This window comes from Contarinia nasturtii, unplaced genomic scaffold, assembly GCF_009176525.2.
Source record: "Contarinia nasturtii isolate CC-2019 unplaced genomic scaffold, AAFC_CNas_1.1 Cnas_scaffold_1240, whole genome shotgun sequence".
NCBI classification, from domain to species: domain Eukaryota; kingdom Metazoa; phylum Arthropoda; class Insecta; order Diptera; family Cecidomyiidae; genus Contarinia; species Contarinia nasturtii.
Window position 1 is genome coordinate 1,238,073 of NW_022198581.1, and position 144,179 is coordinate 1,382,251.

General features: G+C 33.0%; 8 protein-coding genes across 23 annotated transcripts in view; 5 read left to right on the forward strand and 3 right to left on the reverse strand.

Moving 5' to 3' along the window:
• Positions 1-55, forward strand: part of LOC116345151 (AAC-rich mRNA clone AAC11 protein-like) — a 1,488-nt gene extending 1,433 nt beyond the window's left edge. Inside the window, exon 3 of the mRNA XM_031774270.1 lies at positions 1-55. This exon is cut by the window's left edge and continues 324 nt beyond it. The gene's annotated coding sequence lies outside the window, so the exon portion shown is untranslated.
• Positions 56-8,491: 8,436 nt separating this feature from the next.
• LOC116345285 (guanine nucleotide exchange factor DBS) lies at positions 8,492-97,890 on the reverse strand. 9 transcript variants are annotated; one of them, XM_031774520.1, is made up of 20 exons: positions 97,188-97,890; positions 79,037-79,318; positions 78,580-78,895; positions 78,415-78,505; positions 77,866-78,096; positions 76,028-76,177; positions 75,842-75,951; positions 72,496-72,679; positions 72,280-72,430; positions 72,049-72,206; positions 71,649-71,861; positions 65,111-65,293; positions 21,050-21,178; positions 20,852-20,947; positions 12,208-12,393; positions 11,917-12,119; positions 11,289-11,807; positions 10,951-11,224; positions 9,177-9,303; positions 8,502-9,010 (listed from the first exon to the last, which is right to left on the reverse strand). In XM_031774520.1, exons 1-20 carry the CDS (start codon positions 97,429-97,431, stop codon positions 8,916-8,918), a joined length of 3,942 nt encoding a protein of 1,313 aa, XP_031630380.1. In that variant the 5' UTR covers positions 97,432-97,890; the 3' UTR covers positions 8,502-8,915. The 9 variants fall into 9 exon arrangements, 8 of the variants coding, with proteins under 8 accessions (XP_031630382.1, XP_031630379.1, XP_031630380.1 ...); XM_031774526.1 differs by lacking the exon at positions 97,188-97,890 and adding an exon at positions 85,492-85,657; XM_031774521.1 differs by having other exon boundaries at positions 8,503-9,010; positions 72,496-72,616; positions 97,188-97,888.
• LOC116345288 lies at positions 87,985-89,896 on the reverse strand. Its single transcript, XM_031774528.1, has 4 exons — positions 89,714-89,896; positions 89,286-89,477; positions 88,856-89,223; positions 87,985-88,775 (listed from the first exon to the last, which is right to left on the reverse strand). Exons 1-4 carry the CDS (start codon positions 89,717-89,719, stop codon positions 88,043-88,045), a joined length of 1,299 nt encoding a protein of 432 aa, XP_031630388.1. The 5' UTR covers positions 89,720-89,896; the 3' UTR covers positions 87,985-88,042.
• Positions 97,891-100,605: 2,715 nt separating the features above from the next.
• LOC116345417 (glycogenin-1-like) lies at positions 100,606-117,369 on the forward strand. 7 transcript variants are annotated; one of them, XR_004201499.1, is made up of 9 exons: positions 100,606-101,093; positions 101,331-101,508; positions 107,046-107,356; positions 107,489-107,778; positions 107,893-108,073; positions 108,647-109,237; positions 110,339-110,603; positions 112,551-113,093; positions 113,543-113,657. XR_004201499.1 is itself a non-coding variant. In XM_031774749.1 (8 exons), exons 2-8 carry the CDS (start codon positions 101,502-101,504, stop codon positions 117,347-117,349), a joined length of 2,082 nt encoding a protein of 693 aa, XP_031630609.1. In that variant the 5' UTR covers positions 100,622-101,093; positions 101,331-101,501; the 3' UTR covers positions 117,350-117,369. The 7 variants fall into 7 exon arrangements, 6 of the variants coding, with proteins under 6 accessions (XP_031630609.1, XP_031630604.1, XP_031630606.1 ...); XM_031774749.1 differs by lacking the exons at positions 112,551-113,093; positions 113,543-113,657 and adding an exon at positions 116,913-117,369 and having other exon boundaries at positions 100,622-101,093; XM_031774744.1 differs by lacking the exon at positions 112,551-113,093 and having other exon boundaries at positions 100,828-101,093; positions 113,471-115,855.
• A 535-nt stretch (positions 117,370-117,904) lies between these two features.
• On the forward strand, positions 117,905-118,789 carry LOC116345149 (ADP-ribose glycohydrolase OARD1-like). Its single transcript, XM_031774263.1, has 3 exons — positions 117,905-118,208; positions 118,310-118,484; positions 118,549-118,789. Exons 1-3 carry the CDS (start codon positions 118,084-118,086, stop codon positions 118,684-118,686), a joined length of 438 nt encoding a protein of 145 aa, XP_031630123.1. The 5' UTR covers positions 117,905-118,083; the 3' UTR covers positions 118,687-118,789.
• A 148-nt stretch (positions 118,790-118,937) lies between these two features.
• LOC116345148 (U2 snRNP-associated SURP motif-containing protein) lies at positions 118,938-124,761 on the reverse strand. Its single transcript, XM_031774261.1, has 14 exons — positions 124,296-124,761; positions 124,002-124,118; positions 123,820-123,913; positions 123,529-123,745; positions 122,959-123,469; positions 122,602-122,667; positions 122,255-122,298; positions 121,468-121,572; positions 120,882-121,109; positions 120,577-120,819; positions 120,304-120,490; positions 119,997-120,231; positions 119,218-119,917; positions 118,938-119,127 (listed from the first exon to the last, which is right to left on the reverse strand). The coding sequence occupies exons 1-14, from the start codon at positions 124,299-124,301 to the stop codon at positions 119,019-119,021; spliced, it is 2,862 nt and encodes a 953-aa protein (XP_031630121.1). The 5' UTR covers positions 124,302-124,761; the 3' UTR covers positions 118,938-119,018.
• A 2,753-nt stretch (positions 124,762-127,514) lies between these two features.
• Positions 127,515-142,556, forward strand: LOC116345323 (putative fatty acyl-CoA reductase CG5065). Of its 2 annotated transcripts, none has more exons than XM_031774582.1 (9): positions 127,515-127,885; positions 137,052-137,154; positions 137,240-137,356; positions 138,505-139,009; positions 141,351-141,549; positions 141,627-141,866; positions 141,927-142,058; positions 142,138-142,263; positions 142,331-142,556. In XM_031774582.1, exons 2-9 carry the CDS (start codon positions 137,065-137,067, stop codon positions 142,467-142,469), a joined length of 1,548 nt encoding a protein of 515 aa, XP_031630442.1. In that variant the 5' UTR covers positions 127,515-127,885; positions 137,052-137,064; the 3' UTR covers positions 142,470-142,556. The 2 variants fall into 2 exon arrangements, with proteins under 2 accessions (XP_031630442.1, XP_031630443.1); XM_031774583.1 differs by lacking the exon at positions 127,515-127,885 and adding an exon at positions 136,454-136,472.
• A 558-nt stretch (positions 142,557-143,114) lies between these two features.
• Positions 143,115-144,136, forward strand: LOC116345247 (ubiquitin-like protein 4A). The gene is made up of 2 exons (XM_031774470.1): positions 143,115-143,373; positions 143,446-144,136. The coding sequence occupies exons 1-2, from the start codon at positions 143,323-143,325 to the stop codon at positions 143,803-143,805; spliced, it is 411 nt and encodes a 136-aa protein (XP_031630330.1). The 5' UTR covers positions 143,115-143,322; the 3' UTR covers positions 143,806-144,136.
• The last annotated feature ends 43 nt before the right edge of the window (positions 144,137-144,179 follow it).

Here is a 144,179-nt window from a genome sequence, read left to right on the forward strand (position 1 = left end):
TTTTCTTGTTATTTCGTTGCTTTTGTTAATTACCATCGGTTTCTTGCTTTCAACATTCCACTCCAAATCACTGCTATTTGGCAGCTGATACCAAAATCATTTAAGTGTATTATATAATATATATAATTTCATTTTTTCGTTGTTTCAATTTGTTTTTATATTTTGTTAAGAGAATTTGGCACATATTTTTCTATTGGATATAGAGTTCACATCATAAATCATGGATGGACACAGTTCTCCAGCATTTTGGAAGTGTAAAAGCTTTGATTGTCTTTCTGTTGCTAACTGAAAAAAAAAAAAGAACTTTCTTACTAAATCCAATACTTAAAAGTATGCGCCAAATAAATCTATTATTGCTCATAGTGACGATAAGACAGAAGAAACATTATTTTTTAAAGTATTAGACAAGTAATTGCGCTTGCACGTAACTTATGATTTCACCATGTATTTAACGAAGAAAAAGAATGAAAAAAAGAGAAACAAGAAATTTTATAATTTCAACACATAACATCAAATATAAAACCAAAAAGAAAAATGACAATGGAAACGAAATGAGACACAACCCTAACCAAAAAAAAACTTGTGAAAACAAGCACGGAAAGTGTATTGTATTTTTTGAAACGTTACTGAGCCAAGGCACACGTAATGATGATAGTCTGTAAGTGGCTCGCTCGGACAAATTGAATGATTCTCGGGGAGAAATAGAGCAACAAAGAAGGGAAAAAAAACAATTGATGGAGAAACACAAAAGAAAACAAACGAAGAGGAAAACAAGAAGACAAATTTAGTTGTAAATAAATTCGAAGAAAGCGAATTTTACTTTCGTCTGTAATTGACTTCTTTGGGAAATTCGTTGTGTGGATTCACAGTAAAAGTGTTGAAAGGGAAACCGTTTATGAGAGAAACCAACCTAAAAATGAAATGTTTGGGTGACGTGAATCGTTTGGTATTTAAACATTTAAAGTGAAAACCAAAATCACCAGTTTTTTTTAATTCTTAATTTTGAATTTAAAGTGAAAAGAAATCACTTTAAATCACTTCATAATTTTTATAAATATTCTACGAATTTTAAGCAAATGTGTAGCAGATTTTGATAGTTGATCAAATCAATGCGCATATTTCTATTTTCGAAACACACAAAACGATTTTGGAATGGCGGCGGACAACAATTTCGATGTTTTTCTTTATTTAATTAGTCCAACGAAAACTAAATCAAATTTATAAACAAAAAAGTGCAACGAAAAACGGCTTTGGTATATATATAAAAAAAATTCAAGCCAAAATTAACCCTTTAGTTCCTTTGGGAATAGCGAAAACAATGTTTTCAGTTATTTTATGTTGTTTTCTTGTTTGGAATATTAAAAAAAAAAATAATCGTTTAGAAGAAAAAAAAGAAAAACATCTATTTAATTATGAAAAGGGACATTTTTTTAAAAACAATGGAAACCAAAATGCGTAAATATTTATAAAAATTATAGCTAAGAAATTTTTTCATAAAGAAGAATGAATTTAAAACGTATTTTCGGATCAAAAAAGAAATCACAAAAAAGAGAGAAAGAATATTTTTAGCAAAATTAATATGTTCGAAATTTGTAATACAAAAAAGTGCCTTTGGACAAAAACAAAAAAAAAAAACAAAAGAAGAGACAAAACCCAAACTTTCTACCTCTATTTCGATGTTTTGGAAAAAGTATTTGAAAAATACACCGACAAATTTGCGTACGCGCACACTTAATGAAAGGGCAAGTTCAAAAAAAGATGACACAAACTATGTGCTATGTTAAAAAGAAAAATTACCGATTTGCATAAACTGGTTTCACTGCATAAAAACAAGAGAATAGAAAAAATGAATCACAGAGCAACAGCAAACAAATGGCCACTATCTCGGGGAACGCTAACACGAGCCAAACTGCAAACATTCACAAAAAAAGCCAACCACAACAACAACAACCAACAACAACAAGAACAAGAGCAACAACAAGATCAACAACAACAACCATTTCCAGCAGCAACAAACACTTTCACACGTAAGTTTTAAAACGTTTTTAAAATATACACTACAAACAAAAGGAAACTGAATGAAAATGAAATGAAACACGATAAACGAAATGTCGTCAAAATATGAACAAAATTTTTACAAAATTAAGATCAATTAAAAGAAATTTATTTATTGAATAATTAAGTAAATTTACGAAATCTACTATATATGTATACATTTTTTAGGCATTTCAGATGAAAAAAAAACTAAAAAAAAAACTTTGGATAAATGTTTAGGAAAATATTTTAAACGTGCAAAATTTTATGAATGAAATGATTTAGGAGACAAAAAAAAAGTAAATTAAATAAACATCCCCTAAAAAAACATATAAACTTAGGTCATCTTTAGGCGGAAAGAAACTATACAAATTTATCGCTTATGTTTAGGTGGATTTAGATGGTTTATTCATTTTTGGCAGAAAAAAGAAGATAAATGGTTTATTTGTGTTTTACGTTGTCAATTTTCGTTTTTCGTTTAGAATAGGGTTGTGTCCAAATGTGACAGCACATTTAGGAGTCTACTTATCGAAGAAGACATATACGAGTACGCGCGCAATTTAAGGCGTACAGAATCGGAGAAAATGTGAATTAAAGTTGAAAAAAGATAAAAAAAATATAAAGAATACTTTTAAATAGCCATTTTTTTGAGAAAAATTCGAACTTAAATTGAAAATTACAGATCAGAATTCCCTGCAATAACTCTTCTCCAAATTATACATTGTTTGACTATTCAAAATGTGCATACAGTTATAAAACAAAACTCTTCATCTTCAGTGTAAATTAAATGTCGTTTCCATATTTAACCTTTGAAAATAACAAAAACCGAAATATTAAACCGATCTGATCAAGATTACGGGAAACATTTTGTGATGAGCGAAAAACTTCTTTTATTCAAAACAAATCCTCTTCAAGTTCTCATACCACTCTTTTGTATGTGTTTAAAAAAAAAACAGCTAGAAATCTGGAGAAATGGAATTTTTCATTTAGACGCCAAAAAGAACGGACTCAGAAATGGATAAAATTTGATTTACCTGTTACAGTAATGTGCGAGCAAAATTTTCCAGGGGGGGCGATTTCAAAATTTTCTTCAAACCCTAGGAAATCGAGAAATTTTTTGTTTCGGACGAAAATCCCTAGCAAATCGGAAGAGTTTTGAAGTCACAGGGGGAGTAAACCACTCCTCTCCCCCCCCCTTCACACATTACTGACCTAATATTGGACATGTAAGCCTATGGTGCATCATCTATCTAGCTATCTTGCTCACATCTTGTATATAATCGCTTCGTTATTCTTTGACGTTATTGATAGTTTCTTGATCGATGTTAATTAAGAAACTTCATTCAGATAATTGGTAATTATCAATGCATTATCATATGATAACAGATAATTAATCAAAAAAAAAGTTACCATCATTAATAAGGTCTTAAATAATTATCACAATTATGTTTTTGAATAACGAAAGTGGTCAGGTTTTGTTTGTCCAGTTCTAGTTCAGTGCCAGTCACTTAGTTACTTTTTCTCCACATGGATATTTACTGGATAGAACCATAATCCATTTTGTAGCATATGGCAGCCACTTTTGAAACTAATTCAAGTTTCGTTATATGTATCATTGGGTTAGTTTTGTCAAACAAACCCCAACTGGGACCCAATATACAGAGAGTTGAAAACGCTGCCGTTAATACTATATTAACAGTGCCTATAATGTAACTCTTTGTATGTAGATTTTAAATACAAAGAGTGGCATTGTTCACATTAGAGTTCGCAAAAAATTGTTGTGGTCACACAATCAAAATGTGTATAAATAGTAACTATTTGTAGGCACTGTTAACATAGTATTACTAAAGCGGTAGTGTTTTGAGAATAAAATAGGATATAACTCCTACGATGTTTCCCATTCTGGGTCTCCAATTGGATTGAAAGATCGCTTTAATTGAATTCTCATTCATTTCCGTGTGGCATCCTTAAAATACTTTCGAATATATCATTTTGTTTTCAACTCAACACAAACTTTAATCTCACTCACACTTTTGTACATAAAAAAAGAACGATATTGTTGATACACATACCTTTTGTATAAACTGCATACAAAACGAGACACGGTTATTTCCTTTCAAGTTCGAAATGTTATCGCCAAAGATAATTTATGTTTTTCGACTGATTCCCGTTTAAAATAATTATATATGTGACAAAACAGGAAAAAAACCAAATCAAAATTATTTGAGAAGAGAGCGCAATATTTTCCACCCATTGACGTCATCCGTCTTAATGCTTCCAAATAAAGTTCAATAAAATTCATAATCTTCATTTTGTATTTCAAAAGCTACATATGAGTTGAAAAATTAGAACAGATCAAAGAGTATAAACAGGAAATAACTAAAGCAATCAAAAAAAGATGCAATGATCAGAAAAACATGAGCGCAGAAAAAAAAACAACAACAACAACAGAAAGAAAACCAATTCAGTAAAACAACAACAATAACAGAAAGAGCATACGACATCACTATCACTAACAGATTAAACAATAAAAACGATGAATATGATGAAAATAAATATAACCAGCTGCATAAATATAGATAAACAATGCAATAAATATACAAATTACAAACAAAAACACAAGTCAGCCAATGAAATCAACATACAAAAATAAAAAAAATATCTAGTGAACGAACACACCTTCAAGCAATTGCATAGAAATGATATACAATACACAAACCGAACAGAATAGAACAACAGAAAAAAATTCATAATATCGCCGAAGAAAACGAATTAATCATAACCAAACATCAAAAGAAACAAAGAACAACAACAACACACGTGAAATAGGAATAACTTACAAATCACCTACAATAACAAGGAAGAAACAGAAGAGCTAATACGCAAAAACTGACCGAAAAACTTACCATATCGATTTGCACATCAACATCTAAACTACAAAGGAATATATTTACCGTTTGCAAAAGGGGATTTTCAACATTTCTATACAAAATTGATAGATGCAATGTTGATTGGTACCTATACGTCCCAATGAGGATACGTTCGAAGATTTTCCGTGGATTCAATAACGTAAAATCGGAGTTTTGGAAAATAAAACCTCCGAAATGTATTGAACGGCCTTAAATTTTGATATTCAAAGTTTTCGGTGTTCTTAATTTGCCAAAAAAAAAAACCTATGAAATTCTGAACCGCCGAACATTTGAGATTGACCAAAATATCAATTTTTAAGGCTCCGGAAATGGCTGTAATGCCATAGCAAAGGTAGCAATTGTAATTGTTTTCACTCAATTACCGAAAATTAATCCAAATGTGAGTATCATTTTCTGAAAATAAGTCCCCTTTACTGATTACAGCAATGCAAGTGGTAACGAAAATCGGGCAATAAATACAGAAATACACACACACACACAATATACTAATGCCGACTGCCAAGAAAAATATAGAAAAAAATAGATATCGATGAAATAGAACAATAGTTGAATGAAATGAATAAGAAATTAAAATGAATTTAAAAGTAAATAAATGCCCAGAACCGGACACAGGAACAGCATATGAATAAGAAATTGCTATCCTTTTTTCGTGGCATCTAACAATAGAAAATATGTATGGCATTTATAATCATTTACAGACCACATTCCATAATTTATTTGTAAACATCAACAAACACAGAAGCAAAAGATAAACGAAAATATACAACTACAACAAAAATCAGCTATCCAAACAACATAAACCGAACAGAAAAAAAAGGCTATAAAATATAAAATACAAACACCAAAATAATGAATAAAATATAATCGAACACATTACATTAATAATTACTCTTTACGTACTATAATAAACCTAAAGAAAATGAGCCGTCTGGTCGACCATGTCACCGGCGAGAGAGTGGGAGAAAGAGTTTATTCGATTTAGTCGCATTTATTCACAAAAAAAGAAGAAGAAAATGTCACTGCGCGCCAGCTCTTTCTCTCAATCTCCCCTTACCGTTTCTGTAAGCAGACGCCTCATATATTCATATATTGATTCATGTAATTTATAATTTATTGAAAATTATTCGTCAAACTTACGCATGATTACAGTTACTAATAAAAATGCATAACGTTTAAGGTAAAACAAAAAAAAAATAGTTTTATTCCGATCGCAAGTCTACCAATAGAACAAAACCACGTGTTTTTTTTTTTCAAATATTGTCATCGATTTGAGGCACAAAATGTGTACGGAATATAATTCCTATATACAAATAGCACAAATGCATGACAATATAATTAAACCACCATTGTCAATAGACAAATCAATCAGTTTACTGAGCATACTGTTAAGAATGAATTAAAAAAAGAAAGAAACTCAACCTATCATCATGGGCCATGAGCTCATACGGTGCTCATAATCTTAATCAATCATTTCAACTGAAATAAAACAATAATCGCTCGACAAATGAAATAATTCATTCGTTTGTCAAACGAATTGGCTCACATGTTTAATTAGAAATGAAAACTGAACTCAATCAAATATCACAATGTTTAAACATTTTTTCATTATATAAAATTGTTCAAATATCTCAAGCAACATCCGTTTTTTTTACATTACCATTATAAATAGAAAAATATCACAACTAAACACATTACACACTCTTTTTTTTTAAAGAAGAAGAATATTAAGACCCCGGTCGAAAAAGTGATGGAAGTAAACAAGTAGGAGAATATGAAAATAAAACTTTTCCGGAATTTATGAAATAGAAACTATGAAACGTACGCTCAATCAATAAACTAACCGAATTCAATTGTAGCAAAACAATACTCGATGTAATTTCATTTTAATAAAGAAAAAAATGCAAGCAAATCAATAGGCGACAAACGAATGCCATGGATAACGATTATAAAAAAAACATTATAGAAAGTATATACGCAAAACCAGTAATTTTATGTGGGAATTCAATTTTTATCCATCTCAAGTTATTCTTTGTGGTTCATCTTTGTTTATCTTTCGGTTAACACAAATAATTTTTCATTAAATATTTGTTTTCTCATACACATAACTTTTTTTTTTATAGAAATGAGAATTTTCCGCTATATTTGGTAATACATGACTATGAATTATACTTGAAGTATAAAAATAATCATGAAATTGCTAATTATTTGTGCTTTTATCTCATGTGAAAATTAAAAAAAAAAAAAAAATGTACTTGATATTTTTCTGTTGATCATGTCAATTGTGGTTCTAACGATTTTGCAAATATAAAAAGTAACCGATGAACACTGAGCAACTTGAGCAACTCGCAGCGAATTCATAAGCCTGTCAAAAGCTTCGAAAGCCCAATGACATCATCAACAGAGATATATCAAATATTCATTTGTAACCACTTTTTGTTAGAAACTTTTTTTTAAAATTGGTTTTGTGTTTTTATTCGTGAATTCCATTCCGGTAGACGTGTCAAAGAAAGATTTAATTTTAAATATGTACGTAATACAAAGTGAAAAAAAAATAAATAAAAAAAATAGCAGAGTAAAAAAAACATACACAGAAAAGAATACTTATACTTTTAATTAATGACAAATACTTACAATTCAAAATACAAACTCATTATCGATGTCACATTACACCAAACCATATGAATTCAGATTATGATAAAATAAACAAAATCTCAGAAAATACTTCAATCGAAAACGGTGCTTTTCCTTTTGATTTTCAGCTTTTCTTTCCACAGAGTGTGAATGTGCGCCCAAATACATACAAAACGAAAACCTAATAACAGTTCAACATTTAAAGGATTTTAACATTGGGTTGAAAGGTTTGTATTTCTTACCAACTTACCTATTTTGTTTTCTAAAAAATTATGGATGTGCAAATACCATTGAACAAATTTAAACGATATTTTTTTTTTCTCAATAAATTTGTGTTTATTGTTGTAAATGTGAATTCATTCGAACTTAAGATATAAGCTAGTCAACATTATTATTTCATCTCGGCATTTAATTCAATTATAAATGGATATGCAAAAAAAAGAAGAGAGGCAAACAAAATGTTCCATTTGCAGCAACTCAAATTTGATATACTTTATGTAGATGCATTTGTTTCGCTTTATAAGCTTACTTATGTGTTTATTTTATATGAATTTATAATAAATATTTTAACAAGCTCAATTCGGCTAATTGGAACCTACAAATTATTATCGACTTTGCCAACAAAACTTTGAACAACTAAAAACTCTTATTTCACTTTCTTCGTTTCACCAATAAAATCAGCGAAGAAAGTTTGATTTTTTTTAATTCAATTTATTATAGAGATGATCGATTTTTGTTTTTTATCGTATTTAATTCTAAATTATGCATTTTAATTCATTTTTTTTAATATTTTAATTTAAAAACTAAATAATTAAACTTAAGACTTAACAAATTGTAATATGCGCCAGTATATGAATATATTTGATGACTCGATGAATTTTTTTTATTATCATGAACAGTTTTTTTTTTCAAGCATATTGAAAACATTATTGGCGATTTTTTTTTTTTAAAAGCACACTACTTTAATTATATAAATTGCTTGTCATTTACAAATATAAGAGAACAAAATAATATTAATACTAAGCCACATAAAAAGTTTGGGTCTTTTTTTCAGGTTCCAAAATTAATAACAATTTATATTGTACACATTATGATATTTTATGGGAATTATTTGTTGTTTAATAACTTATACGCAGATGTGTATATTCATGTCTTTAGCTGATTTGCAATGCATCATTATTTCTATTTGGATTGGTCGTTGCTTAAGAAATTTTTTGGAAAGATGTTCTTGGAAAAATGTTGGAAATTTTATTGTTTAGTCGGATAATGCGCGTGTATAGTATTGGTTGATGCTGTAGTAAAATGTTGGTGTGTTTGAATTTATTCGGCGGTATGTTTGCTGCCACTGCGATGTGTTCGTCGGTGAATTGGATCTAAAAATGCTGCCGGCGCCCATCCTTCAGCACCATTATTGCCTGTAATTGCAATCATGAAAATGTTATTCAATTTGTTTATCTTGTTTTTTTTTTGTTTTTTTTTGTAAGAAATAATGTAAATTATGGAAAAATCTCCAATTTATAAAAAATGGGTGAGTCATTCAAAGAAAAAAAAATCAATTTTGAAGGCTGTTGCATTACTTACTTAAGTCTCGAATAAACCACCATCCGGCACATCCAATTTTCAGTAATTCAACAACATCGCCCTCTTTCATTGAGACTTCCGAATGCCCCATTGCACAGTAGTCAGCTAATGATACAAAACGATTACCCTGGAATTTAAAGATACCAATCGAAATGTTAATCGTCGTTAAAATTTATGTTCATCGACGAAAATTGCAAACATCAAAAAGCAAAAAAAAAAAAATACAATGCATATGTTAATAACAACACAAAATCCACAGAAGGTGAATGAAAAAACACAACGACAAAATTCACCGAACACGCATCATTTTCTACCAAATTCGTCTAAATTTAATCCCAAATGAACCGATTTTTTTTGCAACTGTCATTAGTTGTTTTTAGTATACAAATTTGTGGGTTAATTTTTATGCTGCGTTTCAGTGATGATTTTTTTTTAGTATTCTTTTTTTCTATTTAAATAAAACAAGCCAATCGCTTTCAAACAAACTAGAAAAAAAACAGACGCAAACGAAAGAAAACTCAAAATAAAACATTACCGTACAAATGAAATGGTAAAATGTAAAAACTGTTCATTTCAAAGATATAACAACATATAAATGTGATATGATTTTGTTTCAAAAATATTTTGTGTTTATGAATGATCGGTTTGGCGCCATATGTTTTTGTTTGTTTGTTTGTTGGTTGAGCGAGTAATTATTAGTAATAATGTAGCATGTTCTTAAAGACAGTAAACTTACATAAAATAAATCTCTATAATAAATCCAAAATCCCCCAACATTTCGAACATACACACATACACACACTTAAACATTGAACTACTGATTGATTTTTGTTTAAATTTGCTATTCGGGTCGCTGCCATCGTCCAAGCGTTTTAGATACAACCATATTTTTATTCGCAATTCCACATTATTTGTGTGCACCATTGTCATAGTTCTCTTCTTTCATCGCTACCATATGCACTTGAATAATTACTGTTAATTTGAGCATCGTTAGTTTTATTCAACATTTTATTTCATTTTTCAATTTTAATCAATCTTTGGTGATTTGCCTTAAAGATTCTTGTTTGTATACTCCATTGTTTTGTTTGAACGTGAAAAAAAAACGCGCACACAAAATTGGCCAGCTTAATATTGTATTGGAGAGAGATTGAGCAGGAGAAAGGATAAAAAAAGCTGAATTTGTTAATTTGATAATTTGTGGTTAATCTTCGACCGACACGTAAAATGTGGAATTCGATTTGTGTTGGCTATCCTCGATTATCGATGACGACAGTGATGGTAGTGCTGGAAGTGATGAACGTGATTCACTCGATTTGTTTTGTTTTTGCTGAAATGGTGCCGTAAATACGCTCCATACATCCTTTTTTTATTTCAAGATTAGATGTTATGGATGTTAGCCAAGCAAAGGTGGTTTTTTTAATTTGATTGGGTTAGGCGTACGATGATTTAGTTAGTTTGATTCGATGTTAATAGCCAAAGCCAAAGGTTTTGTTGTGATGTGTTTTTTTTTTTTGGAAATTTCAAATATATGTGAGAATGCCGAATGATGATATAAAATTTTGTATGTGTGTTTTTGTGTATATTTTATGTGTTATATGTGATGCAAATAGATGTTCGCATTAATTCGATTATAAGGAAAATGAAGAGAAAAAAAAATAAATTAAAAATGATTACTAAGAGAACAATACTAACTTAAAAAAAATAATTCCCAAAATGTAATTTCTTTTAATCATTTCTTAATCCGTTTCATTGATATGACTAGAGTATCTCTTACCGGTGCTGTGTCTTCGGCATTTGGATATTCATCTTCGCTGTTTGAATAGTCGGAACTCCATGCGCCAGCTTCATGATTATCTTGTTCGGATGATGATGAGCTAATCGGTGCAGCCGGTGTTGGTCCACTTTCATCGCTGATATTTGAGCAACGATTTGTTTCGTTGCTGTTTGTGCTATTTGTATCAACGCTCATTGCCCGTTGTGGAGCATTTGCCATACCATTTGGTGTATCCCATGAAACTGTTTGCCGTAACGGTCGGAATATATTTGCACTAAAACGATAAATGTCATTTTGATTTTCAATTTTAAGATGAAAATTTAACTTTTCAAAATTACCTGTGGCTCAAGCCATATTGCTTAATTTTTTCATCTTTCAGTTCTTCAAGTTGATTGAGTAGTACTTTCTTAATTTCGGCAACCCATTTATTTTTGATTTCAACCGTCATCGCTTGAATGGTATGCACTTCGGATCGTCCTTGTAGCCACACTTCAAACTTGCGAGCATCACCGCGCACCGATTCCGTCAATCCAATGTGTGACATTTTCACATAGTGCTTAAATTGATAAGTACTTTTGGTATGGCCAGTTTTCGTTGCTTGTTTACAGAATAGCATTGCCTTTTGATATAGAAAAATGTGACGTTGTTGCGTTTTCTGGCGTAATCGAATGTCTTTCTTTGACTCTGTCACCACTTGGAACGAATCTTGCAACAACAATTCACCTTGTTGCGTTAAATCGGCAGGAAAACCAGTTATTGCAATTTGATGCATTGAATCGTTAACACATTTCAATACGATCAGCATACAGTCAAGAGCCTTTTGCAATTCCTTAGCACATGTACCATTATCACTAAATCTAAAATTATTCGAGAATAGACAAAGAAAATTTGCAATCATTTTTGATGAATCTTCACCATTCGATGGCATGTAAATGCAATTCACGATTATTTTTTTTTCACACATACCTTAGTAAATCTTTGAGCAAAAGTTGATATTTGGTAATGCGCTGTACCGGCTTCAAGAGATAAGCGGCCAATGGCAACTTATGACCGAGCCGTTTTTGGCATTCTTGCAGAAATAGATGCGTATCGACGAGAGTTTCACGTAATCGCTCCGATCGTGGTATATTTTGGCAATAGAACGAATACAGTCGATAAAATGTATCACGCTAAAAAAAAAAATGAATTGCTTAATTAGATATAACATCTTATTAAATGTAGCGAAAACAAAACAAACAAATTGAATATAAAACATACCCGTTGAACAAAGCACAGTGCAACCAGTTCCGTGGTCGATATACAATTTTCCAAGTCTTTTAGAAACACTTCACTGTGAAATGTATACAATTCGTTCAAATTGCCAAAGAGAATATCTTCTTTTCCATGCAATCCAGGCGGAACTAGTGATGCCATTTCTTCGGAGTGAATTTGATCACGATAACCCTATAATAGAAGTCGATAAAGATCCAAAACAGGAGAGAGAGAGAGAGAGAGAGAGAAAGAGAAAAATGAACATAATAAATGAATTAATATTATAAAATAGAAATATTAAATCAGTTCTAAGTGAAATTATTATTATATTCGCTATTGATATGTGCCGTTAAATTACAACGATTTGCAATTCAAAATTCTTCAGTCATGTACAGTGTACAGAGTACAGATATGTTTGCGACCAGTGCCAATGCCAATGCAAAGAGCGTTACGTCTTATTCTGATTGCATTGAGTGCATTTCATGGTCGGTCATAATCATGGAAGAAAAGATAAAATAATAGAAAATAGAAGAATGATATTACATAAACTGACATAAAACTGGATTAAATGCGAAATGCTGTAATTGATAATCTGTGCGCCAGCAAATAAACATGCGGCTTCGTGGAATAAATTAATCAATTCACTGCATTTATTCAGTTGGCGATAGTTTATTCTCCTTCTTTTTTTTGCCTTCTTTCCATGTGCGTTTTGCTGAATGAAAATTTGCGAGTAAAAGAACGAATGATGGTGACGAACAAAAGAAAAATGGCAAAGTAAATGCTTTTCAAAAAAAAAAAAAAAAGAAGAAGAGAGAAGTTAAAATAGAAATTTACGGAAATTTACATAATTCGAACATAAAGTCGTTGATGGATGCAAGTGATTATACTCGTTATGGCGATTATAGATGCGACTTGGTGCTCGATACAGCGATTGTTGTTGCTGTTGCGGTTGACACCGTCTTCGGCTATTTGTCGGTCGCAATGTATGATTATCGTCATATGATGAGTGCAATTGATTCCGGTGATAACTAAAATCGTAATTTGAATGCTCGCTTCGGCATGGAATCTGTTGAAATGAACTATGCATACAACTGCTGCAATATATATCACAATTGGAATTATCCAGATATCGACGACCGAATAGGTCATCTCGATTGGATTGTGAACGGAATAACGATGGTAATGATCCAGTTGATGATGACATTGCGAAATCTTTACGTTTGCGACGACCAGTAGTCATGCAACCGGTACAACGATCGAATGCGGATCGACAATCAAAACTGCAACTCTTCGATAACTTAGCGTTTGTCGATTGACTGTAATGATGATGGTGATGATGATGGTGATGGTGATGATGTCGTTGATAATGGTCACGTTGTGTTTGCGATAATGACGATGGTGGTAGCGGAGCTGGAACCGACACCGACACCGGCATTGTCTGTCCAATCGATTCGTTTCGCATTCGTTCGGCGGCCAAAAAATGTTGCTTTGTCACATGGTATCGTCGTTGTACATTATCAATATACGTCTTTGGTAAGTCTAATTTTTCACATTTCATTGCAGCACTCTTTGGTATCGAACGATCAAGAATCGTACCAAATTTTGCTTGCACATATTCATCAGCCGATGTATAGCCTTTTGATTTGATGAATTTATTTATTAATTTCTTGTACTGACGCTCCGTATACTTCTTTGCCAATGTTGACGTATCAAATTTACTCCATTTACTATTGAATGTATAGTGTTCGTCTAAAAATAGTTCACAAAATCTCTTTACATCCTCGTAATGATTGTTTTGCTTTGATATTGATGGCGTGAACACACTATCACTAATCGAACGCTTGAATTCACTATTTCGTTGCATTGAATTTAATGTATTGTAACTGGAGAATTTGTCCGGTCCAAGCGTTGTGTTTGTCTTGAAATATCGCCATTCTTGTTCACGATCTTTTTCACGTTGTTTTTGCATAATTTTCGAATTGGTGCGACGATTTAAGCTGGTCGTGCTACCAATATAGGTTGGCGGTTTTCTTTGTCGACGATATGTACTCGTTTCAAGTCGATCAACCGTTTTAAAACCATCGAAACATCGATTGCCATTCAATGCATTATTTATTGAATGATGGTGGTAATGATGCGACGATGGAGGATGTTGAACACGGTTGTTATTGTTGTTATTATTATTATTATTATTATTATAACTAGTGAGACTTTCGTACAAATTGCCAGTTGACTTCCAACGATACAATTTTGTAGTGTCGGTGGCATTTTCATAGAGGCCAGCTGGCGTATTATCTTCAATCAATGATGATCGAGCTTTTAAGCGCATCGTATGTTCGGTAAAATTGGATCCGCCGTCTTCGTTTAAATAGTCCAAAATATCGTTGTAGTTTTTCTTATTCAAATAGTCTTTGAATGCTGTATCCTTGACAATGTCCTCCTAATAAATTTATAAAATCAATTCAGAATCATCCTCAGCTCTGATCATTTTTAATGATGATGGGGATTCAGTAGTTATTTTTTTCCAATGATATAAAAATATTTTTTTCTTTTCATGATTCCAAGGGGTCGAATTTGACTCTCCACTCTGAGAAAACTCAGATGTTAAAATTCAAAGTAATCAGAGCAAAATGCCATTTTAACATGGAGGTATTTTTTCACATGGTAAAATGTCATTTTACCCGCAACACATTTCTTTGCGGGTTTTAGTGCATTTTAACATGTGACAAAATATCTCCATGTTAAAATGGCATTTGCTCTGATTACTTTGAATTTTAACATCTGAGTTTTCTCAGAGCAGTTCCGGAAATTTCAAGAATATAGACCTTTTTTGTACTTTTACATTTTTTTTTTTTTGATAACTTTGAAAATATCCATGGTTGGAATCACAATAGACTCTTTTGAATAGAGTAATCTCATTGATTGGAATTGCGAACTAGGAATGAATAATAAAAATAAATACTGAATCCATGGCGTACATTTTCGATGTATTTTTGTTTTACTTACATATGAATTGGTTTCAAAATAATCTTTAAGCACTTTGAATTCGGTGTCTTCGTCCAAATATGATACCGTATCTAGAATATCTTTGAGTGAATTTGTATATCGTCGATTTAACGTACTTTTATTCACCGTATTTAAATCGATCTCTTTTTCCACATACGATCCAATTCCACTGGTATGTTCTGTGATTGCATCACAATGTTTCGATTTGGTGTTAAATTTTCGTTCAATGGTCAAAGTTTTTGTATTTGCACTTGTGTTTCGATTGACGGTCGATGTGTTACTCGGGTAATTTTTTTTTGTATTTATCGTTGCGGTGCCAGTCCCATTCGATGTTTGTTCATCACCCGTTGCCGATGTACGTAATGTACAATAAAAATTTTCACTGAGGTAATTATTTTTTCCCGAAATTGATTTCTGATTATCACTTAATTTCCGTATTGTATTACCAAACACATAAAAATTATCGCCGCGATAGTGTGATTTGGGAAAATCTTTTGGTGAAAATTTTTCATAAACCGGACGCGGAAACAAACCAACGCCGTCACGCTCAAACAAGGACGCACGAAACGATAATGGTGATTCGCTGCGTGATTTTAATCGTCGAAATGTTTCGATTTTACTTTGAAAACGATCGACAAAACTATTGGTGGTCGATTTTATTTTGCTGAAACGGAATAGATCAAATTTACGTGAGCGTTCTTTTGGTGCTGTTGTTATGTTATAATTATTCTTCGTCATTGGGTTATAATTTCCGAATTTCATTATTAAATCGAGCAGCCGTTCGTGTGGCTGCGAAACGATTTTTCGTTCGGAATTCGGTTTCTTCCTCGTTGCCCGCGATTTTTTATCGTTCGTTGTTGTTTTTGTAGCTGTTTTCTACCGTTGATTTTGTGTTCACGAATTTAAAATAGCTTTTGCAAATTTACAGAAAAATTATTACTTATAATTTATGTGTGTAGCAAAGAATCCATGTTAAACTACAAAAAAAAAACAACTTATTCCAACAAAAATTTTCGGTCAGATTATGATCATTTGCACGTTACAAGATTCGAGTCGATATTTTCCCCTTATTTTTAGTAAATGCATCGAACATTAAATTGACACAAATAGCACAAAAGAAGCAAAATCAGCGCGTCGAAAGCATAACGTAACAATTTTTTTTCTCATTCATTCTTTCGTTTTGTTGTTTATATGTTTTTAATTTTAGATTTTTTTTTCTTGCTGTTTCACAAATATTCACAAAAAAAAATCAATTGTTGGTTATTCTGTTATCGTTCTGTTTCTTTTGGCTTGTTGATCTCTTTTGCTGCTACATTTAATAGTTTTCTTCTTCTTCTTCTTTCATTTCTTTCTTTCTCGATTTAAGTCAATGCAATTGGCACAATGCGAAGCGGTATAATTATCATTGCCGACTTTATGCGGCAGAGGCGGAGACGCGCACGATTCGTAACAATTGTCACAATTAATTATTAATTTATTGCCAACGATTATTATAATCTTTCACCCAATTGTTAAGTGATCTTCTTCTTCCCTTTTTCTTTTTCTGCTTCTTTCTTATCTCTTTTGTCGTATTTCTTGTTTTTTTGGTTTTTAAATTTTGTTTCAATTTCTCTCTGCTATGTGGTTACCGCGGTGTCCAATGACTTGGTCGATGTCACACCATCGATCGCATGGTCTCATCAATGTACAGCCATTGTGTAATTTTTTGTAATCTTTTTTGAATCGTGGTAAAATATCTATATATTTTTTTTGTTTGGATCTTTTTCGCTTAAGTCACTGTGATAATTTTCACTCTATTAAAAGATTCACAAGTTGATAGTAAACATATAAAATCGTTGCCACTCGATGTAATGTAATAAGGTTGATGGTAAATTGATCAAAGTAAATGGTCAGCACGTTGCATGCAGATATGAACTTAATTAAACAAAAAATGCATCAGCTTGTGTTGTCACAAAGCGTCGATCAAAAATGTTGTTTTCACATCATCTTCATTTTGTACATGATGCAAATTGTTTGTTTTGTTTCATTTTCAATATGGCTTATGCAACTTTGAACCAATTAACCAGTCAACATGCTTATTTTGTCACCGGTTTTTGTTTTGGTAATTTTTTCGATATTATTTAACGCACAAATACACATTTCATGTCAATATTTTGGGTTGTGTTAAAAAATTGCTTGATTTTAATCGCACTGGAATTTGGTCCATCGAATTATACAATATATGGTCCAACAACAACAATAACACTTTCCGATGCACAGTCAAAACTTTCATTTCATTGAACATTGAAATATATGACACAAAATCAGATAATGATGATCTGAAAATGACTCATCGGGATTGAATCAAAGGATTTGTAAGAAATTTTCAATTGAAACATCAGCACACTGAATTAAAACTGAAATGTTAGAAATGGTTTGCCAATTATCGACGTGATCTAGCCGAGATCAATGTGGAAACTAACGTTAAAATCCCACTGAATCGGAATTGAAACAACATACTTGCCGTTAACAGAATGAGCATGCTATACGGCTATATGAACACGTCTGCATTTGTGATATGCTCGTTTTTGTTTTAGCTATTGTTGTTGCAAATGGGAGCCCCATGTGTGTGTGTGTGTGTGTGTGTTTGCAGTTGTGTGTATTTATGTGTGTGCGCGCAATCTTAATCGTCAAGTGTTTATGAAAAGTTTTTTTGCGAATCGATCGTGTTTATTATATTTCTAAAGCACATAACAAATAATTAAGCCTTCAAAATATAATATTGCTTGTTGTAGCCGAAGCAAAGCAAATGTTGTTTGGTTGCTGTGTTGAATTACTGTTGCATGGAACATAAATCGGTGTAGCGTGTGTAAAAACAAAATGCAACGGTGCAACATAAAATCATATACAAAAATATGGTATAAATATTTACGAATGTAAAATGAAATGTTTGCATTGGTGAATAAAGAAAAAGATGTAACATACACACATCTCAAACGGCATTTGTTCAACAATAGAAAGAGGTAGGAGTGTATTCGGTGATAAAACCGAAAAAAACAACAACAATTGTGTGTTTGCAATAAAAATGTAACAAATCAACAGTTGCTACCGTGTCCATTTAGCCGTGTATGAGCGATTCGACGTTTCGCATTCAATCAAATATCAATTTTTCCAATGTTTTTGGTGTGTACGAGCAGTGCTAATTTATTTTTTTCTCGTTTTTCTTTTTTTTCATTCGATTCGATACATTTATATATATTTAAAATAAAACAATATTTCTCTCCCCATTTTATTGTTCTTTTGCATTTGGTTTGTTTGCTGGCTTTCAATCGACGTGAGAGTATGTTTGCACTCAGCCTCTTCTTCTTCTTCTTAATGTTTGTAATAAATTTTGAAATTTGCCTTTTCCTGCGCAATGCTCATTGTGGATTGAGCAAATTTGAATAGAAATAAAATCAAACACTGCTTCAAATGACTTTGCAATTTTTTTTATTCCAAAAATATTGTCGATTTTTTACTGGCGATATGAAAAGCTAATCGAGGAAATACACAGGAAATATGTTTTTAGAAATCCGCATAAATAAGTAGAACGCCTGTTTCCCGCCTCAAGAGGAGGAAGCAAATCCTTCACTTTTTATATTGATATTATTCTTTGTTTGTGTCCATATCTCACATATCAAACATATCACAATCTTGAAATATGATCGGAAAAGAAACTGTTGGAATATGTTGTATTACGTGTTCAAAACTAATTATAATTCATCATATTTCGAGTTCTCGTCTTTGTTTATGTAACAAAATTGGATACCATGCGAACGGTTCCAATCAAAATCAAATTATGTGAGATTGCACTTTGCAATAAATGTTTGTTTTCATTTTACCACCTCTTGTACCGTTTGTTTATAAACGATTCGTACAAATTGTATCTAGAGATTCGAAAATCAATGAATATCATTTGAAGTTGAGTTGTTGGTTTTTTTTTCACTCGATTCTATTTTACTTTCATCAATTTTATTATTTTTTTCACTTTCTTGTGGTTACTTGAATTGAATTCATTTTAATTGAGAATACAAAAAAAAACGATTATGGTTCTGGCACTTGGCCTCGGCTACAAATAGCTTTTCTAGAAAATGTTTATCGATTTTTACATTCTCAATGTTCCTATGAGCCTTCAGAAGTTTTTCATTTTCAATTCTTGCACCAAAAATTGCAACCAAATCATAAATCAACGGGACATCATTCGTGCAGGCCAACACACACTCATTAGAAAATAATTTATAAATTCTTTCGAATTTTCTGAAACAAAGGCCAACAGTGCCGGTGAAAATCAAATCGCTTCTTTTTCTAAATGAAACAACAGCCGTTAGTTTTACGCTTGAAAAAAACACCACCTTCAATTATCATAATGTTGTAATCTTGTTGGCATGTGCGGTACGCATTCGAGTGAATGTTACTGAACGCGTGCCCATGTCCATTCAAACACATTTATGCCCAGCCATGCCAAACACACATCGTCAATTCAGTTTGGCTGATTTTCAGCTATTCGAATGTATTGCTTCATTCAAAGCCATCGGCTAGAAATCATCTTTTTTTTCTTTCTTCTTCATCTTATAAATCTATTATTTCTTGCAGTGATTCGTTTTGTTTTCATCGGGTCCAGCATTATATTCATAAGAGCATAAACTAAACAAAAATTACCCGATAAATCTAATAAAGATCTTATGCGTGGTTTTATGTGTATGGTTCAAGTATTTAACCAACCATTGGATAAGTTTGAAAAGCATACTCTTGAAATCGAACGGTAAATCAATATGAATTCATTGTCAGTCAAATGGAAAAAAAAAAGTTGGAAGAATACGATCGACGAAGAATCACATTAGCATTTCTTCATTTGTTTCTGTTGATTTTTTTTTCTTAAAGAAATATGAAAATCGCCAGCAGCAATTATTGAACGCACACTTGTAATTTACGATCGATTCTCATTTCACAAATGATATACAGAAAATAAAACAATAAAAAAAACATGGTTTCCATTTTATTTACTTTGAAATCGAAATCACGCAAATATAACAGGACCATCCTTTTCGTGAAGATTTTGATGTTAATTTTTAGTAGAAGAAAATTATTTAAATTTTTGAGCATGAATCATTTCTCAATCGCCTCCCATCGTTTTCTCTATCGACAAGATCTATCGAATGTATGCGGTAAAATGGCCGTTAAAAACACATTGTATGCTGCTGATGGTGCTATGCTATTGCATCAAGTGAAATCGAAAAGCTAGCATACTATCGCCAATTGAATACACACATAACAAAGGCAAAATCCGAATTAAAAAAAAATTGAAAAATCATAATTTATTTCTTAATCCAATTTGATTGGCGTCATTCAAATCATGAAAAATACAAAAATATTTCACTTTCTTTTAATCGTCTATCGATTAAAAGCAATTGCCGCTTGTTATTTATGTTTTGACTGAATGATGCCAGGTAAGTGAAAAGAAGATAGAAAAAAACGAAAGTTATAGATAGGTGGAGTTAAAAATCCCGATTCAATGAAACAAAAATTTGCATGCCATGTAACATGGTTTAAAAAAAAAACGAATTGCAAATCGTTTCAATGTAGAACAATAGATATCACATAAATTACTAACGGAAAATGTACTTACCCTTAGGATGGAGCCCATTTCAGCAACATATATTCGTTCGGTTTCAAGCAATTCAGCTAGAACATGGCCTCGTTTTGACTTTCTCGTTTCAATATCCTGTGTGTGGGAGAGAAAGCACCGAAAATGAAAACATTGTGTGACTTTTTTTTGTTGAAAACAATATTATTATTTTGAAACAAATGATCAATTGTTACGTACGCTTTGATTTTGGATGTGATGTTGTGATGAGTTATCACTGTCTGGACTAGATATTGTGTCTCCATTCAATGAGATACCAGAATCCATTGGACCTTCCATTGACTGTGGACGAGAGCTCGATCCATCGACCTGTGTGCATAATGAAAAAAAAAACATGAAATTTTTTATTTGATTGTATATTCGTATGCCAATCAAACTAATTGATAAATTGGTGGTGGTAATCGGTTGGTCTCTTTGTGGCACACAGATTTCTTAAAATTACAATTTTTGATTTTGATTCGAGCGTTCACCTTGCGAACTTGACATTTGTCACTTATGTCTTCTTTTCGCTTCATCACATTTATTTAATTGATAGTGTTTTCTTTTGTTTGTTTTCATTTAAAATTTACATACCAGAATTTTGCGCATTTACTATACAAAGCAGTCATAGTTGATTCGTTAATTGCACTTTTAAAGGTTTATGCTAAGCAAATAATTGTTTTCCATCCAACTAACAATTCGTTGATCATTCAATCATAATTATTTGTGTTTGCTTTCAACGCACACATAATTTGGTGTCATTGTGAAAAGAAACCATTTCCGCGTTATTTTTTCAGTTGTTGCGCATCAACAGCAAAAAAAAAACGTTCAGCCAGAGAAACTGTAATTTCATCGCTTTCGAATGAGAAATTTCCATCAAAATCGATAAAATGAATACTCGAAAAAAAATGATTTGACCATTCAATCAATGACTGAATTTCAGCCATTTGGAATATTTTCTCTCAATTGTTTGACGTTATGTTTTTTTTTTGGTAAAATTTTATTTCGGCACTGTTTAAATATTTGATGTGTTTGTTTCATTTCAAAGTGGATAGCAGTAAAGAGATCGACATGTGTGTGTGTGTGTGAAAAGATCGAAGATGAGAAAAATATTTCTCGATCAATGAAACAGTGTGTGAAAAGGTCAAAAACACGGTTACGCATAAAGAAGATGTGTTCTCAGTTAAAATAAAGCGCATCGATACGGATAAATTCTTGGAACAAAACAAGAACGATGCCTTTGAGCATGATGTTCGATTTTAATGAATATTGCTCGAAGCGACTTCGACAGGAAGTATTTTTTCTTATATATTGCATACGAACGTGATGATGGGAAACTAATCAAACAACAATAACGGTAGTATAATTCTTTGACTTTGACGGTATAAAGCGAAGACAAAGCAAAAAAAAAAAAACGAAAAACATACACGCACATCAGTTTTGGTATGTGTTTGTTTTTGGAAAAGCCCGATTTTGCACCGAAAACCATCGCAGTCATCAAATGTGTCGAATGTGTCGGATCGACCGTGGAAAATCATACAATGAAAAATAATATTTATATTAACATGTCGAACAAAATATGAACATTATTTTAATGCTAGAGTCTTGTAATTTGTTGTGAATGTGACAATGGTGCAATGTATGAGAGAAATGTCTAATTGAGTGTGTGCAACGATGCACACCCACATCCACATATTTTATTTTATTTTGAATTCATCTCGTGTATTTGCTTGACTTGCGGTTGCTTCGTTTTAACTATTGTAAAGTGACTGCGTGTACGGTAAATTAATAAACAATAACAAATAAAACGAAAGAGAGTAATATCAAAATCAAAATAGTGAGAGCGAAACAAAAAACAGAACAACATTCGACAAAAACAATGAATGGCACACCGAGTGTGTTATTGAAACCTCAAAACATACATACAACACATTCACTCGCCCCATTCGATTGTTGTTGTCTTAATAACATTTTTTCCCTTTCTTTCATTAGCGAACATTCGATGTGTGTGTGTGTCCCTTATTCCATTCATTTCAAATACATTTACACGCGATTTCTATCGAATGCCCGAGATTTTAAATGAAGACAGAACCGAACGCAAATTGAAAACAATATAGAAAAGAAGAAGTAAGTGAACGAAAAACAAAAATGCTCAAGAATGTTTAGGCACGAAAGAAGATACGCCCTTCTTGATTCAAATTTTACATGTAGAAAAGGTGTTATCGAATAATAATATTTGCAAATTCATAATACATCTATATTAATGACAATTTTACAACGAGTTTTTTTTAAGAAATGCGTCTTTACGATGGCACACTTTTGCAGTTTGTTTGCTCCTCAAAATTTCCAGCCAGACGATCAACAAGTTATTAATAGTTGCAAAATCAGTCGTATTGTTATATGTGCACGGGGAATAAGTGTGTTGTCAATTCGTTTGTGGAGAGAAAGAGGGCCATATGTGTGACAAGGACACCGATCAATTGTTTGCAACCCAGGCGCTTCATTTTTTTCTGTATTCTAAATAGCCGTGCTGCTAACATTGTTTTCTTGTACTCAAATCGAACGTATCGTATTTACATTCGACATTTTTATATTATTTCTGAAACCTGTTTTCATTTTATTACAAAAATTATTTGTTCTACATCCATTTTATTATTCCTGCTCTGCTTAACCAAACAGCAATGAATTTTAAAAAAATGGTCTCACTGTTCAAATTTTCTTTACACTGTTCCTCTTTCATTCGCTCTTTATCTATGTAACCTGAATGATTAAATGCGGAATTTGAACAAATTGACATTCAAATGTGTTGACGACTGTATTCTTTTGTATAACATATTCTATTTACCAAAAAATAATATTGATTTATCAAATTGGATTCACTTCCAGCTATCTGTTTACGAATTCAACGTTGGATCATCTCACCAGTTTTTGTTTTCATCTACTTTTGTCTTTGAAATGAATGACGAAATTTGTACACAATTAAATCGTAGAAAATATTAGTTAAATTCGTTTAAAATGTGGCATTCTCACATCAAGTCTGCGTACAGGTTCAATATAGTATTGATTGCGTTAAGGTCGTTCTTGAATATAAAAATAAAAAATAATATGGAACATTTGTTGCGATAAAAACAAAAGAAAGACAAATTATTGGATTTACGCAATTGCGAATGGCCTTTGCACTGTCAATGTGAAAACTTAAGTTTCGTGCTGTGCCTGACTCTTTAATGTCAGGCCAAGTTGTTGTTGCTGTTGTTTCTTCTTAAGTCGTTCACATACAAAAAAAAAAGTACTCTTGAGATTGTGTGAAAGTAAACTTGCATCCAAGCATGTATGCCAATTGAATAGTTTGTTATGCTGTGCCTTATTAACAAAACACAAATTATGTATACGTAATCGAAGACAAAAAGGTTGTACGACGACGCCAATTGTGGCGAGTTCATGTGAACCACTTGCACGTTAATATCAACAACTAAAATATACGCACTGTAGCCGCCTGGAATGAGATTCAATTTGATGGCGACAACAATGGCATTTTCGGTGCACTTTTTCTTTTTTTCATATTGAATTTTTCAGTTTATCAGGTTTCATTTAATTAAATTCACAGAGTGCACCGTAAAAATGACAATTGAAATGGCATCGTGTGTGTGTGGGTGTCACTGAGTGTAAGCATTTCTTTCTTTTTTTTTTCATCGGTTTTCCACATTTGCCACAATTATAACTATTCAAATGAACAAATAAATAAAAATGTGCAACGCATAATTCGCGCGCACGAGTTGGTGAACAACGAACTGGCTGAAGACAAAGAGAAAAAACAATGGATTAACTTAATTGCATTGTTTTCGTGCATTCAGCGAAAGCACACATAAATTTCCCGAAAGCGACTTTTATGTGAGAACGAAGAATTTTAATTTGAACCACTAGCTTATACCTTTTGCGGACAACTTTGCTCACGATCAACTCCATACCAAATTACAATGCACGCGAAAATCTACTGTCAACGAATTTATATAAAAGAAATACCTGAATATAGTCGTGTATTGAATGGTGAATTCATGTAAAAAAAAAACCATTGCTATTTTTGGAATTTATACTAAGACTAATTCTTGACAGTAATTAATGTGGTTCATTGATATCAATAAAAAAAACATCATTCACGGCAAGTCTTGTGATCCCGATTAAGAACTGCCATGGGTACCGTGGGCACTTTTCTTGTAAATACTGCTCTTGTACTACCGGCACTTGAAAAATCATATGGAGTGTCCGCACTTCACCCGTTCTGTCCAGGTTTGTACGCGAAATAAATTAAATACGAACCATTACTGAAGGGAAAATCAGAACCAGACATCAATGACGTACAGACGCGTCAATCATATGATTTCGATCGAATTGAAAATATCCCCACGCAGATCACATGATTCTGTGATTTCGCTTCTGATTGTCAAAAGTATTCAGTTTGAGATGATAAAGGTTAACCAGACTGTAATGTCTGCCACATTTGAAATGTTGTCAATGTCTTTTATTCCAATATTTTTGAGTTGATACTGAAAATAAATACATTATTTTGCACCTCATATTCAATGCGGCACAAGAAAAACGTGTTCTTCGCCAATCGTGAGCTTGATGGAAGTGGCAAGCTTTTTGAGGCTTGATCAACGCTTTAACTGCTGATCGATCAATTTGCGTTAATTCTCATTGCGATCTTTCTCCTCTTTTATGTTCATTCTCTTTTTTATTACCTTCCACATCGCAATTCACACTCTCTTAAAATTGCTTCTTTCTATCTAATATACACACGTAGAATTTCAATTACGTTGGTCATGTATTCAATGTAATTTCGTTTTGTATCGAAAACATATCTATTTCACGTGCAATACAAAACACTTTACGTATATGTTCACATCTCGATGTGTTCATTTTAATTTCCAAAAATTACTTTGCATGTTTCTAAAAGTTGAAATTGTTACGTTTACTATTTAGCGCTGGCTATTCGACCGCACGCATACACACGAAAAATCAATTTCAATCGGTCTTTGTATGCTGACTTAAAACGCTGCACTGTAGATCTCATTTGTGTGCTTTCTGTTTAGAGAAAGCCATAATTTCTACTCTTTTTTTTATTTCTTCATTAAACAGCTTTAATTTTTTTTTACTACCCAATGAATAATAATGAAATTTGTAAACAATTCAGATAGATCGGATATGGAACATTAGAAATATGAATAAGAAATATACACTAACCATATTGGCTGATACTGAAACGATCGGAGATAAATGGACTAAATATACGTTTGCATTACAGAAATTAGCGTTTACATTTCGTTTAGTTTCGTTTTCTATTCGATATATGCAATACAAGTTGTAGAAATTGTTTTCTTTTTTTCTTCTCTGCATTCAGTCAAAACAATAACTCTTATTAAAATATCAAAAGCACAATAACATTTCTTGATGTGGCCCATTTTAACGGAATTAAAATCATCGATTCCAATGTGTGAACGATCCTTTTTTTCAAAGGGCCAAGACAAAAAATTGCACTTTTTGGAATCGTGTGATTTCCATTCGTCGAATGGCATTCGATGTTTAATTTTACTCAATTCAAAAAAATCGCAACAAATAATGAATACAGGATCCATTCCATTGATGAGTGTCAAATGACAGAATTCTAACGGCATTTCAATTATTCGAAGGTAAAAAAAACAAGAACAAGAAAACAAATTGGGTTGCCTTGAGCAGAGCTGTTTATGTACATACATCGTTAAAACAGCTATTGCTCATGGCTTTTACGAAGAATGGTTCAATTTATTGAATTATGTTTGTTTTATTTGTCGAAACAAAAAGCCAATTCGTTAAAAATTCTAATTGATGTGATTGCTGGTCAAATTTCCAGTTTATGCTCGTTGCTAATATCTTCAGGGGATGTCTATGACCAAAGCATTAGCAAACACAGTAAGCCAATTTATTTCATGGATAATTCGCACATACTCATCATTACAAGACAATAGACCCAAACATACACGTATTGATCATAAATTACCAACACAATTCGCCTGTTGAGAGAGCATTTTTTCTTCTCGAATGTTTATTGTTTTCCACGCATGTTCTCTTGTTGGAAAAAGAAAGTTATTCATTCTTGATCATTACTCAATGGATTACATCCAAATGGATTTATACCAAACAGAAGAATGCCGCACTTTTTGCATTCCTACATTTTCACAAACAATCGATCAACCCGGTGGATATATTTAATCGAATCGTTGGATATCTTCGTTTTACGAGAGAGTGTGTGAGAGAATAATGTTAAACTTTTAAAAAAATGCCGCCATTCTAACAATATGGCCATATAATTAAATTTTGAGAAAGGAAAAAAAAACAAACCAACAAACATTCAACAATTATCATAATCCAATTACCGAACCACTTTGATCATTTTTGTCATCCAACATTGACTGACGAAAACTGTGACCAAATGACTGAAAAAAGTCTCGGCTTTCAATGGTTCGAAGTGTTAACAACATTTGAGTACATAAAAGTAGAAGATTAGCATTTAACTTGATTAAATTGATCACTCTGCGATTAATAATCGCAACAATTTGATGTCTCGAAGACAAGAACAAAAATTGTTTTGTAAATTGTTACCTCAAGGTCGTCATCATCTTCAGCATCGTTGCTGCTATTTGTACTACTCCGATTTTGTGAACACGTACACGAGTCACTGTTCGATGATCGGTTCTCATTGGAATTGGACGCTTTATCCAAATCCGATTTGCAATTGCAACACGCATGTTCATCATAATAAAAGCAATCATTCCAAAATATGGCACCGTCACAACCAAGACGACTTGGAAATAGATTCTTTAAATTTTTACCGGATGCCGTTGTCAAATCGGCTTGAGACTGTTTAAGTGATGTGGGTGTCAGCAGATTTGTGGTTGGTGTTATGCCAAAATCGACAATATTGCACTTTTCATCTGGTTCAGGTACGTCGGTTGTTGATTTTTTATCGCAAATACTTTCATTTGGCACCGAATCATAATAATCCGACACCGAATCGACCAACGATGGTGTTTCATAAATGGGTAAATTCGATGCGGTTGATCGTATAAAGATTTTCACCCGATTATCATCTTCGTTTTTACTAAATGACGACACTTTTTCCGTTGTCGATAAAACATTGTTGCATTTTTTATTTTCAATCGTACTCGTCGAATTAAAATCCAATTTTTCGACACTTTTACATTTCATCGAATTATTTAAATTTTGTTGATTTGGAATGAATTTAATTGGAATTGTTGTACCGCCATTATTAATATTTGTGCATGCGCTTGTTTCGTTGACATTTAAATGTGTTGTATTTTTTAGGTTCTTTAAATTATTTAACGTTACACCGCCATCACCATTATTCGATTCAAAATCCTTGAGAAATGCATCATGATCATCATTGAAATCTTTTCGCTTCAAATACAATTTCGATTTATTGCTGATCGTGTCAATTTTCGTAATGCTAATATTATGGCCATTTTTCAATTTGTTCAATTCATGATTCTTTTCCTTATCACTGTTGTTCGACATTGATTTTGCGTTGCACAATTTATTCGCAACATTTTCGTGACTTGAATTTGATAATGCGGCTGTTATCGATGACATTGGACAATTGATAAATGTACAATTTTTATAGCCACACGTACTTGACGAACCATTGCACGTCGCATTAAATTGGCCAAATAACGGAATACCATGTTCAATGGTCATGGATTTTGATCGAACTTTATCTAAATAGAAACTTTTATCAATTTTGTTCACCATTTCTGCATCATATTCAGCGCTATTACATTTTTGCATTCGATTTGTTTTTTTCGGTGGCAACATCGGTGGTGATCGATCTTGTTTCGTATTGCACGTTGAATCGATGGGAAATTCCAATTTTCGTCGATTTCGCATACAATTCTCATTCAAACGATTCAAATCGGAGAATTTCCCATTGGCATCGGAAAATAAATGTGATGGTGCGGATGTTTTACGTTCACTTATACCACGCAATTGTTTCGGTTTATAATCGCATAAGCATTTATTTTCAAAATCAGTGCTTAACTTTTTGATTTTTCTCGATGTGGCAGCCGTTTTATTTTCATTATTTTCATTGCATTCACTGTTCGTTCTCTGTTTGCCTTCATTACGATTTGGTAGCACAATTCGTCCACCGTCGAGCAAATCATCAGCCGATGCACGACGCGTTTCACGAAACAATTGACCGATACGTGTTAAATCGACTAACGATGAATCTCGCGTAATTTTTTTTGCAGATGTTACATTCTTCATATACTTTTGACCGCTTGCATTTCGACTTACATTTGTACCATTCAACAGTGATTTGGTTGCCTTAACGAAATTCCAACTATTTGATTTATTTTCGTAGTTGGATGGTGGTGCGGCTGGTGCCAATCGTTTAACTGACGCTTTGGCATTCATCATTGGTGTCTTTTCCGAACTATTTGCATTCGGCATAAGTACACCGTAAATTTTATTGTCGACATGCCGTTCATAGCTTTTGCTATCGAAATAGAATTGAATGTTATCGATGGAATTGCGCTTGCGGCTGTCAAACATTGAATACTTCTTTTTCGCTTTGAATATGGCATCGTCATTAGTATATTGCAGTTTTTCCGATTTAAGTGCGACCGTTGTGTCGCATGAATTGTGCTTTTTGTATACCGTATACTTGAGGGGATTTTGATGATGGCTTGATGGCATTGGCAATGGCTGTGTGGCTTTGGCTGATGATGAACTTTTCGAATTTAATGTTTTTGCTGCGGTTGCTGATGTCACCGTTGTTGCTGTTGCTGATGGTGTTGTTGTTATTTTTCCATTAAGCTCCTTGCTGTTTTCGGTGCAACCGGACAATTTAGCTAATTCACTGACTTTTAACAAACCGTCACTGTGCGATCGTTGATATTTTGGTGGTTGCCTTTGATGAATTCGCTTTTTCGCTCTCAATTGTACCACATCGCTGTCATCATTGTTTGTTGCGATCGCTGCTAAATTATTTCGACTACGTGATACATAGCTAATTTTCAGCAGTTCCATTTTTGGAATATTTTTATCCACATAATCAGCATCGACAATGTCGGACGCATTGTCCGAACACGATGTTTTTCGCGATGAATTTGACATCAATGTTGATGACATTACATTTGTTGGTGTCGGCATTTGCTTACTTCCCAATTTTAATTGATAAAGATTCGCTGACGGTGGTTGCATCATTTTTTCCGTTTATTTTTTTGCTGCTTAACTCTTTTTTCGTTTACTATGAATAACCTTAATTTGTTGGTTTTTTTATTTTTTTATGAGGAAGATCATTTCATTTCGTCGCTGGTCTCTTTGCTCTAACAATGCGAATGAATCAAATGCATACATTTATCAGCTTAGATCATTTTTAGTTGACAGTTTTTGTTTTTGACGTTCCTTTTGGTTTTCACTTTCTTCTCGACAATCTTGTTGAACTCGATCGAAATATTTCTCTTTTTAATTTGAAGAGAGAGAAAGAAATGCACATAAATTTCAGTTGATCATCAGATTTATTGAAATACGCAACCGGTTCTCGTATATATATTTTTTTTATGTCGACAATTAATGCGATATCTATCTAGAAAATTACGCCAGCAATAACAATTAAATTACAGTGTGGATGCGTGCAATACGTTTCAGTTGAAATTCACACAAGAGATAAACCCCACAAATTATTTTAGGTTTCCTATTAAAAAATGAATTTGTTAGGTTTCCTTATAAAATCGCAATATTTTAACAGGAATCCTGATAAATTGGCGCGCTTAAACGTCAAAGCCAACTTCACTGTGTTGAAACAAAACATGTTTTATTATTTAAAGGTTTCCTAATAAAATGTTGCCATATTATAAGGAAACCTTACAAATTAATATTTTAATAGGAATCCTAAAATGATTTGTCAGGTTTATTTTTTGTGTGTTCAATTAAATGCGTTTTGTTCCGATGAAATCGACGTTCAAAATCGAAAAGAATACCAAGTGTGTGCAATAAATAATTTCGATAGCATCAACGTGACCGAGAAAGTAACACAATGTTGGTTTACTTGATCGCATCAAATTGATTTTCTTTTCTTTTTTCCACAGAATCAGCGTCAATCTCAATAATGTGAAACAACATGAATTATAGAAACGTCTTTTCTTCTCAATTAATTTCAGTGCTTGTTGAAGCTTCTGGTTCTGTTCGATGTGTCTGTGTATGTGATTTGCTTTCTATCTTTTCAGCATACAAAGAATACACTCATTGATTGAACCGGACAGATAGTTTTGTAGCGCCACACTGTTTCGTTTTCTATTTCGCTATATTAGTGTATAATTATATTGTAAAACTTTGTTATCTGCTGCTTTTTTCCCAGTTTAAGCTTGCGTTTATTTGCCTGTAATTTATTTCCGGATTCAGTATAATTCAAATTCGGTGTATTACTTTCCTTTTTTGCTATGTTAACACAATTTCAGTCTTTTTTAAAACTCTGTACAACAGTTGTAATTATTCAAAATAGAAACATGATCATTCAAGACATGTGAGTCGTATGCAAGAAATGACCATTAAAAGCAAAGAGGAATTTTTTTTTGTCAAATGTCAAATATTTTTCAAATCAATTTCCATTGAAAAATTGTGTTTGATGCCTTGTGATTTGGTTGTATGTTTTTTTTTTCTCCGATGTGAATAATGATGTTTATGATGCGTATCGAATGTTGTTCAAATTGTTTAATGATAAATTGATGATTTGTACTTGGAGCTGAATCGGTGAAGTGAATAATTTGTTGGCTCTAATTTGAATGTTCATTAAACGGGGCGGTCATTTCATTCACTACGATGAAAAAAACAAATACGGCATGGATGGTTTACTGGATTGTATAATATTTTTTTTGAATCTTCAACAATCAATGCCACAGAACTTGAATAAGTTTTTACATAAATTCACTTATTGATGACGAAATGTTCGTCGTTAGCGCAATATGAAATTATTCCAAAATTGTCTATAAAATTTTCGATAGATCAATACACAATAACATATGAATTTTGCATTATTTTTCTCTCATCAGTCTCTAACACGAATTCACTAATTTATCTGTCTTTTCATGTGAAACATTTTTTTAATTATGTTCCATCGTTCGTTTATAAACTGAAAACACAATTTGCACCTGAATTCCGTAAAACGAACGTGTGTTTCTTTTCAAAATGCGACTCAATCACACAAAAATGTCAGTAAACTCAAACTTGTTTTCGTTGTATGAAATTTATAACGCACAAAAATGAAATAAAACGTTGACTTTTTTGTTGTTTCACATTCATTAAAAGAGTTGCACTTGGATAATGTGTTCTTATTATCACGATCAAATTGAACATGTGCTTGTTTATATTTTCTTTATTATTTTCTTTTTTCTCTGTTTTGTGTCCACTTTGCGTCGATTGCAAAATCTGCGATTTTGCATTGTCCAAGATTCGATTTTAGCAGTATGATGTAAATGTCATTACACACATGTTGCGCGATCAAAAAAAAAAGTTCAATCGAGTACGTTCTATGAATATCGTTCTTTGTTCGTTAAATTCGATTGTTTAGTTTTTGTCACATCATTTCATCCTTTGATCACATTTTCCATTAGCACTTCCAATAAACACAGTGAAAATTGTTATGCATTGTTTATTTAACACAGTTCATTGATCACATTCAGAATCTCTTGTTCGCTCAGCCAAATAATTGGAAGTTGCACGGCAGGTGACAGTGAAAAAAAAATTATATAGCCACAGCACACTGGTGCGAGGAAGAGAATCAATTAACATTCGATTCGTCGCTCTTTGGACCAAAAACAGACTTTGATTCATGAATATATTAACAACGGCATCAAGCATAAAACTTCATCGATAACGGCCGCGTACACAAATCAAATTTCTTTTAAACTAAATTTTTTTTGTTCAAAAAGAAAATGTTCAAATTCTTCACGACATCACGATACACGCGCGCACATTTTTCTGCATTCAATTATAACAATTGTGCGACAAAATGTTCAGTTACTTCAAACCTTTGTTTATCGTTTTCTTTCATTTTGGCAAAAGTTGAGCGTGTGTATGTTTTTCTTTATGTCACAAACAAGAGAAAAAAAAACAAAATTGTATTTTCAATACACGAATGGTCGGTCATCCGACTGACTTTTTAAAAAACTTTGACCGTTGTTACTGTTTTTCTTTTTTTTTTCTCGTTTCTCGTCAAAATACCGAATAAACGTTACGTTCTCACTACAAAACACTTTTCAAACTTTTTTTTTTGTTTTTCGGTTCAGATCGGTTCAAGTTCTGACTCGGAAGGAAATGAAACAAATGAGAAATTACTGTCTTAATCGTTCAATGTACGTTAAGTATTTGAGGAAAAATAACATCGAGTATACGATCGTGGCTAATGTACAGATAGACAGAGAGTGTCATACAAAACGCGTCTTGTTCGTATGAGCACAGTTTATTCACTAAATTGTTGTATTGCTGCGCAAACGACACCAGTATCTACCTGTTGCTTGTTCAAACTCTTTTCCTTTCTCTTTACGTTTCATCGTGTCTTTCTCATTGCATTACGAATCGCCGAACTTAATGTCTGCTTCACTGGTGTACGTGATTATTTATATATATATGTGTGTGTAGAAGTGTATGTATGTATTGTAAAAGTGTTTTATTTAGCTTTTGCCAAACAACAACACTATGTGTATTGCGCTGTTACTCAATGTGAGAGTATCTTGCAATTTGCTATCGCACGCTTTTTGCCGTTGATGTTTTCTGTTGCACAAACATGCATAATAACACAGCAGCAGCAACAACAACAACAACAACAATAACAACAACAAAAAATACCAGAAGAAGAAATAATGATGAGCAACGGCAACCGGCAGCGGCACCAACATCATCATAAGACAATTCTGTGCTAAAGAGTTCGAGCGTTAGGCACCGTATTTAACACACTTTGAGTGCGTTTTTTCTCTCTTCGTTTTTTCTTCTTTGGACGTTGCGCGCGCGCATTTGCCATATTAAAAACGTTCAGAACGTTTTTCTTAATTGATTTAAATAGATTATGACTATTCTGGGTGAGTTTCAGTGATGATGAAACGTGTTTTTTGAGGTGACAAAACGGTCTCATTGGTTAAAGGTGTCAAAGTCACTACCGGCCAACGAAATCCATTGGCCAATATTTGCGGGCAGTCTTCAAATTGAGTTAAAATTGCAGAAATTTCATAATCGATATCCAAAACAAACATCATTACAACGTGTTTTAATTGACTAATTGATTAGCAGCTGTCTTATTACAAATTCAATGGAAAATAAAAATATCACGCGCACGTTCATGAGATTACAAACCGGTGAATGCAAAAATTCCAAACAAAATCATAATAAAAAAAAAATAAAAATAACTTATTCTTACAATCGTTTGTTGTGCGCTTCTGCTCTAATTATCACCGAAAACAAACTGCTTTTTATTGTAAAATATTTGGCCTCGTTGTCTGTTGTTGACTGTTGAATTCTGATTCGCTCAGCTATTCATTGAATTTTTCAAGCATGCTTTATGTATTCCAAGCCCCCCGAAAAAATGCATGCAAAAAAGATTTCGTCGCAAATTTAATCAAAGAGAAACGCACCAAAATCACATCAAATTTAGAATCAATAAATGTTATCAACAACAGCGCTCTATTTCATTTTCACCATCATCCGCTACAATTTCTAATTTGAATATTTATTACAATCAATTCTGTTTTAACAGTGTTCACTTTTACTGTTATATCTATTTTAATTGGTATTTCGGTTGACGACTTTGATTTTTTTCTGTCAGCAAATCGATTCGAATGAACTAGATTGATAACGAATGGACGATTTCTCAGGAAAAGAAAAATGTTCTTAACTTTAAAGAATTTCATTGTTCTTGGACCATTTGCTCTGTCAAAATACAAATAAAAAAACATCATCAATCTCCATTGCTGTATTTGATTTCCATCGAAAGTCGTCGTTCGAAACAAAGAGTAAAGATCGTTCAAGTAGAGGATAATATTTATTTTAAGATGTTGTTTTGCTTGGAGACTTGGATATTCTAGTGTGCGCGATGCAATTGCGTAAATTGTGATTTATTGACCGTTTCAAACTATTTATTTTTGAGATCGAACATCACATTACCTTCGATGACTTTCTCGTTCTTCTTCTTTGCCATCGTTGTTTTGTTTTACGTAAAACATTTGACTTGCTCAGGTTGGATGCATTTAGAGGTCTTACACGCATTTGTGATTTGTTTTTACAAAAACAACAACTGGCTTGAGTTCATTGAAACCAAAAAGAATGCAAACAATTAGTATGTATCGTTACATTTGATTTTCCGTAAATATGACCAAACTTGACGCTTGAATCGCATTCAACACGGAAAATGTTTCGAATGCAATGGTTTAGAGTTGTTACTTTCAGTTTGGAATGTTTGTTTTTATGATTTACCAACGATTTTGGCAAAGAGTTCTTTGAACGCAACACAAATTTACATGCCAACAATTTGTTGTTCGTACAAATTTTGTCCGAAAATTGTTTGATTCCATCAAGTTGTATTAAAAACACTTCATTTATATCAAAGTTCTATACGTAAATCCATAAATCACCGACTAAGAGAATCTCTTTCCATCTCAATACCATTTTGTGCATTGTGTTCGGTCAATTTCATAGTTAAACCTCGTATTTTATATATTTCCATTGAACTGTCCGTATTATAACCAGTATTTAATATTGAATGTATTCCACATGCAATACACAATTATTGAACATGAGAACATTTTAATAGTGTACATATCTTGGAAGTGCAACAGAACCGAAAGTTTTTTTTCGTTCATAGTCTTGAAAATGAGATGAGTGTGCCATTATGTGAAAAAAAATTCAACAGAAATATCGATTACTGCTGGTTCAATCAGCTTATTTTAAAATAGAGTGATTTTTCTTATTCAATTGTGTTCATATTCTGCCTCCAACTTATCAAAAGAAGTGAATAGAACGAAGACGGAGCAACGGTGTGATATGTGCCTTTTTTGTTTGAATATTGTGTTTTTTCTTCTCTTTTATATTTCTTAAGAAACGATTTAAGAAACATTATTGTCTATATATTGTGAGTTGAATCAACATATACAGCGAGACAGTTCACAGCTATTCAAGATAACTTCACACTGTAAGCGTAATGCGATTGCCGACCCATACACCATTATTTACTGGAAACTGCAATGGATCGCTTGTGCATTGTTATAGACATGTGTAACATGGTATTGTTGCGATTATAAATTTTCATATTATCATTTCTTCTATTCGATGTCTTAACACTTAACTATAGTTCAGACGGCTTTAATTTACCTGTATTTTGTGCTCGTTTTAATGTCTTCACCCTTTGCTTATTTTTTAAATCACACACACAGAGAGAACACAGCAGAAATGCACATTCGAAAAAGATGAAAGAAACAATCAAGTATTGTACGGAAAAAATGAATCAACCAAGAGGTCTGAAAACCGGCCACGTGAATTATGATTTTAGTAATGAACAATAAAGCTCATCAAACGTAAAATATGATTCACAATTAGGGTGGAGCGATTTATATATTTTCATAAAATGTGGTATGTGATAGAGGACATCAATTCTACGACTTTGACACAAGATGAACCATCGTATTAAAGACGATATTAATTGTTTTCTTACATTCTCATAGATTCAAAAATGATTAGTGATTTTTTTCTTTAAAAATATTGTCCAGTACTCTTTCTATGGGCTCGGTTTGTTATGAAAGTTATCGAAAATGTCATAACTCGTCATTGAAAAAAACAACAACGTTGTCTGGATTATGAAATGAAACTTGTAAGAATCTTAAAAAATATAATACGATAACCCAATGACAGTTAACGCTCTATAATTGAACGCTCTAGAATAAAAACAACGTACAGAATGGTTGTTATATCAAAGCGGAACACAGCGTTTGTTGTAATACAACAACAATTCTATATAAAAAAACGCCGTGTTCCGCTTTGATATAACAACCATTCTGTACGTTGTTTTTATTCTAGAGCGTTCAATTATCTTTAGTTCTGCTCAGAAAATAATTTTAGATCAAAACAGTCTATGTTTTATGTAGTGATTTTCATAAAAATTGTTAATTTTTGGTATGAAATCGAAAGTCTTGTACAAAAATGTATCCAAAACATCCTAAAACAAAAGTTATTTATATCGATGTCCTCTATCGTAAACTGCATGTTCCCGTTGTATTCCAGAATAGAGAAATCGATCCACCCTATTCATAACGCCTCATTTCACATGCTATCGTTTGTTGTCCATTTGCTGTTGTCGCTCATAAATTGAGCTTCAATAAAAATAAGCGAGCAACAGCATTTTTAGAATAACTTGTGTATTGTTTCAAATAAAAAAAAAATCGAAAAAATATTATACATTGCTACAGTTTTTTTTGTGAAAGACATTTGCTTATTTAACACAATATTTGTTGGATCGCAAAGCGTTTACATATTTCACACCAACTACAAATTGGAGTACCGGATTGAACACCAAATGTACATATTTTTTATATACAAAATACAATGTATTTACACAGAGAAAAATGGAGCACACATTTAATTACGAGTATGCAAATTTAATATTAAAATGGTCCCTTTTTACGGTAGATTTTAATATTTTTCATTGAAGAAATTTTAATCTTGGCCCATAAATTTGAGGCCCGATTTTTTTTCTGTGTAAATTGCAACTTTAGCGCTTGGAATTTCGATTCTCGACATACGTAATCAAACGTATTTTGTATGATGGCGAAAAAAAAACCTGAAACAATTGAATGGCGAATGAAACGTTAATAAAAAAAACTGCATCGAACACAGTCACAAATCGAATTAACAAATTAGATTCAAATCGTAGTGAAATCCAACTTTCCGAACATTTTGCCACTTTTATTGTGATTGTTTGTTTACATCGAATCGAGCTTCGTTCGCATTTAATCGGTGGAACAATATTTTGCTGATTTAATAAATTGAGTACAAGCCATAGAGAGAGAGAGAGCTTGATTTTCGGTAGGCACTGGTTGGTTTGTTTTGTTTTATTTTCCTTCATCATTTAAATGCCTTAGTTTTTCGGCACTTCAAATCGAAATAGAGCACAGTGTGTGCGTGCTCATTTTCAGGTTAAGTAATTAAAAAAATGAAAAGAAAAACAGCACATAAAAAACACAACCGAACAAAAAAACCAAGTACCGAAAAAAATGTAAAGCAGAGAGAAATAATAAGCACGCGTACGCATACACACACACAAACACAACAAATGATCATCATGAATTATTATTATCAATAAATTAGATCATTTTTCTACATTGACTGTCAGAGTCAATGAGATATCTTATACTGATTACTTTGTGTGAGATTTTGGCCATTCATTCACTTTTTATTATTATTGTGCAAAAGCGTACTCAACCGCACTCTCACACACCAACCAAAGAAAGTAAGAATTTTATACTAATATGATGGTTAGTTGGGCCTTTTTTCATTCGCTAACAAATTAGCGGCAATGCTAATGAACATCATAGTTCACCCGAATAAGATTAATGCTCATTTTTTTAAGAAGAAATAATACATGACCGATCTTCGAAGCCAGTTTAAAATGGTTCAATTGTTGGTTTTGTCGAGAATTTCGTATTCTTTTTTGCCGCTAATATAATAAAAGAAAACATCTTATAAAGTGGGCCATCGTCGTCAGTCGACTTTAGCAAAAACAGACGTACAATACGCACGGCAAATTCAACGAAAAAAAAAATCCCCAAGACCTTGGCTCATTAAACTAAAAGTGACTACGAGAAAAATAGTTTCAGACACAAACATACCGCAACAACAACAAAAGAAATATATATGTTCTGAACTTGTCTGGTTAAAATTCTCCGCCCAAGAGCTATATAATTACGCACCATGTAAATTTTTATTAAAACAATCGCACAATCGAACATATTTTCGTAGATGGAAATTTACCGTAATATTCATTATCACCAAACTTCACAATGCTGTGAGATTCGAAAATCTACCGCTAAATTGAGATTTTATTCAACACAAACTCATGTCTTGAACAGCCTTTTTATCAGATGAATATCAATTTAACACATTGTTTTCTTCTGTTCTAGTTGAAATTGGTGGATTTGTGCAGAGTGTGAAATTTGCATGGACTTGGTTGTTTATGGCTATCATTTGGCCAGTGCAGTCGTGTCATTCAACGACCAAAAAGTTGATTTTTTCCATCAGATAACCTCATTATGAGCGGTAAATCATTTAATAACAAACGGTTTCTTTTCGCTTACCATTTTGTTAATCAATTCAAAATAAAAAAAAAATCCTTGGCGATGCTTTATTTTGAATTGAAGTAAAAAGAGTGGAAAATAAATCACTTATTTGAAAATGTGGATGATTCAAAAAAATGTGTATTAATTCAAATCAAAACAATGTCCAGACGTTGTACGTAATAATATTATGCTTAAAAATCATTCGATATGGAGTAATAATCTTATTTAACTTTGGCCACTATTTAAACTTCTCCAAAAAGATACATTTTTTCGCGTGTTTAAACTTAATTTAACGCTCGTTTGATTTAACTTCACACTTGTACCGGATGAATAGCCCGAATAAAAAAAGACAGATAGAACTCAAAAATCATACAACAAAAAAAACACATATAATTCATTTTATGCAATACATTTCATATGGTTAAGCTGTTGAATGATCGCAAATGTGTGACTGCGCTTAAACCGGCCCCAAAAATCAAACAAATGAAGTGAAAAAAAGTGACCATTGAATGTCTTTAATTGAATTTCAACAGCGACGATGGAAAAAAAACACACAGAGTGAGTGCTTTATAGTTTCAAAGAAGATCATTTTATGGATGTTAGAAAGTGTGAAAATATATTTGAAATAGTAAATTGCCAGAGAGCGTTTATTCCAATTTAACCGGAAAAAAATGATGTATAGTATGACATTTTAGTCGGTAGAATCCATCTGTGCATACATAAGATCACAACATTCGAAATTAATTCGGTTATAAAAACAATAATCAAGTCGTCGAAACGCGCGAATGAGCGATCGTACATTTACTATATGAACAGACGAATGATCATGGTTCAATGGCCCATTTCACTCCAGTACTTTTCTGTCTTCATCGCATCTTGGTTCATTGGAATAAATTTGCACCATCATCTCATCACATGGTTCATAACGAATGCATTTTACTTGATGAATCAATTTTAACGTCTTGCAATTTACACTGTATGATGCTATAGCTGAGAGATCTAATGAGACTCTCACATCGTAAAACCATGAAACAAAACAAAACAAGAAAAATACTTTATTAGTTTTCGGTTCTCTGATACTTTTTTTTTTTAATGACAATCAAAACGTGAAAATCGTTTGTTGATGAAATATGAAGAAATAGAAACATGCATTGCAGGTAAATCCGAAAACAATGCACATGGGTGCGATATTGTATTATTATTTGCAAACGAAAAATCAACTCGTTGAGCTGCATTACATTTCACCATTCCGCATTAAATTCATAAATTAAAGTGATTTTATTATTGTTGTTATTATTATTATTTATATAGTAAATATTTGTTTTTATTTTGATTTGGTAAAAAAAGAGTTGAAATATAGAAACGTGAGTACTTTTATATATATTTTTGATGTGTTTGTGTGTGCCTCTTTTTTGCATCGTGAGTATGAATTTGTTGTGGCGTCGATTTTGTATGAAGTGTGGCTACAATATGGTGAATGAATCGCGATTAAATGAAAGTGCTGCGCACACAGACACTCGCGTGACATTTCTCTAGAGCGCTCTTTGTGTATAGATTTTGGCAGAATATACTTTTGTGCGCGCATAGTTTAAAAAAGAGCAATGCACAGTGTAGATGGGCCATCTGAGGTGATATGATGAGAAAAAGTCATTCATTTTTATGTTATTCGTTACTTTTTCTCTCTGCCTTTTTTGAATACAACAAATTGCAATAAAATACTTTCACAAAATGATATTTTTTCTTTTATTTTCATTATAATATTTTGTTGTGACTTATCATATATCCCATTTTGGGATTTTCAATTTCTATCACTTGAACACAATATTGTTTGGCTTGTGTGTGCCTTGAAGCTAGCAGCATAAAATCATCCACCAAATGGTTGACAAGTTGAAGAGTTCAACTACATCGTTTGCAAAATAGATCGTTCACATTGTTAACGTACCATAATCTCATGGAATGTATCAAAAAGTGGTTCACATTGAATTGTAGCAAATGTGTTGCAGTCGAAGCAACAGCATCCGTCGAGCAAGGTCGTTTTCAAGAGAAATTCCAAAAATAAAAACAACAACCATCAAGAAGCCTACATTAAAATGTACAGTTATATTAAATGTTGTGCTGGGCGCATTGGTGATGATCGTATACACGATTTATATTTGTAATTTAAGTTGGACTATTATTTAATCAATACCGTTTACTAACCCACTGATCGAATATATGGACGATATTAATAAGATATGGAAAAAACGGTTGACAAAAAAAGGCAAAGAAACTTTTCAATAGCACACACACATATGAAACGATCAACATTTCCAAAGCAAGTTTAAAATAAATTAGCTGTCATAAAAACAAACCGATGATCCGCTATGCATTGAACGATTAGAAAGAGATCAATCGTCTGTGAGTATGCACAGTGTGAAGAAGTTTCAAACGGAAATATGCTTAATGATCGCGCATTGCGAAACAAAAAAAAAAGAGTTCCTTGTTTTATTGAATCGTCGTTCTGGAGCAAGAAGCAATTTATGATTGTGACGTGTGCGTGGTGATTCGGGTAATGCAACATAGAGTGGAGTATAGTTGGAACACAGCATGCAAACAAATTGGCCTGCATTTAAGTACATCAGCATGATCATAATAGTTGTTTACATTGCATAACTGTTTTTTCGTTTTCGTAGGTAATGCCGGTAACATTGCATAATACAAATACCGTCTGTCGAACTATTTATTGACCAGCAGTAGTCGACACACCAAAGCATTTACTTTGAAAACTAGGTAAACTAAAATCCAATACAATGTTTTATCTATGGTGTACACAGTTCGAATCGATTGTATTTGAATCGCTGGTCTCGTTTGACACACATTCGAAACGGGATTTGACTTTTGCAGGTATTAACGATATCAGCCGGCTGATTATATGTGATGGTCAATGATGTAACATATAATTGTTGCGGGATTCTATTCCACAAACAACAACCGCCTAATCTAGCTAAGTGTTACGCAACGGATTCTTCCATCTTCGCCTATAAAGACCATGTTTAAATATGTAATCAATTGCGCGCACACACACACATGCAAAACACACACCTTTTATTATTTACCATAAATTCATCAAACACGTTAACGTGTACGTGCGTGTTATTCATATTATATCAGTAAAATATTGTGCAGATAGATCGGGACACATAAATTAATTTGTATTTTATGTGAATATGCCACTTATGGTTTTGGTTAAGCGTGAAGAATGCATTCTATGATGCAATCCAACCGGTTTGAACCAATTTAACCTATTTATTCATTAGTATTGTGCAATCGAAAACTTGTTCTGATCATTTAACATTGACATTGATCGAAACAAACCGAAACAACCACGACGACGGTACATAACAAATTGGCATTAGAATAAAACATAAGAATGAGATAAAGAGACGGCAAAGAAAAACCCGCTGACTTGTTGATGATACCAAGTTGCAATGAACTTTAAATCCGAAAGAAAAAAAATTCCATCACAACTTTAGATGAATGTGTGGATGGGCATTGTGGCAATGCCGTTGCAAAGATGATGTTCAAATAACGTTTTTCTTTGCAAACATCTTGTTGTCATTCGGATTTTTATACGGTTTATGATTACCTTACTGACACAGTCACCTGCATTCGCAACCAAACTAAATCGCAATGTTTAATACAACAACCGCTCTCGTGGTACCTCTTCAAATCCTTCATCATTGAATTTAATATTTATTAATGAATTAGAATGCGTGTTTAGAAGAAGAAGAAGAAAAAAAGATGCCATCGTCAATTGAATTAGCTAAATCGATTTGTATTTTATTAATATTTTCCAGATAAACCGCATACACCGTATGCACCGTAATTTAAAAGTCGACTTATTGTTTCATCTGCTCCATTTACATTCCATATGAGATCATTTGATTTTGTTTTTACCGTTTCACATGGATGCTATTTATTTTCCATTGAAAAATAAGCGCTGCAACGACAATGATGTAAATCTCACAGCACCGATAACTAAGTAATCTGAACTATTTTAAACGAAATATCAATTTTATTATTCAAATTGATTGAATCTTGAATCGATTTTTATTGGATTTTATTACCGTAATAATAACCATATCGTATTTACTATTTTACATGCTCGATCGCAAACAACACAAATGATTAATGATTTGAACGCATATTTATGTGATACCATTTTCAGTAAATCAGCATGCAACTGATATATCTGGGCAAGAGAGAAAGAGATCAGTTGATACAACGGTATTTTTGTGTTTTTTTTTTTTTTTAGATTCAATGAACGAATGAAATATTCAGTTCATAACTTTAATCGATGATTGTGCAAATAACGAACCATTTCCAAATTTGGTTGCTTTATTACGCATCAATACCGCAATACTAGCTGCTATCAGATTTGTCACATGTTGTACAAAGTGTCAGCAATTCAATACATTGATGTTGTTCGGTTCGTTAGGAAGTTGAATAACGATTTTCATCTCCATTCGGTGTCAATTTTAATGCATATTCATTGGATTTTTGTTGAAATGCATCCGATTTGATTTCTGGCTTTTCAGAGGTTTCGATTACTCTCGTGTAAAAGAACGGGACCTTTTAAGCAATTTGGATGAGATTCTTTCGATGCATCTTTAGATCCCCGAATACGGATACATATCCATACAGTTTAATTTCACGAGTGATTATTTGCGGATACGGATGCATGTCCGAACCTACGAACGGATTGATGTCATCCATATAAGCGGCTGTTGCTTGGATAATCTCTAAATCATGGTAAGAAAAATAAACGAAAACCATTTCCAGCGAAAGCGAATTCCAAGCGAACCGAAGCATATTTGTAACTCAGATAGAGAGAGCGAGAGCGAGCGAGAGAGAGAGAGCTTGAATAAATAATCGATTTTCTTGTAAATAGAAAGAAAAACAAAAAATACAATGAGAAATCACTAAAGAAATGATTAACAATTGGATTTTTCTACATTCCGGCATTTATTGCACCGCAGCGTACAAAATTCCAATTGAGCGAAGATCGCGCTTTATATATTTATATAGCAGCACGAGAGCTGGCGCGCTAAAAATCTAAATCAATTTAGTGACCTTTGCTTGAAATTATTATGTTTCCATTTCAACAAACTCTGGGCGGCTACAAACCATTTGCCATTCCAGCAATGGATTATCACTCAAGTCACATAGATTTCACGCTGTTTTGAATGCTTCTTACTTTTGTTTAAACACACACACACATACACATAAATTTTCTTTTTCTATGCTGTTTCGCTATAAGAAACAGACTTTATAGCCGTTCTTCGTGGAAACAATGGAAATGCCAGAAAACTTCTGATTCTTTGGCGATGAAAACAAGGAAGAACGAAAAGTAAAACAACGACGCGCAAATAATGTACTTCAAATAAACCAGTTTTTATTGCAATTGTAAAAGAAGAAGAATTGAGCATCTTCACGAAATACCACACCAAACACTGATAAAGTCAAAATGTTGTAATAATGGTATTTTAAACTCGTATTCGAGCCTTCAAATCGCACTCAACATACAAAGTAATGGTTCGAATTGTTTTTTATCGCTTGCTGCACTCTGCATACAGTAAATGATTGCGTGAATTGATATATGGTTGAATATATATTAGGGTCGTATGATCGCTTGACTTTCATCCCATGTTAAAATCCTATTAGACGTTATTTTTTAGATTATTGCATTTCTTAGACTATTGAGATGAAAAGAATATTCTAGATCAAAACAACCTATGTTTTATGGAATTGTGTAGTGAGTTTAGTAAAAATGGTCAATTTTTGGTATAAAATCGAAAGTCTTGTATAAAAATGGTGCCCCAATATCATCCAACTCGCCTGAAACTTCTCTAGTAGCTAAATAGTACTAGTAGCTATTGGTATTGGTTACAATTACTGATACACTTTCATTTTATGACGAAACAACATTTTTTCCAATGTTTACCAGTTCATGGTGGAAAATGAAAATTCCCATTCGTTTTAAGCCACTGTGAGTGTAAACAAACTAGGATGTTTGCCTGTGCCAAACGATGGTTCACCTTTAAAGTCGTAGAACAAAATTTGTTTGTATCGATGTCGTCTATCATATACCACATGTTTCCGGTGTATTCCATAAAAATATAGCAATCACTCCGCCCTAATATATATCTATAACATTCATAATCACATAAATGCTTCCAAATCGGTGAGAGACACTTTTAAATGGCCTGTGTAAATGTACGCGCAACCAGCCAATTCAATTCAATTGGATAACACAAAAATATTGAAGTGCAGAATTCGACACACGTCCGCAAAGAAGATATGTGAGAAAACCGGTTCATGTCTCATACACACTACACATCGTTACATGATACCATTTAAATGGGCATCGACTATTATACAATGGCAAAGCATTTTGTATCAAGAATCGTCCACGCTATTGCTCTGCATCTTAACGAAGAATGCATAAAATGTTTTACTTATTCATGAAATTCTTTTCGAAAAATATCACAAAAAATGCACGAATATGAATCATTTATGTATGTGAATCAATTGAGATGATTTTGCCAAGCTTTTGATCGTCATTGTGGTCAATTACTCTCAATAGACTTGAAGTAATCTCAAACGATTTGATCAAATTTGAATAAATTATACGGAAACGAACATTGGAATGCAACGAGAAAGAGAGAAAAATGCCGGAAAACACGTTTTATATTTTCTGTCATCAATTCAATACAATTTAATATTGTATAATGTATATACAGACGATAGATGACAAAGTGATGCAACGATGTCAATTGTTTGGTAAATAACAAAGACGATCAGTTGGAATGTCGATAAATTTATGTAAAATTATTGTGATTGAGTGATGAAGCATAGTGATTGAAAAATGTATACAATGCAAATAGCCAAACGTTAAACAAAGGAATAAAAGAAAGAAAGGAAAATGTGTTCGTTTCGAAGTGCGTTTTTATGTCAAATCTCGCTTAATGAAATGAAGTAATCACTTCAAGCATGATGAAAAATCATTTTTCCCTTGAGTTTAATCAATTTCGTATTTTAAGCATTTTTGCGCGTACATATTAACATCCATTGCGAAATCAGTATTAAAAAAACAGCACCGAATGACAACCGAATTCAATTTACAACAAAAAGAAAACACTTCATATAAATTTATCACTCGCATGCAATGTTCACGGTTCAAATCAGTTTAATGGGATTCTTCTTCGAAATAAAAAAAAATGATTGTTTTTGATGATAGAGTGATGAAAGTTTTTTTTTGCAGGAGAAAACCCATGAACAGACGACACTTTATCGCAGAATTGATAAAAAAATTGACTGGTTAAGTGACAAGCAACAGTTGAAAATAAAAACAAAAATGAAAACACCCAAAGCATAACAATGTTTAAATAACGACGTCATGGTACGTGTGTCGTTGACGTTTTTCTTCTAGTCCAAAAAAAAAAGAGAAATGACAGAGCGAACTCTGTTAAAAACTGACTACAAATGAAATTTACACATTCTTTTTCGGCCTATTGTTTTCATTTGGTGCGCAATTTATTTATTGTACGCGCTTTTCACCCAAAACGATCACAGTCACTTATGGTCAAATTCAAATTGGGTCACATTTCTGCTTTGCGTCGCACACTTGCATCGGCTTGTTGAAAGTTTTCATCGGGCAAATACAGAAACATCACTTTAATCGTGCTTTTAAAAATAAAAACGGAAAAAATGTCTAATAAAAAGAAGTTTGCCGCACACGACAATTCTCGTCTGAACATTATATTTACCGGAAAAATCAACACACGTTACGAGTTTGATGTCCAAATTCATTGTTTTATAATAAATTTCCCGATCTTGCTTTGTTTTTGAGAAACTTTTTACGTTAATCGAGTAATAAGAGAGTGCGAAGAAAAGAAGATAGAGGAAGAATGTTCCGAGATAATAAATATAGGAAGAATAAGAAATCTCGTGACAAATAGACTTATTGTGAAATATCTAATGAAAATGTTGAGAGGTCCATAGAGAAAGAAAAAAATGAGATTATTTAATAATGTTCCCGAATGAATTTCTTTTCACACATTATATTTTGTTAAAACTGGTTTCATGTTTAAATCACATCCATTTCAATGATTGAATGACTCTTTTCAAATGGGTTTTATCAAAGCTAATCCAGATTTTGTTCATGTTATTGCAAAGTTTTTGAAATGATTCCCTTCTTTCTAGTTCATTTAAGTAAAAGCACAAAAACTTTTCTGACAAAATAACAAACAATTATCATTTTGAGTCAAGAAAAGAAACACCGGTGTCATTTGCATTCTTCTAATGGCTTGATAAAAAGCATGTAACTGACTTTGACAGTGCAAAATCAAGTCACTATTTTTCATTGAAATGGATAATGGACAGACACAAAAAAAATAATAATCTCGAAATGAAATGATGAACAAAACGATTTTTTCATGAATGAGAAGAAATAAAAAGAGATAAAAACGGCGGCAAGCGCAACAACAAGTTAAAACATGAAATGGCCCGGGAATTCGGTCAACTATAAATACGAAATTAGCCTAACGGGAAACGCGGAAAAGAAACAAAACATCAACACATGAAAATGAAGTAAGAAGAAGAAGAACAACAACAACAACAAATAAGAAATTAAAATGACGAACTCACCAGAATAGATACACAGCGGTGTTAATGTGTGTTACGAATTAAATTAAAACAAAGTCAAAAGCAATAGCAACAGAAGCAAACGGAGCTGGCAAATAAAAAAATAATGTGTGACACATTGTGTATTATTTCATAGCGAAATTCGGTTAAGAACTCTTTGATAATCGTATACTATTATACGTATGCGCTATGTTCTGACGTTTTACCGACGACATTAAAGATTTGAAGCATTTTCTTAACAACAAATGCACGTGAATTAAATGCTAACGGACTAGAGTGATCACTGAGAAATGAAACATATAATTTAAGTTGACATTTTTGACTATTCTTTTTGTGAAACTGTGCATTTTTACGATATGAAGTCAACAAAACCAAGGGGAAAAACATTTCTCTTTCAAAAAGCAATACTTAAGTAGAAAGTTAATATAAAAAATATATATATGAAAAATGTGATTTGATTTCATATCAATTTCATTTTCTTTGAGTCTATCAATAATAATTATATTTTAAAAAAATCGGTAAATTTTCAACAAGTCCATCTAAACCATAGACTTTTGAAGATTGTTCACTTTGTTATCGTAATGTGTTGTTAAACACAAAGAAATTAAATGAAATGTAAGAATGCAGCAAGCAAAATCGTATCGTACATTATTCCAATGTGTATACAAATCGATTTATAGCCATGCATATTTGTGTATGGTTTATTAATAATCAAGCGTGATTTGTTACTTCAACCGGATGTGCGCGGAAAAAAAAAATATCCGTCCACATTGCAAAGGAGCGATTTTCAATAAATCAGAGAGTTCATTGATTGTGTGTATTGTATAATCTTGTTGCATGAAATTGGCATTGTCATGCAAATTATTTAAATGATCGGCAATTTAACCGAAATGATAAAATGATGCATCATCGATTTCAATGTGCAATGTATCGAACAAAATGAAATGCATCTTTTAACATAATTTATAACATAAATAGCAATCGAACCGCATCAATACATATCAATTCGATTAGAGAAAATCATTGTTTACAATTAATGCCCGAATGAAAATTCAATTCTGAATTTGCATTGGTTGAGTAAATTATTGCATGCATATAAACGTAAATAATAATAGTATTGACGACTCAAAGCTACCATGAGATACTTCGAAATCTTCGAGAAATTACTCTTACTGGAAAGTTTTTTAATCTTGGGAGAGAAAAATAATTCGGTAACATTTCCTGGTCATTTGAAGTTGGGAAATTTCACATTTGGAATTGTTTTTTTTTCTTCTTCTTGAAGAAAACTTTGTACGTGACCGCAACGTCGGCATCATCTTAAATGCACGAAATTATCACTTATATCCACAAACCACATTCATTTGCGGTTTGCATATAGTTTTCATTTGTGAAACGGAAACATTTTCGCAACATCTTTTGTTTCATTAATTTTAGCTCATTCTAATTTTTAAGTACCATGTTTCATCATGGCCCTCTGTACGCTAAATAGATGCGTGTGCAATTCATACATTCTGTCAGTTGATTTGGCGCGAAAACGATTTTTTTTTATATAAATGAACAATAAAAAGTGGTCAGAGAAGAAGAGATGGAGAGAGAGAGAGAGAGAGAGAGAGAGAGAGAGTAATATGAAAAGACATGGTTTGTAATATGTGTGATGATAGGCATTAACATTGAAATGTTTATTTCTTTATTTAACCATGATCAAAACCAACAATGATTCACTTCAGACGAGCGTGTGATTATTGTGATTACAATCACTGCGGAAAAATGAATTGGTTGCGAATTTTCAGTTTGTCGAATGAAGAAATCGTGCGTTTAAAATGTGCACAATGTGGTTGCAAACGAGAATTCATGAAACCAAATTTATGACTTTCTGTTCGTTGTTGAATTAAAAGCACTTGTTTCCGAAATTGAAAGCCACCACCAACACGGTACACATAAGATGAGAGAAAGAGTGAAAATCAATTGTTGACTTATGAACCGTCGGCAATAATATGGATAATACACTTAAAATAGCAACGAAATGTCATCTCAATTTCTTTGGCATTTGAAAATGATGGTGAATTCATTCAACTTCGAAAGCAACATTCTATACATATAAAACTGATGTACAATTTTAATGATTAAAACACGTCAGATTCAATTAGAAAATGTTAAATTAATCGTGAAAAGTTTTATGAAAATCATTATACTTAACGCTAAAATGATTGCTCATTGTGCTCATCGATTGTGCCACCAATCGATTGATCCGCGTGTGATGCTAACAACAAAAAAAAATAATATTGTGAAAACATTTTGCGTCAAGCACAAAAAGGCCTTTCTTTCGAACATTGATTGGTCAATGAATTCGGTATTCATCTTTTTATTGAACGAAGAGCGATGTCATCGATTCGATATTGTTTATAGTGATTTGCAATAAATTAAGTAATTACCACAATTATCACATTTAGAATGTTTCGGTTTGAATCGATTGTAAGTGGAAAAGACAATGGAACATCATGTGCACGTCCGTGGATATGATTTTTCAAAAAGCGAACTGTGTACGCGATAAAATGTACTGCAATCATTTAATAACTTGATCAATGCGAACAAGAAAAAAATGTCGCAATGCATAGCTGCATTTTGGCAAGTGTATTTGGTCACAAATCGCCATACTGCTGTGTCCTATATTCGTCTGAATTTTTGATACTCAAATCATACCATCTGTCCCTCGCACATCTTTCGCATTCATTCGCTTTCGTTCTCTGCAGTCACAAATAAAACAACGATTTTTTGGCAATTTATATCGTTTCGCCACATCGTTTTCTTAAATTGTCATTTTTTCACTTTGTAAGGCAAGTAACAAATAAGACCAGCTAAGACATCAGAAAAAGTGGAAGCGATTTTTTTTTTGCATATTAGGATGGAGTGATTGGTACATGAAAGTACATATATTAGCTACTAGTGAAGTTTCAATCGATTTGGATGAAAACAGGGCACAATTGTTATATATCACAATATAATACAGAATCTCAAAAAATAAAATCTGAAAACTATTTATATATTTGTGAATAATATTCACTGAATATATGAGTAAGTAAAAAAAAAACAATTATAATTCATTTTACATTTGTATTTATTATGCAGCGTTAACTCTTTTTAAATGATATTGACAATAGTATTTATTACTCTACATCCTTTTTAATACATTTATGAATTTTTTGAGCCAAAGAAGCAAAAATACAAAAAAGGACGAACCCTAGAAAGAATTTCCCAAATATGTTGAGGCTCTCTATCAATTTGCACTCATACGCATCACCTTGAATCAGTAACTGACAGGAATCTGTAAATTCACTCTTTTGCCAATTTGTTTTATTTTTTACAGCAATAATCGTCATTTCGGAATACACCACCGGGTCTGTGATCCGAACAAAATCATTTGTGAATTTATTGACATCATCTCTTGATATGCACTCGTTACAAATAAAACGTTCTTCATTCCAAAGAAAAGGTGGATCAATCGTTCCTTTATATGTACATTAGAGTGTTTCCCGTATCAGCAAATAAAAAAATGGTATTTCTTAATTCAAAGAAGGCAAAATTCTATGTTAGTAAATGGCATTCATATAACGAAGCGATTGATTTTAGCACTTCCCGAAACGAAAACATATCTGAAAATATAGTTGATTAGAATTTGAAGTACAATTCTCTTTGCTGTTTGCACGTATATCGACACTGTTCGCTTTGATAGAATATTGTTGCGATTCTTTAGAATTCGATAAATAAACAAAAGAAAGTATTTATATTCAACGCATTTTCAGAATCGTGTTGTTCGCTGTGTCAGCCGTTTTTTTGGCCTGTAAAATCATTTTATGATTTGAACCAAGCAGTCCATACAACACATACACATTTATATCCATCGCGATAGGCTAATAATAATAATCATTCCGTTTCTTTTGCTCTTAAGTGTTTACATACAAACTGTGATTCCATTTATTGGTTCCGTACCATACATTCTTATTCAAACGCTTTATAAACCAAAAATGTGTGCAGTATAAGAATGCTTTCGACACAGAACCATCGGAATGTGGAGAAGTGTGTTGGTTCAAATGAAACGATCGTGTTGAAACTTGTCAGAATCAATGTTTTTTTTATTTGAATTTGCATCGTCATAATTTCATTGGATTCGATTGATAAAAGTGCTAAAACATATTTTTGGATTGTGTCAGTGTATGCTATATTTGTTTCTTGCTTTCAAAGAAGTTTATTTTTCGCTGTTGGCGGTTTTCTATTGGAATTATTGTCAACCGATTGTTTTCAAACGAGATATTTGCGGTGAATTTTGTGTTTGATTTTGTTTAGTTTTGATAATAACAAAACATTCACAAGCTGAAACTGCAAATATTTCGATTCAACTTGGGACCGTGTTGGTGTGGTTTGCATTTATATGTTGCATTCAAAAGAGTTAATATCACTCAATTTGTCGATTTTGAATCACTTCACGCTTAACATTCAATCAGGTAACATCAAGTGTCAGTTTTGTCCCCATATATTCAGTGCTTCCTATTGATTCAATTCATTTAAAAATTACACAGTGCAGAAAATATATTTGTCATTTTATTTGTGTTCTAAATTGCGCGTGTGTTTTTTTTTATTTCGTTTTAGTTCAACATGTCAACGACTGGTGAAACTACGGCTGCTACAGCGCCAAGAAAAAAGCGATACAAATTTCAAACGAATGCGCAAAAAGAAAAGGATGCTGATGATGATGTAAACGATAATGGATTGTTCGCGATTAAAATGCGCCTCAACACAATTTTGCGACCAGAGTTCAATCACATTGTCAAACCGTGGATCGAACAGAAAAGCATAATGTCAACGAAAATCACCGTTTTGGCATCATTACTTTTCTTGGATAAAGTGAAATCGGCACAAATGAATCGACAGTGGGAGTTTTTTAAAAACCGAACGTATCCGGCCAAAAAAGGAAAGAAGAAAGGACAGCTCGTTGAAAAGAATCGTGGCGAAGAAGTGATTGAGCAATGTTTCTATGCCGTCTTGCAAAAAAACAAAGAAGGTGAGAATATGGAGCCACATTTCCGTCAGTTTGTCGAAGAGCTCAGTCCAGAAAATAATTTCGCCTGGCCCAAGAACGATTATTTTGGTAATCATTTTAAAACGCTGTGCCAAAATCACACGCGATGCTTGAAAACCGGTCAAAAGACACACTGCAAGAAGAAGTTGAAAAATTATCTGCGAATGCGAGCGTGGCAATTCAACGCAGTGTCTACCGGTTGGAAATTCGACAAGAAGGACATTGACAATGCAGTCGATTTGATGATTCGAGGCTACAATGCGATCCGTGACACTCATCAAAATGCAGATTTCAAACGACACAAGCGAACATTACTTACTGGCATGGTTACTGCAATTGTGCGAGAAGTTGGTGGCCCAACCAATGATCACAACATCAAGGATTTTTCAAAAGGCGATTATTGGTTCAAAGCAACTGCAATGTGGCTCGTTATGCAGACAGAAATCGATGAGTGGCACAATTGGGCGCAAGATAACAATGTGAAGATACCAAATATCAAAAATCTCTCGGTTGTTCCATTGCCTGATTATCAACGAAAGGCAGTGTTCATGTGCAATGATGTCTTCTATCGAATGCTGGCCGAATCGAAACAACTTCCACAAGTTGATGGTAGACAAGCAACCGAAAGTTACATTCGCCAGAACAAAGAATTCTATTGGAATCAAGTATTCGATCTTACGACCATCAATCGAAAACTGAAGAAAAACAAAGAATTCCATTATACCATCGTCAGCAACGGTGAATCTGTGTCGATTATGTATCGCATGTCAAAGCAACACAAGCAACAGATGCAGAATGATGATATTCTTCGAAAACAATTCATCGACGGAAAATTTGCTTACGAACTGGGAATCGATCCAGGCATGAAAACATGGAATGCCACAGTTCGTCGAAATATCGAAACAAAGAAAGAAGTGAGTGTTTAAATTTTTGGCATTATTGAGAAATAGAAAGTGATACAGTTACGTGAATAATTTTTTTCTTCACTTTTCCATTTCAGGTCAACATGAAAACGTCCAGTAAGAAGTACCATTGGCTGGCAAAGCAGAAGACGCGCGATGTAAAGGCAAAACGATGGACGAAGCAGTTCACCCAAGAGGAGCAGGATGATCGAAATAATCGACAATTGTATCAGCGAATGCCATCACCACTGGGCATACTCTGGATTGATTACGTTCATCATCGTATCAAAATGCTCAAGAAAGGAATGGCCGTGTATACAACACCGAAATACACGCTGTTGCAGTTTGACGTCGAATCGAATCGAACCGTTGATAAACTCACTGGGAATTTGGTCAATCATAAAGCCGCAATTATTCACATGGGAAATGCAGAAATATCACCAAACTCGTGCATTCGAATCAAAAAGCATGTGAGAGCTCCAGGTACGCGCAAACTACTCAAAGGCTTTCGAAAACGTCGCAATTGTCGTGTGCGCAAAACAGATGAGTGGGGTACATCGCAGCATTGTGCAAAGTGTGGGCGACGATTTAATCCAGCCACAAGGAGCCATCGATTCAAAGTGTGTGAAAATTGTGGAGCGGAGCCCGATTCAATTTTCGCCGAATATTTACCATCAAAAATCGTAGCACAGCGCAGCAAACGGCAATTGAGGTACAACAAAGATGACGTTGAACTTAATTTGATGCGATTTTGGGCAGAAGGACTCATGACTGAGCAAGAATTCGATATTGCTGCTGAACGTTTACTGTCTAAGGTGGCCGTGTATCCAAAAAATTGGCAAGTAAACACAGTGAGTGGTAAATTGGAATATGCTCAAGTCAATGCTGATGCACCGTATGCAACTGTTCAACAGCCATATGCAGTCGATGATGAAAATGAATTGGAAATCGAAGACAAGCAACTACTAATGGCTGTACACAAGACATCTTGGGATCGTGATATCGTCGCCGCCAAATGCATTCTCATCAAAGGTATGTGTATTAGAAATTTGCATTTGCATATATTCTACATATTAAATGAAATGCACACTATTTGAATGATCTATTTTAGCGCTCGATGATAAATATGTATGCAATATTTAATGACATTGAGAAAATATTTTTTTAATAAAAAAATAAATGTCTGTTGAGATATCTAAACATTTGTATAGATTTAAGAAAAAAAATCATTTCTGCCAATAATCTATACATTATTTCCGTGTGTGTGTTTACTTTTGAATAGGACATTGTGAGCTGTTTGGATGGGATATTCCGGCAGGATTAGACAGACGATCACCGCGACAGCCAGCAGTTCAACCGAATCAGCAGCCTTAAGCGTCACCAATCACCATTCGTACTCGAAAATTAATCAAAAATTAATATTGTAATTTGTTACATTAACTGAGACTGACTGTTGTGTCTCAGCATTTCGAGGAAGTACTTCTAGGTGTTTTTTTCTGTAAGTATTCTTCACTATGAGATTGTATTCATATAATGGAGTGATTGATATTCATATTCAGAGGCAACAATCGTTTTTCGCTTCGGGAAGTGTTGATATAAAACGCTTTGTTGTATCGATGCTACTAACTAGCATAGAATTTTGTCTACTTTCAATTAAAAAATACCATTTTTCTATTTACAGATATGGGAAACACCCTAATGTACATTCATATGAAAAGTCAAGATAATGTCGAGTATTGATCCGTACTAGTACTCTCGCTGTACATGTGACGACAAAAATAATTACAATTAACGTTAATAACATTGTCTTTGATAACATGATGACTGACTTTTCTAAGCTGTGGTCACCACAAAATTCAAGAAGAAACTGATATATATACGCTAGTATGAACGCATATTTTACAGCGAATATAAATTGGACCAGATTTGCATTAAACAGATACAAATCACCTATATTCTATGGTGACAATCAACAGTTGCCATGTGTGATTCAATTAACAATCACCATATGTTTTATAGATAGATTTCGGATTTTGTGAACATTCTGATGTTTATATTTATGAAGCAGCTTATGTTTTATGGAATTCTTTGTTGTCCCCGGTGTATTCCATTAAAATAGATCAACCGCTCTACCCTACTGCATATGTTGATTTTAGCTAAGTCAATGATTTAAACATGACAACGACATGAAATTTCGGCAAAACAGATTAAATTGAACCAAATTCGAGAAAAAAATGAAATCTGTCAAATTTACGCAGTTAATGGAAAAAAAACACATGTGAATGATATGGATTTATAAAACGATGTACTACTGATGTTAGAAACACAGATGGCAAAAGGCAAAGTAATCAAAGTAGTAATTTCGCCGCGAACCTATTTTGACACATGGTAAAATACCGTTTATTGTCACTTGCTTTGATTTGCATTCCGCCTGATTTGTTCAATGTTAGTTCGATTTGTTACAAGCCATTTCTTTTTAAATTTATTATTGGCTTCTGTATATGAGAAATATGTTTATTGTGTTACAAGCACATAATTAATATGATTAGTGTATGGTTTTCGTTACGTTCGTTTCGAACGTCTGTTATTGCTGCTGATCTGCACCCATTCATTTTTTTTTATTCAACGAATCAGATTCGTTTCAATATAATGCCCGCGGCTGATGTTGTTTTGACTGCTGTACTCGTGTGTGTGTTGCATTTGATTAAAGTGAAAACTGTTGGTTTATTGTTTATTTGTATGCTTTCTGTGCGCACGAATAACAGTCAATTCATTGAATTTGAGAATTAAAAGCCTCGGCTTTTCGAACGAAAATAACAAAAACAATTTTAAATTCATATTGTTTGTTAATTTGTGATGATGATACGATGACGACGATGCCGAAAATTAAGCCCTTATGTTTCGGATTTAAAAATATATGGTGGCCAAATGAGTCTGCCGTACAATTATTGTGTGTGTGAAATCGAAAGTGAGAGCCATTTCAATAGTTCACAGTCAGGCGTATTCTTTTCAACAATTATTTTTTTAACACTTGTTTCACTTATTGCTTTCGTTTGGACACACTAATTCAATTAAAAGGCTTATAATCACAATATACATTTTGGCCGGTAGTGACATAATAATGATCACTTTGAGACTATGTCATCAAAGATGTCTGGCTATCATATTGCAGTGCACAATGGCTTTTTATTTTTGTGAAATCAAGTGACAGTGACAATGCGCGCTGAACCAATCAAAACCCATACAAAGAATTCCATCATGCAAATAATGATAATAATTGTCAACACGTTCGCCCAAATGAAAGGAAATAAAGGCAATTAAACAATGGACTCGTGCATAGAATGTCCAATCACATTTTGATTAGTTCCTTGTTATACACACCAAACATTTCCATTTTCGGAAATGACATAATAATCGTGTGAACAAATGTGACCATTGAGTGCGCATTGTCTCTTCATCAAATCGAATTTTGAAAATATGCTTACATCATACATATGTAAAATGTGGTCTCTTTCCGTCGCCGCCAGAAAAAAAGTGTATATTTTTTTAAAATACATCATTTTGTCATTCAAATCCTTATTCATGTGCGAAACCAAATATTCTTCATTTTTTTTTCTTTAGTCATGAAGGTCGTTTTTAGAATAGATTCTAACAAAAAAAATATGGAATAATGTGGAAAAAAACGATGTTTTCATATTAACTAATTTATGCATTTAAATTCAGTAATTTCCTCAATCTTCACAGTCGTCGCTAATTATGATTAGCCATTGATGATATGCAAATTCGTCAGAGATCGGAAGAGGGATGTTTCTGTTTTTGATGATCTGATAATGTTTTTCTGAATTTATCCGTGTTTTGTCTTTGCGAAAATATTGAGATGGCATATCATTCCAATAGATTAGCAATTTCCCACAATGTGCGCGACATACAGCCGTAAAAAGTAAAACAAAAGCCTAGATCATCAATTGGAAGTGAGAATGCGAAACGAAAGTTTATTGCGTTGTTGATAGTAAATCGGGAAGGAGTGTGTGTACATGAAATAAAAAAAGACACACAACATCAACAACAACAGCAGCACCACCAACATGAATTTAAGCGTCATCAGTAGACAGATAAAAAATGTGTTGTTAAAACAATAGACATTTTGAAGAACATTTTCGTTTGGATTCAATATATACTAGTTCGTACAACAATACACCTGAAAAAAAAGTGCCTACAGCAACGGCAAAAATCAAGTGCTTTCATTGCAATGGGCACTTGAGTATTCATTTCAAACATTGTCTGCCGTTTGAAATTCTCACCGTCATTACAATAAATAATATAAGAAAAACTATTTAAATTACGATAAATTTATTTGTCTATTTAGTATTGTGCGCCCGAAATGAGACACATAAAGTTGAATCTTTGCATGTATATATGCACCTCTCTCTCTCTCTCACTCTGTATCTTTCGCACGTTTGGTTGATTTCGTTTGGTTTTGCCACATCGAATGATATATTTGCGAGAGAATCTGAAAATTGATCGCCATCATCATTATCATTATGAAAAGCATCACTGTGTTGATTTATATTGGTTGATCTCAGTACATAACAACGAATGGAAGCGATGAAAGACAGAAAATAAAAATAAAAAACAAAGGAAAATGCACACAGAGTCAATGCCGCAGCCAATGCTCGCCGTATGCGAGTAAAAAAAAAGTAAAAGTGAAATTGAAAATTTTCACTGGCAGCGAAGTGCCGATGACACTTTTTTTTCGTGTTGTCATTTAATGAATGTGGCTTCTTTCTTCTGTAATGATAGCCCATAATAACAAGAACAATGGTGCAAAATTGAACGCGCAATTTTCACATCCCGTGTTTATAATTGCAGTGGTTTTGTCGTCGTCGTCGTTGATATCAAAAACCATTAAAAATATATTCACCGATAGATTCGCTTAATTTCAGCGAAATCAAAGTACCAAACGATCAAAATGGAAAGTTTACTCTGGATGGGTTATTCATACATACGTTCTCTTGACACTTGACGATGGAAAAGTCCACAATTGCAATCTTGCGCGAACAACAATAGAATCAAGAGAAGCAAACAAATATGTCTATGATTATCCAAAAGGTTCGAATTTAAACGAGATAAAACTCATTACATCATTCCCGGGTGTTTTAGTGGTTATTTTCCACGTCGATGACTTTTTTTTTTAAATTGGAAATAACCGTTTTGTTTTCGTAATCTCTGGACATTTTGATGTGCGCAATCATTTCGTTTATTGGCCATTTTCTTCATTCTAGATTGATTTTTTTCTTCTTCTGTTAAGTACGGTTTTCTTTATGTGTTGTTATTTTGGATCATAGCGATTCTATTTCTGTAGCACTTTGACCAATGCCATTTAAAATCTAATTTACCCATTGAAAATAAAACAGCTATTGATTACACCATTAAATTGTTAATTTCCAAAAAAGGTACACCTTTAAATGTCCATTAGTCAAGATTTCACTCTGTATTGAGAGATACGCACACAATACATGTAGATGAAAGAAAAAAAAACACTTTGCTCTTGAGGAGTGACGACAAAGAAGACGAAATGGTCTTAAACTCAATTCTGGAGAAGATCTATTCTTCATATGCAGACAATATATTTAGCTGTCGTCATCTGGATATTACAGCTCATCTGGATATCGTCAGCAGATGATACAAAGTGAAAACAATAGAAGTGATTGTTATAGGTATATAAGCTTGTTATATACTGGTATTACTATAATAATCACTTCTATTGTTTTCACTTCGCATCATCTGCTGACGGCATCCAGTTGAGCTGAAATATCCAGATGACGGCAGCCAAATATATTGTCTGTTCATACGAATGGTTAAATTCATTTGAAGTATTCTTTATCACGTTTTTTTCTTCTGTTTCGATTCCATTCAACCAACAATTAATGTGATTCAATCTCAGTCTCTCTCCTAGTTCATCTCATTGAATTGACTCTATAAATCACTAGTTTGAAAGCATAACCGTGGGTAATTTAGTGTAATAATACATAAAAATCATATATGTTTTAACCGATTATTGCGCAACATGGTTGTAATTGATAGCGATCGGTCATATCAAATTTAACTGAGCTTTGGAATATTATATGCTTAATGGATAAATAAAATTTGTTGTGTTTATGACTTTTTTTTATCTACTCATTGGAGAAGCTGTGCTTTTTATCTAATGTACGGCAAGAGTGGAAAAATGTCATTGATATGCAAATACAATTTTGGGAATTTACATCTCAAAAAAAAAAATGGACAATCTCTTCGATGAAAGAAAACCATCACAACAAAGAGTGGAAAATATTTGGCATGCGTAAATTATTCAATTTTCAATAGATTTGCTTCTAGGCACTATCAAAAAACGATCATTCATAATAAAAAGATATATATTTTATTTTTACTATCACTTCAATCGTGCATGTTTATCATTTTCAGTCCAACAAACCAGGTCAAACAATTCAACGAAATGGAAATTTGCAGACATAAGAGTCATAACATTGATTTCATAAATCAATCGGTAAGTAAGGCACGAGAGCACGCAAAATATTCATTATTTTGATACGCATAACACTGAGCAAATGATGAATAAACTATATTGACGATTTAAAAACCAAAACAACCGATGGAATTCAATTGATATTTAATATGTGACCCTGATGAGTCCATACAGTTGACATGGGCATTATTCACATGATGAGCCAAGTCATGATTTGACTTTTGCAAAATATAAAACATTTGTAATTATTAACGACTCGACTGATTGGCTAATAAAGCATGCGGTCAACCGCAAACCGGCCATTTCAATCTTTCTCAATTTGCATTAGCCACGCTTGGTTTTATAAACTTCTTTTTGATTTGATATCTCAATTTTTCGATCTGGACACACATCAGTTGAACCGAAAAACCGTTGCATAAGTGTGTACTCAATAAAACTGTCACATCAACGAAGGTAAATTATTTGTACGCATACAAATGCATCAGTTAACGGCGTTGACAAAAACATCCGTGAACTTTGGTTTTGATTTTAATCGAATGTAGTTTGCATTATATATTTTTTTCTCTTTGTCGCTAATTAATTTTTTTTGCTCCAACTACCCAAAAAGTGTCGAGAAAATGAAATGTGCAGAAATGATTAATATTGCGGTGTTAACGTTGAAATACTTGTAGCCAATTAAAATGATAGTAAAATCAATCAACCTCGCCCTAGATAGGAATTTGTTGAAATCTATTTTCAAGATGCCGGAATTTATAATTAAACAAAGGAACCAAGCCTTTAAACGGCAATGTAAGTTTAAAACGGATGAATGAATGATCTGGAATGCGTTTACTTTTTGGTATTCGTAGAAAAAATTGAGCATTAAACCCCCATTGTCTGTGGTAATCGAAACAGATCATTCTTCATTTTTACTGAAAATCATCATCGTTTGTATCAATTGGTAAATATGCTTTCGCTGGTCTTTTATCTTTAAATTATCGAAATTCCAACGTCCATTGAAGAACAGCGATCGAAATGTGACTAGAACAACATGTTGAGAAGACAAAAGACGTGAAAAAGTGAGTAATGCATAGTGTAAAGATATGTTGCTAGTTAAACGTTTCGATCGAAAATATGATAAATAAACGTGGAACATTCGTTGTTCGTTTCTTTGAATTTCAGCACTACTCTCTCTCTATCCCTTCGTCTGTATCTCTTTTTTCTGGTCTATGTCTGTGTCATTTGTGTGTTTTCTTATTTCTAATTGCTGTTTTATTTCGTTGCTCGTGTTTATCTAAAAGTGAGTGCATTGCGAGGTAAAGTGAAGAAAGAGCGAAAAAGAGATATGAAACGACGAAAAGTGAAATGACAAATTTGTAACATAAATTTACCGAAACTCGACAAAAAAAAATAACACGTACACATTAAGTGGCTTATGATTTTTGTATGTTTATGTTTCAGGCGTATATTTTTTATGAACATTTTTTTTACGATGCGACCGAGTTTGAATTTAATGACAATTGTTTAGACTGAAGCCGGATGAGTTCCGAGTAAAGTACGTTTGTTTTTTTTTTGTCGGTCGTTTAACTTGTTCATTTGGCATTCTTCTCTCTTTCTCTTCTGTGTCGTTGTTGTCTTTTGTGTTGAGCGCGACAGTGACATCACTTAAAGCCAAACCGAATTTTATGAACAGAACATCAAATAGAAAATTTAAAATGTAACCTGCAAACCATTTTGACTAATGATAATGTCTGGCATTTGTTTTGTTATTGTTGTTTTCGCTGGTATTTAACTATCATTGGAATGCATTGCTTCGACACACATACACAGTGATATGGACAATGGTTTCGAAAGAAAGTAATCTTATCGTGCATCTGACAAGGTTCATTTTATTTTTATTTCATGCGCTTTTTACATCTCAAAATTGTTACTAGCGCTCATTTCAAGCGTATAAAGTGTTTATATGCAGTGCTTCACTGAAATAAAGCAATAAATTCTGATTGAGCATTTGTTTCATCATTTTACATAGGCATACATTTAATGGAAACATTCTAGACCATTGAAAATGGATTTTTTGAAGAATTATAGCGTTTTCGTCGGCTCAATTCAAATGAAAATCGACTATAAAACCAATTAAGAGAAATTCATGACGAATGCATTACATTTGATGGTTGCACGGTGTAAAATAAAGGCAGATTAATGCAAATCTCACATCGGTATTTTTTTTTTCATTGCACTTGTACATCATGATGCAAGACTAATGAACTTCATCGCCGACGATATATTTTATTTTTATGATTGATGATGGAAGTGGGCTTACAAAGTTATGAATTGATCCAAACGATCAATAAAATGCAATTCAACGATGTGATAGGAAACATCGAAACACAGATAATAAAAATAGCAATGGATTGGCCGCGTGCGTTCATACGATAAAATAAAAAATGTTACGATAAAACAAATTTGTCGAGAAAATCACGGCGTTGCTTTGGCGAGTGAAAGAAAAACAAATTACTAATCGTTGCACGTATCGCTCAACTACGCAACTAAATTTAATTAATAAACTTCGCTATTTTCATGATAGACAGTCTCATACGAGTCCAGTCGTATGTCGCTGCGTCAAAAAAAAAATTTTTTCTCTGTTTTTGTCTTGCATTTATGTTCACATTAACGATTCAAACAACCAAGTAATCATTTTTAATTTCTCTTTCATTTGCTCAAATGAAATAATATGACGAGTTATTTAGCTGTTGTGTGGCTTGATTGAATTCGCCTTTATTCGATTCAATTTCCTGGCGATGAAATGAACGAAACAACAACAACATGAAATCGTTTTACATAGAATGAGTACGGGCAGCCGTCGCCCAATAAATGATATTTTAAGATCTGCTCAATATCGCATATCACAAATTAATGCAGATTATGTTCAACAAAAAGTGCATCTGTGTCGTGAAATGTGCAAATAGTTTCTGGTTTTTTTTTTTTTTCGAATCAAGCGATCAATCAAAACTTAATCGATTGTATGCCTTTTTTTTTGTATTTCGTTGGCAAATGAAATTGGTGCCACAAACAATGAGCGTGCTTGTCGCTTTACGCCCATGTCTGTTTTATAATTGCAACAAACTACTAAACTTTCCTAACATTCATATCATTCGATTGTCGATGGTCATGTCGATGACGATCGATTTGTATATTTTTCACTTAAATATCTTATCTTATGATTCATTACATCGGGGCACCGTTGAGCACGCTTCGATAACGCTGTCACAAACAATAATCCGTTTTAATTGAAATCATTTCATACAAATACCCATTCACTGTACCGATTTACGACGCACATTGATATACACATAACGATAAAAAAAAAGAATGTTGCGTACAAACATTTCGATTCGAATGAAATGACATTTGTATTAATTAAGCGCTTCATCTGTCCAAACCGTTGTCAGATTTAATTCAAAATAATGCGATTTCATTGCATTACACGCCTATTTAGACCATGGAAACCACCAAACAAATTGATTGACCATCAACTGTTTAAGATGAACATGTTTTTTTTTAACGGCAGTCGGAAAAAGGTGTTGTTGGCTTGCATGTTAGATGAACTTTTTACAGTTCGATTTCGGAATGAATGTTGCAAATTAGCATATGGACTGTGTATCACCATTTTTATTGGTGCAAATTAAACAAGTTTCAATGGCAATTATGTTGCACATCATCTTAAATTGCTTTTACGATTGATGTAATTCTACGTTAATGACTTATGAAGATTCGTACACCGAATTAAATCTTGACAGAGGCCGCATTTGAAGTACAAACGCATTTTTGTGCATTTGTTTTCATATACAAGTGTTCTGAATCATCCCACCTCTTGGACAAATATACAATGTTCATATCACAATTGTGAATTGACAAAAGAATAAATTTTCTTAAAATTAAGAAAAAATATTTAAAAAAAAAAAAAAAAAAGATTTGTAACTATAATTCACTTTCAAAGATGAATTTCATCGGTGATAAATCGGTTCATTTCTTTGACCTCCATTTTTTTCCTCTCATCTTTTTTTCATTTGTTCAAACTGAGACATTTGCTGATTCAAACTGGTTTTAGTGCGATAGAATTGTAAATGTGGAGCAATTTCAGTTTCTCAAAAAAATAAAATCAATTTCATTCTATTCAACGCATCAAAACTCATCAGATGGCCTAAATTTCATACGAAAACTTGATTTTCTTTGAACACTCAAAAGAATTAATTGTTTATAAATCCAGTAGTTGTGTTTAATACATTGTTCATATTCATTCAAAGTCTCGTCGTGGAATTTACTGCCGTTATGGCCATTGTTTGATTTCACTTTAAAAAAAGCATTTCTTTAATATTGCTATGAGAATATGATAATAAAACTTCGAATAGAAATATATTTTGCGATAACATTCTGAATGTTCGGACATAGGAAAACTGATCACGTTCACTTATATGCTAAGTCACCGTTTATTATCTCTTCTTTGTTCGTCGATGGGTAATCGTAATTCTATACTACCTGCATGCCAAATGTACTACTGATATTGACGAAACCGATTTTCCATTTTATTTAAATGATTAGATGTCAATTTACGATAATTTTATCGTTGCTTGTTTTTTGTTTTGTTTCGAGCGTCTTTTGAACCATTCAAACGCTTTTCACTCGAAACAGACAATCGATCATATCGAGTTTTTTTTTTGTTAAATTAAAGGTACTCACCCGTCGTTGTTGTGATTTGCTCCGTAAACGCAATGGATGTGGTGCGCCTCCGGGTGGTTGTAATGGCACACCAGGCTCAGGAATAACTTGTTGCACTGGACGCTTTGGTTTCAATGCTAATTTCTTCAAACAAACCACTCGTTTTTCACACATTAACGACACATCGTCGATTCGTTGCAGTACCTGTTAATAAGGTGAAAAAATATAACAATTTTTCAGAATTAAGTTAATTAAATGATATTTGGGGTGAAAAATTACAAATGTAAAAAAAGAACAATTCCTTTCATTGATTTTCAATCGAATTGAAAGACGAAAATATAATTTTTTATTCGAAATGGTAACAAAAGTTCGTTCTTCAGCCGAGGCGCTTTTCTCTTCCTCATATTTCTCCGTAGCATTTCTCTCTTTTTTATGAATTCTATAGCCAAAAACATCAAATTATCTCCACTGAAATCTGGTCGCTTGACTTAAAGATTACCCCATTGCATTGCGCAAAATGAATGATTCTTAAAACAGTGGGAATGAATCGAATATTTCAACAAGAATAAAACAATTAACAGAATTAAAGTTGATGCTTAAATTATTGATTTGAAGCTCACCGCGGGATGATTTATACGAAATTAAAATTTCCATTAAATTTTCCATTTCAAATTCTATTAGGCGAATGCATAAATGAGTTTGAAAAATTTCGATAAAATTCTTGAGAATCTCATTAATAATAAGCAACAAAAGAATAAAATGTAAATGATTTGAAGTCATTGCTAAACTATATTCTGATGTAAATGTGTTGTAGATTGTTTTCCTTTTAAATCTTGACGCGATTATAATTCAATCAAACAAACCAAATGAAATAATGGTTTGATTTAATGAAAACTTAACTGAGTTTTTGACTTTCACACTTTGCTCTACAATTGGCAAGCAACAAATTATGATTTTTGTTGTTTCACATGGTTTTCGAAAGTGAAGCAGAAAAATGGCTGCTAATTCACATCATCGTCAATTCTTTCACGCATTTGAGTACCTCATCCATTATTCCATTAGACAAATTGGAAAATTATTTCGTTTTATCATAATTAGTGCGGTTGATGATTAGCGCGTTTGGTATCTTGCGTTTCGTTTTATAGAGAAAACCATTTAAATTTTGCATGATTTAAAAAGCAAAAATACATATGTATATATATTATCAATGCCATAATAATTTGATGTGGCAGTGAACATGTGTTTCAATTCTACATATATAATGTAAAATTCAAATGGATAAATAATAATGGATGGGAATCCACTTCTAATGGGGAAACACACGAATCAATTTGTTCACTTAAATTACAAGCGAATAAAGAGACTTGTTTTCTATCTCTCTTTTGCTATGTCTTTTAATTTGATCACTGCATTACAAACATTCTACGTCAATCGTTGAATTCAAGCGATATTTTACCGTTTCCGTTCTTTACATGGTGTACAATTTTACTCCATCGAGCATAATGCGTGTATTATGTATGCAGTAGCAACACGACTACTAGATCCGAACTTCGAATGGTTTCCAAGTAAAATTGAGCGAAACATTGGTTTTTAGTCTAGTTAAAAAAAATTATCTCTGTGTAGTTCTGTAATTTATTGCATAATCGCAACGACATCATTGAACAAATCATTGAACTTGTACGTTGTTGGGTGTATTTGGACCTGCATAACTAACGATACATGAGCACACACACACAAAAAATTCTATCTGCATTGTGGTGGTTTTGGTGCGCACCTTTCCCTAGTCTATCGATTTTGTGGCAAATCGAAGGCTGCACACAAAATATATAACTTAGATCGCTAAATGTACGATAGTAAATTGCAAACATTCGTAAATTATAGGTGATTGTCGGTTTTATTATCGTCTCGTTCGTTCAAGTTTTTCGTTGCTACATCGTTCGTTTGCCATTTGATATTGGCCAATAGCCGAATGTGGATCTTTCCGATGACGGTTTTTTTTGTATTAATATGCGCATCACAACTGAGGCTTCTGCCATTGTCGTTCGCAATCATGCGATGCAGTTTTCGCTTCTTATTTGGTGTATTGACTAGACAATTTGTGCATTTAATTCGTAACCGTTATGTGTTCGTTATACAATCAACAAATTGATTATTACCATTTCACGTGGATGACAGTGTTACGCGCACATGCACTGTTTTTTTTATGAACAAATGTCTTCTAAGAAATATACAGTACATTTTTTAGTCGTTACATTCAAATATATAAGTCAGCTTTGCACCCATTTCCTCATTATTATTATTATTGATCCTTAATTGTCGATGCGATAACTTTACGGAACGCGTACAAGCATTTTTTTCTCGGTATTTTTTTTGTTCGAATTTATGCGATTGATAACAAACGACTTATTTTGATCGATATGTAACCACACTGCATCACGCAATTGCAAATTCCTCACGATGGTACAAGTGAGATCGCCTATTTTTTTCGTTCAGTAAAAAAAGTGCACAAGAAATGTATGCTCACATCGCATAAATATTAATTGTCATCAATCTTTTCCTGCATCTCTATGTTTGTGCATGTATTTTGGTTTTAACAACACGATCAATGGATCTGGTCTGGTAGATTCCATCTGACATTTTTTTTTTACTTCTTCGGCGAAACAAATTATTGATGTAAATAAATTAAATGGTTGATATCCTGTTGGTTTGGTAATCGATGTCAATACATCTTCAATTGTTGTTGTTGTTGTTGCTGTATTCTTTCTCTTCAATCAAATGACGAGATCTTTGAAGTTTGTCCAGATATGACCAGTATTTATTTACTGTGCAATGATGTGATTTCTAATTCTGTGTACGAATGCTTCAACAAACACAAAAACCTCATTTATTGCTTCTGTCCATAAGATAGTGTTTTAAATACGCTATCATGACGGAATGTGTTTGTGATCGTTGACCGTAAATATCATTCATTACACAGGAAATCTTCGAAATAACTAAAAAAATAGTAATATTATTATCATTACACAAAATAAACCGACATAAATAAAAACCAAAGTGCCGAGTGAGATAAACTGTATATATATGTGTGTGTCTTCCAGTTAGTCGTTGCAATAGAAGACACTTGTACGCTTTCAAGCAAGCAGCTAAATCGTCTGGAGAAAAATGTCAAAACCACTTTCACTGTTCACATGACGACGGTGGTCATTCTCTTCCGATTTCCTCTCATTTTTTTGTATCGCCTCCAGTATCACTGAGATGGTTTTTTGCAAACAGCATGTGTTTCGTTTTTTTATATATCTTCTAATCAATTTGCAAGTACGCACAATTAACAAGATATTTTGTTTGTGAAACGAATATGCAACTCTACTCGTTTTCACATTTGTTGCGCTTTCTGCTGCTACTGTTGTTGTCATTACGATGTTACAATGAAATTTTTGAAGATGCATAAAATATCCATTCGAATGGATTACAGTTTCATGGATATAAATTTCTTTTCATCTCTACTTTGTTATAAATGTTATCACCATCATTTGGTGATTTCATACACAGACAATGTTCGGGCCAATAGTTTATCGCTTCAAGATGACAATTCCGTTTCGAACCAAAGTCTCTGACCTTTAATTGTATTCAACGATTGTTTCAATACTTCATTACCATTTTCACATTTCTCTTGCTGAAGGTAACCGTACATTCAAAAACCATCCTCGGGAATTGTGCAGGTCAATCGATAATTGTTTTTTATAAATCACAATGAAATATTCCGATCTTTAATCACAACTATCGTGAAATTTTTGACGCATTCCATTTCAAACATAATTTTTACTTTACCAAGTTTATTACTTGAAGCAATTAAGTGAATATACCCCGTGTAGTATACGGGCGCTAAATGGAAGTCGCAGGCGCTCTTATTTGCGCTTTGGAAGAGGAATGACCGAGAGCGCAAAATATTTTGTCGCGCTATCGAAGATTTCTCTTTAAACATTTTCGCATAAAGACACAGCAACCGAATATGAGTTATGTATACAGTACATACAGTCCACAGAGTCGCTCAATATCATAGCACACTATGCACATTGTGCATACTATTCATATTGTGTGCTATGCTAGTAAGTGACTCTGTCGACTGTATGTACTGTATGTATAACTCATATTCTGTTGCTGTGTCTTTATGCGAAAATGTTTAAAGAGGAATCTCCGATAGCGCGAATAAGAGTGCCTGCGACTTCAAATTAGCGCCCGTATACTACACGGGACGTAATGCAGTTTGGAAAAGGGAATGCGCATTCATTAAAAACAATATTTGAATTAGCGAATTTATATGAAATGCCGTTACAATGACATCGGTCACAAAAGACTAATAGTTGGACTTCAAACAGTGATATTTTTTTAGAAAAATTTGACAATGTTTCGTCTATGTTGGGGCATTTTCTGTTTATTGAAATTAATAATATAGGAAAATTAACAGTAGCCACTGGCCGAAATCAAATACTTGGCGGGCGCGGTAGGGTCACAATGCTCAATGCATCAGTTTCCAAATCATAATAATTATTACATGAATCAATACATCGAATCCGAACAGCGGTGTACATTCACATCATTTTGCACAGTCATCGCTGCCAAATTATTTATACGCAATTAAAATCATCTGTTGTGCAGCTCAGTGCGCACTTTTTCGATTCATTATTATTATTTTTTTGTTTTACTTTTCCCGTTCATCTACATTGTTTTGATTTGGTAGATTGTAAAGCATACGGGCATAGTGGCTTGAAGTTGAGCGGCTTCTCAAATTCACGCTATAGTGTTCACGAGTTCACGACACAACCAACAAAAGGAAGTAACGATCATGACATAGCGCGCGAGAGAGACAGAGAGAGAGAGAAAACGCGACAAAGAAAAGGCACACAAAGCTTAACTTTAATTGGTGCAATGAATTTTCAAGTGTAACGCAAATCATGATCTTCCTCTCTCTCTCCCTCTTTCTTTCTCGCAAAAGTGAAGAAAATAATTAAATTTATGTCATAAAAAGTGAAATGTGTTGTTGAATTTAATTAAATTGAAATGATTTATGAGTTGGCCAGACAAAAATTTTATTCTGAGTGAAGTATCGTTGAAAGTCGACAATATGTGTTGGCATTTTTTTCAACGACGACAACAACAACAACTATTGACTTCCATTGCGTTTGATAAAATTATCACATTTGGTTTTTCAGTACAGATGACCCAAATTTATACCGAAACGTACGCGCACACATTTCATACGAGCGCAAAATAAAAGATAAAATTAATAAAAAAAAAAAATTGTCAACAGATAATGATAAATGAAGTGAAAAGAAATCGAAACGAAAAATCAGCAGCAATGCTTTTGTCTCGAGCGTGCTTCATTTCATTAATTAATTTTTACCGCTGCAAGAAAAATAGAAAAGACTTCGGCGTGTGTAATGCGAGTCAGATTGTTTTTCATTGCGCGACTGAAATCAAATAATCTACATTTGAGGTCGAAATTGAGAGCACATCACAGATGCTTCTGTTGTCGGAATTTGTGTTTTTTCTACTCTTTTTTTTTCATTTCGCTACAAAAAATTTTTCGTACATCGTCTCATTTGGTATGTCTCATTTTCTTTTGTTCCATAAAAACCAACATACAAAATAATACAATTATTCTGAAATTAACAAAAATGTTCGCTACTTCGGCACATTTCATATTTCACAGCAATTCAATCCAACACACCTCGACTTTTTTTTCATTGAAACGATTCATATACACATACAGAGATTTTTTGTTTGTACAGTCAATTTGTTATTTTCACAGAGAAAAAAAGGTTTTTTTTTCTTCATTGATTACGCTTGCTGACAACTGCTGACAGAACTAAACACAATTTAATAAAAAAAAAACACGAATGCCTAAATGACCTTCGAATGTCGCTCTTCCTTGTGATAAAACTACGTAAACAATCTGCTAAACATTCAAGTGATCAAAGGTCAACATACCACACACTTATTCTTTCCTTTGCAAAGGTTTCAAACTATAGTTTGTCCTTACACTTGAACATTTCACTATCGAATCAATTGTTTTCATGAATTTATTTTTAATTTGCAAATATTTAAAATAAAATTTGTCACCATTCTCGGCATTGGCCCAATGCTAATGACATTGTAATGAAATTGTATAATTTGAAAATTATTTGGTGTGTTATTATGGTGTGTCACCGGATAATCTATATTAAACTCGAACAAACTAACAAGCAGACCGTCCGGAATGCGTTCACAATCACAATTAAAATTGTTGTGATAATTTTGAATTTTTGTGTTTGTTAGGAAGTTCTATCATTTGAAAGGCGTATCTGATATCCCTTCAGAAATGGTATGGACATTATGTGATGATTTCAGAAAATTACAATCTTTAAATTGTGAAATTCTTTGTTTCCGATTTTGTTTTTTGTGGTACGAAGGTTTCGTTACATCATTTTAGATAAGTGAGTACAACAGTCATATGTGGATTATTTTGGGATAAAAAAAGTCTTAACAATAACGGAATGGTATAAGTGTTAAATATGCTTACCTGTGCAACGAGCGCTTTTGTTTCGGGTGTTGCACTTTCTTGAAATACATCACGCAATTCCCTTGGACTAGACGTTATACAGAATTCACTGGCGGACAATACAAATTGTTGAATTTCTTGTAAGCTTTCTTCCGCATATTCAGTCGATATTGAACATTTTTCTATACGTTGTGATGCCAACAGTTCAATGCCACGAGCACACCAGCTGTTTGCCTACAAAATAACGTACAACATTCATTTATCGTTTGAGACTTTAAACATGACATTGCCTATACTCAGGCGATTTATTTATGTATGCTGTAGAACTGTTAGCTTTGGACTTTAAAAATGAAGGTGCATTTTTTAAAGCGAAAAGCGAATTTTCTTTGAAGCGCAAAGCAAAATTTCAAAATAAACGAACCTTTTCAACTCGCGTCATAAGATCACGACTTTTCAGTAGAATCTCAAGACGTCTTGATAAACGTTCAGTAACCATATCACATACACGTGATAATTCATCACATTTTGGTTGTACAACTTCTTTGGGGCAAGCTCCACGAACGCTGATCAATTGTTGGCCTATGTATGAAAAAGAAATATGTAAACGAAGTGATAAAATTCGAGTATGAAATAACAATGATGTCTATTTTACCTATTGCGACAACTTCTTCAGCACGTTCAATGTCAACATCGCACAATTTTTGAAAGCGTTTTGTGTCTTTGATAAGTGTATCAACGCGTTCGACCGTCTCACCGATTTCGGTCATTTCCGAAACGATTTTTAGATGTGAATCAAAATTGATCTGAAAATAAAACATTACATAATAATAATACAGCTTTCTTTCGTATTTATTTGATGTATATTTACCTGTAATTCACGAAAATCTTGTTCAAAACGCCTCAAATCCAAGCACTGTTTCAATCGTATCAGATGCGTATTCCAAAAATCATCAAACCTTCGTTCAGTCTCTTCCAATTGCACCAAAAGTCTACGATAAACGCGACTGTCGTCAGCATTTACATTTAAACAAAGCGGTCTAAAATGCCCTGCACTGGAATTTATGAACGTGGTTGGCGAAACGATAAATGTCAATGGAGCAATTGTCGATGCGCACGAAGAACAAGAAGATGCACAAGCCGATGGCATGAATGGTGATGAACAAGAAGAGCATGAATAAAATGAAAATGTTGATGATGGTTGTGTTGTGAAGTACAATGATAATGAGGATTGCGAATGGATGGTGGTGCTGTGTTGAATTATTTGCTGATTTTGTGATATTGTTTGTGTTGGTGGTTGTGTTTGTGGTTGTGTTAGTGTTGGTGCATGTGTGTTATGTGTTTTGATGTTTGTATTTATGTTATTGTTGTTGGACGATGGAATTAATTTGGTGTGCATATCGATTAGAAGAATCGATTCGCTAGATGTGACTGACGATTCGACTGTTGCTGGTTGCACACTTCTTCGGAAGAAAAATGATGCTATCGATTTGAAAATAGTAGAACAAAGGGATGTCGATGACGACGACGATGGCAACGACGGCGACGACGAAGAAGAGGAAGTGCCTTTTATCATTTCTGAAAGCATTTTGGTTGCCATTTGTGTTTGTTCCGCTTGTACGGTACACGTCACTCTAATTATGTCATTGATATTCCGTTTGATGTGCATTATCGATATGCAAAATTGCGCAAAAAAATATAGTTATATGCCATAGTGTGAAACATTTACGAATACACGTGTAAATTAGTTTGTGTTTGTATGTATGTATATGTGTGTGTACATTGTACATAGGTATAAAATGAATATGGTTTTATTGTTATTATTGCTATTGTTATTTAAATGTGCTTTTGCCGCTAAGTTTCACAGCAGCCTTTTAATAATTGTGATGAAAGTGATGCATTAAAGCCAATGGTGTTTGTTTTTTCTCTTTTTAGTTCAGCGGCAAATGCCATCCCGGCAAAGCGGATCGATAGCAGGTGCCATACTTCAGTGTTACCAATTTTTAATGGAATAGCATTTTATATTGTTCCCATCGATACCAATTGATGTGTGTATGTAATTTAATTGTGTTCTAAAGTACATTTACCAATGGCGGTTTTCATCATATTTTCTAGATTGCAAAGTTAGCTAAAGCATTTGATATAAGCAAATATTTTTTATCGTTTTCACACACACGCACACACACACACACACATTTAATTGGCTAAGTAACTATATCAATTGGCTAAGTAACATGAGTGAGAATGAAAAAGACAATCTTGCAACTCATCTTTGCTTTCATTAGAACTGTCATTAGCACAGTAGACGTTATACCTTCCGAGAAAGAGGTGTGAGATGCAAAGTTGACATTTTATTTTCACCCATTCATTGGACCGTAAATTTCGATAAATCTTATGTAGTTGAACTATAGTATTTTGAACTACAGAATTTGAATTCTGAACTTCGTAAAAAAAATTGTTCGTTCTACATTATACAAATATATTTGAGTGCTGCTATCCAATCACAAAGATTCATTTTTAAGCTCAAATAGTTTTCAAATTGTACTTTTATTACTGGCAATTCTTCAATAACAATTGTGAATTAATGAGAGGGAGAGTCATGCACGAATTGGGCTCATAAAAATCGCATAATGAAAACATTTGCCATAAAAATTTGAATGCAGAATTAACATTGGCTTGAATAAATATTTCAAAATGTGATTACAGAATGTTATCGCCAATCTACAGCTAAATGTATTGTTTGCACACATAAAAGCAATTTTTCTATTCTCGTCTATAATATTTCCATATTGAAGGGGGCAATGTCAAGCTATACACTCTACTGACATAGAAAAATCAACATTAATTTGCAGCAGAAATCGGTCGCCTTGAGATTCCGTTTGATGTGCACACATGTGACAGAGAGTGCGAGAGAGAGAGATAAAGTGCATCATTCTAAGGAAATTGTTATTTTAAACAATGCGAACATTTTTTTTCTTCTTCTTCGCCTCAATATCATATTGATGTTTATCAATAGCTAAAGAGCTACAAATTGCGCATATAATGAGAAAATACTGGTGCGTCGTAAATCATCTGTGAAATTGTTTGGCGGAAGTTAATTTCGAAAACAAGAGTATCAAACACATTTTGACTTGTTATTGTTTTTTTGTTTGTTTGTTTGTATATATGCGCACAATGTACAAGTGTACAGCCATATGAGAATACACTTAAATTGACTTAATTAATTAAAGTGAATGAAGAGTATGCGGTCTATGCGCATCAAATGAATATTCATGCGTTTTACAGTGCATCATCATTTTGATATTATTCACATCATACAGACATGAACACTTGAGCAATCAAATGCAATGATTTTTGTTCAAAGCCAAACAAAAGAAAAATGAAAGCCAAACCGATACCAAAACAAAAAATCATCAATATAATCACGCAAACACGCTGCGCATTCCAAATTCTCAGCCCGATTCATTGGTGTAGATAGAACAAAAATTATGTGCGATGAAAACTACGCAAAGCACTTTTGGCACCGAGAAAAATGAGAAAATTAAGAACAAAAAATTGAAAAACCATTAACATTTTCAATTGAACCATTTCTTCTTGCGCTTAATGACGTTTCATCTTTTTCCATTTCCGATGAAATTGTAAACATTTTATACGCTTATGATGTGAGTGTGTGTGTGTGAGTGTGAGTGTGTATGTTTTATTTATAACAACTTCCAACTTCATGATTATGACGAATGGGATAACAAATGAATGAAACAAAAAAAAAACATAAAAATCATAAATGAAATGCAATGCTGTAGCAGAAGGCACTCAGCTTTTTTCTAGTTTGATCAAATCAAAAGAGAATTAACCTGATATTTCAGCGATATAATTTGGCTTAGCTTTCTATGTAGGTAGTATATATTTTGTTGTGAAATAGGAAATGTTGCTACAAAATATGAGTTAAAGAACCACAAAGTAAATGACAGAAAATCGACCAAAGACCAGTGCAGAGCTACAATAATACATACTAAAAAAATTTATATCATGCTACTGTATTCACATCAATTCAACACAAAATACGAATTTGAAAATGAACTTTTAGCGTTTGTTCAAGGTCATTTTAAATTATCGAAATTGAATTGAATTGAATTTGATGTGTATGTTTGTTGTTGTTTTTTTTACAGCCCCCAGTCAGATGAATGTTCCAAAATGTTTTTGGTTTGTGATTTACTTACCGTTCGGTCGTGCTAACATTACCCGTACGCTCGGAAAACTCTTTAATTTCACTTGATCGGAAGTCATCGAGAAGTCTTTCACCGTGTTTTGCAGCCGCCAATATTTCCTCCTGTTCGTATACATTTTTACAAAATTAATCACATTTGATTTTTTTCCAACTCAGAGAAAATGAAATGATTTCAAACCTTTAGCCGTTCATATTCGCTGCCTTGTTCATCGAGTAATTTTTGTGTTGCATCCACGGAATTGGGGAATTCGGTGTCGTGAATGACTCTCATAAATATATCCAAATTACATGACACTTGATGCGTTAAACTTGAAAATTTCTCCAAACACTATTATCGCGGCACACGGCATTAGTCACCGAAAACAAATAAAAACGCCCCAAAATACACGGCGATGGGGTTTTTGTTTTGGTGTGCGTTCCAATGAAAAAAATAAAACAAACGAAAATATCATTAGTAAATTGCTGAAAAGTACGAAATTCTTTGGGTGTAGTAAAACGGGTAAAAAAACTTAATTATTGTCTTGAGCACATTCTTTGCGGCACAATTTCTTTTCTAATTGAAACTTTCAACGGATTCACAAACGAGTAAATAACTTTATGAAACCAAACTATCGCTATGTTGGCTATGTTTATGAATGAATGGTGTCTAGGATGAATGCAAAACATTTCATTGAAAACTATTTGATATATTTTTATTAGTATATATTGCAATACCATGATTAATTTGCTTTCGTTTGTTCGTTGTTATGATTATTTTTCATTTTTTTTATTTTCTATAATTCACATTGTACTATTTATGGTGACATTGCGCGCGCTGAGAATACAATGCACTGGCAGTTGTTTTGTTTGAATTTAGTTAACTGCTCTCAGTTCAGTTGTTCACTGTTCATTTCCCCCGAAGTTAGCCTGTGTATTTGTACGTTGATATGGTCATTTATCACGCATTTCAAACAGTTCAAGTGGAAGGCACGTTTTGGGTGCTTTTTTCATATATATATCTATACATATTTTTTTTGTTCATTTGGATTTGTTTCATTGGAGGCGCAGCATCAAATTTGGATGATACGATATGGTGTTATATGTATGCAAAATGAATATAAGTTGAAATCAAACAAAACATTTTACTGTCACATAACGTTCTCTGTTTATTTTAAATGAAATGAATCATACATTTCCCGTGTATGAACGAATTAAGCAGTACAAAGTGATAAAACAAAAATCTTTGTTTGTTTTTTTTTTTTCATTTTCGCGCTGTCATTATAATTTCTCTTCCGATCCATCGCTGCATGCGATTTACGCAGACACCCATCGTTTGTTTGCTGTTGCTCGCTGCGGCTCACTGCAATCTAAAACGAACTGCTCATTTTACAGACGTTTTGTTATCAAAACAAATCGAACAAACAACAACAACAACAACAAAAAATCGCTTACATTCCAACAAGGTGCACACAATTAAATTGAGCGCGCGCAACTTGAAAATTTCATCGGAATTACACGAAAAAACACTTTTGTGCTTGGCTGCATGAACTCTTTGCTTCATTGAGCAATTGTAATGAAAAAAAAAATATTTTATAAAAAATCGTTCATAGCACGTTCAAACTGAAGCCAAACACAAAATAACCTGTATGCATCATCTGATGGTATGCAAAAATGCGGCTCGTTGAAATTTTACTTTTAAATTGCTTCGTATTCCAAAGCTATTTACAAAATGTCGAATAACTCCAGCCTTTTAAGATTTGTATTCAAGAGCTTATTTCATGATTTTGGATACAGGCCAAATTTCGTACGCATTGTGCTTACGCTTTTTCGAGAAAAGGCACACAAGGGTTTCAGTAATAAAAACAAAAAAAACTATACTATTTTTATTATCAGCATTTATTTTATGATTGTACACTGTACTATCAAGCCTTTGACCGGTAAAAGACACACAATAGTTCCGTTTGTTCAATGTTCGCACTTCTTGAAACATTTATTTACATAAAATCTTGAAAATTAAGACGAAATATCAACACTTACGATTCGCTGTTGAATCCATTCATGGTGTGAGTACATCAATTCACCGCCCAAATCTTGCGTTACTTGCGATCGTTCGACGTGCGCAAATAAATCGTCCAACGATGCACAAATCATTAAACGAAACTTAAAGTCTTCTTTAAAGAACTTTGAACTAACTTCAGATATGGCTTTTTGAAAGAAACCGGCCGGTCGTATGACGTAAACAACATGAATAATGCCTGGAAAATAAGACTGCACACACAAAAAACGCATTGATTTTTTGAATGTTTTGAAAATGGTTGGAATGTGATCAGAGCTGTTGTTGGCATCGTGTGGACACTAGTGAGTGCTTGCACTTATTCTAACAAAATCTTTTGCGTGTCAGGTGCCACACATAGGTACAAGAAAGAGATACATATGTTTTTTCAAGTGCCGCACCTGCATGCAAGACAAATCAGCACTTTCAAGAAAATTTCCCGCACGCTCTACGATACATATAACAGCTCTACACACTTTCCATTTAAAAACTATATAAAGTGTCAAACATGTATGTAATAATAAATGACTTACAGATATTCTTAACAAAACTGATTTAACCGATGTCCATCGATCTTTTCGTCTATCGATAATTAAATTAAATCCTAAATCAGCTTCTTGCAGCCTATACAATTAGAAATCATATAACTCACGTTTAATCTCTTGCAAATGTGTTACGAATTTATACGAATTACTTACGTTGGTACTGATGTCAAATACGAGATCAATTTTTCATAGTCATGTTCATTGAGTAAATGAAAATTATTATGATCGGGAAATGTAATAATGGGACAACCTTCACGTGATCGTCCGCCCGTTATGATGGCGTACTGAGGATGCAATAGGTCAGCAACATCGCCGATACTAAGCGCCTCTTCGGCGATACTGACATTTGATGAGTTCGATATTTGTTGAAACATTGCATTACTACAACCGCCAGTCAACGATGTTATGCTACCAGCTGAATTAAGGCGTACATTATGTGACGATGCAACGGCACTAATAGCACTTTGACCTAAACATTTCGTGAGAAAAAACACGATTTTTTGATGAAAAACTAGGATAGTTACTTTTTAAATTTGAATAAAGGAAGTATGGTACTCAAAAGAAAACAATATTTTTTTTATCAAAAATAGACAAAAATCCATGTCCGTACCCATATATCCGTTTGCATTTACGGTATGCGCCGTACCATTTGCACTTTGAAATGAAGCTGAACTTGAACTTGTTCCCAATAAAATCATTTGATTATTGGAGGCGTTCGTAATATTATTGGTATTTTCGCCGTTATTTGTGTCTACGTTATGGAATACTGTTTGTACAGATGTTGTGCTCGATATCGATGATTGATGTTGGAAAATATGCTGGTGAGAGTGATGCAAATTATTTGATCTCGACTTTGTCAGATTGAGCGGTAACAGAGCTATGTCATTTTCATCTGTGAAAGAAGAAAACGAAAACAAATCGTTAGAATTATTTATAAGATATGATTAAAAATAGGTGCTGTTGAACGAATCAAATAAAATTCTAATAAAATATTATTTAAATGTAACTGGTTTTTTGTTATAGCGCCAATACAACAACGTAGTTTGTTTTGGGGACTGACAGAGAGAATAATAACACATCGTGACACATATAATGTTTGTTCGTCGAGTGTCTCATCGGAATATGTGACCTAGAAAAATGCCAGCCTCACTTTTTATTTTCTATTACCATATTTATTTTTTGGTGTTGTTTCTTTTCGGAATTTTAAAATAGATTTCCTACACACTCCAACCAATTCATGAAGATGATTTATCGTAATGCGATAATTAAAGAGAATATTGCATTTGAATTTGGTAAATTAAACACCAAATTATGAGTCATATGTTTCTTTCACCGAAAATAATGGTTTAATACGACACTTTGGTATAAACAAAAAAGAAAGCGTGATTATTGTTTATATTCTTCTGTGCATGCTTTTCAAATTAATCTAATACACGCAGGTTCTTCAGAAGCTCATCGCAAAATCCCACGCACATCATGCATTCACACACACGCTCTAAACGGAAGTGTTAGATTCAAAAGCTTACAATTGACGAGAGAAATACAACTACACGGGCAGATAGAGATAAGTATCTAAGCGCGGTCTAAACAATGTCTTGTAACGGCCAAATAGAAATATAAGCTGAAAATAAAATCCATGAATAAATCAGAGAATCGAAGTAGTTTTTATCACGAAAGAAAGAAATTATTGTACAATGCAGCAAGACGGTTGATTTCAAATGATACCCAATTACGATCAAAATAAAAAAAGATACCAATTAGATTAGCCCATGCGAATCGATTTGTGTTCATTTCAACACCGAGAGAGAGAGAGAGAGAGAGAGAGAGAGAGAGAGAGAGAAAGAGTTTGAACCACAAACAAATCTATATACTAAAAATTGTTAGTTCTATTTGCGTAAACGTAATTGGCCACGAAAGGGTAATTTGGAGAAGGTTTTTCTTTCGTAAAATCGTCGAAAAAATACACAAGCAACAATAACGTGGCGGCCCAGTACGGTGCGATTTGAAAGGTATACCATATTCCATTTCATTAGATTTTTCAGAGACGAAATCGTGATCGCACCAATTGCGCCGACTGTTTTGTGAAAATAAAAAAAACACGAAGAATTACAAAAAAACAACAACTACAACTACAGCGAAAATAAAAAAACCATTTATCTGACATCATTTGAGACATTTTGATATGTCTCAGAAAAATTGAAATCGCATTGGGATGTATGCGAGAGAGAAAAATAACAGTCAATCAGTCACTCACGATATAAACTGGCCATTTTTTTCTAATTATTCATATTGAAAATATACTACACGAATTACATTATTCAATATCATAATATTTCACGCATTATTTCAATTAAGTTTCATTTTAATGGATTCAGTTTATACAATAACTGTCTTTTTGCATATTTTTTTTTCTCCGCTGAGCCAGCGAAGATTTATTTTGAATGATAGTGATCATTGAGTCGGTCTGGAAAGTAGATCGTCGGGATAAATTCAATTAAGTATGATATAGATTAATCGGCAATGAGTTTAATTGAAACGAATACAAAACGCAAGTCAATACAATGAAATTGTTTGTTTCAATATCAAAAATTGAACAATGTTGGGGTGCATGTGATTGTGCATAATGCATTTATATTTAAATCTGTGCCATTTTATGTGAAATCGTTCTTTTTTTTGCAAGCGATCGATTGCATTTTTTTAACCACCTATAGGTTGATCGATCGTGTCTTCTCGGTCTCAATGTATCGTGTAATGTAAAATCGCTTTTAATTTTCTATCATTAAATCATTATGCTAACAATTACCAGGTACCATTATTATTCGGTTTGTATGTCATTTGAATGGGGGAGCGTAATCGTTGTATTTTTTTACATGCTATTTTCTTCTCCAATTTTTCTCATAACATTCGTTCTGTGTTCACTAAAAAGAATTACGATGAATCATTTCGAGCATAGGATTTTCGATTCGATGTAATAATTTGAAAATGGAGTTTTTACCGAACGGTCATTGTTCATCGACTTCCAACCACAATACATTTAACAAATTTTTCTTTTAATTCAAGCAGTGAAAGGATGTTATTTGAACCGTTTGCTTAAGTGGCACACACACACAGCAATTCGAATTAATTGAGCTTCGGTGTTAGTGTCGTACAATAGAAATCCAGATGTATCCATATATGTAATGTATATACAATTAAATTAGAAAACAATTTTCAGATGTCTGTCCCTCTATCCCTCTCCCAGATCTCTCAATAGCACTCTTCCTCACTCTCAAAGTGTCTTTAACGTAATGCATTTGCTAAGCTTCAGTGGGTTACCAACTTGTTTTTTTTTTTTTTGCGTGTGGATGTTAGTTGTTGGCCTCCCATACCATTGACTCGTCGGTATGTATCAAAATAATTATATTTAAGAGAGCATCAATTCACAACGGAACATATTGGAATTACACATACTAAATCATCACCATGAACATTATACAGAGTCCATCATCGCTTTGCTAACTCTCAAGCAACAAAACTCAATTAAAAGATATGACATTATCATAAACCAAACAAAACGCCACATTTTTTTTTCGCTTATGCAAGCTAGATTATATTATCCATTTTCAACACAAAAGCGGCAATAGCTTCACAAGAATGCAAAGGCCATTTTTGGCTAATTGCATTCGAATGACGTGATTTCTAATCAGCAAAAGCAAATATTTATAAATAAGATTGAAAGAAAAACAACAACAGTGGAATGTTATTTTTCTATTAATTCGAAGAATCAAAAATCGTATCATTACATAAAGTTATGAAATTGATCATTTTATTTGGCATTAAAAATATTGTTTGAAACTTTATTAGTCAATAAAATATTCAATAAAGACGCGAAAAATACATTGTTTGGCATGAATAAGAAAATTAAATGGCATGAAGAAGAAGCATACAAAAAAACTATTTATTCAAACGACCAAAAAATATTAATGGCGTTCATTATTATGATATTAATAGCTCGTTACTTAAAAGTAATATTGATTGATTTCTTAACGAATGAAAGATTGAAAAGGAAACAGAATTACGATAGTGGACATTCGGTTAATATTTAATTGTTCGCAGTGTGTGTGAGTTTTTTTTTTTTTTTGATTTTGCACAACTAAATGATGTATGAGCTCATTGCACATTGAACATATTACGTACATGGTACCCCTATCGCGTGTTCAAAGGGCAAGCAAAAAAAAACAATGGAACCGATTACACATACTGGGTTCTATCTTTTCTTTCTCTTTCTCTCTCTCACACACATCTACTCATTCTACGCTAATTGTGAATGAGTTTAATCCATACACAATACACACGTGGCGTCCAATGTACTTTATCTCATGTTAAATTAACTCTTTGTTGCTTTTTTGCAAGCTTAATGAATGATTCAGTGAAAACATAGAAAAAAAACTACTTAAATTCAGGTTCGATTGTATTGATAATCGGTCACAGCAAATCTAATTACTCGCAAATTCATTGAAAATTAAGCAAAATTTGTAACGCTACAGATTTGAAGCGGGAAAATTCACAACAATGTATTTTTTAATTGTTTTAATTCCAAAACAAGCGAATCATTTGAAATGTACATGACACAGCACCTCTTGGTGTCAAAGTGAAACGCGCAAACTCATTGATGCTCAAATCAGACCATCCAACCAAACCAGTTCATCCGACACATTGGTATTGGCATTTTCAACTGTCCAACAAATTGATGGATTCCCGTTTTTGGAACATTTCATGTAGTACTAAAAAAAACGTAGTTCGTTGGAAACAAACTAAAAAAAAAATTCCGAGTGGAAAAAGGTGACTGAGTAACCAATGATTGTAAGTGAATATAGTTGATGAAATACATAAAATTTGCATTTTGTCGACTATTCCAAAATATGTTCAAAAGCATTAGATCTACAAGAAATAGAGTGAAAGAAAAAAATATATGATAGCATCAGGAATTCAGATAAAAAAAGCTTGATGAAAATGCCACAAATAATAAAATCGCTGAGAATTTTTATTGGTTGTTGAAAGAAGAATTGTAAATGTCATATTATTGTTTTTATCAAAGAAAATTTACAGATATTGTTGAAAACGCAGATTTTTTGCTCTAAATTCTTGCGTAAAATGATCATAACATGCACACACAAAACATCAGTACTAGAATTGTTTAAATGCTTTGGTAAAATGCGAATTTACCAACAGCTGTCAAAATAACTATTGGTATGATTGTTTAGTCTATTGTTAGATTGTCGTTCTTTGTGAATCTCAAAGAGAAAGTCAGTGCCGGCAGAAGGGGAGCTGGAAAGTTTTCACCGATCAGTTCAATTTTCCGATTGGCAATCGATGATCGCGACATACTTTTGGACAATGTCAACACGTCTTCGGTTGATATGAATGTATTGCGATCGAGAACATAGATTATATCGAGATCTATCTCTTTCCTCAGGCAGTTTGCGAATCAGGCACTTTTTAGGTCCATCATTCTCCTAATAGGAATTTCGATCCATTCGAAGAATATTCAGACATATGGCATATGGAGTGCAATTGTCAATGTTGAGCTGAAGGAATTGGTGTCGAAGAATAATGGATTGGAAATGGCTGGCTTGGATGCTGTTGAAAAGCATGAAAACAAGATGCTTTTATATTGCTTGAGATAAACAGATCTACACTCTTCTCTTGCCATCGCTCTTAAATTTTAGCAATGACGAACCCGATTGAAATGTGCCAACAACAAATTCGTTTTCAAAAAAATGCTTCATGCTTCATTGAGGTTATCAATACAATGTATAATACGTTTTACATACGTCATAAGCTGTTGCTTGCATTTGGTGTATTTTCAAAAGGCAGTTAACACGATATAATTTTATCAACTCACAATAAATAGAGCGAACTGATTTTTTTCATTCAATCAATCACGAGTCAATTTTGCATAAAAATGTGTGAAAATTGTCACTTGGAATTCAGATAGTTAAAATAGCTGCGGGTGTGTTTTTACGATGTAATTGATTCGTTGTTACACATTTTTCACTCGAATTTTCGTCGTAACTCACAAAAAATCACTTGATCGAGCAATAAATGCTTACATTTCAAAAATTGGATCGTATTGCAAACTATTTCTTCGAATTCAATTCTTCAATAGACGAATAGGGGCGTTACACTAGAATTTATGTCGACAATTTCAAATGGTATTTATTGTAAATGTTGCACTATTTCACTGTACTGTATCGATGGCGACTTGTTTACATTTCAAGCGGTAAAATTAAATGCAACTGCACTGATTCCGAATACACACTTCCACTCACTTCATTTGCATTCGAAACTAAACATCACTCCTTATCACACATTTACTTTTACTTTGTGGACACAATACTGAATGTTTTCTTCTCATTTTTTTTTTCTTTATTTCAAATCTTGATGCATTTTTTTGTTTCTTAGTGTCAACGAAGTGTTATTTACTGTTTTTTTTTTCTCTTTCGTTTTAGTTTAATTTAATAAAATGGCATCTGATTCAGAGCAAATGAAAATAAAATAAAAACTAAGTGTGTAACTTCATGCAAACGTGAATTATGCGCTCTGATTTGAATGTGAAAGACCTATCAGATAACAATGTAAACAATACATTGTATATGTGCATAACGATAAAAAAAATGTGATGTGATGGGAATACGACGAACGAAACGGCCAAAACAATAGATTCGTGATGAAATGACAAACTCAACTGATATGCATACACACACACACAGAGAGAGAGAGAGAGAGAGAGAGAGAGAGAGAGAACGAGAGAGTACATACTAAAAACAGCGGCAGTATCAGCAGTGATGGCAGCAGCCGCAACTCACAAAAATCCGTACGCCAGTCATATCAATAACATAACAAACAAAATAAAATACTGAGTATGACACTTGATATATAAAAATGGGAGCTAACATAGGCGTAATCGTGGTACTCGATATCTATAGTATAGACTCCGTTGATTATTTGATATTTTTCATTTCATAAGTAAAATTTCATTCTTAAATCTATAGCCCACTTGCAAGCCTTCACATATAATCTCACTTCTTGGAATTGTTGTTTTTCGTGTCTCTATTTTCAATCTTCTAAATTTATTACTTTTGCGCAAAATGTGAAATGAATTTTGATGGTGATTTTTTGTGTCGTTTCGGACAAAAAAAAAAGAGTATGAAATGCAACTCGAAACAAAAATAGTCGATACGAGACTACGGCGACACAGCACGATTTTGAATTAAAATACACAAACACCAAATGTTGTGCCGAACACGTATCTAAACATACTAAACAAATTGAATTGAAAAAAGTGGAAAAATAGCCGATCAACTAAACCGCGCGCGCACATACAAGTTTAAAGGTATTCACGAAAATGAATGGCGGGCGAAATGGCAACACACACACACACACATCGTTGTATCTTTTGCGATGTGTTGAATTTTTTTTTTTGAATGTCTATGTCTGTTTTGTTTTTTTTTTTGTAGTTCATCAAAGTCGCATGCGTATGATCGTCATGTATATCATCTGTACTGAGACTGGAGTTGTGTTTTGCAGCAGCAAGTGTATTGCCAAAATGCAAAGCACGAACAAATAGTTTGAAACAAAAACTATTCCATGGTTACGTTACTTTTATTATTGTATTTAATTAGATGTCCGATTAAACGGGCCACATATCGAATCTATTCTGTTCTCAGTTTCGCAATGTGTTTTCTTTCTTTGCTTTTAATTTTGAATATTCGTTTTATTACTTTTGCTATAGATTGTCTAAAATTGTTCTAGACTTCACACACTATTATGTCAGAATAACAACCGAAAAATGAAGAGACGATGTGTGAATTAAAACATCGTATCGTGTGTACGTTGAGCAGATTGAAATGTGCACACAACTAAAATGAAGTGTGGAACCCATCACTTGTTATGGTATATTACGAATTCAACCATGTGTGTTCCGATTCAAGAATCACATACAACGAACGCAAAGTAGAGAGAGAGAGAGAAAAAAGTAAAATTATTAGACAACACATCGCGCTATACAGAGCGTAAGGAGAGTACAGACGATAATTTCATGCGTTTTTTTGTTGTTGCCTCTCATTGTGCTTATAGTCGTTATTAATTTTATGTGCTATGGTTTTTCACGATTGTTACTCGCGCTCTAGTCTTTCACATTTGTTCTTCTATCGGCCGTTTCATGTGTGCGTGTGTTGGTACGTGAAAAACGCCGATCCGTTCATCGACACAAGCCAACACGTACTTGCGTTAGCCAAAAGAAAATTATTACCAACAGAACAAATATTTCCAGACATGGTGATGAGAAGAAAAAACGATCTATATTAATGAAAGAAAATAAGCGAAGTAACACTGAGAACCCATGCAAAGAAATTCTCTCCGCGAGCTCAAATCACTGGCTCGACTATTTAAGATACCGATAGAAGACGTTTTTTTTCACTAAGTTTATGGCTTTATGGAAGATGTGAACTTCAAACATTCATTTAACAATTAAATATCTTGATGCCATACTTCTGTGCATGCAATATACCGCGTAGCGACATACAAACCAAAACGATAACGATAAACGCATTTCTCACATTTTCATCTCAATGAGAGAGAATTTCATAAAAACAACAAAGTCGGCACATTGTACTGATTCATATTTAGCCATTCTCTTGGCCATTTTTTTTAGCCATAATTCAATGGGCGTCAAAAGATTAGAATTTTGATAAATTTTCTAAATAAAGACCTTTACCTATAACATCGTTAAGACGTGAATGTTCTTATTTGCTTGTTTACAATTTTTTTCAAGGTATAGGCAGGAAGAGAAAGGGAGTGACTGAATTTAAATTGGATTGTTGGCGAAAAAGAGTCAATGGCGGTAAATTGCAGATAAGCGAGCGTGTTAGTTACGGTGAAAAAAAGAGAGTATACATTAGATGCTAATGACGATGGGAACAATATGCGAATTGGTTGAAGCCAATGTGATAAATATACGTGTGTGGATCTCTTACATAATAGACTCGATGTTTTGCAATGCACATGACGTTAAAATAACTGGATAATGCTAAAATAACTGGATTTTTCATAATACACACACAGAGCGAGAGAGACACTCATATAATCGCGTATTGTTATGTGCACTATTCTCTCGATTTGTTTCGTTAAGAATGGAAGAGAGTTCATAATTCAACACATTAAAATGCGTTTATCAACTGTATTCTAAACATTCGTCAAAGTTACAGATTCCGTTTGGTAGTTTGTTCACATTATTACCGTATGCCATTCAATTGTTTTCTTCTACATTGTTTATCAAATAAATGAGACCGCCACAACAATTCTCCGATCTAAATTATGACTGCTATGAAAAAAAAATTGGATCAAATCAATACTACTCATTAAGATTCATTTTCGATAAGCTTGCATTCTTTTCCACAACCACATTTGATCTTTCGTCGTTTCATTTATCTGTATCAAAATTACAATCAATCTTCAGTTCAAAATGTTTTATTTTATTCTTTTGTTCTAAAAACAATTCATCATACAATTTGAAAAAACAAAGAAAAAAAAACGTTTCTTTATATTGGTACTAAAACAATTTGTGATATATGTATTATTCATCCTCTGATTCAAGAAAATCGATATCTTGATATTCGTTGTTTTTGGTGTCACTATCATTACTATTTTCATTGGCAATAATTTCCAAGCAAATCTCTTCCACGTCAGATGCTGGTTCGGTGTCATATTCTTCGCTAATCGCATCGATTTTTTTATCTCGATTATTGTGCATCACAACATCGTTACTGGACGTTGAACGTTTCGATTTTAATTTTTGATGTTTTTTCTCACGTTTTATACCACGATTGGCATAATTATCGAACGGACGATTTACAACGAAACGAACATGTGGAAATTGTTTCTTTAAAAAATGTCGAAACGTTGAATAGCTCATAAGTTTACCATCGATTGAACAATTTTCACGAAATTTTTGATAGAGATTTATCCGTGGTTCATTCACAACAATGACACTTTTATTTAGATCATTTGTGTGCTGCATTAATTCGGATTTGACAAAATTTTCGGCAAATTTATATAAATCCAATGACAATGCGTTGTGAGGTTTTTTTCGAACATTACCATGAACACGAGGCACGACACCGTTAACCATGACATGACGTCGAATGCGTTTCAAATGATATTGGGTCACATTTTCGAGATAGATAAATGCATCAAGACACACTTTTTTCCCTTGAAATACGTACACAGCACGTTGCCGTATTCGTTCTTTATGCCGATTCGTTTCAGTTCGATTTGATAGGCATGCCATCGTAACACCCATAAGGTACCTTAAAGAGAGAAAATAAATGTTTCAAAAATGTCACACCACTTGATATACTTGATGTCACTGTTAAACAGTGCTTCTTACATGTCGTGCTCCTGTTTTGTCAATTCGGCAATATTCAAACGATGCCGATAAACACTTTCGGCTTGTAAATCTTTGAAACAAATTCCCTGGCATTCACATCCGACCGCTAATCGTTCAGCCACCTCACCAACTGAACTCTCTAGCAACGAGGGTGCTGCTTCTTTATCATCATTTTTATGTGAATCAGTCTTTTTCTGTGTAGTTTTTGGTTTCTTCGTTTTAACCAGTTTACGTGATTTTTTCACGGTTGTGGTGTTTAATTGATTTTTTTGATGATTTGAAACTTCAACGTTAACAAATTGCATTGGTTTATCATCCGAATCACTGAATTCCACATCAACAATTTCATCATCCTGATGCTTTAATACCTAAAATTGATATGTTTACACGATTAATTGTATTCGATTTTGAGCAATTATCAATGATTTACCACATTCAGTTGTGAGCCCAGTTTTCTTTTGATCACCGACACATTTTCCCAATGATCGGATGATGTATTACTGTTATTTTCCTCAAAATTTTCGATTTTTTCATTATCCTCTTTCTTTTCGATCCGTTCAACTGGTAATAATGAATGCAAAACTTCACTTGCTTCGCGTTCGGCATCTGGTATTGTCGATATCTATGATACAAATTCAGATGTGAAAATTGAATGCTTGTATTGTGTGTCTGTGTTTGTGGTTTTTTTTGCCATTGTTTACATTTTTCGTTGACAATGCACAATGTGATTGGTGTTGTTTTGCCATCGAACTTGATACTTATTGCATTGCAATAAGGTCGAATATCGATCGTCATACAATGTAAATATACAATGGATTTTCAACCAAATCGTCATTGCCAACAATGTTATTAAAATACCTCCATTTGAATGCCACAAAATCGTACAATAAATTTTAACTAGATAAATTCGTTCACATACACTTTATACACGTTTAAAATATAAAAATTTCATAAATTTCATTGAATTGAATGGTAAATTTTTCAAAAATACTCATAAAAATTGTCGATACAATAATGGCGATGCGTTCATTCTGTATTTTATAGCTGTCATCGTTTGCTGTCTGACTGAAAGTCGCTACGCAGTGCCATTGAGCACACGGTTTGGATTGTCGATTTACATTGGTGTAAGTGAAACGGTTATATGGTGACTTTGACATTTGTTCAGATAATGTACCCGCTCTCTTTTGTGTTGATATACTGCGATGCGGAGAAAGAGACAACCATATACACAGTATTACATTATACGTCTTACAAATACGGAGTTTGTGCAATGTCAGTAGCAGTATTTGTAGTAAATAAAGCAGCAGCGAACAACATTTATTCGTATCCAGTTTGAAACGAAGAGTTTCTTTGAATTCAGCGTGTCCATGCATTTGCAATGCAGTTGGAAAATGAGTGCATTTCTCGGTGCCATTGCTATTTATACCATTTAAAATACAAATTGCAAATGAAAACTAACATGTCAATGCCAGATTTTTCTATGCGAACCATCTTTTCACATGAGGCTCCGATCAATTTCTCAAGCCATATATAATTTATCCATTTAGCAAATATGAGTGTATGTGTATGTGCTCTTGTCATTCGAACACAAAGTTAAGAACGGAAAGAAGCAGCAAGTCGTCAGGCGGATTATATAATAGCTGATTTCCAACTTTAATGTTCAATACTTCGATGCACGTATTTCATAGACACATACATGCACATATTATATATAGATATGGCTTGGATTATCTTTTAGACTTATCTCTTCTTTGGATTATCGTAACGTTCGTGTATCTGGGCAATCATCCTTCGTTTCCTGGTACGTCATATGTGGTGATCCATGGGCAATTTTTATTCGTCAGAATTTTGTTTGCTTTCTTCCTAACTGGATTTTTCAGAATTATGTTCAATTCCGCCAAAATAACAAATGAAATGGTGTCAAATGTTATCATCCCGAAACATCATTGTTCTCATTTACCGCGACTTTTCTTTCAGGTCAGCATTTGCTTATTGACATAGATCTCGATATGTTTATATTACAGTATTGTTTGCATCATTCTAGCAAGATCATCATTTTCACACGTTTTGAAACATCCAGAATCTGGTGAAATATGACGGCTTCACTCGGCTACATGTTAAACATATTCATAAAACTTTTATTCGCATTTCTTTCGATTCTTTCATCTTATCATTCGCGATGATGCTCTGTTACATCAACCATTCTTTGGTTCTTGTCATCTTCAGCTTTATAGTTTTCACCGAGAAACAAACGAAAAGAGTCAAAACAAGGAATTCCAATGTGACGCAAAAAGAGAACCGTTTTTTTCCATCGACAAACTGCGTGCTCACATCTTATGCATGTAATATATGGAAAATGCGATGTTGACAATCAACTACAAACAGTTTTTTTTGTGGAACGAGATTTCAGGAAATTTATCCGAGCTCAAAATCACTTTGAACCCATAATAATATTTGAAACAATTTTATGCAAGCTAAATCGATGTAATTTTAGTTCTGAATGTTGAACGAATTTGTTCACAGCTAAAACGATAATAAATTCAATTCCGCATGAATAGATTTTGCAAACACGTGCTTTAGGGTGTTTTCAATGCGATTTCACCGTTCAAAATATGATGACAGCGCTTTTACAAACATTCAAAATTTACCAACGAATTTTTTCGTATTTTATCTTGTCTCGGTGTCGATGGATGGGCTATATTTGTACAAAACACATTCAACACGAAATGTATGTTTCCGTATTTTTAGTGAGTCTTGTGCACTTTTCGTTTCTCTCAAAACGATATTTCATCACGCACGCAGAACAACAACAACAAAAATTGCATTTGTTTTTCATTTGAGTTGTCACAGCGACATTAAAGGATTGGTCGTGTGTGTACAATTGCACATATGGTCTCAAAAATGGTACATTCGATACTTTCTATGTTTCGCAATACATGCCGTTGTTGCATGTCATTTGAGAGCCCATAGAAGAGCGATTTTCCTTTTGAATAATCAACGAAAAGAAATTAGAAGCAAGGAAAACATTGACACGATATATTTTGAAATCAGTTTTCAAGCTCTGTCGAAGTTTGCATAAAATCGAAATACTATTTGCTGATTAGTGCACTTTTTGGTTGCATAAAACATAATCTTTTTGCATATTTTTTTTGTTCGTATGAAAGTCAACGTTGTTTGTAGTGAACTTCATCGCTTCGATTTTTCCATATTTTATGTCAGACAGACAGACAGACTTTCAGTTCATTATCATATTTCACTTACTTTCGCTTGAAATAATCACTTCAAACGCAACGAATGCTCTTATGTTTGATGGTTTTTGCTTTTTTTATTCTTCTTCATTCTTTACAAAGTTGAAATAATTGCCAATGAATAATGAACACAAACCAAGTGCGACATGTCGCTTTCAGAACTATTTGGTGCCAGCAAGATTTTCAAATGGGATTTTCGTTTATGTTTTAACCAATATAAAATTACTAAAATGTAAAATGAATAATGGAGAAAATTCTAATATATAAATAAACAAAACTGAAAAAAAAACATGAAACGATAAAATAAAGAAAAAATGAAACACAATATCAAGTTTTACGTTGCGGAAAACCACGTTCTTCAGTTTGCAAATATGCTTTCCGCCATTGCATATCCAAGCGAAAAATACAAGTAATTTCCTTCATTGTCGACTGCGTGTGCGGTGTGCGGTGTATGTGTGTGTGTGTGTGAGTCTACTTTTTTGTGTTTTATAATTCCATTGATCCAGTGCTTTAAAAATGAAAACAAACGGCACTCACAAATTATCAGTTGTAGAACGACTTAAATAGTAAATAATCATAATTCAGCTGCATTCGTATTTGCTATGCAATGTGAAAATGCAATTGCATTTAAATGCAATTCTTTCGAAGACGACGAAATGATGAAAAAAACCCTACATACATTCAAACGAAACAAAAAGCCGAACAAAATGTGAAGGAGAGTGAATAGAAGATGTGTCTCAGTAACCACAGCGAAAAAAAAAGTGGTGAAAAAAGATGGTATTTATTCATCGTCTCATGACTTGAACTAGCTAATTTACACGGTGGCCACAATAACAGGTTTCATGATCATCAAGAACAATGATGATGTTGCTAATATTATAATACAATGTGAGCAAGCAGCACACAAAACAGATATAGAATTTATGAAATGCAAATCAATACAAACAAAAGTATAATAACCGTTTTTTTACTTAATGGAATTGCCGCCGGATTCGTAGATAAATTGCCAAAGCATGATGTTAAAGCCGAAGAAATAAGCGAAGAAAAACTGCGACCGTCTCATGAAATTGCAATAAAAACACACACACACACACATCGGTTATTATGCAATTTGGCTGAATGCATTCCGACGCCGCTGTTGTCGTCGACGACTTTGTGTCTGTGTTTCTTGCGAAAGACAGGATACTTCCAATGTGCCCGTTTTCATTGATTATTTTTTTTTATCACTCGGCGTGTTTCTTGCGTTTTCAAAGTTTCAATGTCTATGTCATGAGACGAAGTATGCAATCAAAATAATGATTCCAAAAAGATGATTTGCCGTATTCAAACAAACAACTTTCGTGACCATCATAAAAACTTTACTGGTCAATTTCGAATGTCGTATTTTTTTCTGTTGTTCTTTTCATTTCCAAACACCGGAAACTTGGAGGAAATATCGATTCAGACAGTGCAACGATGCACATCAACAATATCGATATATTTCTTGCCACATCTTCAAACACACACACACACACACACACACAGAGAGAGAGAGAGAGAGAGAGAGAGAGAGAGAGAGAGAGAGAACTACTGCATTTGTTAAATAGATTTCACATGCAGGCAAATCTTTCATCAATTGTTGCATTTCCAATTGTCATACAATACGGATGCGGTAATGTATTTTTTCGTGTTAGAACATTTGTATATTGATACATGTATCTGTGTGTGGTTAAAGCATAGAGTCAAAACATAATATTAGAAATCACATTACATGAGAAAGTCAAGAATCATCTTGAAAATTGAGATAAATGCTGAAGCGATGAACGAAAACTAATTTTAAATTCTATCTCTATTTGGTTACGTGCTGAGATTTTTTTTTTCTTCTCCCCGATAATATTCAATGATGCGCGTAGCAATTTGACGAGAGGTTTAAAGTCCCATTAAAAATCAACATGAAACGCATCTTCGCTTTGTATTCTTAAATCAAAGCAATTGTAGACGGTTTTAGGCTCTTTAGTACACTCTGCATCAAAGTGTAAAAAATCATTATGGCAAATGGAAAGATACATTTTCTATTGAATTTTTTATGTATGTAGATTGTATAGTGTGTGTGTGTGTGTGTGTGTCTGAGAGAGAGGTGAAAATGGAATTTCTTTCGATGAAGCGTGCTCAGATTCAAATTGAATTGATGCTATTGACAATGAAAGTATGTAAGTTTTTTTTCTTTTGAAATAAAATTTGATGCATTCAAATGACCAGTTACATAAAAAAAGAACAGCATTACCGATTCTGAACTTACTTCAATAACTAAACGTGATTGAACCACGCAATAAACGAAGTCAATGACTTTTAAATGCCAAGTAGCGTTCAAGAATAAAAAACAAAGCATTATAATAACAATGGTCTCCCGAAAAATCAAATGATTTATACAGAAATGGTTTCCTCTATAAAAAAAAATGATTCTTCTTTAATATATGCACAGTTCATTTGAATGAAATGCAGCATATTAATCGCGCAATCGTTAGTCACACGGAAAGAAAAAGAAAAACGGCAAAAAATGAAGAAAGAGACATTCGTATATGACATATAATACATAAAAATTTATTGAATTTCCAATTTCTTGAATGCAATGATGGGTAAATGAGAGTGACAGAGAGCATTTTCATGCTTAATGCTGTTAACCAATTGACTACCGTTTGTAAAGACGAGCGCAAAAAAAAAAGAAAATAGAAATACCTATATTAGTGGCATTCTCTGTTGATATCGTCAAATAAATTATAATGCGACAACAATAAAGTTCATTAAATCAAAGTTTCTTAACTCTTACCATAAACTTTATAACATTGTGGCGGTTTTCGTGAAGGAAACTGCTGTGCATTCGGAAATTCGATAGATAATTTAGTTATGTGAATCAATTGACATTTTAGGACACATTTACAGACTACCTAGCAGCATACAAATAAAGTTTTGCAAAACAAACTTTTTCACACAACGAATGAATGCTTACTCAAATCAAATACGAAGTTAATAAAGCGAATATCTTTAATGTTCTCATCCGACAATTGAAGCCAATCGACAAACGTGAAAGAGAAAACAACAATAACTATATAAAACGTTGAAAACAATATGAAGAAGAAGAGCTACGTCAGACACATGAAAATTAGAAACGCTTCGATTGAAATTCACATAATTTATTCAGCGAAGAAAAAAAAAAACAACGAAGAAAATCAACGAACTAAACGAAGAAGAAAAAAAAAGACCATCAGAATAAGACCAAAAGTATACATGTTCTTTCGGTATGCCGCGTTAAACCATCAAATCATTTTCATAGCGTTATACAAATCGTTGTGCGCAAAGAGTCGAGCAGTTTTCTGTGTACGATAGTTACCAACTATAAATAGTAAATGGGAAAAAAATTGTAGTATTTTACAACTACTACGCACTATGGGATACGTCCAAAAACGACAACGATAAAGAAAAATACGCATTAGTTATACCCGAAAAACCGAATAAATTTTAACAAAAGTTCATTGAAAATGTGCTTAACCAAGTAATTAATGACGAGTGAATAAAGTGAATTCTATTTTCGGTTCGGTTCGGTGCACAAACAATTTATGGACGGTTTTTTTTCTCTATTTTCTTCGAGATTTTTCATATTTGCGTGCTGTTTTACTGGCCTATGAAGTGACTAGTGTGTGCATCGATTGCATTTGCAAAAGGTACTTTGTCAAACGGAAAACATTCCCGGATTCTAAATTGAAAATGAGATTTGTATTTATTTTACATAAATTGTTGGCATGAAACGACTCCATCCAACCATTCCAACACGATACATTTTAAAATTTCAATCTCGGATTGCATGTTAATTTTCGAATATTTTAAAATTGATGAAACAGCCCGCAACCAAATCATTTTTCACGCCATAGTGATAAAAATGTCAGATGGCTTAACCATCGTCAACAGCCATATCGTATAGCAGAGAGGAATGTTATTCAATGATGGGCGCGCTAAAAATGATAATGTGAAACTGCTTTCTCCAAAGAATTAAGATGCATTTAAATTTACATAAAATTTGATGGGAGTCCCTGACAGCTGTTTCAGTTTCATCACAATTCAGGGCAGATACTGCTTTTCTAATATAAGATTTTCTTTTTTTTTTAAGAACAAACATTAGCTTTCTTTAACAATTAGTTTGTTTAATATAATTTCAACGTCAAAAGGCCGTTGTGCCACATTCAGTCTCTAGTTTCTTTAGATAACGACAGTCATTTGATTATGCAATCATCGTATAATGAATGCAGTGATACATGTCATGATTTTAGAGGAAAAACTGAGTGCACTATGCTGGGCACAGCGTCAAAGCGAAGCACACTGTCGACCAAACGGCATGCAGGCACAGTTAAATAGAAAGACACACGCGTGGTTGTATCAAAGTCAATTGCGTGCCGTGTGAACACGAATAACAAAACTTTGTCGGTGAGATAGATAAATTATTGATTAAGCTAAAATAGACCGCTAGTAATTTTGGATTGATTGGATTAGCAGAATCTGTACATCGACCATGGCAGTTGTCTATCAATTTTCCAGCAGGAAATAATGTGTGGGAAGCCAAATCAAATGTCAGAGTGTATTCATAAAAAATGTATATATGAACCGAAACACGGCAACATTGCCTATAACCTTGTACTTGAAACTCACGAAAAATCACAAGGCTTTATCGCAATTGTATTACGTGCACATTAACAATAAAATGAATACAAAAATTCGATGAACATGTTTTTATCAGTACATTCGTTTTGTCCTCGTGACGTTTTTTCTTCTGTGGAATGTCATGAGGAAAATGCCTGGGAAAATTATGAAATTTTGTGAAAGCAGATGACTCATTCGATGTGTGGCACATGGAATAACTGTATCTATACTAATATATTATTTCGTCATACATCCAATATGTTCCAAATGCAAGTTCGTTCGAAAAATAGATAAAATTCAACGGAAGAACAAATATTGAGTATCGATTGAATTGAACGTATCGATTATTGATAACCTACATCTCACATGCCACGAATTCAGTGTAATTGGTTGTGTGTATAAATTTGTTATTGTACCTGTTATTGAACCTAATTGTGATATATCGAAGCAACTACTTCGAGTTTTTGCTGTTTTTAACGGCGATGAATGATTGAATGATGCGGCAGTCATTGCTGGTGTTGTTGTGGTGGTGGTGGTGGCATAATTTGGCGATGATTCGGTGGTAATCCAATCGGTGTCCATTGCTTTTGATGCACTACGTTTAAAGTGCTCAAGAAAATTATCGATTTGCACTTCAATCGAACGTGGTGTATTGGCCATTGTTTTCGTTTCACTCACATTAACTTGTATATTGTTATTTGTTTACACAAATTTTTCACACAATTTTTATCCATTGATAATATATAATGTTGATTTTCTTTTAATTTTTTTCTTCGATTTCCTCATTTTCATTTATATGCATAATTCACCAATCGTTTCACTGTCATTGCATGAACACTTTTTCATTTTTAGATAAAACATTAGATAATCGTTACACAAAATCGTGTGATTTTCATTCATTTGTAGCTTTTCTCCATACATATGTATATAAGCTGGAAGCTTTTAACCAACTGATTTTCGCGCATCACCACGATTTTTGCAAATTTACCAATAGCACTAAGATAAAAATTCACTCAAATGATTCCATCAAAAATGTGATCGAAACAATTGGAGAACAATCGAAAAGTACAGAACGAACAAAACTAAAACATGAAATTATGTATAAGTTGTTTTCATCAAATGGAAAAACCAATGTAAATCGTATTCGTTGTAACAGCGTAACATTGATGACGACGCGAACACGAACATTTCCACTAGTGCACTGAGTTCATCATCGGTAGATTCTTGACACCGACCAAACCAACGTTGTATGCTTTGTAAGTACCTGCGCGCGTATTCTTCTCGCTTAGCATACGAATTCGGATTGCGTTTTTCACTCACATATATTCGAACGAACGAATCGCTTCGTCCAAACAACAGTGGCAGTAGCAGCAGCAGCAGCAGCTGGCAGTAGCAGAACAAATGAACATACACGATGATGGCAAAAGCTAGAGCGGTCGTCAACGGTTGAAAAACTAAATAAATATGTATGATTCGGTGTGTGGCAGGCAGCATTTGCCATACATTGCGACTCACATTATATTCAAATGGAAGAAAAAAAAAGAAAAATATTGGTTGTGAAGCGCGCGTGTTCTTTTTATTATCCATCGGCAATGCACATGGCACGGAACTACGCATTTCACGGTCGGAGTGAGACAGAAACAATGGGATGGAATCGCTTTCGGATTCATTGGATGCGCGCTCGAAACATTTTGACAGAAAGCAAACAAAGTGAAAGAGCTAGACAACGAAAATTCAAAAGAGAACGAAATAGAAATGTTGTGCGACCAAGAAAGTATTATGCGTACACTGTTCGACTGGCATCCGTCATGCATATATGTATTATGCAGAAGAGACAGAGATGTACGAGCAAATGATTTTCATTGAATTTGAAAACATAAAATTGAAAAGAGACGGCACGAAAACAATCACTGTATTGAGTGATACATCTGAATAATGCGCGCATTTTGACCAACGAAGAAATGTACAAAGAACTGCGTTTATTGTATTGCAGAAATGATGGAAGAAGAATGAATAGAGGGCCTGAATTGTGTAGGAAAAGAACCTTATTTAAACAAAAATTGATTGAGCGAACAATGCGCCCGCCTAATTCACTCGAAAATCATATCAATTCGAATGGATAATTGGCTGTTTTCTTATGTAAAACGGTTATTTTTAGGCAATTGCAACGGCAATTTCACACATGGTTCACAACCGTCAACACGATGTGTTGTTGACCGTACAACAACAACAAAAAATAGCCGAAAAAATGTATGTTCGTTATGCTATGCACGTGATCACACAACCGTTACCATACATATTTCAACCATTGAGCAGCTGATGGTATTGTATAGTGCAAATTACATTGAATGGCTTACAAAAATTCGTACATATAAATGAAACGACAAAGTGTGCAGAATAAAATTTAAATTTTTGTTTGTTTTGTTTTTTTCGCGAACATGCGCTCATCATCTCATCCGAAAATTCCTTTCGGTATATTCATTCATTCAATCGTGTGGGCTTTTTGGCTCATCTACAACAACAATCGATTTTCAAATAAGAAACAAATTTACGTTACAAACAGACAACTCTTTTTTTATAGCGAACGCGATCATCGATTATATCGTTCACGTTTTATTTTCGATGCGATGAATAAGACATTGTTTTTGATGCACTTGAGCTAGACAAAATTTATTCGGAATCAGAATCACAACATTCTCATCATCAAATGATCATCATTTTTTATGAGTCAAATGACACACACGTACTTTTGTAATGCGTACGTAGAACTAATTAACGAAATAATTAAGCATTTGTTACATTTTTGCGCATTTACAATAGATTTGTTTTGTATTTAATTCATTATTTCAACATCTCAAATGATGTAAATGTGTATCTTTTTTTTTTAATTTCATTCAGTTCAGAGTGCTTTTGCTATGGAACGACGTATGAATCAACCTTTTCAGTGTCAAATTTTCAAACATTATCAACGATGTCGGTAAATAAGACCTTCAATTCTATAGAAAAAATGTGTATACAAAACTCAATTACAATTTGATGTTTAATGTAAATTTTCCATTTTATTGAGTGCAAAATATTCACCACAGGCCTGAAAATTGTCGATGTCAACGTCGTTTTTGTAACAAAAAAAAAAACGTTATCAAGTTCAAAATAGAATTCGACTTTCGAATCAATGGTTTGGCGTTACACACCCATTTTGAATTGTGCACGACGGCAAAGCGATTGGCAAATGCAACAAACAGTCAAAAGTCATAAATCCACGATAATCCGGTATTGCAAATTGGTCGAGTGCATCGGAATTTTGTTCTTATGTTCAAATTCCAACTCCTGTTCTCAATATTGAGAGAAAGAGAAGAATTTTTTTTATTCAAATATATCGGTGTAGCCGTTATTTTGCGAGTGCCCATACTTAATATTCATGTTATGACAATGTATTAAACGATGAAAAATAAATGTTGGCATGAATACAATTTGAGTTCAGCGAGAAAAATATGTTGATTGCTGATGAACGCTAATATAATTGTTTTGTTTAAATTGTTGTGGGCAACAATGTATACAAACGCACTGATTAACGAACGATACGCATTTGTCATTTCGCACCATCGGGTCGTCTCTTTCGTTCGCCAAACTGTGAGCAAACACAGTACGTGGGCCCCAAACATTACAATCGTATGCGTGCGCACACATCTTTATGAACACCACATACAAATACCAGCATAATCAATGACATTGGACGGAGTGCTCGCAATACACACTGTGGAAAAGTGTCAAAAGATTATTGAACACATCTCAATACATCTTTGGGACGAAACAAAAATGGAATGGCATTAAATCGGTGTGAAGAAAATTCGAAAATTTATCACAAAAATAAAATTGACACTCGATAAATATTGGCCGATTCGATATTAAACAGTGTGAAGAGTCTGATTTCCATTGAATCATTGTAGTTGTGTGCATTAAACTAAACGATTTCGTCGAATAATTTTGCGAATAAATAGAATTTTTTTTTTATCAAATTGACCGGTTTACAGTTAAACAAGAGTGAGTTGTTTTGTGTGTGACACTCGCACCGCGAATCTCTGATCATCGTTGTTAATGCTATTTGCCTGTATGTATGGTGCCTCTCACACACTGTGTGTTTTTATTAATTTCAATTAGACAAAGATAGAACGAGAGAAGAGAATAAACCGAACCGACTCAATTCACACACGGAGAAGAAGAAAGTCTTAAAACTATATGCAAGCAGCTCATTCAGAGTCAGTAGTTAATAGTCGTTCAATCGCACAACCGAAAACCGAACTTGATTATAACACATATTCAACGTGTGTGTTTATTTGAAATATATTTAGTTTGAGATTATTTTTCTTCATTTTTTTTCCTTTCATTTATTTCGATTTTTTTTAGTTTGTCTTTCATTTAGATTAAAAATAATTTGTTGGTTTTTTTTTATCTTCATTAATTTTTATCTTAAATCTATTTTTTCGATTTTATTTTTCGACAAATAATACGACGCCAAATTAATCGCATTGGAACGTTTAATTTTTTTTTTCACCCCGTAGATTAATTGATTACTGTGTGTTTACGAAGAGAGATTATTCAGTGTGTTTTTTTATCAAGTGGTGCGAAAAAAAGAGTTTAAAACATTTAAGCCGTCAAACAAACGTCGCGCATTATCAGTGCAATAGTAATTTGTTCAGTTCAACAACACCTTCAACTTTAAGACGAAAAAAATGGGTCGTAAGTAGATTTGATAATTTAAATTGATTTGATAAGTTTGGCGTAAAAAAAAAAAAATCGTCGGTTCCTATTTATTTTATCGATGTACATGTGAAATTGATATTTTTGGTTGACCTCTTGCATTGATTTGTTCATCATTAAGATCTGTCACATTTGATACACTTGCAATGAGACATTTTAGACGAATACAATGCAAACAACGCACGTGCATCGCACAGATACCGATAACACCGAATCTTCTTTTTGTTTGTTTTATTTTTGTCATTCACTCTTGTTCACATTCGACTCTGTTGCATACGATATTGATTCATTGCATTCGACTGTCATTTCGAAAATGAATAATTTGATTGAAAGTGAGACAAAATAAAATCAATTGATATGACCTTGAATAACCTTCAATCGATAATTTCTCACTAGTATTTTTGTTGTGTGTAAACTTTCGTGTTGTTTCTATGCCAAGTGTCGAGTGGCGTAAATTGAATTTAATGCCACACATTTCTCGCATTATAAAACGCACTTTCCGTCTTCTTTTTTTTGGCTGTATATAGTGCCACTTGAAATGGTGCTTAAATGAATCGCAATCATCGTCAAGTTCAAGAACCCATTCTACACATTTCAATTGAACAAAATTAATATCGATGCCATGATTTAATCGGTCTTTGTACCATTATATAATTGAAATACATATTCACGGAAGTGCATTAATATTTGTTATTTTCGAACGATCGAAAAGCAAAATAAAAATCTCTTCTTATTTCATATGTTTTCTGTGTATAAAATGAAATTGTATTGATAAACCAAATGGTCTCGATTAATAATGGAGACAAAGTAAGAAAGGGAGAAAGGGAGATAGAGAGAGAGAAGGAGTTACAAATCGCTTGCGATGATTCGGCCATCTATTTTAAAAGCGATTCGGTGAGTCACACGCAATCGCCAATCCAATGGAATTTTAAGTGAAAAACAGGAGTTAAAGAAAGGAGAAAGCGTTATATATTTAGCATGTTTACTCATCCCAATAGAATAGGATCAGCGAGCCGCATTATTTTTCAAGTGGATCGATCAATGTATTTTTTTCTTTTATGAAAACATACTTTGCGAATATTTTTCAATATTTGTTTTTTTATTTCTTCAAATATTTTGTATAAAACGTTTGCCGATGACATCAGATAGATTTGGTTTAATATTATTTGATTCTTGGGCGCAATTCACACTTGTGATTTTTTTTTCTTATAATAAATGAGGCGGTATTATTGAAATTTTAACGTGCAAAATGTCATCAAACATTTGCGTCGCGCTTCATCTAGAAGATACAAAAAATGTAAGAGAAAAGAAAACACCGTCGTCATACACAAACAAACACACGCATAAAATGAGAAAAATTTGAAGGTATGATGCAAAGTGTATCGTGTTTTATTTATTTTTAAATTTAAACGCAAAAAACCATCATCACATCGCCGCTAAGGAAAATTAAAAAAATAACAACAACAGCAGAAAAAATTGACTTTTTTGGTGTGCAACCATCGGCGTCATTCCTGAATTCGATTGACTCACGTATTCGGATCATAAACTAAGAGACCGCAAATTTAGGCGCATTTTTAAATTAACTATGGCTGACGTCTTTCGAACGATATATCGCGTCATTTTGGGCTTTTCAGTTTCATTCATTGGTGGCAGCACCACAATATTTAAATTGTATTATGACTGATCGAATATTTTGATTTTTAATTTCATTCAATTGATATTTTATCAAACAAATTCTCTGAAATGATTGATAGACTCCCATTTTCACTCTGCTTCGAGCAAAAAGTTTGAATGAAGAAAATAAAAACCAAACAGACAAGTTCAAGTTGGTGCTGAGAATTTTAGTGATTTGAAAAACATTCTAAATAATGACATTCACGATTCAAAATAAGGAATGTAGAATGAGCACGAACAGAAAAAAAAAACAATCCCAAATTTATCGAGCATTGTCAATAGCAATTGATTGCATTGCGCGCACGCACACATTCGACACGAAGGTTGAAACAATGTAAGAAAATAAGATCAAGTTTACACATTTCGTAGAAAAAGTGTGAACCGATCATTCTCGACGTCTTCAAATGAATCTTCATTTTATCGCTTGGCGGAAGAAAGAGACAGAAAATTGCGTTTTAGATGATACACAATATGAGCGAAACGCATACTACCTTTTCTTTTACACAACAACTCATTAAATGTAAGTGCAATTAATTCGCAGAATTGATGAGTTGCCAAGAAATTGAGTTTCGTTTATGTTCAATGTGTTCGATCTATGTAGCACTTTATGCATGTCAATATCAAAAATATCGGCAACATTTTTTTCTTCGTACAACAACAAAAAACAAAAACAAATTGTGAATATAAATATTTACTCGCAAGACCATTGTCGTTATCATTTTTCCGTAATTCATTTAGCGGCATTACATTATTTTTTCGCAAATGATTTCCTCGATCATATTTATCATCATCGGGGTCGTTTGTTACCTTAGCATGTCTATGTTAAAACTGATACCTTTGCGCTCGACGACAATTAAACAAAAAATAAAGCGAGATGCTTGCAATCAACATGAAAACGCATAATCGGTCTTCAAGTGAGCTCAATGTTTTGGTTTTGAATGATTTGTTATTTGCTTTGGTGCCACAACACCATTACCCATATTTCATACGCTCTAAGGTTGCCGCAACGAAAAATTATCGCATTCGATTGTAAAAAATATAGTATGATCAAATGATTTCGTAAATGAGTAAATAAAAGAAATAAAAAAAAGTGAATTAGAAGTCAGAATAAGACCATGTTGATTTGATCTGACCTTTTTGAAAACCATTTTCAAATTGGTTTCATAATCAAATCCATGGGATCGCAGCATTACAGATAATGAGCGCTTATTCAACAGGCAAAATTAATATGTGCGTGACACAACGAACACAACCAGATGGAAATATGCTCTCAGGAACATGCTATTTAAAGGCGGAATTGTATGAAAATTGCGAAACTCCGAATTATAACACTCTTCTGTTGTGTTTTTCTTTTCTTCTTCTCTCGATCATGCTATTTTTAGTCACCGAGTGTCACACACAGAAAAGGCATGCACACGTTGAATGAGAACATATCACGGTGAGAACGACTGAAATCCATACAAGTTGTGAATGAAATAAAAAGAACATCAAATCTTCGTACTGTTATCAAGAAAAAAAAACAGAAATATATCATACAAATTGAAGAAAATGTACCAGATAAGATTTTCGATCAGATTATTATAATAGTTGTTGAATGCACGACATAAAGATGATGAAAGTTTTCGTATTGTAAATTTGGCAGTAAAAAAAAAGACGCCAACATTGTTTCATAACTAATATGAATCATAAGAAATGCGAAGATCAGATCAAAATAACATGCAATGACATGTCTTGAATTATGCGGCGCGACAGAATGAATCAATCCATTTCGCACCTACAACACATCAGATCTTACCAACTCGATGAACATTGAAATAAGGCTTCGTGTGCGCACACACTTTTTGTGGATAAAAGTTGTTTCCATTTATAGTTGCGATGAATCAAGTAACTCAAAATGATATTTCTTATGCTGTCTTGAGCGTGCCCGTGCGCGCACACAACACGCTCAATAGCATCCGAATGTAACCGAAGTGACTGGTTCACAATTTTTTTTTTAATTTCAAGTACATATTCCTGTGCACTGTGGTTTGTTTGTTTATTTTTTTCATTCATCCATTTTGTTTTGCTTCGTTCACGTATCATGCAATATTCGCAAATAACTCGATTTGTTTTATTTTTCTCCTTCTCATGGTTTCACGTCTACGCACATTCCATGCAAGCACCATAGCATCAACGGCACCAAACAGATAAGAAAGTAGCTCTATTCAAATGCGCATACGGATTTTAACTTTTCCAGGCATCTCGTTTCGCTTGATATTTCATTTCGATGTGCATGAGTTTAGCGCATATTTTTGCGTTTTTCATTTGCTTTTATTTTCCGTGCCTCATAAAAAATGAATTATTAATGTTGAGTTTGGCAAACAGATATTCTTAATTCACCACGGTGATTATTTTCAGAAAATAGAATATCAAATAGAGAAATACAGATTATTATTGTTAGTGAGACCAAATCTCAGCTCAGCTGTTTAAAATTACTACTCTTTTTTTCTTGCTTTTGCCAAAGTTTCAAACCATAAATTTTGCGGTATTTGTTTTTATTCTCACAAATTTCATTATTTCTCTCTCGATTACAATCACTGAATCGGAAAGCGCAATCGTTGAATTGAAAACAGTTCAGGATTCAAAAAATCCATTTTAAATCTTTTGATATATGTGGTTTGAGTGTTTTTTTTTCGTCTATTCGATTTTCCACACTCAAACTATAATTCATTCTGTTCAGTAGAACAATTTTTTTTACACATTTTGCCGTCGTCTCGAACTTTTGCATTGGAATGATCAAGTTGATAGTCTTTTAACTATGGATCTAAAAATAAAGAAATAAAGATCGGTTTACAAGTCGGCGCTACTGAAAATGTTCATCTCATATAAAACACCAAACTTTTCCACACCACTTGTGACCAATACATCATCACACACACAGCCTAATTATATGATTATGAAAATTAGCCTACAATTTTGAGAATGAACAATTGCACTTTTTATTGATTAAATAAATACAAATCCATTACATAATCGTGTGATATTCGGTGCGCTTTTCAAAAATGTCGCATTTTTTTATCGAAAAATTAATGCCCGAAATTGTGTTTGTTTTCTGAAATTGTTTACTTTCATACCATCAGGATCGAGTTATTTCTGGCTCACATTTAGCTGATTATAAATGCGAATATTGCTCTCTCTATGAATGTGAATAGATGCGATCGAAAAATGTTTGACCAAATTCCAAATTGTTGTCGACATATTAATCCCAAAACAAAAACTGAGACGATACAATTTGCGTTGTTCATTTGTCTGTTGTTGTTTTTGATCGCTTCATTCCATAAACCATTTTTAAATTTCAAATTATTTAAAAATAGTTGAAAAAAGAAATGGCAAATAAACAGTGAGGCGGAAAAGTATGAATTTTCTTATTGGCGCCTGAAAACGCGAGAAATGAATTATTTTGCCAAATTATTGCTTCATCTGTCAATGAAAATAAAGATATATTTCCTGCAATGAATCATACAATGAAATCATGACTTTCTTTATAATTCAAACGTGATTTCATTGAACTTCGTCGAACTGTATTTTTTTTTTGTTGTGGCTTTTTTATGATATTCATAAATGGAGATCGTTTATTCCATTCGAAATGGATAAACGAAAATACTGGCAACGATGACTGATCGAATGAGACATTTCGATGCATCGTATATTTTACCATGGTTCGGTCTCAGAAAACATTGAAATAACTGCAAATCATACCATATGTAGTCATTTGGATTCGATTTCGAATTTTGCTATTTTCGTATTCGCATTAATAAATTTTAATTTCTCTCTTATTCTTTTCTTTGTCGCACATTATATAGAATTTGCGTGGGTCACATTGGCTACAAATGATTCATATGCATTGGGTGCATTGGTTGTGGCTAATTCATTGAGAAAAGTCAACACAGCCCATCAGCTAGCTGTTTTAATAACACCCGGCGTAACATCATCGATGCGCCAAAAATTGCAAAACGTTTTCAATTTGATGCAAGAAGTCAATGTGCTCGATTCAAAAGATGCCGCCAATTTGGCATTGCTATCGCGTCCAGAACTCGGAATCACCTTCACCAAATTGCATTGCTGGCGATTGACACAGTACGAGAAATGCGTTTTCTTGGATGCCGACACATTGGTATGTATATATTATTATTATTATTTTTTTTTATATCCATCTTTGGTAAACTTCCTTTTTCAATCGCTAAAAACGTGTAGATGTGTAAATTTTCATCGATATTAACACGTATCTATAAATATTGTATCGTAGGTGTTGCAAAATTGCGACGAATTATTTGAACGCGAAGAATTATCGGCTGCTCCAGATGTAGGCTGGCCAGACTGTTTCAACAGCGGTGTGTATGTGTTCCGTCCAAGTTTGGATACATTCGAGAAGCTCACACAATTTGCTGTGCAAAAAGGCAGTTTTGACGGCGGTGATCAAGGTTTATTGAACTCATACTTTGCCAACTGGGCACAATCCGATAGTTCAAAGCGATTGCCATTCATCTACAATACATGCTCAACCGCATGCTACTCATATCTTCCAGCTTTTAAACAGTAAATACCAGACACTTCTTTTTTTATTTGTTTTCATTTTACGCCACAACATTCCATTGTACAAGTTCTGTAAAAAAACCAATTATTCATCGATGCAAATTCAATATTCTATAGATTTGGTGAAAATGTTAAGATTCTTCATTTCATCGGCCAATTGAAACCATGGGTTATCAATTTCGATCCAGTTGCCAAGAAGCCAAACCCACCTCAGGAATACAAACATTTGACCGATTATTTGGACTTGTGGTGGAACATTTTTTGCCAAGATGTTCATCCAAAATTGGTACCCGATATGGTAAGTCATTGTATTGCATTCTACATTGTTTAGTTAATTACATCATGGGATTTGATTTCCTGAATTTACTCAACGTTTTTTTTTTCTCCTAAAATCAAACAAAAAATATCCCTTTGTAACTTGTAATCCTTCAGTTTTTTTTTTTTTCAATTAACACTGCGAGTCGCATAAAAAAATTCCCACAATTTCCCGATTGATGTTAATTTTTTTTTGTTGTTCAATCAATTATCGCTTCCTATAAATTGAGTTAACATTTAATACATACTGACCAATCATTTAAACGGAAATTGTTTATTTCTCTGCTACCAAAAATTTTCAAGTCTGAAACGAAATTCAGTGTGGGGGTAAGTCATACACAGAATATGGCCATAAGTTTCAGTCCATATGTTCAAAATACACGAAAGTAAAGTAGTTTTCATTTGATTATTTTATTTTATGTTTTTGCAATAGCATTCTATTTTAATTGAAAAAAAAAAAAAATTATTTTGATTTTTGAGGAATGATTTAATTGAAAAAAAAAATTATTGATTTTTGAGGAATGATTTAATCGAATGTTAAAACTATTAATCGCAGAATAGCAATGATCAACGACATAATGATGCACCAAGATGGTATGAAAATCCCCAATTTCTTTATGTACCTCCAAATGAATATTTGAATGTTGAACGAACCACAGAAACCGTATTCTCAGATCCATGGGAAGAATATTATGAAAAACAAAATGCACAAACCGAACATATGGTGTTTGCCGAATGCACCGAAAATATAAGCGCCGATAATTATGGTAACGTTCAAACAAGTTCAGAGCACACAATTCATGTGGATCATGAACAGGTCCATGTACATTCTGAACAAATGCAATCACAATGGCATGGAAATAACAGTAATAATAACAATAATACCCAGCAAAGTGTTGAACATGAATCCGCGATAGAATATGAATCGCATAGCGAACACCATCACCAACACACACACGAACAGAGTACACATAGTATTATAGAAAGTACAAATCAATGTTCCATACCAGCTGAAATTGTAGCCATTGAATGCAATGATCATTTGTTTTCCACACATGAAATTATTCCATCCAATGACAATTTCGTACCAAGTTCAAGTCAAAACAACGACCATTCGGAACCAAGCGGCAATGATAACGATGATCAGGTGCGTAAATTGTTCCTCTAACCCATGCATTCCAAATACATGCTGGAACACGCAACAAAAACAAACCAAAAAAAAAATCCTATCTGATAAATGAAAATTGTACATTTGCTACTTTTTTCCACCATTTAGTATTTTCCACACTTAACTCTATTATTTCTATTTATTGATGGCGCTACGCTCTTAGTTTAGCTTTCAACTCAAAGTTCTGAGATTAGTATATGTGTATGGATTGTGTTGGTATCGTCTCTGGGGATATATAAATATTGCAAATATCTACGCTTTTGAGATCACGTCTGGGCTATATATTTATTTTATTTATGCAATAATATTGTATTTCGGTCTATTGTTTAGTATTCAATATTCGGTTAGTTTTGGGGTTTGTATCTCGTCATAAACGAATATATTCTGTGTGACTGCACAAAATGTGTTTTGTTTTCATTCTCTTTCACTCTGTGTGTCTGTAATTGTTGACAAACATTAAGTATATTGTTTTTTTTTCTTAAATATTTTGAAATTAACAAATCAAAAATGTATATCAACTAATCATCTGTTTGGCTTTGTAAAATGGAAATAACAACAATACTATTTGTCAATGTGGTACTCTGCATCTATAACACGCATGATTTCTCTAACACCAGCAACAACAAAAATCAATTGCATTAGTTAAAACGATTGAAATGAGAAACTTATATGGGCCACACCAACTAAAAAACATTCGAACAATGCAAACATACATCTATCTTTATTCACTTTCAAAATATCATTTGGTGATATCAAATTATGCATCGATTATTTCTATTTAGAGCGGGAAATAGTTTTAACTTGGCGATTAAAAATTATCGATTATGATTCGTTTGATAATTTGTTTTTATTTAAAAAAAAAATGTACTCAAAACACTTTCTTTTTCATACGTTTAACTAATGCAATTTATTTTTCTCTATATTATAAGTACATTGCATGATTCTATTTTGTATATTTCAGTTTCAAATTAAATTTAAGTACATTTATTTCTTTTCCATTTTTCTTTTTGCAATAATTAATATCATTTGGTATTTTCGTCTTTATTTGTCTCTTTCTTTCGATAATGAATCGTCAAATAGGGAGGATTGGCTGGTGCTTTGGCCGGTTTAAAATTGGGCGTTGCACGTTCGGCCGAACAAGAAGCTTATGAAAATAATTGCCGTCGCAGCTATTGGGAACACGGTAACATCGATTACTTAGGTAAGGATTCGTTTGATAATATCTGGAAACGGATAACACAAACATTAGAATCTAAGAATGGATCGTCATCTGAGCAAGAAAGACGTGCTCGCACACCAACACCACAACCAGAAGATAAATTGCCAAAAGATGCCAAGAAGGAAGGTAACTAATTCAACGCCAAATCAAGCCAAATAACAATGCGCCTATCACATCACACCTTATTTTGCACATGCACACACATACACAATACTGAAGTTTTAAACACAAACGTGCGCAAACACACACATTACACAAAAACAACACGACGTAGTCTGAACTGCAATCAAAAGAAAAAAAATAATATATTTTTAACACGCCACACGCATACACAAAAACTAAACAATGAAACAAATTTAACATACATCGCAGAGTCTCTCTCGTAGTGAGAAAGCATGATTTATGGGGTGATCTTCTTCTGTATTAAAACCAAGAAAAAAAAAGATATGTTTTCTGTGTAAATTAAACAATTTTTTCGTTTGCATTTAGAATTCAGAGATTTGGAACTTTTTCAAAAGAATTTCAATTCATTAATGTTATTGTTTGTTTCAAAGTTCATTTTATATTTGGATTTGGATAGATATTTTTAAATGGCAAATTTGTCTTATTATTTTTTTTAACAACGGAATATTGATTTATTCTTGATGAGTAAATGTAAATCATGTTAAGAGATTCAATGTGCATCATCAAATTAATAATAACTGTTTCTATACAAATTAATTTGCATAACAGAATGTAAACTAAAAACAAAATACGACAAGGAACACGATTGAATTAAACAAGATCACGATCATAAGTCTCATAAATTAGTTTAACACATTTTTTTCTTTTGATATAATTTTTTTTTTTTTGTTAAAATAGTTTCAATGCATTTTATCATTTTGATTTATTAAATCACATTGCTCAAACTCATTGCTAATAAGCCAATTAATTACTAAAAAAAACGAAAACAAATAATTGAATTAAGCTAGTAATTTTAGTGTTCAAACGTTGAAATGCCTTAAAGCTTGACTAATGCAAGTGGACAATAGAAAAGTAAAAAAAAAAACATTTGGTTTGACAATTCTTGGTATTTTTTTTTGTTAATTTCTCGAACACAAACAAAAAATCAATTGTAAATTCAGGCTGTAAATGAAAATGAAGAAAAGTCTATCAAAATTGTGAGGGATCAATTTGTGTCGTTTTTTTCTCTACTCTATCTCTCGGTTGACAATTGAATATCCAAAATCCGATCACACATTTGAGAGAAAAACAAATCAATTGATACCCAATTATTTATACTTTTTATACTGCATTTGTGTTCACAAGAATCGACGAAACTACGTCATACGATAAATAAATGAGTCGAAAAAAAAGAGAAAATCCAGTCTAGTTTTCGTGTTGAACCAAAAAGAAAATTGTTTAGTTTCCCCTTTTTTAGAAAGAAGATAAAAAATATATTTTTTTTGAATATATTGGAGTGTTTGTATTAATTTTTGCAACGACATCATATCATCTGATATTCAATTGTATCTTATGACAACATCTTTGCGGTGTTGCGAAATCGCACAAACGTTGTCCCCATGCATTTGAAGTATTTAGAAAAATTCTATGAAAAAATAGTAGATTTTTTATTCTTATTTGGGAAGTACTCTCTTACAAAAAAGTACAAATTCAAAAAGTAAGTTCTTTTTTCACGAGTTTTGCTTAGTTTTTTTTTGTTATCGTTTTGATTTGTTGTTTCCATTTTAACTAGTTCAAGTTTTTTTTTTGAGATTTGCTTCCTAATAAAATCGATTAGAGTCATGTGGACATTGACTGTGTGATTTATGTTCTCTTTCTGTGCATTTGTAAACATCAACTCTGTTGCAAACCATCCATAGAAAATGTGGAATGAAATGCAATACACGTGCACACAACACACAGATTTGTTTTTTTTTGTATTTCTTGAACACAATATTTCAAAGCACACACAACACCCACCCACAAATACAATTGTTTCTGTTTTTGTCATTGTTTTCGATATTTTCTTCACTAATTGATGTCGTTTTTTTATACCGTTCGTGTTTGTTGTTTAACCGATGTTTCTAATAGGAAATGGATCGTTTATAAACTTTTCGCCAAAAATAAAAAATCGAATTAAATTAAAAGAGACGTTTTCGAAACCATCACCATCACATTCCCCATCATCGTCATGATGCGCAAAAATCTTACCACCAATGATGCTGTATAGAAATTCACACAGCCCAAAAAATCAATCTAAAATTTGTTTGCGTTCAGATTATACCATCATAATGCATACTAACTCTTCCATCATGTTCGCTGTGGCCTAAAATCAACTAAACGCTAATTTAAAATAATAATAATAATAAACCGATTAATCAAATATATCAAATGCTGCAACTAATCGGCAACTCCAGGCAAATTCGAGACATTTTAAAACAGTCCGAAAGAAATGTAGCACACACTTGGCATCGTGCTTGACCAAGAACCATCATCGGAAGGGAACACACACCCACATACCTCAACGTCGTCATAAACAAGCATCAGTGCAATGTTATCTTGTCTTAGAATTTCTAATCGAATGATAAATCGTAATTTGTTCATTTGTCATTTAAAATGGTAAATGTTCTGTTTGTAAGTGTAGACAACATTATTTATAGAATCGAAAACAAAAATGTGTTTTAGCACAAAGTCAAAGAAAACACAGTTCAGACTCTCATTAAATGTCTTTTTTAAAAACGTTTGAATTAAAATGTTTCGTGCATGTTATCATTGAATAAAATGTGGTGTCAAATCAAAATATGAAGACTCAAGCACACACACACACACACACTGATAAACAATATGTTGCACAAACACAAATACCGATTCCAAGTAAAGCCACATGAATTGAATCATATAGATATTTCATTTTGCCATAATTTGAAGAGTTTGAAATTAAACTGGGTTTTCTTTTACATTGAACTATTGCAAAAACCAAACACACTCGAAACAAAAAAAAAATTAAACAGCCAAATTAGGCCCAATTATATACGAGAGTGATGAAGATGAATACTGTCTAAGGGAAGAAATTTCTCTTAAAGGATCCGCAATTAAGGAGCGCATCGTCAATGAAGTGACCGCTGATGGAAGACAAATTACCAAAAAAATTCACACTCTCGAAGGCACCAAATACCAAGAGATTGAACAATGGGAAACAACAGAAAGTGACGGCAAGAAAATTGAAAAACATCATAAACTTACAACACCATCGAAGACATCGAGTATGAAACCATCACCAGCGGCTGAAGCTGCTCTCAAGGCACTTGTTAGCCAGGAAATTATCATCGTTCCAGGACATACTAAGGTTGAATTCGATGAAAAGAACAACATTAAAACGATTACTGAAAAAACAACAAGCGGACATCAAGTGACAACCACTCAAACGTTCCCCGATGGTCGTACGAAAACACAGACACGAACATTCTACGATCCAATTTCGGTGCCAGTCGGCGAGGATGAATATGAAGAGGAAGAAGAAGAAGAAATCATTGAAGAAGAGGATTGGGATGATTCTACCAACACCAATACCAATAAAAATCAACAATTGAAGAATGTTGATCAAAAACAAGTCAGCAAAAACACATCAAATGTGAGCAATCAAGAAGTTAAATCATCAACTCAAACCAGTAAACAAGTAACATCACAGCAAACAACCGTTACTCAACAAAAGTCGACAAAAACAAGCAGCGAAACTCAAGTACATTCGCAAAGTACTAAATCAAATCAACAAACGCAACAACAGCAAAGCATTCAAAATACTCAGAATGTTCAAACGAAGAAAGATGATACCACGAACAGACAGGTTGCTGTTCCACAATCAAATCAACCACGCACAACGATTGTCAAGAAGAAATTGGACACTGGTGAAGAAATTGAAATTCACACCACCGTTTCGGCTGATGGTTTGACAAAGAGCTGTCGTCGCATTGTGACGCAACCGGCCGAAGAATTGGAGGTAACTGAGTATGAGGAAACTCATAGCTATGAACCAGGTTCGGTGAAAACTACACGCACCACATCACAACAACAAACCACCAAGAAAGTGACCGAAAGTACTCAAAGCGTACAACAACAGCAACATCAACAACAAATTCAACAACAACAGGAGTACACTCATCATCAACAACAGCAACAATTGCAACAGTTGCAACAGCAACAACAACACCAGCAACAAACCACTAAAAATCAAACGAATATCACCGATAAACAAGTGAAAAATATCGACAGTCAAAATCCAAATGCTGTTACACCATACGGTCAAAATGTGCAAGAAGAGTTTGTTGGTGCACATCATTCAACCAGACGCACAAAGGTCACTGAATCGGTGACAATGATTGTTCAAGACGAGCATGGTACTTCTGGTGTCACCAAAACCAAGCAAACCGTAAACAAACAACAAAATGTACATGCCTCACAAACTGGCAAACAAGATGTGACAACATCACAAAATCAAACGACAGTCAGTGAGGAAGAGCATGAATTGACGGTGGAAGAAATTGAAGAATTGTTGCAACGTCAACGTAATACCAGCACCAAGCAAATCACTCAAGAGATTTCATCGTTGACCAAAGAGCAAATCGATCAAATTTTGCAACATCATGAACAACATAAGAAAACCGTTAAACAAAGTACTCAACAAACATCGACAACATTGAGTCAGGAGCAAGTTGAAGAATTGAAACGTTTGCAACAAATCAAGAATACGCAACAAAAAACACAGCAAACAACTCAACAAACTACCCAGCAAACGACTCAACAAACCACTCAAAAATCGAAATTGACCAAGGAGCAAATGGACCAACAAGAAATTGAATTGCGCAAACAATTGGAACAACAAAAACAACAATCAAATATTGATGAACGTTTTACCAAGAATCAAAATCAAACCGTACGCAAGGAAACTCACAAAATTACAAGCACCAGTGAGAAAACATTCACCACTTCAATGGGACATGAGGTGACACGTCCCGATACACTACCCGGTGAAGATACGACCGAAGAAGTACGTTATTTCCCAGGTGGTGTTGAATACGTATGGCGTACGGTGCGCAGTGATGGTTCGTCAAAAATGTCGATGCGAACATTCTATGATCCGGTTCCAGTTGAAGATGACGAACACGTTGGTTCGGGTAAAAAAAAACTTCCAGCTGCACATGCCTCTAATGTCAACACTCAATCAGGATTTAAGAAATGAGAAATGCAAACGAAAATATGCTCATTTTGAGATGTAAAGATCAAACACAAACATCAGATCTTTGCAATGCAACAACAACAACAACAATCTTATCTTATTGTTGTTTTCATAATTTCTTTTTCGATGACATATAGAAATTATAGATTTTATTTAAATTCAACATGTTTTTTTCTTTCTCTGAGCTTTTTACATTGCTTTTATTAACCGACAATTGCATTTCTTAATTTGCGTTTATTTCGTTTACATTTGCATTTCTTTTTTCTGATGAGTTTTGTTTGCAAATAGATATTGTTCCAATAATTAATAGCGTCGACAATAAAAACATTAATGTTGAACAATTTTTAGATTGATTTCTCGAGAACAAATATATAGGCCAACATAAAAATGTCTTCAAGATTCTCAGAATGTAATAGTATTATTTTTAAAACAAAATGTTTCATTTAAAATAAAATAAAAAAAACTGTTTAGAATTTATTGGGAAAAAAATCTACTACTAACAATCGATAAAAACCGATTCCTCCTAAAAAATTAAAATTAAAGAAAAATTGTTAAACAATTTTATGAAATATTGATGTGTTACGATAAATTTTATGAAATTGTTTATCAACCAAAAAAAAAAAATATATGGTAAATTAATAAAGAAAATTCAAGGACAAAAAAAAGTTATAATAAAATTAAAATCAAAACGAAAACCGATGAATCGTTTTCATTTGCTTATTTAAATAAAATAGGTGAAAGATTGGTCAAGGATTGTGTGCTCTCTCTCATTGCGATGCGGTAAATTTTTCTATCTTGAACAATTGTTTTGCCGGACATTTCGGAAAATGACATTTACAAAATTTTATAACGCTAGCCCAGACTATAAATATGGTTTCATAGCAAATACATCTTCGCGGCGATTTTTCATTCAATTTGCATTTCTTGTGTTTTTATATTTTTTGTCAATCATGCGATTTTAAATTTTTTACAATGCTTTAACTATGAACACAACTAACAATGAAGGTATCGACGAGGAATTGTTATTGAGATGACCTACACAGCCTTCATGAATTTTGATGCGCTTACTATGTGTTGTTCTTGTTCTTGTTGTTTTTTATATCTGAGAACGCGCCAAGCAACGTGTGTATGACCTTGTTTTTCATTTGCTTGAATTGAGCTGAAAACAAAATCTTGATAAAAATTAATTACAATACTTTCCAATAATGAAATTCTCAAAGGCGTTCGTAGGATTTCCGATGTATCGGCTCCAATTGCTACATGCCCTGTTACTAAAAATGCTGCTCCCATTGCTAGCTTTGCACCAATTCAAAAAAGTGAAGTCAAAACTGAGGTAAAACAAGAATCACAATCTGAACCAAAAACAGAAACAAAACTAGAGACTTCAACTGAGCCAACTCAAGGTTCTGTCAGCACTGATACCAAACCAACTGTCACTATTCCACCAACAAATGTGGAAAGTGTCGAGAAACCAACGACTCCAACAGTTACATCACCAACACCACCTCAATCGCCTGCTTCGGCTAGCACTCAAAGCAAACCGTTGACTGTGACTAAAGATCTTAGTGCCGTTCATGATATACCCGATACACCACCAGCCGGTGGCCAAAAAGAAACAGCCAAACTTAAAAAAGAAGCACCCAAAAAGAAGAAGTAATCGTATCTAACGATTATTACAATATTTTTCACATTAGTTTTTACTTAAGTAAAAATGAATTGATTTTCATTCATTTATACATATTTTGATGTGTTCGTCTTCGTTTGAAATAAAATGTTCATCATGAATTTTGAATTATGATATTTCTTTTCCTTTAACAGTCAATCAAAAAATGTGATATTACTTATATTTGCAAAGTTGCTGAGATTGACGCTTAAATGCCGGTATATGTGCCGATTAGAATAAAAAAGAAAATAAACAATAGAATACACAATGACAGATTTGCATAGATGAATTGAATACAAATTACAATGAAGTTCGTCCGTTTTAGTTGAACAACTTAATATTGAGAACAGGTAGAGTACACGTAAATTATTTTTTAAAACATGTACGAAGGGGTAAGTAAGTCATTCTGCTGGATTATTACAAAATTGATGATTAAGAAAATTAAGATTTTCAGTGACTAATAAAAAAAGACACATCACGAAAAGAAACCGCTCAATTACCTTTAAACCTTACAACATGCATGACCTCTTTCTGCAAAAAAAGTCATCGAAGTCAATTCGCCATTGATTTGTTTGACAGTTTAATAAACAACGCATAAACACTAGATGCAAAAATAGAACGTTATCTATCAATAACTATAAAGTCTCTTGAGATTAAAAAAAGAATTAAATAGTAACTTAGAAATTAATAGTTGTTTAGTTATTCGAAGCATTCATTGCTGTCCAAAAATGTCCGGAAAATTAATTTTTAGCGAAATCAGCGGGGATTTGTTTTCGTCACCGCCAGAATTTGCGTTGGCACATTGTGTTACAACAAGTATGGTGATGGGTGCCGGAATAGCTCGTGTATTTAAGTACGATAGTTTTTTTTTTTCGATTGAAAGAGCAAAGTAAACTTTGATAAATTGAATGATGATTTCTAAAGTCAATTTTGATTTTAAAAAAAATATTTCAGATCACGTTTTGGCCGTGTACAAGAATTGAAAGATCAAAATGTTCAAGTTGGTGGTGTTGCTGTTCTAAAACATGAAAAACGATACATTTACTATTTGGTTACAAAAGATAAATTATACGGAAAGCCAAAGTACGAAGATCTCAAGTCAACGCTACAGGAAATGAAAAAACACATGGTAATAGAAATCACCATCATTTTAATTTTAACCGTTTAATAAAAAGTCAATTGAAATATTCTAGGTTGCAAATGGCGTCACAAAATTGGCCATTCCAAAAATTGGCTGCGGAATTGATGGTCTCGATTGGGACAAGGTCAAACAAGTGTTGCACGACGTTTTCGATGATGAAGCTATGGAAATAGTTGTTTACGTTCTTTAAGAATTATAACCTTCTTGCTACTTTGCCAAAACACAATATTTTTATCCAACTTTCTATCTCTGAATCACTAGCATGGCTGAATAAAACATTTTTTTTTGTAGAATTGTTGTTTTCTTTTCTTTATTAATGTTTTTCTGTTCAAACATTTGAATTTGGAATAATGTTTGTGGACATGGAAGCAGCTGACTTGTCAGATTCTCTCTTTATATTATAGGATCCATCTCACTCGCGTGCACAACATGTTGCATTTGTTTTTTTTTTTTTTAATTTTCGCTATGATTCCGATGTTACGATGAGAAATTTAAAAAAAACCTACAAAATTATTTTAGTCTTTAATGGTGATGTTTACGTCGCTTAGAGGTAGTGTATCGGTTTGGTGATAATGGCATGTGTCGGCTACTGCTTTTTTCGTAACTTTTTGTTGATACCGGCGATGGTGACCTGAGAAAATATTTTAAAAAATCAATTAGTTGTCATTTTCTCAGCGATAAACAAAAATGATTGATTTGATGAGTGTTTTTTTTGTGGTACCTGTGATATCGACGATTACTTTCATATTTTGAGGATCGTGACGAAGGTGAAAGAGAGCGATCATTGTATCGTTTAGGAGAATGTGATGAGCTCCTTGACCTTGATCGACGATGCTTTCGATATCTGGTAGAAGGTGATATCGAATCTCGTATTCTTTTGCTATAGCCGGGCGACCTAGATCGGCGACGCGACGATGTGTTTCGATTGTACTGTGGCGACGGGGAACGTTTTGATTTTTTCGATTTTTTTAACGAATCTGTAGGGCTTGGACTACGTTTAAGCGACGACGTTCGTCCCGAATGTGGTGAATCTGTTTGTAATTCACGCAATGAACGTTTCATCAATTTTCTTCTATAATGTTCACATTGTTGCTGCACACTCCATCCGGATTTTAAACTTCGATTTCCCGATTCCAATTCATCTTGGTATTGTACGGTTTTCAATTCAACTTCACGCAATCGCAAACGTTTCTCTTCGTCATAGTCACGAGTACCTTCGCTATATTCAAAACTATCAAAACTATCTTCCGATAAATTTGTTGTCGGTTGAGTTTCCAATGTTTCCCATTTTGATGTGGTTATGGCTTGGGCTTCAATCTTTTCGGGATCAACTGTTTCCCATTTTGATGGTATAAAACCGGCTGCTACTGGACTTTGGTCTTTATTTCCTATAGGAATGCCATCGATATCAGGATCTTCCACTGTTTCGTTTAAAAAAAACATTTTAAATTGACATTTAAAAAAAAGATCGTTCATTTTCTGTGCCAAACTGAAACTTACATGGAATTCCGTCAATGTCATCTTCATATTCTGAGTCTACATTCTCTTGAATTAGCGTCACTCGTTCATGTGACGGTGAATCAGTAACGCTCGTTGCTGCACCAGGAATGCCACGCATAAAAGCACTTTTAAGTAAAGCCGCACCATCCAACGGAACACCATCCAAGTCTTCATCTTCCTTTTCATCGCCTGATCCTATCAATGGTTCTGGCTCTGGTTCCCTCTTTTCACTCGTCTATAATAAATTCAATTTGACATCAGAAATATTCAATATGCAAAATAAATACGGTCGGCTTGTTTTGCTTACATGTTGAATGCCCAAATATATGGTCTTTAATTTATTAATAAAATCGCGGTCGTAGACAAGCCATTCATCCCATGCTTTTAACACTTGTACTACACGCGCCTTGAATCCTTCAGCCTTTAATCGACTTTCTAAGCTTTTGTACGTTGCATTTAAATGTTTAAATATTTCTTCCAAGTATTTTTCCATTCTAAACGAATAAAAGGCATTGGTTTTTTTTATTTATTTAACTGCAATTTTCAATGCGGAATTTTGAGCATATCCAATTATACTTACGACGTTCGATAAAAACTGGCATTGGAAACTTTAACGGTGCAATTATGTAAAATATCCGAAACTAAATAAAGCCGTGCAATTTTCTTGCTGATCAATGTTTGTGTGTTTGACATTGATTCTTCGATGCATTCGCAAATTTCATCGGCGGCATCAGCATGTTCAATGCAAAATACCATACAATCGCCAATTTTTGAACGTTCCGGTGTTAAATGACGAATCAAGTCTTCTAATCGATCACGTTGCCTGCATACAAAAAAAAAAATTGAAAAAAAATGGTCAAACCAAAAATTAAATGTTAAACTTACGCTGTTGAAAGAGTTCCTTTGCGAATTTCAGGTGCTTCGTCATCAACAATTAGTTCTTCCGGCATTCCTTGTGTATAGAAATTTAATGGTGGCGGTTTCCATATTGAACCGGTCTGGAACATTCGAAATTCCTTCTGTCGCCATTCGGTTGGCGTGTCACCTTGCAGCAATGAAAACAACTTCCATCGATAATAGATGTGCGCCGGACTTTCATTCTCAAACAAAAACCTACAGAGTTTTCATTGGTTTCATTTACTCATCTATTGTCTATGTCTATTGGATTCAAAATGCAGTGCAATGCCAATTCTCGACGGATTTTTATTTTTTTAAAGAAAAACGCGTGCGAATGCGAAATATAACAAAATATACAATAGAATTGTCAAAAAAAAACTGCTAGACGCGTATATTTATGAAAATGTTGACAATTAAATCGTACGCGTCGTTCTTTGAAAGCATTAAATTGAATCAAGGTTATTTAAAAATCGTTAAAATGATCTCATTACGTAAATGGCATACGGTTAAATGGCATTGCACTTTAAACTGAATGATAAAATTAATATAGACGAAGTGGCGAATGAATGTTTACCGAAATGTTGGATTGTCGATTTCTTTGCTCATAATCATTGCCTCGAACATTGGTCCTTCGCGTATAACGAATTCGATCATACGATGAATAAGCGCTAACAGCGGTCTGAAAGCAAACACAAAAGAAATTGTTTGCCCGTTACGATTCACGGATTTACGTGTTTGTGTTGGTTCATTTCGTTGTGTATTTTGAAACCAATTTGTTTTTTTTTTCATATGCCCATTTATCGCATTCGAATTTCGTTTTTTTTTTTTTTTTGTTTTGTTTTGTTTTGTTTTAGCAAATATTTATGTGTACGTGGTTTGGTATGGTAATATAGAGTTAAAAAGAAAGCAAGAAGAAAAATGGGAAACAGAACAGTGTGTAAATATTTTGGAGTATTTGTTCGATCATCAAAATTAAAACTAATTGAATCCACAATAACATTGACTACATCAATAGAATAGTCCATTCAATTGCAAACCAAAATTGCCTGTTCGCGTATTAATTTAAACTCTACAGAATTAATGTAGTTCTTATAAAATAGAAAAAAAATTATTCATATATATCCAACATATAATAATAACAATCATCCCAAATTGAAATTGATTATTTTTTTTACAAATTGATTAAATAAAGCTAGCACAAACGCTGTTTTTAAGAAAATCCTAAGTTTAAATTTAAAATGAAAATCATATCTAATTAAACTAATAATTAGTAAAACATTTTAAGTTTGGAATTTGTTGCATTTTTTTTGTTTTGTTTTATAATCAAATGGAAAAATAAAACCGTTAACAATTTAACTTACCGTTCTGTTGGAATCATAACTTTAACAATACTTTTATAGGCGAGCTAAAAATTAGTTGGTTTGCAATTAATCATAAATTGGAAAAAAAATTGTCGTTGAAAAAAAAAATGAAAAAAATATAAAAATAATTAAAATTAATGTCTATGTTTTTTTTTTGATAGGTATTTTGAATTTGTTTGAGTTTTTGTTCGTATCTTAATTTACGAAATGTATCAAAAGCAAATTTCTTTTTTTTTTTTGAAAAATGTCAAAAAAACGAATCTCTAGTTTTATATACATAGCACATATGTAACAAAAAATATATATATTTCTGAGAGAAAGAGAGAGAATGAATGAGTATTAAATACCTCTTCCATATCACGTTTTATGTCTGGATCTTTGTTGTAATCGTGAAAATAATCTGGCGGTGGAAACTGTGTATATAATTGGTTGATTATGATTAATTGATTTATTCAAATCGATTTTTAGATTGAATTTAGTGATTTAATAAACGAAATGCGAATATAATGTGTGGGTCAAATTTGTGGTAAAAAAAAACAAATATGTTGTCCCGTTTATGAAGATTCATTTGGTTGTTTTGAATGGTTCTTTGTTTTCGTTTAACGAATGTGTGGGTGTGTGTGTTTGTGATTTACATTGAAGACAACGACGATAATGTGATCGTTGAATTAAATGTAAAAGAAATGCACGATATTTGAACTTACATTTTCGGCTTCATTTGGTTGTGGTTGAGCATTGAAAGGCAATCCTGATGGTGGCGGTGGCATATAGTGTTGCATTAACGTGGGCGGTATATAAATTGGATAGGTCATTATTGATACCGATTTTCCCCATCCCAGTTTCATTTCGTAGCCCATAACATCACGTCCATTTAGACAACGGAGCGCACGTTCCGCATCCAAACGGCTCATATAAGCAACAAAACCACAATTTCGACCACGTTGTTTCTCTTCTTCGGACCGTGGCCACATAATTTTGATACTTGCTAATGGCCCATAACGGCCAAAAATCTCCATCAATTGTTGTTCAGTTATTTTTGGACTTAAATTTCCCAAGTATATATTTGTTGTATTCGGATCACCGTTATCCATGGAACCGTATGTGGTCGGTGGTGCATCGGGTTCCCGTGTAAATGCTGCTAACGTTGTATCGGCTTGTATCATACTTTTTGCTATTGTTTTATATTTTGTACGCTCTTCACGTTCCTCTTGCATTCTAAAAAACATCAAATGAAAATAAAAAATGTCTACTTTTGATTTTGACAAATAACATACTGTCTCAATTCCTCTTTGAACAATTCCAAATTACTCTTCTTTTTCTCTTGAGCTTTGTTTTTCTTAGCGGCAGCTTCTTTCTTTGCTGCTGCTGCAGCTGATGATGCCGGTGTTGGCTGCAATTTTGGCTGTTCGTTCGACTTTTCGATGGGTTTCTCGTCATGTTTGGCTTGTGCTTGAGGTTTGTACAATTTTCCCTTTTCCTTATTATCCTCCTCTGTTTGTATTTAAATTTCAATTAATTGATGATTTGATAATAGAATGAATATGATTAAAATTGCAAACACGTACTTCGTGAACCAGCATCATATGTTCCGGCTTTAACCCATACTTTTGCCACCGATGATGGGGCTTCTTCAAATGTTTCCACAAACTCTTTAAACACCTATGAAAATCAATCAAACGAAGTTTTAAAAAAAACACATGGTTTTTGACTAGATAAGTAGTAGATAAACGTATTGTAGTTCACATACAGATGCAGCAGCTTGTTCCTCTTCTCGTTTTCGGCGCTCCTCCTGTTCTCGACGTGACAATGGTCGCTGTCCCATTGCACCAATGGCAAACGCCTGAAGTTTTTGCTCGGCAATTTTCTGCAAATGAAATCGATTACCAAAATGAAGCCTTGCATTGAAATCCTTTTCGCAATTATTCAGTTATTCATGAAATACGGCGCATTTCCCATTAAAATTTCTTTATTTAATGCACCATTTAAAAATGGTATGTATTGCAATCAAATACCGAATAATTGGAAATAATAGCAGTCATACCTTCATTATTAATACCCAAATAATGCAGATAGTCTTTATATCATTCTAATCTCAACTGTAGTGTATACTGTCAAAAATGGATTTACATTACACACACATATAAATATTTTCAAACATAAAATTTTGTTTTCTTCGAATTAATAAGAGTTTGTAATCAGAATCGGTTTGCACTAGGATTCATTTCAGTTTTCCTTTGGAAAAACAACTTAACACAATTCACTCAGTCTAATCAGGCGGCAATGGTTCTTTGAAATTTTCTTCTTCTTTTTTTCACACATCACACCACTGTGTAATCATCGTTTATTTTGAAATGTGTTTTTCAATCTGAAAACTTCAATCGAACTAAATTAACGAAAAAACGAAGAAAAAACACAAAAGAATTTTTGGAACTCAATTTAATTCTCAAAATAGCTTCCTTGACAATCAACCTCTGGTGTCTCTGGTATGAGAGAATATAGCGAATACGACAAATGTAATGTAAAATATTAACCGTATCCGCCTAGTGGTGTGTCGTTCAACTAGGACAAATGCCATCGCCGCTGTCATCTTTATGTTTGACATTTCGATGGAGATGGACAACATTTTCACATCATTTCAAATGTCATATTTCCGCCTCAACATTCAAATCCATTTATTTTCTATTTTATTCAATGAGAAATCATTTTTTTTTTTTTTGGTTGTAAACGAGAAATCTCTTTCACTTTTTGTTTCTTTTAACGACTTAATATTGAGGGTTTTTGTTCATATAATTTAATTACCTCGACTTTTCCGTAAATGAAACGATAATTGATAGTTTAGTAAAAGTAAAACAAAAATCGACTCAATCATTACGTTCAACTGACATTTTCGTCATGTGGCGATGATTTTTTATTTTGAATCGATAACCGCAACAACCGCAATTTTAACGCCCATTTTTATATAAAATTAATAATATATTCTAAATTTGGTTTTATCGATTGTCTTTGATATTTGTTGAAAATTTTAAAAATCAATGTCACTTCATCACTTGAATGTAAAGGTTGTGACATTACCAATTTGCATTCTGTATCAACCAAAAATAGGCATGCATGCTTTTCTCAAACTAATGTATGATAAAAAAAAAATTAGTTAATTGTTTCGCGTTGCTATTTATGGTGTCACGCGAATGATGAATAACTTTATAAGATTCGAATTAAATGCACACTTATTATTTTTATCAATATAATAAATATAATTGGTCAAGCAATTTATTCCTATCTTTTCATTCGATTGATCAAAATGACCAAAAATCTTTTTCCAAATAGAGATACTTCAAATATACACTATTAATTGACGTAAGATTGTCGTGTATTCACAAATAAAGGTATTTAAACAATATTTATTAATCAAAACTTTGGGTATGATTAACGATTTTCATACAAATTACAGTTTTGCACACGAAGAACCACATTTCTAATAGTGACTCAGGCGAAATCTTGATGCACAGTATTTTATCTGAAGATATAACCCAAGTCACCGATGAAATTATTTCAGAGAGATGATGTCTCAGATGAAATGTAGTCCACACAGTGATCTAAATTTCGTTTCAAGACACAAACCTTCAGAAATCAATCCTTCACATGGAAAACTGTGAAAATAGTAATCGTATCCAAACTTTTGATTGATAGAGCGTATATTAATGACATTCATCCTCTCATATTTTTTTTTGCTATTTTAAGCTTAAATTTAAAAAAAAGTTGAATTCATTTAGTCAATGCAAAAAAAAAAGATTTCCAAAAATAGAATCAACGATGAAACGTTTTATATAAAATGTCATCGATGTTCACAAAAGTTTTATGACATTTCAAAATAGAAATACATTTGAATTGATCAATCGGTGATATAAATAACGGTCATCAAACTGATAGTTCATTGAAAGTTTTCATAATTCGTTATGCACACCGTTACATTTCATAGTAAATTAGGAAAATAAGGTAATTTTGATGCCATTTATATAAATTGAAAGTAAAATGAATTTGACCAAATCAATGCATTTTTTTTTGTATTCTCTTGTATCGTTGATGGTCGTTCCAATGAAAATTAGAAAACCAAAATTATTATTCAAAACAAAAAAAAATGGTTATTTTCCGTGCGAGAAAAAACCACATCGAATACTCTTTTTTTTTATCTTCCGGAGTATTATAATGGAAGATTAAATTAGTTAGCAATGATTTAAATGATATGTTTCACCTTGTAGATTGTTTTTTCTTTTTCGTCTAACTTTTCATTGGTCCAATGATATTTTCAATAAAAATGTTTCCACATTTATGCTAGAATTCCGAACTTCCATGGAACCAATTTTTACAAATCGTGCTTCAATGAGTTGAATATTTTCCATCTTTATTGAGATTGATTAATCGTATTTCTGATTACAAATCGCTCTGATTCCAGCCAATGCCGTTCATTCATCCAATACATAATAATTATATGTGATCTTAACATGTGTGTGTGTGTGGCGATTAAGAAGAAAAAATGAATATATCAAATCGAAAATGCTATTATTTGATTGTGCCGTGCATTTCATTGCAATGTACTTAATTGTTTTGGAATATGCGAAAAAAAACCAAAAGAAATAATGAATCTTTGTAAATAAGATATAATTTTGCCGATTTTTAACACTCGGCTATTAAGCATAATTACTGCAATAATTTCAACCGATTCGAATTTGGGTGTAAACGGAAAATTCGTAAAAAATACGACCTCGTTCAAGGGTTCGTCTTTTTTACTGTTTGTGCTGAGCTGCAGAGCTTCAAATGTCAGTTCATAAAATGTGTGCGATTTTTCTCTCTCTTTTCGATTGCATATTGCTATTATTGTGTTACAGATTCATATGCATACATCATAAACGATTGCAAATGTTTTGGGAAGAATGATGAAGATAGTGAAAAAGGAAGGAAAAAAACATTGTTGAAAAATATGAATTTCAGAAATATTTCACACACCGTAGTATCTTTTTTTGTATCCAATTCATCCGAAATATGGTAAATACACATATCGCACAGGTCTATAAGACGACTACCGTTTTGTGTTGCCGCGCTCCACACGAAATACGGAGACGGAGTGGGGCTGAATTGGCAATGCAGCAACAACTGAAAGAGAAAAGAGAACAAACGATCGAATAAAACTGGATACACAAACGAAACAGAGCGAAATACATTGAATTGAATGAACAAAAGTAAACAAGAGTCGAATCGTACGCCAATTTAAAATCAGTCTAAGTTGAAACACTGTTCGTAACAGTAACCAAAATTTTACGCCAGCTGAGCCAAACTCTCAGTCGCTCTCAGTTCTCATTTGTTTGTTTATAGTCGAATGTGAATTTTTCGATTCGGTTTGTTCCAAAAAAAGGTGAATTCTAACGTGTGCAATATATTTATAAAAATCAATCGTTTGTGCGTGCATTCGTCGTTGTAGACGAGAATCGATTTGTGCTTGTGTGTGAACATTGGAAGAAAAAAATAAGGTGTAAAGTAACATTCCATTATTGGTAACAACACGCCGAAGTGAAAAATTAGCTCATTCCATTGCATTTGCTACTTTATATATATTTTTTATTTTCAACGCGGAACCATGTACGTATATGCTATTTTCAAGTAATCAATTCCTCTTTAGACTATAATTTTAGCGTTTGTAATTGATTTGATTTGAAAGTGATGATGATTTTGTATAAACAGTTAAACATTGTTTTTTGTACAAATATCGATGACAATTTTATGCTCGTTAAACGTTAGCGTGAGTCAATGATAAATCGATCGATTTTATAGGGAAGAGAGTAAGCGATGTTTTTTTGGGATCATTTGCAATTCAAATGAGATATCAAACGAATTGTGTGGTTAACTCTCATAATGTTAGATAAATGGAGGTCGAGTTTTGTAGTTTTTTTTCTACATATCTTCACCCGGAATACATGGTTTTTACAATTTTTATAACGAAATCAATAAAAAAAAATTCACCAAAAGTGTGTGTGTGCAAATGTGCACCACAAAATGATAGCATCAATTTTGGTATTTTGAAAGAGATGAAAGTTTGAATAAAAACATTCCAACATTTTGTGTTATCTAACGGCCCATTTCTGAGCATATAATATCATAATTTACAAAACATTGTTGTAGCAACATAATCAATCGCCGCTTAACACGCAACAATCGCCAATTGAATTTGTCACTTTTTCTTTCACATATGTGAATCGCATTTAGCAGTTTCAACTCACCACATACTTTTGTTTTTGTTTCGATTTCATTCTGTTACCTTTTTTTTGATCAAATAATACGACGAAGCAAAAAAAAAAATTGCAGATGAAAAACAGGTTCTTTCGTTTTGAAATGCGAATCTCTATGTTGTTGCTTGAATCGTCCATCCAAAAAAAAAACCTGAAGTGGAATTTGCCGTTTGAAATTGTTTATTTCGAGAGATTAATCGGTTACCAACGAACCATTTGCATACGCAAATGGCGAATTTGTCATCAATACCATGAAGGTGTATTGTTGTTAAGGCGCAATGACCAAAACGGGTTCAGCTTTGATATGGCACCTTGCAAAAACAAAAAAAATGAAAATCGATTTTAGATTTATTGTGATTAAAATACTACAAGCAAAACGGGAAATAATCAGAAAACGGGATGTTTTTGCATATCAAGCCCGAATCTTTGTAATCATGAATGTAATCATCTCATTTGTAAGAGATAAATTGATAAGAAATCGCAATTATCAAACAGGCTTTTGGTTAGTGCATTGTTGCGCTTATCGATAATAAACAATTTCAGGAACTGACGGACACTGAAATTTAAGTAAAAATTTCAAGTTAGTTTGGTTCATTTAAATCATTTTAAAACTTTCAAACACAATGGGTCCAAATTCCAAATTTGTTGCATTCGAAATAGCGTGGATTTTATGTGCAATCTTTTGTTGTCATTTCAAGTATTTTCAAGCGAAGAAAGACTTTCATTTTTTCCAACTCCCTGAAATGCAAAGAAAGGCAACCAATACAATTTAAAGCAATGCGGTTTTCAACTTTTCATTTTCGATTTTTTTTTTTTTTTTTTTGCAATTAATAGAAAATGATGGGCACATACACATATACTATTATTTAAATGAGATTTAACACAATGAATGACCCAAAATAATTCGGAACCATAGTTTTGGTTTTCCAAAGAATTTTGGCACATTTTCATAATATACAAATAAATACCTGCTAAATGAATTTCATTTGTATGTAAAATGATTTCGATATAATTGAACCGATACACAAACGTGCACAAATGCCTGTACGACGCAATACGTATATTGTTGGTAATGAATATTTTCATTTAAAAGAGAAAAAAAATATATATAAAAAAACAGGTAATAGCTAATCCACAGTGTGTTGAAAATTATATAAAATTTGAATAGGCAGTAACAATGCCTCTACCACCAGCCGCAGTAAAAATGATGTATATGTTGAAAACTTTTTAAAATTCCATCATATTTTGCTACTACTGCGGCTGACTCGGAAATAATTGACGAATACTATCCGAAAGTGGAAAAAACGGAATGAAAAACACAATTTTTGGACATGCATTTACAAAGTTGATTTATCATATTTTTGCACTATATTTTATACCAAAGAAACTAGACGTTTTTACTATTTGATATGTTGCATGAATGTCTATGCGAATGTGTGAAAGTCACTCTATTTTGTGATGTATTTCGGAAGATCACTAAAAATTCAGTGTGAACAAACAAACGCTTGAATCCACAAATTAAACATCATTATTACATTACTGTATGGTATATAGTCATGGTAAATGCAAAATTTATGTAATTTATTCAATTTATAGTGTGTCTCCTATATAGACGTTGTGTCTGAACATTACTAAAACTTGTTCTATTTTTGGGGTGACTTGAGTTTGGATACGGCCATCCCAGAACATTGATGACATGAACAATGTCGATTTCACAGTGAATCGTCAACCTACCACAAAGTGTACACATACTTTTTTTGTTCTTGTATACATACAAAATAAATATTTGGATTTTATCACAGCTTATATGAATATTTACGCATTGTTTGATCGGCGCTTGTATGAATGATCAAATCGTCTAGTATCGATGCGACCGATGAATGGACTTTGTCTATACATAAATGATGAAAATCTGCGGTATTTTACGTATTTGATAAGATTGAAGATCGTGTGTAAAAATTTGTAGGTCACTCGAAAAAGATAAAACATACAAGGATGGGTGCGTTTATTCAAAAAAAAATTTGGAAAATTTTTAATGATTTTGTTGGAATGAAGATAAAAAAAATCGAAGAACTTTTTCGAACAGTCCATAAAATTTATGGAAACGAAGAATCAAATGGTTTTTATGGCTAAAAAAAGACGTCACGAGCATCTGATCACAAAATAATAGTTGAATGAATATTTTGATAGCATAGTGATAGCGAACACCAAAATACGCTCTGGGTCATAAATAATATGTCCGAAACGGAAAAACGGAAAAAAAACAAAATATAAATCGCATTTTAATTCAAGGTTGATTAATTTATTTACTTTTTGGACAAACTCGTTTATATCTCTAATCGATATGTATTCGGTAATCGAAAATGCTTGACTGGGATGAAAGAACTTTTACCACGTGCTTTTTCCCGACCAGAAAAACCAGAAAAATTTGTATACATTTTCACAGAGATTTTATTCGTTCAAAGTTCATTTACGTGATCGTGTCGTTTACATTGAAATTCGGTTGCTATTGAAAACAAAAAAAAAAAAAAATCGGATGAAAGCCTCTCCGATGGGATCAAGGTGATAAATGTACGCAAATGCCACTTTATTCACGAAAAATTTCGAGCCACAACATTCATGGTTTCGTCGAACAAAAGATTTGAACTATCAAAAAAAGAGCACCAACAACTTAGCGAGCACTTTTCGAGCGACGAACCTTAAAAAAGAGTTTTTTGATTTCGAGGTTGAACTGCCGATTGATGCCAATGGGCCAATGGGTGTTCGATGCGAACACCAAAACAATCCCATTCAAATCGAAACCAAATTCGAGAAGATTCAACATGTTGGCACAGCCGAAAACCATATTTTGCCATTGCATTCAGAATGGTAATATTGTTTATACATCTTTCAAGCGTGTATTAAGTGGAAAAATTCCAACGACAACCTAGTCTATTCGATATTTATTGAAATATTGAGTGGCAATTCGATGGTCAATCAACCGTGTATATGGTATTAATTGCTCAATCAAAAATATGTTTGCATTAGTTTTGGCTGAATATCGAAATTAATACGGGGAAAAGAAACGAAAACAAAACATATTGAATAAAAAAGAGAAACAAATGAAATGTGCCATGCGATGAATGCATGCAAACTCAATACACCATCATAAGAACTTATACTGAAAGCAATCGCACATTGCAAATAAGTGCTCGCATTCACCGCAAAACCAACAACAGACCAAAACATGTTTTTCTACATTTTCCATTTTAATGCAAGCCAAGCACACACACACACACACATACCCGTGAATTACGCAACGATAAAAACGATTCTTTAGTTTAGATTTACAATGCGATTTTTCAAGTTTTTTTTTTCGTCGAAATCAGGTCTGAACCGATGATATCAAGAACGATGGAGACTGCACTAACAGTGACAGTATTGACGTCATACATCTTGTCCAATTATTCTCGGCAATATTAAATTCATTAAAACGACAATGGATATTTCCGAGGCTGTGCGAATTTATTTTACTTTTCCCTTCCCAAAAAATCACAATTTTTACACAAATATTCAATTTTTTGATTTGGCAAATGCTTTCCATTACAGAATCGATTACGCACTATTCAAAAAAGTGCCACTTGACTTTGATGCTAAGCAGTGATTGGTTACATTTTAGTATTCGGTTACATTGTTACCGTCGGACATTGCATTGCATTCGGATGTGGGAGTAAAAAAAAAAATAAAATTTCGAAACATCTTTTTTCCGATTCAAATTTTATTCGATTTGCAACTAATTGAAATAATTATCATTATCATTATTTTAATTGAATAGTAATCACAATGACTTTTAAAATGTGCGTGATAAATGGTTGAACGGACGATAAATTTTCGTGTAATTGTCGTCGAATAGAAGTAAAAAAAAATGAAGCAACATGGAAAAAGAAATGTCATCGATTATGCTTGATGTCTACTTAAACACGTAATCATTTTCAGTTTATAATTCTGATGAAAAAAAAGTTCATAAATTAATTGCCAATGTTCTCTCTTTTGGACATAAGTGTTTTTTGTCCGCTTTTATTTGGCGTTATTGATACATCGAAACCAATTAAGTTGGTGTGCGCCGATATTATCGAAAAGAAACCATTTTTTTTAAAGAGACATCATAATGAAGTGGTAATTTTGCATGCATGTTTCCCGCCAAGAGTATTCATGTTAACTTACACACTTTTGGCTTCTTTTTTTGTGCGGCTGATCACTTGTATTGCGAATGCATTTAATTTATTATTGTTTTGGCATTGTTTTTGTATGATCGAGCCAATTTATCGTACATTTTGCAATCTCATTTATTATGATTCATGTCATCTTCTCTGCATGCGTCATACGATGAAGTTGGATCGAATGACATGCAGTGTATCATTTAATTGTTAATGTTATTGTTTTAATATTACCCATATGTTTTTTCATCAAAACAAAGTAATAATCATTTATTTAATGCGTTAATTACGCTCAGTGCATTATCAAATACCATGGGAATTTGTTAAATGTCTTGAGAAAATGCTATAATTCAATTGAAATCGTTGCAATTTTGGATTGAAAAAGTTCAAAAAATAACAAAGAACCATCGCGATTTTTTTCTCTTTCGCCGTTTTCATTCTACAATATTTACTATAGACAAAAATGCGTTTTATGACGCGAATGGTTGACCCCAAAACTCCACATTCAACAAGTTTATCTGCAAGGTTTTCGACACCGATGTGTGTTGTTGTTGTTGTTTTTTTTTGCGTATAGAGAAAATTAGCCAATGAACGATCCAAAGCCTTTACCATATTACCTGAACCACTTGAAACCGAACACCGTACACGTAAAATCTTCAGTGAAAGTTACAAAATACGATGCGTGTAATCGTATGTGTATTGTGTGAAGTAGTGTAATATAAAATGAAGCCCCCGATGTTTGTATGAATGAGCATTGCATCTTATTTGCTCGAAAATACAAGAATGATATCCAAAATATAAATAAATGGCAGCATGTGAAAAAAAATACAATAACCAAACCAAAGCAAAAAGCACTGAACACATAATAAAGCAGAAACTCGGTGATTTTGTTCAACGGCGAATACAGTTTAGTAATGCTGATCGCCTTCGACCATTCGAACAGTAATTTTATTCGACAGCATAGCGCTACACACACATGGATATTAATGCCTTGCATAATTTTATGGTAGCAGCTTAATCGCAATCATAAAATACGATGACGTTTTTTTTTATTTAACAAACCCGAAATTTATGTACGTTTGCTGTCCGATTACGTTATCGCATGCATGTGTGTGTGGTTTTTATTTGCAAAATGTTTTCATTGATAAAGAAATTGTCTCTCGAAGTCTTTACTTTTGATAGAATTTGATCGCATGAACATTACTTTTATATATTCAAAAATTATATTTTAACATCTTGTTCATTTTTTAAAAGAAATGACAACGATTTTCACACTGACAGTAGTTGATGAGCAAAATAATTAACAAATTGTTTTTCCGTTCAACTGATGGGTGTGAAATGACGATGTAAAAAAAAACTGCAGACATAACTAAATGTAATTTCTCATAATTTCATGGTCATTGAATAGACGAAAAAAATATCTAAGAAAATTAGTTGGAAAAATATGCACAAGAAAGAATGATTGTTTATGTCTGGTTCAGACAGAAGTGTCATCAAGATTTTATTTTTAAATTAGCCATTTTTCCACTCGCGAGCAAAATATTAACCTTAGCATAATTGCGCTCATAATTGCACCAATTATTTAGAAGTTCCAGACTGTGTTGAAATTTTATAATTGTTCGCTTTAATTTCAATTTCCGTAAATGCATTATAAACGCCTTAATAGCAAAAAAGCAAATTCATGCATTTTTTGAAGAAAACATTTTTTTTTTTATTAAATTACATTTTGTAATTTGTGTGTATATTTTCGCATAATTTAAACACAAATACTATTTTAATAATTAGTTAGCAATTTACTAAATATTCTACCATTTATAATGACCGTGAATCCACCTTAAATTGAATGTGTTCAGCTTGAATTCGGTTCGGTTCAAAAGTCACTTGAGAGAGGTGGGTTGTTTTTTTAATATTTTATTTTTAAATTTCGATTCAAAGAGGAACCAATTAAATATTTGGACGATTATCCTGAAGAAATCTGATGAGAAATTCCAAATTAAAATATTTTATGACATCAGCGAATAATGAATGCAGCAAAAATGCATGACGACCTTTCGTAGCATCAGTGAATATATCGATAAAATCAGTCTGAAAATCAATGCAATATTTTAAGATCTGCATGCTTCGCTGCCGCCATGAAAAGCATTATAACACTGGACGGAGGAATGACAATAACAAAAAAAAAGTTTCATTGTCAGTTGAATAATTCCGACAAATGAAGAAAAAGTGAGCGCGGACGGAAAAAAAGTGCGATACAAAATCATAATAAGTTTGTTGCAGCATCCAAACAGTACAAGTAATTTAAGCGATTTGATAAGCAATCCAACGTTTACCATGAAATGGTGTTACTTTTGTGACCAAACATTCACCGCAAACGAACCAAACCCCACAATTTAAAAAGTAAATTTTAACCGACGCACACCACACTTTCAATAATGGTTACTTTTTTTTAATAAATTTTTTTTTATATGTTTGCGGTCGAAATTTTTTGGCTTTCTAACCAAACAGTTACGAGACTACCAAATTTATACATTTATTGTGGTAACAGTGATACACACAACGCATCTATGGTAAATGATGGCCAAATGCGCGGTTTTTACCATTCAAATTGAAATTCAAATTGTTTTCTTTGAAATTTATACATTCATATCATCTATTTTTATCCGAATTTTTTTTTTCTGTTTATAAATCGATTAAAAACGATTGATTGTACTTTGAAACTACCTCAATGAGAATTAAATGTCATTGCGTTAAATTTGACCACAACAAAAAGTTTATGTAATATTTTGAATCACTTCATGATTGAGACAGAATAAAAAAGACACTCGAATGATCTGCAGAAGTATATATAGATGTGGCTTGAGTGAATTTTATTTTTAGATGTTATTCTTTGGTCGAATAGTTCGGCTGTAAACAGTTCCACTTCTTTTTTTTTATTAATTATAAATGAATATTTAATATTGTCGCTTAATTAATTACATACAAAAACATTTTATTCTGGAACTCTTTGCACCACTAGTAAGAAAGTATTTGAGTTTTTGGTTTCTTGTTTTTTATTTCGATCACACTATGTGATATTTGTACAATTTTTTTTCGTACATTGTAAAAATGATGCGTCAAGTGTAAAAATTGATTTTATTATGTGATCAAATCAATCGTAAAACAACAAAATCTAGTTGTAAATTACGCATAAAAATTGAAGCGATAAATGTACTACCAGTTTTTTAGTGTGTACAAAACCTTTCGTCATTTTGCACCACAAATCCATAACAAATCCATTACGTACTCTTAACGGAGAAAAAGAAACCCTCAAAGCATTTCGTAGAATATACAATTTTTTTCATGCGTTTGTAGTGTGTACGAGCATCTGTAATATGTCCGAAAATTTTCGTGGTGCAAAATTGTTTTGTACAATATACTAAATAATTTTCTCAGTGTGCAAATTTTGATAGATGAAGGTCACAACGTAACTATTTGTAATAATAGCGTTGCTATGTTATTCAAAAAATAAACAAACGGACAAATTTGCACAAATTATAGAATATATATACGGATACACAAACAACAAAGAAACATATGCAAATTCCGGTTTAAAATAAATAGCCAAAAAGGGAAACCACTTCGATTTTGGGCTAGTTGTATTTCAGTATCTATCGACGTATAATCACATACATACTGTCTCAGAGTAAGTGATGTCAAGAAGTGATGATATCGTCAATTCAAATCACAAAGACCAACATTTACACTGTGATTATTGATTTATTTATTTATTTACACTGTGATTATTTATTGAATTTGAACAGTGACAGGATATCAATTTAAAATCGTTTATTCAATTAATTGATGATCGCGACATTAATGCGAAGTTATAATAGTGTCTTTTCGCGCCTCGTTAGATTGAGTTATAATACCCATTACACAAATTAAGCATCAGTGTGTTGAAAAACAGAAAAGACTGTTGTTTCAATCATTTGATCCGTAGACCCTTACGTGAATTAAATACCTTTGTAATAAATGATATTGTATGTGGTATGCAACAACGACGAGAACAATTTCGAGTAATGTTCACAATTTACGTATATCGATTGAAAAGTGTTTAATCCATTGATGGTAAAAAGTGATACAAAATCTCTTTCGAAATCACGTCAACAAAAAAAAATACACTTTATTCGCCATAAAAGTAAAAGTCAATAATATTTGCGGTATAAACCTATCGTCAGTCTAATCGTTGATAGTTATGAGAGCAATTAGTTAAGGTTTTAGAATTTAAACGAAAATAATCTCACAAATGATGTTATTAACCGTGCTTTCTCTATTTCATTGCAGCTAATAAATCAAAATGAGTAAATCAGAGCAATTAACGCCCATACAAGAACTTTATAAGGGCAAAACAATTTTCATTACCGGGGGATCTGGCTTCATGGGCAAGGTAAATTAAAACCGGCTGCGAATTTTCATCACATACAATTTTTGTTTTTGTTTTTTTTTTCATTATATTTATGGTTTCGTTGTAGGTTTTGATCGAAAAATTGTTGTACTCATGTTCGGAACTGAAGCAGATTTTCTTGTTGATTCGACCAAAAAAAGGAAAGTCACCAGAATCGCGTATTGAAGATATGTTCAAAATACCGGTAAGTGGGCCATTTATATTTTGTTTTGTCTTCAACGAGTTGAACAGACGTTTTGTTTTTATGGAGTTTTTTTTTTTTGTCTTGAAGAAGAAAAAAAATGTCAATAAATGCGTGTGTTATTATAACGAAGCGGTGTATAATTTACGTCTGATAGGCGATTTTCATTTAGCTGTGTCATTGATGCCCGTCAAAAATTCGATTCAAAGCGTATTTACGCAAAATGTGTATATTGAATGTCACACGCACTTGAGAGCTTTTCACATACTTGAGCGATATACACCTTTTATGTATTTACATGATGCGCTCGTGGCAATGAGAAATCGGAGATTCGGTAATAAATTATACATTGATGCATTGCCTGTGACATAAGTAGTCATGAGCAATTTTACAAAAATTTATGCATATATAAAAAAGCGCTTACGGCATTTTCTCTTCATTTCTCTATCTCATTATTTTCTTTCTCTATGTTTTTTGTATGAAGATGAATTGTGTGAAAAAAAGAGTGACAATATTGGCCAAATTTTGAAAGAGGCAAAATGATTCAAGCACAATTATCGAGTTCAATTTCACCGGAAATTTTCATAAAAAATTGATATGAATAAATTTACCGACCAATTTGTTTGGTATCGTATTTGTCGTTTGTATTAAACAAAAACTACGATAATGAACTGAAAATGTTGGATGAAAAAAAAAATTGTGGGACGATCAAAGACACAATTATATGCCAAATTTAAGGCGATAATGATATTTTTTTTACTCACAATATTGAATCAGATTTAAAACATAAGATTTACCGAAATAAAAACAACACGAAAGTGATTGTCTGATTTTGAATATATTGATTGCATAAAACACCAACGGAAGATTAAAATAGATGCATTTTAACGTTTTCTTTGATTAAACCATTCACTTCGTTTACTAAATTTAATCCATATGTTACGGTCAATTCAGAGGTAAACCTCTCTTTTTTCGGTAAAAATATGCACGATCGTACACCAACCAATCTGATGTGCTCAAGGTGAATGAACGTCAGTTTTGTCCATTGAATCAAATGAACGAAAACAATTTCGAGTCAAACATAAAAAAAAAATTCAATTTTTCTATAAAACATACTGATGATTGTTTTGTTTATCGAAAATGTTCCGCAGGCTTTCCAACGTATAAAAGAAGAGAAGCCCGATGTTATGAAGAAATTGGTACCAATTCAAGGCGATGTGACATTTGATAAGCTTGGCTTGAGCGGCGAAGAATTGGAACGAGTGTGCCGAGAAACAAACATTGTGTTCCATTGTGCGGCCACATTACGTTTGGAGGCAAACTTAAAAGATGCACTTGATATGAATACAACTGGAACAAAACGTGTATTAGATGTTGTTCGTGAAATGAAAAATTTATTGGCATTCATTCACTTATCAACGGCATTCTGTTATTGTGATCAAGAGGTATTACTCGAAAAGGTATACGATTGCCCGCACGATCCAAATGATTTGATCAATTGTGCCAAATGGATGGATGTTAAAGTATTGGAAAAAATTACACCGGAAATTTTAAATCCACACCCGAACACCTACACTTATTCAAAACGTTTGGCTGAAATTCTTGTACAAAATGAATATCCAAAAATGCCGGTGTGCATTGCACGACCAAGTATCGGTAAGTAAATTTTTTTTGTAATTAAAAAAAATGTCAGTTTGTGATGTTTATCGCGTTTAATGAGCATAAAATGTATTAAATTAACCATTGACAAAATGAAAATTGATACGTTTGTAATCAGAGCTGTTATGAGCACCACAGAGGTATCGCAGAGACTTTCTTGTAAGTGCTGCTCTTTCATTTGGGTGCGGCACTTGAAAATATAGAATAAGTGCTTACACTTCTCCGGTGCCAATAACACTTCTGGATACAATATAAATCTAAACACGGTTGTCAAATGTTTTTATTATACTTTGCACCTCGTTTTTGATGCAACGATAAAAATCGGATGCAGAAAAAAATACCGATTTGGATACAATGTAAAGCTACATGAAGAAACGAATAAACGCTTCGAAACGAATTGAAAAATACCTGAGTCGAGTAGCTTACAATGATAATAATAATAATATTGGTTATAATAGATGCACATCAATGTATGCAACAAAATAAAATTCGTAATCGTTTCAATTGACTGCATATGATCGAATGCAATGGCGATCATGTCAAAAGTCGCAAACTACATGCACACACGATCAATTTTCCAAAAATGATTACATCTAATTCAAATAGTTCATAATATTTTCTGCATTTTATAAGCTAATGAAACGGCACATCAATCTTAGCACTTAAGTATATGATGGGTGAAACGAAAGCATATATCGCGCACCAAATCAATTATCCATAATTTTATTTCATACATACATCCTCATTGTGTTGGTGCAATGCAAAATAAAAGAGAGAGAGAAAAAAAACCATGTATGGTATTTTTCCACAAAGTCACAAAATGATGTGTGTTTACAATTACTCTCAATCGTTTGTTCGTAAATATATATATTCATATTTAACGTTGCATATATTCTTAGATCATTTGGCTTCATGTTACTGGTTCAGTAACAATAACGTGCTTGCTTCACAAGCAAAACAACAACAACAAAACGCCACACATACACAACATTGACGATTGCATGCGATGCTTGCTTTTTTTACCACTTTGTTGCTGTGCATTTTTTGTATACTCCACTTGGTCTTGGCTCGTTTGGTTTGAATCTATATTTCTCGGCACCGGTGGCTTTGCAACATTTTGTATGTTTTATGTACTCACAATTATTTACCCACTTAATTTGAACGTCGCTTAATATCTATATAATGGCATCTTTCGCATCCAAGCGATGATGATTGCGAAATATCGCCGTTGTCATTTGCGGCCTCAACTCCATATCTTCTACACATTCATTCATTTCATTTTTTGTTTATGATCATATTTTTTTTTCTCAGTGCACATTGAATTGCATTCCTCTAAATTTTATGCCAATTTTTATTTGTGCACATCAATTACAATCGATATCCATATCACACAGCAAATGTGATGATAGGTAAATTGTAATGTACACTTGGTATTGTATCATATGATGATGTTTGACGTAGTTCGATGTTTATTGACCCCAAAAATATACCATCAGGATGGAAACGTTGCTACCTAATGTTTTTGTCATGAGTTTTCCATCGGATTAGTCATGTTTGTTATCAGACATTTCTGAATTGTATCGATATTAAAATTGAAATTTACGCACATTTTTCTCGCATTACCTTCAAAGTGACTGAAAATCGTTTACACCCAAACAACCTTGCGTATATTGATTATTGTTTTTTTTTTTACCTTTGGACGGCTTAGCAAATAGGCGTTTTTTTTAGTTAAAGCTGTTGTTAAAGTGATGAGTATTTAGTAGGCTCTTCAAAGCCGTTAATTTACATAGTCATAAACACACTTTTTTCTATCAATTTTCACATTTTCAGGTAGCCATTTACAGCCTACTAAATATCATCGAAATGGCTTTATTTGTTTTGTTATTTCTTCTTCTTCTTTGTTTTCAAAGCATGCCAAGTCAAGTGCATCAATTAAATCAACTTATTTGATGAAACCGACCGTCAACTTTTTCAATAAAGATATCAATCTGTGCCATAGACTATCTAATTGCTTTTAACAATCCATTTTATGAGCCATTTTACTCTTCGACTGAATTGCATTGAACATACATTCGTAATTTATCGTATTTGTACGTGGTGACAAATTATTTAAGCGCAACGAACCATGTAATTTATTTACGTTTTTGAAATTAAACACTTAATCATCCTTTGATCAAATGACACATTTTCATATGCAGTATTTACCAAAATGTGTTTGTTTTTTGAATCATGTGAAAGTGTGGGGGATTTTTTTTTCTTTATTAAATTTTCGGATGTTGAAAAGCTCTTGTTCTGTTTACGCCTTTTTCTAATTACACAATTTTCTTTGTATTTGCAGTATCGCCAGCATGGGAAGAGCCATGTCAAGGATGGGTAGACAGTTTGAATGGTCCAATTGGTATCATGGTTGGTGGTGCTAAAGGAGTCATTCGTACTATGTTGTGCAACGGTGAATATCGTTCTGAAGTCATTCCGGTCGATATTGCCATCAATGGTTTGATTGCCATCGGTTACAAAATTGCAACAACTCAACAAAAGTAAGTTCTAATTTAGGAAGAGAAAAAAATTCTAAACTCGAGTTGATTTTTTGTTTTGGAATTGTCCATTTTGACAGGCCAATGAACATTCCAGTTTACAATGTTACGTGCTCCGATAGCAAGAAAGTGACATGGCGTGAAGTGCTCGATCAGGGTAAAGCACTTAATTACAAATATCCATTCGAAGGTGGTCTCTGGTATCCAGGTGGTGATATGACCACATCCAAACTCGTCCATAGCTTGAAATTATTCTTTTATCAATTATTACCGGCTTATTTAATCGATTTTATCATGTTGTGCATTGGACAAAAGCGATTGTAAGTTCAAATTCTAATGTTAAAAAGACATACAGTCTAATATAAAGCTGTTATTTTCAGCATGGTACGTGTTCAAAAGCGAATTTACGATGGCTTAGATGTTTTGCAATTCTTCACAACTCGCCAATGGGATTTCCGTACCGAACGATTCTTTGGCCTCTACAATGAACTCACGCCGCAAGATCAGCACATGTATGTAGAAATCTTCTGTTTTTTTTTAAATTATTATTTGTTTTATTCCCTCTGAAATGTGAATATTTTCCGATTTCAGATTTAACATGGACACCGACGGTATTCCAGATCTTGAATACTTGAAACGTAGTATTCTGGGTGGTCGTCAATATTGTCTGAAAGAACCATTGACAACACTACCAAAAGCTAGACGTCAATTGAAAGTGTAAGTTGAATTTAGAAATGCGTTTCTTGTTATTTGGTAATTGACATAATTTTCCTTCATCATGCAGATTGTGGACCATTGATTTTATTGCCAAGATTTTCTTCTACGGTCTTTTCTTGTGGGCATTCTTGTCATTCACTGGATTGAAACAATACATAAGCGTGCTTTTTTCTGAATCGCAAGAAGGTTTCTTGAAATCAAATTAAACAATCATAAGTTCATCGAACATTCGAAATGCAGAATAGTTTCTTTAAATTAGTTAACCGAATAGAGATAAAAAAAAAACGAGGAACGACAACAACAATTTATCCATATAAGCCAAAACCAAGTTACGGCGCAACAATTTTTTTGCGGTTACTCATTCACCATACAATACAAGTAGTTTGTTGAGGAACAAGGGTACGACATTTTTTTCTGCTAGATACTTGTAGCTTCTTTGGTATAACGTATTGGCATGATGCAAACCATACAACTTCTTTTTTAATTATTACAAATTAGTTAATTTTTTATACAATTTTTTCATTTAAACGAAAATTTAAATAAAATGTTGAAAATTTTAAATTATTTAGTGTTTTTCTTTTCTTTCTTTTAGTTTAATTTTGAAGAAAAAAAAAATGAAATTAATCAATGAAATGACTTATATATTTTCGAAAGGGACCATTCAATTCTGATGTAGATAAAAATGTCGACAAATCCATAAAACAATCGATTACTTCGAAAAATAAAAATCTATATGCGGACGCAAATACACAATTAACGCCATCTGTCGGTTCATTTGGTCGAAGAAAAAACTGACACTTCACATTATGTTTATAATTTGTGAGTGTGGCGAATTCAATAGTCAGTCCATAAGTATAATACATTTTAATAAGATCCAGTCAGAAAATAATACTTGCCATTGATATTCTTACTATAGTAATTTTGGAAGATAAAAGCTATAGAAAAATTGGACAAAATAGTTAGAAAGGCAACAATTTTGAATATTCGCTAAGAAAAACAACAAAGAAAAAAACACATTGTACAAATAAAAACTAGAAGAAATAAATTTGATTCATCAAAATGCTGCAACTTGTCATAAAAGTGTTAAAAGGTGGAGAGTGTCAGCTTGAGGTAAGCCATAAGAATGCATTCAATCTATTCATGAATAATTCAAAAAATTGTGTGTATGCATTTATTTATTAGGTCAACGAAGAAACTAGCATTTTGGAATTGAAGAAGGAAATCTCAAAAACATTAAATATTCCGGTGCCACGACAGAAAATCCTGCACGTTGGCCGTACATTACATGATGACAAACCACTGAGTGCATTCCCACAAATAAAAAGTGGCTCCAAATTGACGGTTGTGATGAAAGAGCCCGAACCACTAAAAGATGTTATGTGCAAAATATTCAAAAAATATTATTCAGACGAGCAATCCGAATTCATGGCAAAGGAATTTATGGCCGATTTTGACAAACGTTTAGAACAATTAAGTCTCGACGATTTCGAGCGTATGGCCACGTATTACTTGGAACGTGATCGAAAACTGTTTCGCGAATAGATCAAATTCATCGGATTTTGTGAATGGTTTTTGTATTGGAAATGAGAAGGAGTAGGGAATTAAGAGAAAAAAAAACTACAAAATAACAAAAAGTTCCAAGAAAATTAAACATATTATTTGTTTTGTTTTTTTTTTTTAAGTTATCGGACGATTATGATAAATATTACTTAATTTCAATGAGCTTGTAATCAGAACTGAAATAAATCGAAAATACAGACAAAAAACTCACAAATTGCAGAAACGAAATAAAAAAAAATCATCATCATTTTGTACATTTAAATAAGAAAGAAACGACAAATGAATAAATGTGTATTGTTTTGGTTCATCAAAGCATAGATTGTTTTCATTCATTCGCCACAAATTCAAAGTTATAA

Bases quoted from the DNA above. Each gene is read 5' to 3' on its own strand.
- LOC116345285 (XM_031774519.1), bottom strand. From the start codon at position 30,103: ATGATGCAACCACCGTCAGCGAATCTTTATCAATTAAAATTGGGAAGT. The intron at 11,808-11,916 runs GTATGTGTGAAA...GAATAATTTTAG, and splicing joins TTGCTCAAAGATTTACTAAG to ATTTAGTGATAATGGTACAT. The intron at 9,011-9,176 runs GTAAGTAATGCA...TTGCAATTACAG, and splicing joins GTGGTTTATTCGAGACTTAA to GCAATAATGGTGCTGAAGGA.
- LOC116345288 (XM_031774528.1), bottom strand. The intron at 89,224-89,285 runs GTAAATCATTGA...TATCAATTTTAG, and splicing joins TGGGCTCACAACTGAATGTG to GTATTAAAGCATCAGGATGA. The intron at 88,776-88,855 runs GTAAGAAGCACT...TCTCTCTTTAAG, and splicing joins ACAAAACAGGAGCACGACAT to GTACCTTATGGGTGTTACGA.
- LOC116345417 (XM_031774744.1), top strand. The intron at 109,238-110,338 runs GTGCGTAAATTG...ATCGTCAAATAG, and splicing joins GCAATGATAACGATGATCAG to GGAGGATTGGCTGGTGCTTT. The intron at 110,604-113,470 runs GTAACTAATTCA...AAAATTAAACAG, and splicing joins AAAAGATGCCAAGAAGGAAG to CCAAATTAGGCCCAATTATA.
- LOC116345149 (XM_031774263.1), top strand. From the start codon at position 118,084: ATGTCCGGAAAATTAATTTTTAGCGAAATCAGCGGGGATTTGTTTTCG. The intron at 118,209-118,309 runs GTACGATAGTTT...AAAATATTTCAG, and splicing joins GGAATAGCTCGTGTATTTAA to ATCACGTTTTGGCCGTGTAC. The intron at 118,485-118,548 runs GTAATAGAAATC...GAAATATTCTAG, and splicing joins AGGAAATGAAAAAACACATG to GTTGCAAATGGCGTCACAAA.
- LOC116345148 (XM_031774261.1), bottom strand. The intron at 122,668-122,958 runs GTAAGTTCAAAT...TTATATACACAG, and splicing joins AACCAAATGAAGCCGAAAAT to TTTCCACCGCCAGATTATTT. The intron at 121,110-121,467 runs GTAAACATTCAT...AAAACTCTGTAG, and splicing joins ATCGACAATCCAACATTTCG to GTTTTTGTTTGAGAATGAAA.
- LOC116345323 (XM_031774582.1), top strand. From the start codon at position 137,065: ATGAGTAAATCAGAGCAATTAACGCCCATACAAGAACTTTATAAGGGC. The intron at 137,357-138,504 runs GTAAGTGGGCCA...AATGTTCCGCAG, and splicing joins AAGATATGTTCAAAATACCG to GCTTTCCAACGTATAAAAGA. The intron at 141,550-141,626 runs GTAAGTTCTAAT...CCATTTTGACAG, and splicing joins ATTGCAACAACTCAACAAAA to GCCAATGAACATTCCAGTTT.
- LOC116345247 (XM_031774470.1), top strand. From the start codon at position 143,323: ATGCTGCAACTTGTCATAAAAGTGTTAAAAGGTGGAGAGTGTCAGCTT. The intron at 143,374-143,445 runs GTAAGCCATAAG...TTTATTTATTAG, and splicing joins GTGGAGAGTGTCAGCTTGAG to GTCAACGAAGAAACTAGCAT.